Consider the following 116,387-nt stretch of genomic DNA (forward strand, 5'->3'; position numbering starts at 1 on the left):
TACTGAATCACCAGCTGCCTTCCTGGTAAATTGTGGCAAAACTCTTCTACAAAGGATTACAGTCTTTTATACTTGCACACCATACTATAACTTGGTACTTGATACCCAGACGCTCCCTACCACCTCCAGTCCAGGAACCACAGTTCTGAACAAGGAGATCGGGGTTTTCAGACCAGAAAAGCGCAGAGACAGACAGTCAAAACAACACTGCTGGAATGTGATTCACAAGAAGTCATTATACAGTGGTCAAAAAGAAGCATGCCTCAGTCAAAATTAAATTTCTGGCAAACTTCAGTAAGCTGTATGTTAACAGATAACATTAACAAACATCTTACAATAGCTTCCTGGAGTTTATAGAAAATCATGCCAAAAGTTATATTCTGAAATAATAAATGTTAATTAAATAATTGTTTTATTTCTGTTAAAATATGCAAAAGGCAAGCCTCTTCATTTACAAAGCTCTCAAACAGTTTTAGATCACATTCTTAATAAAGCCGGTGCTTAATTTTAACCAGTTTATTACTACAGTGACATTATCTACACATACAGGAGAAAAAAAGCCAGTATTTTACCTCAATATGGATGAAGAAAAGACTATAGTAGGTCATGTAAGATGCATTCTATGGTTCAGCAGTGTTATACCAAAAAAATAACCTGTTTCCAAACTGCCTGGAAACACCATATATTAGAATTGTTTTCAGTGTAATAGCACACAAATATCAACATCAACATATAAAAAATCCTAAGACTACCTTAAAAATTTTGCTACAATGTTGGAATATATGATTTATATTTGGGCTCATATATTTAAAATTAAATTTAAAATATATTGACAATAAAGACAAACTTTTAAAAATCTAAAAAAGTGTTATTCGTGGCAGCAAATATAAACATATGTTTAGCATATAAGCAATTTTTACCGAGCTATAAATTGCTAAAGAAATGAATATGGCTAATTACAGTCAGAACGATGATGCAAGGTGGAAGGTAAGAGTTTAAAATGTCATGTCTACTCTTGGGTGCAAATGTGCAGCAGACATTCACGAATGAGCACTAATGGCACCTCAGGACAGATTTTTTTTTTTTTTTTGCTTCTAGGAAGAACTGTAAATTCACTTAGCAGGAAACAATTAGAAAAAGTTATAAATCCAACTGAACAGAAATTTGGATTCACAGTAACCAGAGCATAAGATATCATCTAATTAATCCCATTTATTTTGTTGCATTTTCCCCTGCATTTTTTCCAGTAAAAATATCTTAATTCTAGATACATAAAAACATACAATGAGCTTACCTGCAAAGAGCAGAACTCTTTAGTAACTTCCTGTGGAAAATAATCAGTATTAAAAATGAAGAGCACAACAAAAACAAAGGCAAGGAAACACTTCTTGGACTTTCTTACAATAACTGATCACCAAAGGTAATGACACAGTACCACATATATGGTATAATACCACGTTATGGATAAACATTACCTTTCTAATACACAAAAAACCCTTAATGTTTTTTAATAGCTCATTCTTACAAAACATGGATTTCAGAGAACAAAAATGAATAGCCTTCCTCATTCACAATATCCAGCAAGAAACACTGTCAACAGGAGGAAAATGAGCAATGACTTCAAATTTGGAAAATGACGATTGCTTAAATACAACAGAACATGCATGGCTGATAAGGAAACATATTAAAATATGAAAGTTACTGACAATGAAAAACAGAAGAAATGCAACGTTTCATTTATCAGTTTTAAAACAATTTAACAAAATCCATTACAGTCTTTTGAATTACAGCCATAAAAATAAGTTAAGAACACAAAACAATTACGTACTACTAAAAATCTGAGAGAGGACTGTATGAGTAACTGAAACGCAAGTATATGCTACCAAAATAAGATTGTTTCTTTTGAGGAAAAATAAAAAAAAATTTCTAAAAAGTTACAGTAAAAACCCCAAGGTGTTATTTTGTAGAAGCTGGATCTAGAACGTTAATCTACCCATTATTAAAGCAAACAAAAATGGAAATTTTCTTATAGTTTGTCTAAAACAAAAAAGTTGAACAGAACTAAAAAATTATCTGAATTATTTGAGAAAAAAGATTATTGGGCACTTGTGGATAGCACAGAAATACAATGTTTAAAGAAAAGCTTATCTTACTTTATTAGACTCAAGATTTTTCACCACTGAACTGCTGATTTATTTCGCTTTGAGGATAGTTCTACATTTATTGTTATTTGATCATTTATTATGTATCCCAGAGATTCTCAAATAAAACTACCAAATATCCAAGTATTCAATAAATACCAGTACTTCCCTTATGCAAGTCTTAAAAAAAAAAAAAAATCACATAATTCAAGTTATTGCAAATAAATACCTAGCTATAACTTTATAAATATTTAAATAAAATTCTGCTAAGTATAGGTTAGCCTCCTAAATATACACTGAACTAACAAATCCATTGTCTGAAAGTCAGAAAAACAGTTCAGAAAGGTTTATTTTTGGAAAGTTAGACTCCTACAGATTGCTTTCAGGGCAAACTCAAAGCACACTATCCCCTGCTTCCCAATGCTCTGTGCTAGCTATGCTTCTTTGGTTAGCTAATGAGTTATACACTTAAAACTGTTTTTGTTGATGTTGTTTTTTTATTTTTAAAATCCAGATACAAAAGTATCTCAATGAGAAAATGTGCATGTGCTCTCAGATTGCAAAGGTTACAGAAATCAGTAAACCCTCCTCAAACCCCTTCTGTTCTCAAGAAACTGTCTTCCCTCTGTCTAGAATAACGCTTTCAACCTGGAGGGCCTCGGACAAGACTCTTCCCTTAGCCTGTAAAGGGCTACGGAAAACCAGCTCAAAATGCAAACTCCTATTGCTTTTACAGCAACAAGAGTGTGAAGAGATCTATCCCTCTACTGGAAAATTTAATGGAACTGTCAATTGAAAGCATGGAAGAGTCACTGATCTACAGACAAGAGTTACTGTTCCTTAGTACAGTAGATATAATGTTCTCCAAAGCTGTATGACATCCTACTCAAAAGCAAAGAGCGCATATTCCTGTTTTTTCCTTCAGTCTGAAGCTTATTGACAAATACCAACAAGAGCACCTGAGGTGTCACAGCTGGGTTATATGTAACAGAACTCCAGCAACGTGGCGATTATTTGGCCTATTTGGTCCCTTCCTGTGCAACCGCCTCTAAAGTGTTCTCAACCTGCTGCTTATGTTTTTTGAAGAAATTTCTCAAGGAAGTAACCAATTATATTAATGAAATTAAAAGTATTATCATGTAGGCCAAACTCCAATTCAGATATTACTATCAACACTTCTCTAATCATTTGAGAGTCACGCGCTTCCCGTTCTACACTAAGCGACGCTGCAGCTCACTGTTCTACGCACACATCTTACCTCATGCTGTATTTCAGTGGCAAAATGACTAAACGTAATTTTTCAAAGACCTTGCCACATTAAGTGTTATAGGTAAAAGGTTTAATATTAACACAGAATGACAGTTTAGAGTAATACAAGATAGTTTTGACTACCAAGTAAGAGAGCTCCTGCAATTATGAAATGCTGGGATAGACTGACAGTTCACAAAGCTTTGCAAGCTCTTGGCATAACTCTGAAATTTCTTTAACGTCTTGCTCTGATACGATAAACAAAGAAAGAGTTGATAATCCATGACATTGCCAACAGAAGGAAAACACTATTTTTACTTGGCTGACATAAGTGGAATTTTTCCTTTCCCATTTACAATACTTCATTAAAAAAATCTCAGAGCACTCTTAGAGAATCTCCTTGTCAAGCCACCACTAGAATGTGGAAAAGAGGATGAGGTACTTTGGTAAACATTTTAAAACACCTCTCTCTTCACATGTTCAGTAGCACAAAACAGAAGTGAGAAAGAGCGTGAGGTGGGGTGAAAAAGGAAATCATACATTTTTACCACTTGTCATTCTACAGGTAAGGGACTACTGATATGTTTTTGTATAAAAATGTAACATCTGGATAAGAAGTCACTCTGTATTAATATCCATGGTGAATAGGCCTGAAAACAAGTGATGTTTAAGACAGCTTTTTTCCTTTATTAGCTCTAGCTTTTTTTTTTTTTGTGTTTTGCGCTATATGCAAATACTTCAACAAATGAAGTGTTCGTAACAGTCTAATTGATCTAATTGCATCTAGGTTTCTTTGTGAAGTTTTTTTTGGTTTAAAACAGAAGAACACCATGCTTTTATATTTACCTATTGCACAATTAATTACTTTTTCTTTACGTTTCCTATTAAAGTAATTGGCTCAAGGACTCTCAAAACAAAATAATAATAATAATTATAAAAAAAAAATCTCTAATTAAGCCATTACATAGAAATGTACTGAAAAAGTCTTGGAGAGTTCATGAGTAAACAACACTTGTTTAAAAAACACCTCTGTAATAATGTACAGTACAGTATATAGATGATATACCATAATAGCTCCAGATGGAGCTGTTACAGACAACAACGATGCATTTAAAATGTTTATTATGGGCTTTTTTTTTTTTTTTTAAAAAAAAATTGTGGTCAAAAAAACCCCCAGAGGATATTTAAAGCATAAAAACTACTTTAAAGGTTCTACCAAAAAGCTGATTTATAATCCATAAAAATAAAAAGAATGAACACGACATCTGAGCAAGCGCTCCATCATAACCCTACTCTTAGTGCCAGGTTAGTGCAGTAACCTCTGGCCTGTGTTCACAGAGTTATTGCATCTGTTGGAATACTACAGGCTATCCTGATGAAGGCTGGAGTATCAACAAAGATTTCCAGCTTTCACTCTGAATTTCTCCCTTTGTGTACTTAGGCGAGAATGTTAACATTCTTACAATAGTTTTATATAAGCAACAGAGTTATAATATTATAATTTAATAACAGAATTCTGTTATTAAATCAGCCTTCTAAAAATATAAAAATATTTGATAGTGTCAAAGTGTCTTTCAATCATACTTCAATCTTCACAGCTTTAATAAGGAATACCTATTTAGAACCATCATTTTAGAACTATGATGTGTATTCAGTTGATTTCATGTAAATAGACAGTCAAAAACATATTTACTAAGATTAAATATGGTCAAATTGTAAAAACATACAATCTGACACTGTTGTCATGTGCTCTTTCAAAGAGTGCATAGGACATATTTCTGCAGCAGTCAATACAGTAAATTCTTTTGCTGCAATCCCAGTCAAAGCTGTAAACATTCCTCATTGCAGTTTCTTGGAAACTTTTTGTTCCTTTCAAGTTTTTATTAGCAAGTTGCACTAGGCATTCCCCTGCCATGTTTTTTTTTCCCCCCCATCAGTTACAGACAGTATCATCATCCACCTTTTACCCCTCTGGCTGTTCAAAACTACTCATAAGCATTTCTTCAATAGATCCAAGGTAGTAATCCTTTCCTTGCAGTGCACAATGACACTTTCCACATGCCATTGTTAGCAAGGCCCCCAATACATGATCTTGAGAAGCAGGTTGATGAGGAAGTCTGCTATGCCTTAATGGGATTTCCTGCAGGTTTGGGATCGTAACCATATAGGAAAGTAGCTGCTATTACAAGGACGGCTCCGAAGAAAAAGACACTGAATAGAATAGGGATGGAAAAAAAAAGTTAGCTTGTTTTAGTTGATGCAATTTTATTTATGTAATACAATCAAAAGAAAGGACATTTTTCCTGTGGGAACGCAGAAAGATAAATTGTATCTGTCCAATTTATAAAGAACAAAATAATTTGCATATATTTCTTATAGAAGGATGCAGGAAGAACGTTGAAATAAGAAACTTACATCCACAAAGTAATGTATCATTATATTGACATATTCTGAAAATTAAAATTATAGTTTCATGGAACAATTGTCAAAAGTAATCAGACCAATTCTTTTTTTTTTTCTTTTGCCTAAAGCTCTGTGCAAAACGCAAGCAGAAGCTAAAGAAGTGCAACTGCCATGGTTACCCAGCCACTTTTAACATCTTATGTATGTCACGTTGCTGGAGTTGTGTTTGCTTTGAAGACCAAAGCTTATGTCAAAACAAATTACTGCTGCCCAAGAACCAGTTTGCAAGTCAGTATAATCTAATTTTTGGCAGATACATAAAGATTTATGTAAGGAAAAGATAATAAAGGCATCTTTTGTATTGTGACATACGGCCCTTTCAAGTTGTTTTTATAGTTACAAGTCTGAAACAAAATATCCAAAGCCAGCAGACAATCAGTACACATTTTAGAAAAGAACCTTGTCATAAAGACATGAGAATGTTGACAATCTGATCTTCTGAACCAAATGCTAAAAAAACTGTGTCGCATGACATGATAATCCTCCAGAGAATACAGCTAGCCTATTTCTGGACATGATCCATTGCAACAAATTCAAGCACTTAAGTACTTTACATCTATTATCCCAATCAAAAATGTTTGTTGAAGTGACAGAAACAATTACACAGTTTCAGTTCAAATAAATTCAGTTTGCATAAGCAAGGTACTAAAGATTAAGTTTGATTAACTCAAGTTAATCAAGTTTTATTAAATGACATGGCTTCAAGTTCCACATGCTGCTAGTTAGCTCCATCTCATTTAATTATTTACCACTATTTCCATTTTCATCATGTTTGCAGAAGTTGAGTAAGTTACTTATTAATTTTCCATTTGAGCAGACAGAAATTCTTAAACCACTTTCTACATTTGCTTTAATAGGAGAAGTATAGGCTACTTATAATTTAAGTTCAATGTCTTCCACTTTTTAAGCCTAAACAGTTGTTCTACTTCCTTTTTTGAATGTTTAAGTAAACTCTTGCTAATATTGCAAATACTACTTTTAGATAAAAAGATGTTTCTTCATATCAGATACAACAGTTGTAAATACTATTCAAAATATTTTTACATTATGAGTTTGTGTAACACATGCGAGGAGTGTAGGTCAATTATAAGCAAAATCCTATTAATACATCTGAAAGTTGGAATATTATTTCTACGCTCCATATATTAACACGCACGGCCAAGACAAGCACTATTGCGGAAACTACCCATATACAAAACCTGCAGTGCACAGGGCTACTAAAATCTGATTCACAAAACATCAGGGCACAATGTATTGGGCCTAGAAGCATATAGCAAACATTCTTCCCTCTTTTTGGCTTGAGTGTTTTCACTAATAAATATGGTATTGTCTTTAGAAAAAAGCTCTGCCTTTGGGCTTCTGGGTGTCCTTGGGCAACTAATTGCCGTAGTGTGATTTCCATGTGTGTATGAGTGCAATCATCTCTTTCAGAGACTGCTTTGAGAGGGGATGAAAGCCAGTGTAAAAAGATCCTCATCATTATCATTGTCCAGCCATAACTCCTCTTGCAATGAGATGACTTGTGGAAGATCTGGCCAGTCAGAGGACAGAGAGAAAACAAGAGACAGGCAACCCCCGGGTGAGGCTGCTGCTGAGCACAGCCAGCAGGGGGCAGGCTGGGCCAGCGCGCGGCAGGCAGGGGCCTGGCGCCAGCGTCAGGGCGGAACCAACCGAGGGAGACGGGCGGGGGGGGACCGAGAGCAAGGGACAGCGGACGCAACCACAGCGCCCGCGAGGGAGCGGCTGGTCAAGAGCCAGGATGTGAGACGCGGTTACTCCTGACCTGGGAGGGCTGTCTCGGACAGGAAACTTAACCTTGCCAACTACACTGAAAAAATTAAGTATTAGTTATGGTATGTTATGAAACTAAACTTTTACGTGCAAGTTGTATCCAAACATTCTAAAAGTGTGGCTTGGACTGGGTTTTTTATTTATTTATTTTTGCAGTTATATCTGGTAAGCATTAAGTTTTCAATGATATTTTTTTCAGCATACATGGAAAATAATTCTTACCTTGTAGGGACAAAATCTTGCAGCCAGAAATAGGAGATCAATGTTGACAGTATAATAGAGAGAGAAGTTGCAAATCCCTTTAAAATGTTGTCCGCATATTTTATAACAGCAGCAATCACCAGCCCTCCAAGTGCCTGAAAAAAATACGGAGGTTTGTATTTGCAACCTGATAATCCCATTAGGGGAGCATCTATTTTAACAACATGCACTTACTTTAGGAAAAGCCTTCATCTATGTTTAGGAGCCTTACATTTATTTTACATTATGGATATGCACTGTTGAATATAAATATTGGAGAAGTTGTTCTTTCCTCATTAAAGAAATTGTTGATCATACTGATCATTAAATTAGTGGAAATGCTTGTACTGTACATTTTTAGTCACCAGAGGAAAGGCATTTTTTTTTTTAAACATTGCAAAAGAAATAACGATTACATGCTTTTATGTTGCACAATACTTAGTCATATACTTGCCATATATTTTCCAGGTTTTTATTTAGAGGTTTATTCTAATAGTGATAAATCAGACTTTTGACTATACAATTCTCAGTAGCTTCAATGACCCCCATTAGTTTCCCCAGTCATTTATAGAAGAGTAAATCCCAAGTTCCTGCACAGAAACATGTGATACAAGGTATCTCACCTGTAGAACAACAACTATCCAAGTAAGTTTATTGTATCCTTGAAAAAATCCATTCTTTGACAGTTGTTCTCCATCATAAATGTATACACCCATCAGTCCAAATATGCTACCAAAAAATCCTGAAAGTACAAGATTGATTTAAAAGCTTCAGGTGAAAAACATGCAAGCAGGTTCCTTGTCCTCAAGGACTGCTCACATGTATCTGATGTTGAATTAGGACTGCTACTTGCAATACCACCACGTTCAAATGCAATCAAGTGTTCACACAGATATTCTCTTTTAAAAGCTATTGTCTACGCTTAGAACAAGTTTTGACTGTTTCCATTACGACATTCTTATATACTTATTTTCCATTGCTTTCTACTGGAATGGAGTGGGATGGCATATAGCAAAATTCACCTAAACACAATTTCAGTTTTCCTGAAACTAGTCATGACTGAAGGCTGAAGTCACACTACAGAAAACTTTCAGTGAAGGAGATGGCCACTGACATAGCAAGAGCAGGACTTATCAGTTTGCCAATTCAGACTAGGATCTTGGAAGTGGGATTCTTCTGAACCAGTCTCAAACACAACTAATGTTTACTAGTAGAGACCTAATGTCAAAAGAAGAAACTGAGATGAGATTAAAAAGTTTAAAATTTGTTGAGCATAGTGTTCTTCTGTCAGATGGGAAACTTCTCCTAACCCCTCAGGCATCAAGTATGCAAGCACCTCCTCTGTGACTGATGTAGGTTCTAGTCCTAAGCAAGAAAGAAACAGTTTTTCCATTCCATTTCTGTGAAAAGCTGACCTCTATTTTAATCACATTTTTTTGTGTCTCCAAAGGGCAGCACTGTTTTGAACAAAATAAAACCTTCTGTTTGACAAAAAATAATTCTTTTTGTAGACATCATTAAAAATTTAGGTTTCATTCAGATTAAGCCAATTACATCTGTTTTCCAATTAATCTGCTAAAATAAATAAATAAAATCAACTATTCATGCATCCCTAATATGATACTGGTATGCATTAAAAACTGATTTTTTCAAAAATTATTTGAATATATTTTCCAATTTTTTCTACAGTCTTAATAATTCTCTATGGGTATGAAAATGAAAACCAGGTTGGACATACAGTTTTTGTTGTTTGCGTCTTAAGAAAAGCTCTATTTCTAAGCCCTTGCTTATGACTGACTTGCTCCTGAATGATACAATGTCTTAAGCGGGCAACTATCTTGCACTTGCAGAAAGGATACACCAACATATTTTTGTAATTGTGATTTCATGTTTTAAATATTTTCTAAAAGCTGTATCAGCAACCTCTCTATGAAAGATGACAAAATTAATTTCATTTTTGAACTGAAAACAACTTTAATAGTAAACATTCTACTGAATTTTGTATTAAGGCAAATTAAGCTCACTGACAAAAAATTAAAAAAAATTGTGTGATTCAATTCTCACTATCATCACAGACATTTATGTCTTCATATATCACGGTCTTAAGTTATTCATTACCTTGAACAGTTCATGTTTAGACGCAGTCTGTTCTGATCTCATTGTTTTCACAAAGCAATTACTGCAACATTCAATACATGACCAGGCCAATTATCAAACCAGTGAACTCATTTGTTTTCATACATACTTTTGTGCACTGTAGAAATATCTGAAGAATGTTTTACATCATTGATTTTTCAACAATTATGAACGTTTCATTGGAAATCGTTTTAGATATCTCCACTGTTGCCCAACAAAGCGCTTCTAGCGTGGAAATTGAGAGTAATAGTAATCAGCTTTCCTTGGCAATGGATTTTTATGTTATAGCTCCATCCAGAGCACCAAGTCTTACCTTAAATCCTGGACCAAGCCCCAGCTACCCACCCTTCTCTGCTTCCAAAATCCCCTAACATAACCTTTCCTGATGTATCCTCTACATCCTGTTCAAGGTAACTCAGTTTTAATATACACAATTTCAATAAATACTAACAGATAATAAGTAGAGGTTTTGATCCCCTTCTCTATCCTCAAGTTTCAAACCATTATGGACATGTAAAAATACTAAAAGATAATCAAAATGGAGTTCTGCGTTTATAACCATTTATAATCAAAACACAGCAACAGGAAAAGAAAGGAAAATATATTGCTTGTGTTCAGACATTTTTGACCATACTAGTTTTTGACCAACTATCTAATTACAAAAAAACACACCATCTCCTTTTCTTATGGTACTTCGTTACATTCTACCAGACTCTGTATACAGCCCCGATCCACTAAATCATACTCATGACTTTAAATTCTACAGTACTATGGATTTGATCAAGAGTCCATACTAGAGGTGCTGGAAAGTTCAAGTTCTGCTGAAAGCATTTATTCAAATATGCAATAAATAATTATTGCCCGCACGTGAAGACTAGAGGGATTCCATCAGAGGAAGAAGGGCAACTCCAACAATAAGTTTTGTTCCTGTTGCAAAATGGAAATAAAAAGATATTGCTGATGTCATATTTCCAACCCTATAAACTGGACAAGACTGCTTTGAGGTGAGGGTAAACTCATTCAGGAAAACTGATCAACTCTGTCACCATTAATATCTAGGGTCTAGAAGACCCAGAACCACTTTGGAAATAGAAGGTAGTCTCTTCCTGACAGGTGCACAACAGGTAAGGGCATTAGAATAGTTAAGATGAACTCTCTTTTGCATATGCCTCTCTCCAGTGATTATACAAACAACTAAAACAAACTGATCTTTGTACTGAACTAATAATAATTCATTACCTCAACTTTATTCACTAAGCAGTTGCATTGTATTAAAAGTGCCAACCTATAAAAATTGCCTACCCAGACATAAAAGAAAAAAAAATGTTAATTTTAAAACACCTCAAAACATTGATTTAGAAAGATATTTTGTTTTAATGTTCCTCTATTCTCTAAAAAAAGTTTAAAAAAAGGAAAAAGGAATACTATCTATATTTATCAGATGTTATGAATTAGTGCAAAAGACAATAATTTTTTAAACACAGAGCATCCATAGAATCCTGCATAAGATAATATTCTTTAGAAAATTTTAAATAAAAATTCAATTGACAGATTCTGTACAAACTTACAGACACTCTATAAGCAAGTCAAATCAAGAACTAGGTTGAGATCAGAAAGCAACTGCTAGAATTCTATCTAGCAGAGTTTATAATCTTGGTCTTAAAAGTACATTTATGCAGAATACTAAAATGTTGATATTTTTTATTTATATATATATTTTGCACATTTATCTTAATTCTTCAGAATGCAGTATCTCTAAGAGATGACTAAAATTAAACTTACCAAGCTGAATGTTTCTGATCCACACAGACTGCTTAGTTTCCTTTAAAATTTTCTCAAAATAAACCCCAGCAAATCCACTAGAAAAGCATGCTATAAGAACTGCGATCAGGCCGACAAACTGAGACCCTGCTGAATGTTCCTTAGCAGCTGTTGCTTGAGAGTCTGAAGGCCACTGGATGTAAAAACAGTTATACAAAATTCACTGATAAAATCAAGTCATGAGCATCTGTAAAATGAAAATTTGTTTTCTAGCAACAGTAACAGTTACTAAATGCAGACAACCACATGCTTGTAAAGTTTTGTATTTTGCACCATACATACTTTTAAAGGACTGCAAAGCCCTAATTTTTCTTTCTACATATTTGTAAGGAGTAAAATTGTGCCTGAACTGGAAGAACACCCACCACTTTAAAGAGGTCCAGGATTTATGTTTTATAAGCCAGAACTGTTTCTGAATCCCAGCATGACTTACCATGATCATTCACATTCGCCAACTTTTGCCACCCGACACTTAGAAAACCACTTACACCAGCTGTCTTTAAGATGGGATGAACTGTCTTTTGCATGTGCCCCTCTTCAGTGATTACGCAGACAACTAAAGCAAGCTGAAATTTATGAAGCTAAATCCTGCAATATATCTAATGCTAACACAGAATAAAATGCAAAGCCATGGACAAAAATGTACTAAAGAGTCTGTTAGTTACTATCAGAATGTTTTGTTCTCATTTTTAAATTTGAAAATTATATCAAATTTAATCCTCAGAATTTTTTTTCAAACCCTTGAGTTTTAAAATAAAAATTTCTAGGATATGCTAAAATCTGCTAGAAATTCTTAAATGGCCTCTTATTGCATGATCCTGCCCTCTGAAAACTACAAACTCCTGAACCTGCGCTATTTAGAACAGAGGCCAAGTTTGCTTCTTGAAAAAGTTCAAGTAAATTTGCCATGCTGAAACCATATCACAAGGTGAGCAGCAGGACTGTGCTGGCACAGCAGATCTGTGAATCCCTCATGTCTGAAGAAGTGTGCTAATAAGTGCTGCTATCACGGTTATTTGCAGGTTGCTCCAGAGGCCCTGTCACATTCTACAGTAGAGCACTGGGACACAAAAGAGGTGTTATCTTCTGCCTTTGAACCTTTTCTGGTGTCCTCTAGCCCTGGCCAGTTGTGATTTGTAGTTCCTGACCATACACTGGCGCTCACGTGCAGCTGGTAGAATCACAAAGCTGTATGATCAGTATAGAAATCTATGTTCCTTGAATAAACACATTAAATAAACACAAACCACCTGTTAATATTTACCTGCACTAATGCCACTCCTGTCATCAATATTATTAATGAAAGCCACTGGTATACACCCAGTTTCTTGCTCAACATGGACACAGAAAACAACGCTGTGGTAAGAATTTTCAGTTGATATGTAACCTAGAAGAACCCAGAAACAGTTACTACCGCATAATTCATGGATTTTTTTGAAACTTACAGAGAAATCCAAATGTACAATACCTGGTACGTGGCTGCATCGAGGTTTGACAATGCTACATATAGCAAGTTATTCTGAAGAGTATAAATTCCTGAAGGAATAGCAAGTTTAAGAGTTTCCATTGGTTTATTAAGGATTTCATCATGTAGCACTCTGTTCAGAGTCCGTAAATTGCACTCTACCCCAAGAAACAATAAAAGAAACAGACATTCACTAAAAGGAGGGGGGGGGAGGAAAAAGAGCGCGCAATGTTCTGTTCTTAAAGATTGTTGCCCTCTTTTTAAAGCTATCACTGCTACCAAGACCTCAAAATACTATGTTTGTTTGACTTTCATGAGCCTCATATACATAAGAAAAAAAGGCTGCAAAGTGTCTTCCTGTAGCCTGGAATATCAGAACTAGAACAATTATTCAAAATACTTTAAATAAAACTTATTGAAACCATACCAATATTTGAAGATTATGCACTAAAGAGTATCATCTAAAAATGCACATTTAGGAGCCTTCAGAGACATCAACATTTATGCATATACAATGATATTTTTAAGCTGTTGAAGATCAAATATATATGTCAAGGAACTGGATAAATTCAGTATAAAATGCACAAAATAAGAAGTAGAATAAATCTGAATAGACTTTTTTTTAGATTAAAACTGTGCTTCTTCCTGTAGTAATGAAATTGCTTTCTCCCTCCTGTATCTGCTCTTTATTATAGGCTTCTAAATTATCATTCATGCTTTGGACAGACTTAAAGCTTTTCATTTTTTCCTACTTCTACATAAGAAGTTCTTAAAATGCCTGAGCAACCACAAGCTTCAAGCTGTTAGTAGAAAATTTATTCTTGCACTCCTCAGTATCCATATTCTTTAAAGAGAACTCTCTTCAGCAAATATAGAGTATCTTCTATCGTGTGTTGAGGAGTGAAGTATGATTAGTGTCTTTCCAAGACTATTTCTTACATGAGAAGGGAAATGCTTTGTTGTATGCCTGTACTCACATGGCTGCTTTGCAGTTGCCACTACAATACAGCATATTGATTAGGAAAATTACTTGGTGCAAAACTTGACACATACTGCTGTCTTTGTAGACCAATAGAACACAGGCCAAAATCTTCAGAAGTTCAGCAATAACTACTGCAGTAGAGGATAAGTAACGAGGTCCTTCTTCTTTCAGTGTCCGAGAATAACGCATGGTCAAGACTAAACTCGTGGTCTGAAAAACCAGGATGCCCAAGGAAAGGTATTTTAAATTGGTAGACATTTCTTGACTTTTTTCTTCCTGAAACAGGAAAAAAACCAAAACAAACCCGGGCTTAAAAGGTAATATTGCAGATAGATGTTTCCCTTAGGAATCAGCATTTTAAAAAAAGTTATCCAAGGAGCTCAGCCAAAGAAAACCAACAAATCTAATCTGGTATTTATAAAGGAGATTAACATGTTAAAAATGTTTTTCAAATACATGATTACAAATGGAGAAGCATGTCAGAATATTAGGAAAAGTGATAACTAATAGAGAAATGAAATTTATTATTACTACACATAAGAAATATTTAAGTAAAATAAGGACTAGTAACATAATTAGCTTTCCAATATCTGGTTTCACAAAAGAAATCTGCCAAGTTAAATCAATCATGTATTTCTTTCTGTAGGTGAAAGCTCAGAAGGTATTTTCAAAGCGAAAAAGCCCCACACTGCGGTACTGCAGTACCCCTGCTGCAATGAGCTATTCCCAGACCGAAGAGATCTTCTCATTCTTCCACCTCTCCAAAGTTTTTCAGGTTGCAGTCTCTGCCTTGCCAGATGACACCGTGCCAGCATAAGACAGGATGAGGGTTGGGCTGCTTTAAATGAAAATGGGAGGTATGCCTGACACTGAAGGAAAAGGAGAGTTGTAGGAAAGCAGGGCTGGATAGGAAGACGTGGGATGGAGGAGCTGCAGGGGAGACAGCACTAAACCTGTCCTGCTGATTATCCTGCTCATAAAAAAATCAGTTGAACATAGATGACTAGGTGACTGCACCTACTTTCTCATAATGCACTACCACAAACCTTACATTAGTGAAGCTGTGTCATCCTCATCTCTACCATGAACTTTCACCAAGCTGACATGGTTTTCTTTGCCCTTTGTCACCAATTAAAGCATCAACGTAGTGCAGGAGACAAATAGAGAAAACAATTCTCATTTTGCAAGCACAGTATATTACAAGGAACTTAAAAAAATGCATCACTGCTCTTCAGAATATTATATAATTTTCTGCTATTCTTCATATTAAGTATGAAGAGTTTCCATGTGCACAGAAATTAATGCTTTCTATAAAAAATTAACTACTACTGCCTTCACTGCCCACATATTCAAAAACGGAGTAGTGTTTTATAATGCCAAAGTAAAATCAAATCAGTAATTAGAAGTTAACAGATATGTTTTCAAGTAGAAGAAAAACAGTAACAAGTCAAGACAATGAATGCAGTTCTCACTTTCAGAAGCCTAGAGATGGCATAAGCAGTACTTATTGGATGCATATGTCAGAGCTGTCCCTATGCATGTTTTACACCTACAGGCACACAAGTTTTGCCTCATTAACGATCTAGTTTTGTACACACTGCTGAAGGATGTGCTGGTACCTCTAATATTTGTAACTGAAACTGAAGCTGCTTCTTGATGAGTGCATTTCTCTAGCTCCAGATGAATTTCATAACAATTTTCATTGCTGTTTTTTCAGAGATCCGGAGAGCTGTGCTATTCAAATATTTATGACTTGCCTTTATCTAGTCTCTAAGCATTAATAGATTTTCTCCAGTCAAGTATACAAAGTCAAATTAATACCTATATGGCATGGATACTTAAGATACATTGCAGTAACCTGCAAACAAATATGAATTGCCAACAGCCGCAGAGATATGAAGTATGTACACGTATCCTACACAATAAAATTGTTTACCTCAAGAATCATAAAGCTGTAAAAGTATTTGTAAAAGCATACTGGCAAAGGAGGATGAAAAAGATGCCAGGGTGCAGAAACTGAGGAAGAAATACACAAGGATTTCTTTAAGGAATCTTAATAGAAGATACTTTTGTGTGAACTATGATCTCATGTAACTCGCTGAAGAGACAGAGACTAAAGATGCAACTGCACTGGACAATATAAATCAGACAGAAATGTAAAGCATGAAGGAGAAGAAAGCTGCAGACAACATTCAAGATTTACTTTTTATGACCATTTACATGAGGATGTTAACTGTGGAATTATGCATGCCCAACAACAAAACAGAGAAGATCAGTTAGAGAGGAACATCTTTGAAGAATAGATTTGCTATAGCTGAGAACAAGGAGGAGAAACAGAAGAGCAGTTCCTGTGAAGGGATGAACAGGGGACATGGAAAGTCAGAGATCATACTCTCTGAAGAAATACCAGCAGCATAGAGAAGACAGAGGAAGAAAAAGGGAAAGGAAAAAAAATCCAACGAGAGAAAATACAGAACTGAACTTCATGAAAAGGTCTGCACATGCTACTGGAGAAAACTGACATTGCAAAATGCACATTCATGTGAGCCAACTTGCACAAACAATTTCTTCCACCTTTTCTATCTACCTCATTTTTTAGTATTGAGACCTGAAAATCTGGAAACACAAAGAGTAATACATGGTTAAGATGAACAACACTAAATTTCATGAAAGCACACTTACAGATAAATAAGTTTTTAAACTTTTTGGTTTTCAGTTTTCAAAATGCTTCTGAACAAAATACAGATAATGGGAACACACATCTCTCCTGAACTCAGACAAAAGTTTCTGCATTCTGTCAGCCTGTGAAATGACAAAGCATTTTACAAATGTTCAAAATTCTCAGAGATCAATTCCTTAACCTTCAAAATAGGTCACAATATCAGAAAATAATGTTCACATGCATTTTTTGCTGAAATACAACCATCTATTTACTAAGCAGCTTAAAATGTAATTTTAAAAGTAAATCACTAATACCTTGTTTATGAGCAAGTATCAAAGCATTCAGCATGAAAACATACCAACAAGCACAACAGTTTAATAAGCCCATCAGCAAAGCCATAAGGAATACATACCACAGTATTATCTTGAACTACAATCTTGTCTTCTTTAATAATCATGATAAAAAAAGGGAACTTTTTCCAGACAATGTGTCTCAAAAAGGTGCCAGTAGCAGAAAACATTTATTTACCATAATGCACTAAAGCAGTTTCAGACTTTCCAAATTTCAGACAAAAGGGACTTTAAGCGTCCAGTGTGATAACTGAAATAAGGATATTTCTTAAAAGTTGTCCTGTCAGTGGTCAGCAACACAGGCTTGTAGAGAACAAGTGTGTGAAGTTTCATGCTGTACTTACAAACAGACGGTTCACAGAGCAGGAACTAGAGAGTCCTGAAACTTACGTATGCCAATACAATAAATACCCTTTACTGAGCACACGTAATATCTTATCGGCTCTCCCAGTCCCTCTTCCTTTCTTTTAAAAGAGCTGCATATCAGTTCATAGAACACAGTGCAAACTGGGGACTGGATCCAGAAAAGGAGCTAAGTACTGAACTTCAAACAGTTGAACTGTCTTCAGCTGAAGTTTCACAGCAAGTTTAGATTTACAGATTACTGCCAGAGGTGTAATCGCTCTTTTCTAGCCATGAGTTCCTGCTACCCTCACTGCAACAGACTGTGCAGTCACACACTAAATGAACTATTGTCTTCAGTAACAGCCCACACTTTGATTGTCTTAAACCAATAATGAAATTAAAGTTCCCAATGCATTTCCTGTACAGAGTTACAACCAGGCTTAGATTTCTTACTGGGCTTTGGACAGACTACTCAGTACTCTGAAGGATGCATCTGTTCCAGAAATCAGATTTAGGTTTGCTAATTCAAAGACTGGAAGTTGAGTGGTCACGTTAATTTAGTGACTTTTGAACTGCATCTTACAGTGAGAGGTGTTAAGTACATGCAACTCATTGACTGTAATGTATCACATCTGTTAACCCACTGACTAGGCTCATTATTCTTTTCTTTTATTAGTCTAGGTAAAAAAAAGTAAACCGCTTCTGTGTAGTTTATTCAGTGTACCATGCAGACACACCCTACAGCCCGCAATACGGAAGGCAGGGGAAGAGGTGAAAGGCAGGTCTATACGGGAAGTCAACATGCAGTAAGCCAAGACAGTATTTACAGCCATGTAACATTCGAATTCAGTACACACAGGTGGATAAAATGCAGATACTACGTGAAGAGCTGCTCTCCTTAAAAGTATAAAGGACGAGGATCCTGGAAAGGTTTTACAGACTCAGAAAACAAAACAATCTATATGGAAAGTAATACCTTTAGCTCAAAGTATCATACTGTGCACAGTCTGAAAAATACCTGTTCAAAAGAAGCAGATTTTTTTAAAGTGGAAAATCATATATTTCCATTTCATAATATTAATTCAGACAAAATGAATACATTTCTGACTTGCAGATTTTCACCTCCTTTAGTAATTTCTCCACCACAGGCTAAAATTTCATATTTTATTATTATATCATCCCTACACTTTCCCTCCTAAAATACTGGTAAATTCTAATGTTTGCAGATGAAATACATTAGGCCAAAAGGAGCATAATCAACTTGACTTAATGAACAGTAAACATACCATATATATTTTATTTTCCTCTATCCATTCTTAACAAAACTTGCTAATATTAATCAGGATTTACTACATGAGCAACAAGAAGATGATTACAGGACTTTTCTTAAGCTTAAGATTTTGTCTTTTAAAGATTTGACGATATAAACTTTTGAGCTTCTCAGCTGCTATATATCTACAGTAATAGAATCTTGTGCAAAATTAAGGATTGGTTTATGATTCTATCCTATTCTTGAGTTTGCAGCAGGTCTCAAAATCTCACAGAATTACTTTAGTTTGAGGTATCTAAAACACTAAAAAAAGAGAACTCTGTAAGGAAATGTGACTAATTTATTTTAAATAATCTTTAGTTAAACTCAGAGACTGTCTTGAGACATTTTCCAAAGATGGTTGCAGTTATACTGCATATTATGGAGATCCTTCCTGCAAGCATGGCCTAACACCATCTGCAAGAACAAAAGAGCAAGGGCAACTCCACAGATGCAGGCACTCCCAAAATTTCACACCATGCTGATACAAATATATTAAGATAAAGTGAGCACAGAACTGTTAAGACTCAACTTTGACTAACAGCAAGTGTCTAGTTGATTTGCATGTTTTAGACTCATTGAAACTTTAAGGTTGGGGTGCCTTACATTTTCACATATTATTTTATAAATAAAAAAGATGATAGTTCATGCACAAATGATACAAATTTCATTTATTTGACTGTGCATTTCTTCTGCATCAATTACATTGAAACTTCTTTCAGTATCCCAAACTATCCAGTATTCTAATTCAGCCTCAATTACTAAGAAAGCTTTTCTTCCAATCACTGCAGCTGGCTCACTTTTTAATATTCATTACATTTAATTTTCCTTAAATTTCGGAAACTTCAAGAGAAATCAGAGAAAACTTGAAAAAAAGAAATCAGCATCCAAGAAAACCCAAGCACCCAACACTATCTCAAGAAGTAGCTAACACAACAAAAAAAAGGCAATTAACAATGAATTCCAATAAGTCACATAACAAAAAAGCAGGTTAAATTCACAGATTAAAATAACAACACGCTCTCTGTCAAATGACTGAGCAATCCACAGTAAAAGTGATGCATGTAATTACTTTGTATTTTAGCTACCAGGTAACAGATGCGATAGGCTACATTACAGTCAATGAGCTGCAGGTATTTAGCACCTCTCACTGCAAGATACAATTAAAAAGTCACTTAAAATCGTTTTGGGGTACCTGTGGTCATGATGTCTATAAATCAAGGTCCATTTACTGCTTACCATTGATACATCTTTAGAACAAGCCCATACAGGAATTCGTAACAGAGGGAAGGTAAAAGGTAGCGCTGGGATGCTCCCATCCTGCAATTTACACCTTCCTGGCAGAGCCTAGGATTCTACACAGGCACAAAAGCAAAGGCTTTCCCAGGTGATGGCCTAGGGATGCACCCTATTGAAAACAAACACATACAGAGTAACAGAAAATGGTGAAATGAGGCCCTTACAACAGGCTACAGAGTTAATGTTTGTATTATTTTCTACCCATTTACCAAAAGATTTGGCATGAAAATAACTTATACTGGCAACTATTTCTTTACTCCTCCCTACTCAGTCACAAGGAAAGTAAATGTATAAAAAATAAATTACTAACTACTACTACACTTCCAAACTTCACAGTGATGCCATTGTGTGAATTACATTCCTTCCAGCCTAGCTGTGAAATGTTTCCACTGCTCATGGTCTTTTAGAGTAAAAAGCCAAGTTACAGGAGTTATTGCTATTGCTAGCTCTTATTCCATTTTATGACTAACGATTTTAAGACTGCTTAACCAAAGAAAAGGCACTCGAACATCAGTTAAAAGACAAAGCCAAGCAGAAGCAGACAACCAGCCTCTTCAAAACTGCAAAAGGGAAAGTTTAAGTTTTGTGTGCCAGTACACCAAGTTCTATAGCTGGGAACTGCCAGAAAATAAACACTGATTGAGTCTGCCTTACAGAAGGAAAAACAGAGTGGAAAGTAAAGTACACTATTTCATTTCATTTCAGTGGAACAGGTATGGACACACTTCCTGGGAATTTGCTTTGAAATCAAGATAGCAGATTAAAGAAACAGGATTGTGTTCTGATATCTCTCAAATGAAACGTGAACCAATGCTGGTGCTACACCTATACAAATATACTAAGCTGGCAACAAAGAGGAAAAGCACAATTGGAAGGTGGAGCAAGAGCTAGCTCAGGGATCCTGAAGAACCTATTTTTATAAGACTTCCTTCTATGCTTTCGCACGTGCATTGCCCTCTTCCCTGTGTTGGGGAACACCCCACTAACATGCTACTTTCTATAAAACAACTAGATTCCTCAGAAGAAAATTCTGCTCCATAAATCTTCTTTCTATTGGACTCAGTATAGCTTTCTTTACACCAAAAGCAGTATCCAATACAACAAATCATTTACATATAGAAATATACGCATGGAAGGAACCTCACAAAGTTCAACAAGGCCAAGTGCAAGGTCCTGGACGTGGGCCAGGGCAACCCCCCGTATCAATACAGGCTGGAGGATGAAGGGATTGAGAACAGCCCTGCAGAGAAGGACTTGGGGATACTAGTGGATGAAAAATTGGACATGAGCCGGCAATGCACGCTCGCAGCCCAGAAAGCCAACTGTATCCTGGGCTGCCCCAAAAAAAGCATGACCAGCAGGTTGAGGGAGGTGATTCTGCCCCTCTACCCTGCTCTCATGGACCCCACCGGAGTACTGCATCCAGGTCTGAGGTCCCCAGCACAAGACAGGGACCTGTGTTGCGACTGGGTCAGGGACGCAGCAGAATAATATGGACACGTCGCTCCACTGATATGGAGTCAGGCTTAGTCCACTCAGTAACTTTACCGTTACTAGATACCCCACTTCACTGATTCAATGCCAGGCAGTTAATTCATTTAGGCAGCTTTATTATCACAATTGTCATTATCCTTAAGCAAAACAACCTTAAACAGTCTCGTGAGCTCAACACACAATAACACAAATAAAAGTGGGGTAAAATACAAAGCTCTAGCAGGGGAAGGGACCATACGACCTGTCCAGTAGTCCGATGCAGCTGTTGATATGGCAGAAGTGAGGTTGGATGTAATGGGGTCTCAGACCAGCTGAGAGGGAGCTCCGAAGAGTGGTACTCTCTGTCAGATTTTATACCCTCGAGTTATATAACTACAGATGTGATGTGGTGATTATCCCTTAGATTTTTCAAACGCCCACCAAAGTCTGGGTGTAAACCAGGGTTGGTCCTTAGTGATAAACAGTTAGTGAAAGGGGAAGGAAAAGTCCTTGTGGTTCAGCAAAAACACACACACACTGCTGTATTCATGGTAAAGTCTGAGGAGGAGAGACAAGAAACACGACCTCTCGCTTGCAACTACACTGTCGTATTTGTGTAATGTAGTTGCAAGTAGTCAGCAGCAGCTCGACCTCATCAGAGCACTTATTTTTCTGGTATCCATTTTAAATGTGACGGGCTCTTGACATGAGTTTAGGCCACAACTTCTGATTACAGATAAGTGACAGAGGAGTGGCGGAGGCATCCTTATTGTGGTCTGCACAGTAAGGGTGATTGTGCTAGGCAGGGAGAGGCTACCAGGCCTACGCCCGGTCCCACTTTCCACCTGCACAATTATGGCCTTCCCTGTCTTCAACAGGCCTTTAGCATAAGTACAGACCATGGTTTTGAGGTCTGGGCCTCACAACCTGTTAAAGCGGGTCCAGAGGAGGGCCACAAAAACGATCAGAGGGATGGAACGCCTCTCCTATGAAGAATGGCTGAGAGAGTTGGGCTTGTTCAGAGTGGAGAAGAAAAGGCTCCAGGGAGACCTTATTGCAGCCTTTTGATATATAAACGGGGCTTATAAGACAGAGAGAGACTTTTTACCAGGGCCTGTAGTGTCAGGACAAGGGGCAACAGTTTTAAACTGAAAGAGAGTAGATTTCTATCGGATATAAGGAAGAAATTTGTATGATGAGGGTAGTGAGGCACTGGAACAGGTTGCCCAGCAAAATGTGGAAGCCCCGTCATTGTTAAGTGTTCAAAGTCAGGTTGGACAGGGCTTTGAGCAACCTGACCTAATCAAAGATGCCAATGGCAGGGGGGTTGAAACTAGGTGATCTTTAAAGGTCCCTTCCAACCCAAACCATTCTATGATTCTATGATAAATATCCCAGATGGTACTGAGGGTGCATGGACCTTTCTGAATCTAGTAAGTGCTGCTGAACTGGGTTATGAACAAGATTTTACCTACATATGAATATTTTAACTGCCAAATTTGGACTGCTATCATTCAAAAATGCAATTCTTTCTCCTCCCACCCCCTCAAATATGTAATCTTTCATGTGTAATTTTTTTTATAAACCATAATGTTATAAACATTTCTTATAATCTTAAACCTTGTATTTCTAACTTCAAAATGTCACCATGAATGTTTTCGATCTTCCTCCTACTTGATACAGGTTTCTTCTCTGTTCCCTCCCGTAAGCTAGACATAATTGTCAGCTGTTCCTCCCCAAATACATGGCACTTTTCAACCAAACCACTGTAAATCACTTAATAATTTTAAAACTTACCTTGCTCTTTCTTTTGTTTTTCAGTTTGTTACTCATTCTTCTTGCTGGATACATTATAACGTGTATTAAGTACACTACGGAAAAAATAAGCTATGTTTTTCTTAAAGCTTGTATTCTTCTTCAGAAGCGTTATTAAAAGCAAATCCTCCAGCATAAAGATTTTTCCTCACTCTTCTAGCAGAAACTGAGTAACAAAGATTTTTTTCACATGAACGTTTCCTTCAGGCAGTATTTCCAGTATATCCATTTACATTAAAAAAATTCTTACTGGTGAAAAAAATTAAAAACATCACTACATTCAAATAATATTTTCATGACAAGGATATCAAGCACAACACAGTAGAACACTGTGGTGGACCTTGCTCCTGCAACGTCATCTAGCTCCCTAACTGCAACCTTATCTTGGCCTTTTTAAAATCATGCAGATACTTTTTAGCACTGGCAAATGCACTTACGCACAGAGCAGTTACACATTAAATTTTAACTGCTAAAGATCAACCAATGACTTCTTCTCAACTTTGCTCCAAAAACCTAGGCTTTTGCCAAGAATATTGGTGGCCGTATCAGTGATTCAGTGGCCTACCACTCAACCAGGAAATTCCACCATTGCCAAGTCTAACAAAGGGAATGCAATTACATATTAACTAACGTCTAATTTCAGACAATGCTATAAATGGCTTGGGACTCAGGTAAGGTTTTCCTACAGGTTGACAGAAAACCTAGCAGAAAGGGAACTTAACACTGCTGAGTTTTTTACTAGATCTCACAGAGGGTTTTTTGTTTTGTTTTGTTTTTTTTTTTTTTTGGTGGGGAAAAAAAAAATCACCATTCTAATCTACAAATCAGACAGGAAAAGTTGGGCATTGTGAATCTTAAATGTGAAATTTGTGGCTAAATACTCTTTAAGCCCACCCCACTCCCTTTATCCTTTACACCAAACCTAAGAATCTAAATATAAGATTTCTTCAACTGATGAGAATATGATTTGATGAATATTAAAGAAATCACATATTGAGTATAAATATTTAGCGTTCAGGAAATGCAGGCCCTCATTGAGCTAAATCTAACACCAGTATTTCTTGTAAGATGAAGAGTTCAACTATGTGCACAGTAGTGCAATAGTTTTATATTGACATAACAGTCACGAAGCCAAACTCTGCCTGCCAGCACAGAAATTTGATACAACCTGCCCTAACTGCCTCTCTCTTTTTCAAACAGTACATACACTGTGCTCATTGTAAAGATCACAGTACAGAAAGATCCTAGTAGTCACATCGAGATTCTGTGAGCAAGGAGGCATTCGGGTCTCAGTTTTAGTTCAAATGTCCATCCCTCCCCAAGCACACAGGAGTGCAATGCCATGAACTGAAGCACTGCCTGAATGTAACTCCTGCAGATATATCAAGACAATGAAGGAGCTTGATGTAAGGTGCTGAAAGACTGAACGTTGAATACAGCCGGGGTTCAGCTACAGCTTACACTTATGCTATTTATGAATTACTAACCAAGCCTGGGTGCTCGAGGCAATGCAGCCACCCTCAGTCAAGGTGACCTAGTTTGAGTAGAGTAACACAACCTAGATACTACAGTGAAAATAAATCTGCAGACACTTATTGCAGAAAGCTAGTAATTACAAATAAAATTAGACAGCTGAACAGTGTACTGAAGGTACGAATATAAGACAAGAAGGTTTAACAATTCAACGGGAAAATCCTGAACTCCTCCTAACCATCTTACATTATTATGCTAGATGCTAAGAGGTACGAATCTTAAGAATCTCTCCTCCCCTTTAGAGACACCTTCTATTGATGCGATCCAGCTGTGCAGCCTCCCAAGTGTCAATGAAGGCACTAAGCCTGCACAAGCAGTGTGTATATGGGTATGAACTGAAGTAATTGGTGAAGAATAAGCCCAGGTGGCAAGCAATTCAAGAATAATAAGAGGCAAAACTATATCTAGCAAGCCTGTCACAAAGATCAAGAATGTGTTGCCCTCACTTAACACTGCCAAATCTGGAACTGTTTTAAGCAGACACACGTGATTTGATTTCCCTAGGTACCTAGTTCAGATGACCCCTGCCTTTTTCTTGTTATTGCAAACAGCAGCTTAACTAGCATAAGGAATCAGGCTGTGTAGGCAGCCTGTAGGACTGTTGAAGACTTAGAGTCACTCCTAACAATACACTGCTCTAAATAAAGCAAATTTATACTTACTACTACCATAGTCTTTCCCAATACCAGTATTTTCACTACACCTTCTACTTCTACAAACCATAACATTACACATCCCAAACCAATGGATCCTTATCTCCCAGAACTGTAATTTTCAATCACAAGTTTTCACAATGCCTAACAATGTACAACGGAATCATCAGCTACAATTTCTAAAGGAAGAGGTTACCATTTCCAACATTGGACACTTTGAAGATTCAGCTGGACAGGGTGCTGGGACACCTTGTCTAGACCATGTTTTTGCCAAGAAAGGTTGGACCAGATGATCCTTGAGGTCCCTTACAACCTGGTATTCTATGATTGTGAATCAGTTTATCCACAGCTATCACCTCCCTCAAACTCACCCCGCAGCCTCTGAAGAAATTTGATGCTGCTTATTCTTTTATAAAAGAAAAGCATGCATCACAGAGCTAGAGTCTACTTTAGCAAACTGTCTATACAGCGACAGTTTTTATGGAGCAGGTCCTGTGTACTAACTTAACAGAGAAGAGCTGAATAGGTCAAGATCAACTCAGTCCACATACAAACAGTTCAGATGAGTCAAGTGCAGTGCCTATGGAGAAAGGCAACCCCATAGATTTTGGGAGAAGCAGTCTGTCACCTAATGTTCATTCCAAACCCCATTTTGTCAGTCAGTCAAAGAACATATGTTCTTTGAAAAGCAACGGTTGCCTTAGACCCCAACCCTCCTGTCTAGAGGCCACCACGGCAGATAAGTTTCCCACTACGGTGCTCAGTTAGTTTTAGAAAGGTTTGTTGCGTACGTTCTTTATGTCCCAAATAACACACTCCTACACGGCACAAAGCAGACTCAGTCTTCTCCACCCAATTATTCCTTTAAAATATTTTCTCTGGTATCCAAGTCTTCCTCACTCTGATTTAAAATATATAGGATTCAATAAAATGAAACAACTTGGAGTACCTTTTGGTGTTTATCTTTTACCTCCCAGTCTATTCCATAATACGTATTATCTTATCATGTTCATTATCTCTGCAGCTTCTGGTTTTCTGACTTAATCCTTAAGCTTTGTACTCTAGAGTGCTTCTCATTTCAAAAACCCAGTATGAAATTGTGATGCCACAAAAATACCTATAAAGTGTGCATTTCTGTTAACTTCACACACAGCACTACATCAAGCACAGTGAGCACCTTCTCAGCAGAGTGCCAGCCGCACCTACACTGAGACACCCAGCAAGTGAGCCACAACTCTAGCAACAACGACACAGCTGCTGACTAGATCCGTATCCCTTCCCAACTTCACAGACAGCTGCCTCCCCACAGTAACTTCACCTTCACGCCTCCCCTCCCTCTTTCCCAGACCATTCCACTTACAGACATTTCTCTCAGTATATCCTCAGTCCCACTCTTCCCCTCCCCACCCCATCCACCAACCCCAAACGTCTCCCTCTCCCACACCGAGGGCCTCCCTCAGGCTTCCTCCCTCATCCACAACCGCAGCCTCGCTCCCTCCGGGGCAGCCTCAGCCGGGCTCTGCTGCTCCCGGTCCCGGCCCAGGCCTCCCACCTGCAGCACCCGGCCAGCGGCCCAGCTCGCCCCTCTCCGCCGGCTCCGCTCGCACCACCCACCCGGTGCTTCCGGGTGCCGCGGTCCCGGCCCGCAAAGGCTCCGGCTGCAGCCGTGGCCCCGCCCACTCCGTTCCCAGGGCCGCGGCACGCAGCGCGCCCCGCCCGTCACGGGCCCCGGAGCTGCCGCGGCGGGCAGCGAAGCGATGACCCGCCGGTCTGGGAGCGGCCGGCCGGCTTCTTGTGCGGTGGAGGCGGGCAGGGGCTAGCATGGGCTGTGGTGCCGGGGCACTGCGTGAGGAACAGCCGCGCAGGGCAGGAGGGGCCCGGAGCGCTGTGGGGCGAATACCTGCGGCCGGAGCGGCGGCGGGAGAAGCCCCCTCAGACAGAGGCGCGCCTTCCGCCGCCTCCGCCAGCGGCTCCGGCCCCCGCGGCGGGCGGGGGGGGGCCGCGCGCGAGGGGCCGCGCGCGAGGGGCCGGCGCCTCCGCAGGCAGCCGCCTGCCAGGGAGGGCCCTACCGTCAAGGGACGGAAGGATGGGGAGTGTTTCACCGAAAAAAGTCTTTTAATAGGGGTATTTCTGCAGTGAATGACACGAGTGTAGAGTATGAAATCCATAATCAATTTATTAAAGAAGTGCAAGGCCAGTTCGAATTAAGATACGGCCCTCTCAAAGAGAACCTCACTGAGTATTCGAAAAAAACAAATTGTCTAGCAAATTTTGAAGACTAGGTTTAGGCAAAACTCCTTTATGCTTCAACTACAGCTTCAGATACTTAGGTTGGTTTACTGATGGTTGGCAAAGGATAGCGTGTCCTGGGCAGCATGGCAAGAATGGGTGAAATCCTGGCCCCGCTGAAGCTGGTAGCAGAACTTGGATGGAAATATATTTCATCAATTACAACTGTAAACCATGGGAGACAAGCATACTACTAATAAATGTAAGTTTAATACTAGGCACATGTTCAATAAGACATTAATTAGAAGTATGCGTTAGGAGAAGGCACTTTGTTAACACCAAATGCGCTTAGCCCACGGCTAACGCTGACGCAGGAGCTGTAGGAGCGGCCGTACAATGGACGCACCACTGCTGACAAGGTGCCTAAGCAATGGTCACTGCACAAACAGAAGGCAGCTCTGGTAGCTCCAAAAGAGTTTGCTGCAAGATGTGGAACTGCTTCTGAACTCAAAAATGGGCCATGGTCTCTCTGTGACCACATCTACTGTACCTGCTTGCAGATGTCAGCATCATTCCTGAAATTAAACTTGCAGATATATCCGGTATGACAGGTTAGACTAAATACTTGAGAAAAGGAGCCAAGATACTATCAGTTTTATGAACTTAATTAAATTTCCATTCCATCCCAAGGGAAAATGCATTGTTTTTCAGCAGCTTTTAGACTATCAGCCTAATCTGGGGTGCATTGCCTCATACGCTTCTCTACAGAACTCTAGGTATTTGCAATATGTTTGAACAGCGTTCAGTATTTCTTTGCTCTAAACTGTTTGGCTTCTCTAATGAATAAACTTTAATAAACCCCAAAGAATTTCAGTCCAATGAAGTATTTTTCTTTTGCTTTGCAACGTCCATATTGAACTTGCATTTGATTACAATAGACTAAAAACAATACTCTGATATTATTTTAGCATCTTTTCTTCTGTCCCATGGAGGACTGCTTATCAGAAGTTCACGTTTGCCTTATTTGATGTGATGGTGACCAGGCACAGTGCTCAGTTTGCATATACAACAATTTGTTTGACCTCCTCCGCTTTGGTTAATAACCAAGTATTTGTTTGTCACACCAATCAGATTTCAGGTAGGTGTTCATTGCATTCACCATCAGAAATAAAAATAAAAATAGGTCATATAGGAAGGGTACAATATGCTCTCTTAAAATGATGCCTAAAACACTGACAAAACTAATGATATCTACTAATGACTAAAACCAAAGGTAAACTAATGAGAGGCATGACATACTAGCTAGACATACAATATAACAGCCAAGTAGCATCTGCCAATTTGACTTAAGGGTAATTTTTTTTCATACATCAAGTAATTAATCTAATATTACTGAATATAATCCATGTCTAGGATGCCAAGCAACTCTTCAAAAGTTCATATAGACCATTTTGATGTAGCAGCAGAGAGAGCAAAGGCACTCAAAACACTGAATAACAGCAGGAATCGGGAAGTGGAGTGTTTCCCAGCAGAGCTCTATAAAAAAAAGAGAGCAATTTGATAAACCCAATTCAAAATAGTTCTATTTATTACTATTATAAAAGCATAGGAAGTTTCAGAGAAATCTTTTCCTGTTAGCCCCTTCTATTACGTAAACACTTCTGATGTTAAAAGTCATGTGCCACATCTACAGTACACATAAATCAACGGGTGTTCAGTTTTCAAGTGATAGGCAGGATCAAAAGTATAAAGCACTTACGTGGTCCCAGTTTTGCTCATTTTTGTTGATACTATTCCCATTTATTATGTTGCACATGTATTCTCAAACATTTACTCAGATATAGGAAATCTGACAGATATCTCACAGTATAAACAATACTTTCAATTTTCTACAATATTTATAGGAAGAAACCAGTAGAAACTACAAAGAAGAAAAGTGCTTACCACTTGACTGCCGCCTGAGGAAGGTGAACTCTGAAAACAAACAAATAAATCTAGAAGTGTTCCCACCCAATGGTTTTGAACACAGTTTTGCCTGCGATCAACAAAATTTTAACAGCTTAACCCACAGCATGGTTTTAAGTTTAAGAGCAAAGTATCTTTGCATAGATAAATAGTTTGTTACACACTCTATCTCATCTTACACCTGAAAATTCCAGCTAAAATTTATGAAAAGGCAAAAGTCCATTTTTCTCTCATTCCATTATCATATTCCACACAGAGTTTTCCATCCCTATAGTTGAAAGAGGATGCTAAAAATTGATGAGTATTGAAAAAACAGTGCAAAACCAGGTAACCTGCCAGTGAAAATCTCAACAATCTAGTTTATCAGAAAAAAAAAAAAATGAAGGATTAACTAAGCAGAGAGCAGAGCCTATAAAAATCTACACAGAAAACAGGACTTTAAAAATACAGGACAGCAAAATGTAACAAGGCCACTAACTGGAATGTGGAGCAAGGCAGATTCAGATTTTAAATATAACCAATACTGAAACAGCTTTCCCAGGCTGAGGCCGTATTTTCCACAGCAGTTTTTAAAAATATGCTCCAATACAAATGGAACTAATACAGAATGTTCTCTTTGGACCAAATCATCCCAAAATTGCTCTATCAACCACCCAGGTTCTTTGTTTACTAAGAAAAAAAGGTGAAAATGCTGTGATGAAAGTATTCTTACCGGTTTCCCAGAATAAGTGCTTCCTGAGGTAGAGGAGCCCTGTAAAATAATTATAACCCATTTATTTTTGTTGTACAAGACTCCTAGTGAATTGTGTCCAAAGAGCACACAGCAGTCTTGAAAATGCCCTAGATATTAGTAGATTTGATACTGACTTTGATTTTACTTTTTTCCTTGCACTTTTTCCCCCTATTTTAATTGAATAGTCTCAGGTAAACACACCTATGTCCTCTTTATTCCACGAAGAGTTTCAGAAGATTTTCAAAGCAATGTACCATTGACTGAACTACAAAGTTTGAAACTGAAACAGTTATCCTGATATTTAAATACATCATTCTTAATAGAATGATCCAAGCATGTTCCTATGATTAAGTAACAGAGTATAACAAAACTTTGCTATGGGAGGAATGAATGCTGCCTCATCCTAAGGTTCAAGTTGGAACAAATATTCCAATTTTTACTGGTCAGTTTTCTCAGAAATTTACCATTATAACATAATTTTAAATTTAATTTTAAAATTTCATCCTCATTATTGTTACCTATTTTAAATACCAATATCCACATTTCTACCTTGGTTGTGGAATACTGAAAGAAGAATATCCTTACTGGCTTTCCTTGATGACTGCCTCCTGAGAAAGATGAACCCTGAAAAAAGATACCCATTTTTGACTCTAAGCCTATTTGTACTTCAGTGTATTCATTCTTGCTGCCTGGAATAAAGGACCACAGGAGAATGAACACTATTTTGTGTCCAGTCATCCAAAAATCCCAGGGAAAAGCTTATCTGAAATACAAATATTTAACATCTTTCTGTTACAAGTATTCTTTTGTATTAGTCAGAGAATTTAATTCGAAGTTCTCAAGAAGAAAGAGCTGTTTCATAGTTATGATGTATGTAATATATAGAAAGGAAAAAATAATAAGGTCCAATTAAACATTAGTTCACCTGGAATCAATCTACAGTTAGATTTGCAGGGGTGGGGGAAAGTAAATGTTTGAATTCTTTACAGCCCTACTTGAAGAAAGCTCTAATAAGGAAGGTAACTGAAAATAAAAGTGGATACTGAAAAATTAGATGTTCTACAACAGTCTTATTCAGTTTTCTGGCAAAGGTGCTCTGCTTACTAGAATAGCATTGCCAACAGGAAATCTTACAAGCATTGACTCTTTAAGAAATGCCATCAAATATGGTACACAAAATGTCTCAGCTTTATGATTCATGTATAGGAAAATGTAACATTTGTGCCCACTTTTTAATAACAGATGGATAACACTTATTTTCTATAAGAGATAAGCTAAAACATTGTGTGTGTGTGTTTATATTTGCTGCCATTGAATGACAACAAAAGCAAGGTCTAAATTACTTCGTAAAAAAAGTGGCCTGAAATAGGAGATGAAAATATGCATAGTCACATGCCAACTATTATTTCCTTCAAAAAGAAAAAGAAAGTATTTTCTTCAAAGCAAGCCAGAAATACTTCAGGGAAATGCATATAAAATAAATGAAAAAGTGAGCCCTGATATGTGTGTATGATTGCTATGAATTTAAACAGAAATAACTGTTCAGAATACCCTTAAAAAAATAAAGATCCTGTAATATCATTCTGGATTACTAGAACTAATCCAGAGATTGACTAGAAGTTCAGTTACAGAGTAAAATGCTGGCTCAAAACTATGGAACTATGTGAAAATAAATACTGTGTTTGCATTTGTTGAGATTATCTGGGATAAGTAAATCTTTGCATATTTAAGTAATTCTCAGAAAATATTAAATCAATAACTAACTGAATATAATTTTTTTAACAGGCTTATAAGAAAAAAGAAAGGTAAACTTGAAATTTTTTTACTTACTGGTTTACCATGTTGTCTGCCTCCAGAAGAGTATGAGCCCTGTAAGAAGTCAACCAAATATCAAATGAATGAAAAAATCTTTCAATATAGCAGAGTGAAATATTGTGAACAGAGTAATACTGATGAAAAATATGTTCCACCTTCTTATTAGACAGCCATCCATTACATCTGTTGACTATTTGGGCTAGTAAGATTTCTTGATCAGTGACAAACTACTAAGTCTACAAAAGGTACACAAGGAGCTGCTTACAGTAAGAGACTCAAATTGCAGCTGAAGATGAGGAAAGTAGTATTATTGTGGGTAACACACTAGCATTTATATTTTCAAAGCATTATCTGTTGGTATAGTTTGTACCAAATTTCCAAGTATTTCTTCCAAACAAATGCAAAAAAAAAAGGGATAGTTTCAATATAGTTGAAAAATAACAGAGAAAATGGATTTTGAACTGGTGTCATAGCAATGTGAAACTGAAACATTAAAATGGTTAATTAAAATTATCACTTGAGTTGAGAGGCATTCTGAGGTAAAACAACTAAAATTATGATGCATGCAGTTTCTTTAAATTGAAGTTTATTCATGCTACTCCATTTCAGTTACTGAGAAACAGTCCCTGTTTTCAGAGATTGATTGACAGTAAAATGACTCTGAAAAACTGACTGGCAGTATATGCACTGCATCATATTTTTCATTTAATAAATAGCAAGTAGGAAGAAGATCTTGAAAACAAAGAAAAGTTGCTTGCCTGTCCACCATACTGATTGCTTCCAGAATACGATGAACCCTGTAAAAAGAATGTGAAACTTTTGTAAATATTTTTTTTTAAATACCACTTGGCATCAAAAAACCTGGACCAAATCTAAACACTACTCATGACACTGATTAACTGGAAGAACTTTACACCATTATTAATGCAGTGGCAAATGGCTACTTATCTGCACATTGTGTTAGTGGTTTATGCCATGAGATGAACCCCATGAATTATTCTTCAGTATTTTTTCTAGGTAAGTACAAAGTAAAACCTTGACTCTAGTATATAGAAAGATATAACTGAACTGCCAAGAGTGATTCAGTAAAAGCCACATGCAGCTTCTGGAATTATTGTCCCTGTCTCTGTGACTAAACTGAACTCAGTATTTAATGGCTCCTGGGCAAATATGGCAACTGAGCCATGTTTATTCCTGAGGGACTAATCTGTGGAAACATTAAAGACAAATTCTACCTGTCCACCATGGTAGCTGTTTCCTCCAAAAAAGCCCTGTATTCAACAAAAATAGGAATGTTTACTCTGTATTAAACTCAATGTCATGTAGGGGAAAAATGAGAACGTATTGACCTATTGCAACGATAAGTCCTTTGCACTGTTACTAGTATACTTTTCTATTTGGTTGATTAAACAAATAAAGGATTTAGTTTCAATTTGTCCTTATTCCTTCAGATTATTTGCTTGCAAAGAGAAGTAAGCTGGTAATTTATATGCTGTTTTCAGCACTTCTGATTCTCAGAAGTGGCATATATACCATGAGTGGTATACTTAGGGCTGGTGGATTTTGCTTGATTTCATAATCTCAGAAAAATAAGTAGTCATCTAAGGAGTTTTGACTATACTGAGACAACAGATAACTGAACCCTCCCTCAAAAGTAATTGAGCTCAATTTCAGCAAAACAGTGCTTTTTTTGTTTTTGTTTTTAAGTATTTACAAAAGTGTAGAGAATATACTAATTAGACAGAAAAATGGAAATAGCTTTAATTTTTTAAATGCATTGCTCTGCTCCCACTTGGAAGCATTTTGGGCCAATATTTTAGATCTAAGTTTCACAAGTTCAATCATACTTTTAATAACCATCATAAGAAGAGCACTATTACACACACGTGTCCAAAACCCAGCAGATATACTATGAGATATTTGGGAAAGAGATTCTTAGAAAAGTCCCAGGCCTCTCTTACAAACCAAAAGATATTAATTGCTTTGAAGAAGTTTTTCATGCCTGGGTATTTTACAGAATTAACATTAGTCTTCCTTTAACACATACTGGAGAACATTACTACTTGTTTCATCCAGGGTGGGGAAAGTGCAATTTATTTCCCATGTGTTTGTTTGAAAATAGAAAGTGCATCTGGGTAGCTAGTTTTGAATACAATAATACAGTTGCAAGTCACTTAATATTTTTGTCCTTAGCAGGTTCAAAATTCCTCATTTTAGTACAATGTGAAAAATAATTTCATCATACATATAAATTCACAGACAGCATTATTTCCAGAAATGTAGTTCCTTGGGAATTTTCAGTATGGGTACATACTATGAAAAAGACAAAGAATACTTACTGGACTTCCACCAGGGCACACACATCCACCCTGTACAAAACATAACAAAACTTATTTTCCTGAGTCTATGACTGGAAGAGGCCTCTGCATTAGTAAATCAAACTCACTTCTGCTACTGCAAGAAAACAGACTATAAAATCCTGCTCATAGACTCACCAAGCTCCATCTAAAAAGTAGTTTCTTTCTTTCTCCAGAGCCTTTTCAGGCTAGCTGTGCACTTACTGATCAGATTTTTAAATATAGTCTTCTAATTTCTCATTTAAAACTTACAGTAAAAACTTTACTCACCAAAAGGATGAATAAAAAATTCTGAGTAGTACTACAGAAAATATACATATATAAAGAGGCCAGAGCACCTGGAATACATGCAGTACTCTTTCATGCTAACGATGTTACAGAAAACACTAAAGATGACTTCCAGTGGAGCCCTGCTAGGTGATTTCTACTCTGATAAAACTAACCAAGAGGTGGCCAGGGGTTCACCATTCACTGTCCCACTTTCCACATTCAATCTGCATGAAATGTATAAGAAGAAACATGTTTAGCACCAAGGCAGGTGCAGAAGCTCAAATCCAACTGCCTTTCAGACCGTTACTACTGGCTCCTCTGGCCTGTGGGATGTCTGAGTGACACAGAAAAAGCAAATAGCGTGTTGCTGAGGCTTTGGGCAAAAAGGGACAGTGGTGAAGGAAAACAGTTCTTGTGAAGGAAAGATATGCAAAGTAATTTGTGTGTGCCTGACACTAGCGCAACTGAACGGTGTGGAGAAAGAAAATCATACCTGTCCACCAGACTGGCTGCCTCCTGAAGAAAAACCCTGGAAAAAATAGTAACTAATTATGTTACTGAGTAACAGTGTCACTTGTTCTCTGTGGTCCTTAGTCTTTCAAACTGCTTCTGTTTAAACGTAACAACAAAAATGGGCTTCTTAGAACCACGATCCGTTTAAGGAAGAATTTCCATGCAGTCACACAGGCCCCTGTATCATTTGCTCATACCATGATCTGACATACCAGACAGACCCATACTTAGCAATCCTCACTCAGTTTGGCTTAAAGCTATTCTTTCTTAGAATGTTCCTTTTTTGCAAAAAATATGGGGCAGGTTTCCTAGTGAAACTTATACCAAAACTGCAAATACTAGGAAAGTAGAAGTTTTACCTGTCCACTATACTGGCTGCTTGCTGAAGAAGCTATACCCTAAAGAAATGAGAAAGCATTTATATTTGTTCCACATTCTTTAACTTATGACCTGTCACAGAAAAACACACTTTTATTTGTCTCCCATGGATTTAAGTATGACAGGAATGCTAACACTACCTTTATAACCATACTGAAATCTATGGGCCATTACAATGGCTACTGTTTAAACAGAACAGTAAAGTTTAATCAAAGTCAGCTTCAGGCAGGTGTGAATAGTGCTGCTGCACTGGATTGTGTGCTCAGGGCAGCCTCCTATGTTTTACTTTCCTGAGTGGGCTGACACAGCAGAAGGTCATATATTCATCTGTTCTGCCTAAACACTGTTTTGCTGTAAGCCACCCCCTTATAAAATATTCTGGTTTTTACAAAATAGAAAAAGAGAGAAAGATGAACAATTGAAAAAACAACCCATAAATAGAAAAACAATTCTTACCTGTCCTCCATAATGGCTGCCACCTGAGAAAGATGGACCCTGAAGCAAAGGTGACAATTATTTCTCTATCAAAAAGCTTCTTTAAGAGTTTTTGAAAGAAAGAGTATTTTCTTTCTCTGTTGTACAATGAAAGATTACAGATAGTTAAACACTCAATCTATTCCTTTATGTGTTTTATGCAAATTAGGGATGGTCTGTAACACATGATTCTTTCATAATACTCATAATGAGCTATTAGGATTATATACCTAGTTTCGGGAGACTGTATTTGGACTGAAAATCTCTTTCTCCTCTAATTTCATCTCCAATAAATTTGACAATAAATGTTTTCAGAGGCCAAGGACGAGTTTGTTGGGGATCTCCATATTAAAGGCTATACCACTAGGCAGCGCTAGGATCCCTGTCCATCAATCTTTCATTTCACAAGGGCATGGAAGAACTTCTCTTGTTGACAACTCTGGACCTTCTCCCCTGTTCCCCTCCTGAGACATATTGTTTCTCTGATATCAACTCTGATGTGAGGTATTCCATAGGTTGAGGTAGAGGAGGAATGCAATTTGCTTCCAGCCACTTCTTACTGTTAGAGCTAAGAAACCATGACAGCAGCAGAAGGGAAATGGGTCCAGAATGAGGAGGGCAGGTCAGAGGGTAGAACTAGGCCAGAACTGCATTTACTGTGATACAACAGAAGTACTGGCCCTTCATAGTTTTTGTATTGTTCCAGATCATATATCTTCAGATACCTGATCATCTATTACCAGAATAACAGAGTTGACGCAAAATATTATTTTTTTTAAGTCAATAGAAAAGTACCAAGTTCTGATGTAGAAGCTGGGTGTTAGGATAAGGACTACACAGGAAGAGATTCTCACCTGTCCTCCATACTGGCTGCCTCCTGAAGAAGGTGAACCCTGAACAAAAAGAATTAAATGATCTTCATATCCATGTCATAGTATTCCTTTAAACCATTCTCCATATGAAGGAGAGGTACCTAATTTCTTTCAGTGTAAAACTGAGTATACTGAACCAAACTGTGCAAAAAGGAGTGAGACTCATCTGCATTTACCATGATGCATCAGAAATTACATCTCCTAAAAACTTTCTTGTGACTTTGTACCACATGCTACTATATACCTAGCAACAAATTAAATAAAACATGAAAAAAAAATCCATATCTATAAGATGTTCTTTTACACAGAAAACTACCAAGTCTCTTGGATAAAGCAGTAAACACTACAAGGGAAGAATTCTCACCTGTCCACCATGCTGGCTGCCTCCTGAGGAAGGTGAACCCTGAATATCAACAGAAAAGGAAACTGAAACTTCTTTACATCCATTTCATAGAATCATAGAATCATTTCATAAGGCTTTTAAAAATTTTGGTCAGCTTTATGAAGTACTAATTTATTGCAGAAAGACATGACCTCTAGTCCTGCAAATTTCAGGACCCAATTGAGTCAACCATTTATTTCACATTTTATTTTTTCTCAGACTTAAGTAATGGTCTTTATCTGAACTTGTTTTGTTTAATCACAGTATCACCATAATGCTACAGAGAAAGATTTACTGAGAAGACTTTAGATTAAGATAAATAAAGCTAAGGTAGACAGCTGGGTAGGCAATCAATAAACTAAAGGTTTGCATAGGTCAAAACTACAAACATGGGAACTATTAATGCTTACTTGTCCACTATAATGGCTGCCTCCATAAGAAGATGACCCCTGGAAAAATATTGAAAATCAATTATTTCTGAATATCTAATTCATGAAGACAAGCAGCAAAGACATCTGTATTTTGTTATTTGACTGTTTGTTTGTAATCTTCCCAGAATAAACTCTATATTTATGTCTTCCTTGAGTTCACAATATTACTACAGAGAACAGATCACTATAAAGTTTCGTGAAATATTAAATTGAGATAGCTAGCTGGATAATCGTTTACTTGATTAAGAGTCAAATAATGGTAAAACAAATATATAATATAAAATATTAAATGTAAGAGCTTATATGTCCATCATACTGGCTAGCCCCAGAGGAATATGAATTCTGTAAAGAATACCAAATAAGTTAATTACCTGCTGTAGGATTTCCTTAAATCAAAACATGACTCTCCCAGGACAACAGGATCAAGACAGCTCAAGTTAAGAGTGAGGCAGGCGAGCAGGACTTTCAGTATGCTTTAATAACTAGAGTTCAGGCCTTACAAGGTAACTTGGGGAAATACCTGAATTCCTAAGCAAGGGTGAAAGGCAAAAAACCCTACTGCTTTGTCTGTGTGACTTGTTGGGAAGGCTAAAGCAGCATTCTTTCAAGCTCTTTCTCTGCTCATTTCTAGAGAACAGCATTTCTTTATTTGGAAAGCTGAATCCTGGGCCAAAGCTAGCAGTAAAAGATTGGCTACCTAACAGGACTCTGAAAACCAAACCAAGCAAGCTTACTGCAACCTCATACAACAAGAGGTCTCTCTAAAGACGGGAGAATGGATTTGTTTTTCTTCTTAATGGAATTAGGTCCACTAAGAATCAAAAATGCTACGTTTTGATTCATTCTTTCCCCACACCTATTTTTTTGTGTGAGCTTCATTATGCAAGTTTCACAGAAACAAGAGCACTGTTGCTGAAAAGCCATCATGTGTTATTTTTAGGACATATCAAACTCAATGATGAATTTAATTTACTGAATTTTTGCTCTTTAAACATGGTTCCTATATCAAAACTGAATTTAACTGAGTTTGTGAATAACCATCATTTTCAGAAGTGGCAAGCTGGCTTTGCTTTTGGAATGAGTGCTTACTTGGCTACCGTACTGGCTGCCTCCAGAAGATGATGAGCCCTGGAAAAAAAAAAGAAACCAGTTATTTTTCTCTAACAGAACTCTTGCAAAGCAAAACTTCTTGAAGGACAGCAGTACATAAATTTCTATTTTAAGCTTCTTTGCTTGGGTTTAAAATCCACGCAAAATGTAAAATCTAGCCTTCCCTACTTTGTTAATACATCTAATATTTAGTGTGTACCTGTCCACCAGAACGGCTGCCTCAAGAGCCCTTTCAGAAAGGAAATACCAGTTATTTCACTTCAAAGGATCTGGCTGAAGGATAGGCAGCTTATTTCTTTCAGTTTAAAATCAGCACACTGAAGAATGACATCCCCACAAAAAACTTTTAATATTAATTCTTGCAGAGTACTACAGACCTTTTGAGTACTCTGAGCTTCCACAAGATCTGCTAAGCTCACAAAGAAATGAAACTGTTTTGTGTTTAGTTTATAATGTTAAGCATCTATCAGAAATGTGTCCTTCAAAAGGAATCTTAACTGTGCAAAATGACTCTTCAATTGCCTTCTGAAGAAGATACTAAAGACAATGTTCTGAGGTATACTGCGACATATAGTTGGGGAGAACTAAGACCTACATTCAGTATGCAAAAGCCATTCTCCCATGCAGAGGTACTGGGTGCATCTACACATTAAACTACAGATCAGGAGTGTGCCTTTGAGACAAAACTCCTGCTAGTGCCCACTCACTGTAGTTTGTTTTGCATCATGGAGTGATCTCAGAGTGATTTAATTGAATGCCTTTCATATTAAACTAAATTGTAGAATGCTCTCTAGAGGCACACTTAATGCATTCAGGCAATAAATGGACTTTTGGTCCATGGGACCAGAGCAGAGCAAACCCGTCCTGAAATGTGTATAGTGTGGCCATCAGTTATCAGCACTGATTATTTCACTCTGTAGAGTGAAACACTCCTAGCAGTTTGCAGTACTTGTCAATGTAGACATGACCAACTACGTTCCCTCAATCTTTATACACAATCCCTGATTCCAAACTTCTGTCCAAAGACGGCCAAGTCAGTAAAAACCGAAAACCTCATCCCCAATTAGAAGTTTCAAAGGAAAAAAATCCCAGCATCAGTAATATGAAGGATGTAGAACACATGTGGGTAAGAATATTTTCCTGACTGTAGATATATACACATTCCCCTTTCCTACAAGGGAGCACAAGACCAGTCCTGTTTATCACTTAATATTAATTTTTATATGGTACATTTATGTAGCTGTGTCCAAGCCAGCTTTATATCAGTTAGCAGTCCGGTAACAATGCCACAGACTTCTGTGCTAGATACAAAAAGACCCAAATGTTTTTAATCCCTTCAGGGCAGCACATACAGAGCTCCAGTGACATATGCTGCATGACTTTCTAACACATGATGGACAAAACTGGTCTTGGGAAGACTGTAAACAGGTCTCTCCTGCAAAAGAGTTATTATCCATATGAGAGGGCTAGCATCATTAAATTACTGATCTATGAATACTAACCTTTGTTGCAGTAAACGATCTAAGAGGAATACAAACACATAAGTCCATGTCCTTAAGAGATATTTTGACATAATTCCAAGGAAGCAAATGGAACTGACTCCTGAAGTAAATATTTATATTGTTATGTACCTGCGTTTGCGCCAAACAACATTTTTCATTCAAAGACTTCTCTTTGAATGTATACTGTTTCAAATGGAAAGAGAAACTGTGAATGCTGCATGAATGTCCCGTGTGTATTTTTAGTTGTAACTAAGGTAGGTTATTTTCACAAGTGTAGGGCTTCTATTAGGTACTGACTCTTTAACCTCTCTAGCCATTATATTGACAAAAAAACCACTGGCCACCCTTAAAGCTGATGAACATTGCTTACATTTGCAGAGGAATCACTTCTGACTAAGGCAGGGGATCCACCCTGTAAGGGGAAAAAAAAGAAAAAAAAAAGAAAAATTAGCCTTTGTCTTTGATCATAAATTAAAAATGAAACAAAACCTTAGAATGCCTGTTCTATAGTATTTTAAAGGAAGAATATCACAGTCTGAAATTAAATTACACTTACACTTCACTTACTTTTCTTAATTTGCCAAGATAGCAAATAGTCTTTTAGAACCCGGAAGACCGTAAATCACAAAGTATCATTTTGTACCTACACATGACTCATTGCCTAGAAAATAAGAACACTAGCTAAGATGCAGGAATGTCCTTTACCTGTCCTTTACAATGTCCACGTCATGTGCTTTGGAAAGCATGTATTACTCTATTTCACAGTCTTTAAATAATTTCGTATGGACTTAAAAGTGCAAACGAGAAGTGGCTCAGTTTTGTTTTGTTTCTTAAATTGGGTAAACATTGATTTCTGAGAAAACTTTTTATGGTTGGCAGTTTTGTAGACTTGATATTATTTTAGTTTCCCTTCATGACAGATCTTTTGTCAATTAATTCTGCTATTTAATGCAATCAAATTTTTTTTTGAGACAAGAGAGACATCTCTGTAAATACTTTATGGTAACTGAAATTCACTGCTCAGAGAACACACCTTGCTGCCAGCTTTGAGGGTTCGTGGCTTGTATCAGAAATAGTGTGGCCAGCAGGACTAGGGAAGTTATCGTTTCCCTGTACTCGGCACTGGTCAGGCTGCACCTCAAATACTGTGTTCAGTTTTGGGCCCTTCACTACAGGAAAGACACTGAGGTGCTGGAGCGAGTCCAAAGAAGAGCAATGAATCTGGTGAAGGGTCTGGAGCACAAGTATTATGAGGAGCAACTGAGGGAGCTGGGGCTGTTTAGTCTGGAGAAAAGAGGCTCAGGGGAGACCTTATCGCTCTCTACAACTACCTGAAAGGAGGTTGTAGTGAGGTGGGTGTTGGTCTCTTAGTGGTGGATATGGCAGTGTTAGGTTAACGGTTGGGCTTGATGATTTTAAAGGTCTTTTCCAACCTAAATGATTCTATGATTCCAAATTCTTCATCTTGGCATAATAAGAAATAACTACTACCATGTCAGTAATATGTAAGTCACCAAAGGAATAATGAATATAAAATTAAGAGTACATTCAAAAAAGTAAGTTAGAAACAAATAGGACCACAGATAACTTTCCATTTAAATAATTTAGTAAAGGAAAATGTATAATGAACAAATAACACTTACAGAACTTCCCCCAGAACAATCACATCCACCCTGTAAAGAATGCAGAAAATATTTAAGATATCAAGAGCACAGAACTGAAGGGGACTCCAGTTACAACTCGGATTACTTCTTCTACCATCCCAGGTATGCAAGCCATAAAGTTACATTCATAACTGCCCAAGTGCCCAACTTCTAGAAATTAGTCCATTTTTTGTTCTTTTCATGCTGTGCAACTATTCCTGCACTTACTGCTCTGATGGGGAAAATACCTTCTCATTTTGTTATCTTCAAATTTGTTACCTACAATCTTTACCTTAAAAACCTTACTCACCAAAAGGACGAATAAAAAATTCTTAGTACTACAGAAAATATATATATATTTTCCCTAAAGAGGCCAGAGCACCTGGAATACATGCAGTACTCTTTCATGCTAATGATGTTACAGAAAACACTAAAGATGACTTCCAGTGGAGCCCTGCTAGGTGATTTCTACTCTGATAAAACTAACCAAGAGGTGGCCAGGGGTTCACCATACAGTGTCCCACTTTCCACATTCATTTTGCATGAAATGTGTAAGAAGAAACATGTTTAGCACCAAGGCAGGTGCAGAAGCTCAAATCCAACTGCCTTTCAGACCGTTACTACTGGCTCCTCTGGCCTGCGGGATGTCTGAATGACACAGAAAAAGCAAATAGCGTGTTGCTGAGGCTTTGGGCAAAAAGGGACAGTGGTGAAGGAAAACAGTTCTTGTGAAGGAAAGATATGCAAAGTAATCTGTGTGTGCCTGACACTAGCGCAACTGAACGGTGTGGAGAAAGAAAATCATACCTGTCCACCAGACTGGCTGCCTCCTGAAGAGTTTGAACCCTGTAAATGTTATATTTTCATTTAAAAGATTTTCTTTAAGTTTGACGTATATATTTGATTACAATGTATTGTCTTTTACTCTCCAAACTATGTATGAAAATATCTATCATCTGGCTCAGAACCCAATTTTAACTATAGAAAGATTAAAGAGGATAAAAAAAACCCAGAGTAGTCTGGAAACGTAGGTATTGCCAATCTGGTAATATTTTCTTGAAATATGTATAATGGAAAAAAAAAATGAAAAAAACCCCAACAGAAGAAAAATTTCCCACCTGCCCACCATACTGGCTGCTTCCTGATGAGGATGAGCCCTGAAAAAAACCAAAAATTACTGAATTTATATTTAAAAAATATAAATTAATACCAAATATTTATTACTTTCATTTGTTTCCTAGTGCTAGAACATCAGTTAATATATAAATTGCACTTTGACCACTCTGCTTATCCTTGGACTTCTACGTAGAGATATATAAGGAAAAGGTGTTTGAGTACCAAATGAATTTTGCTCACAGATAAAAAATTGCTGTAATACAATATGAGGATTCAAGCTTTTTTATATCAGATACTTCAGGTCAAAAAGACAAAGAGTTAGTATTTACCTGTCCACTGGCGTAGCCACCACCTTGAGAAGATGATCCCTGCAAAAAAGTAGACCAATTTATTTTTGTTTAAAATGGCTTCTGGAAAACAAAACTATGTTGTTCAATAGTCATACACAGATCTTATTTATGTATTTATTTATTTTTTAAAACAGTTTGCCATTTGGTTTCATAAGACATGATGCCAGATGTCATGAGAAATTCTAGGAGATAAACAGTTGGGTATAATTTACTTGCCAGGAGAATTTTGAAATAGAACAGTCATTTTGGAAGGGAACTGCAAATAATGAATAAAACAGATGCTTACATGTCCACCTGACTGGCTGCCTCCTGGGGAATAAACATCCTGGAAAAGTGTATTGAAATTACATGAAAAAAACAAAAACTTCCTTTCTTTTGTAATATGGAAAGATCAGGATGGAAGCTGAACACCCCTTCTTGCTTCTCCACATTCCTTAACTTTCTCTCATGAATTGTTCAAGAACAATAACAAAAAAGATCTTTCTGTATAAAACAGCACATGCCCCTTTATACCTGCTGATAATTGATCTTTTGGTGAAATATATTCTTTTGGACACAACAATTAAAGAATTCTCATATCTCTAACAAAATAATTTCTTAGTCTGTGTCATTTAATTCTCATTAGAATAAATAAAATGGGTGCTGTGTAAAAATAACAGGAAAATGGAAGCCCTCATAAGTGAGTCATACAGCACAACAAAGCAAAGGGTTTCACTTAGAATAAATGCTGGACAAATCATGGTATTGAAGCCTTTGGAGTCAGACAATGAGTAAAAAAGCGCAGGAACTGGAACAAGTAAATTGTGGTACTGTGCCTGTAATGTGAGTTTGAGATTCAAGAGCACACCTCAGCATCAGTTGGGATTTCTAGCAGTATTCTTCAGCCATATCCTCATTCCCCCTGTGCTTGAGGACTTTCTATCCCACACTGGAAGCTGCCACACCAGCTTCCACACAGAATGTCATTTAGTTGGCTAGCAGTTGCCAAACACTGGGGCAGACACCCTAGCAACATATAAGGAAGGAGTGCTTACCCGTTCACTCTGCTGGCTGCCAGATGGTGAGGTGGAATCCTAAAAAATATTGGTATCTGGTTATTGCATGGCAAGTATTTCTATTTTTGTCTAAGCAAGAGTGGAAGGCAAAAAAAACTACTGCGTGTTTGCATGACTTGTTGGGAAGGTTAAAGATATAGGCTGTAGGATAAGCAGCATTCTTTCAAGTTCTTTCTCTGCTCATTTCTGGAGAATGGCATTTCTTTATTTGAAAAGCTGAATCCTGATATAGCGTAATAAAGGAATGAGATCAAATCTCAATCTATATTATTTCCTATTATTTCTGGTCTGGATTTCTAATAAAATCTGTGGTATCATATTTTAGCTTTGCTGAATATCCACAAGATTCTGATACTGAAACTGCGTGGAAACTAATGACACACTATACTTGTAGCTGCAGTGCAGAGCTGAATTTATAAAAATTTTCGGAGAACAATTTCCTACTAACCAGGACACTGGTAAACAGACTTATTAGAAATCCAGTTAAAGTACAACCAATTAGTCAAGACACCAGGAAAATGAGACATTAAACTTGGAATGTTTTATAAACAGCTTCACCAGAAATAATAGGAAATATACTTCAGTCAGGAGAAAAGGCATGTTCTTAAACAGAAAAGCAAGCAGTTCTCACTACACTACATGAAAACAGACCATTCCTATGCAATATACAGATGAAGGAACTTGAATCTTATATGCCTGTCATTGGAAAAACACAAATGAAGTGTAGTGTGGATTGGAGATGGAAAGAGAGGGGACGAGTCTGTGCTGTATTGATAATGGAAGTTGTATTGTAAAAAAAAGAATAAAATGAGATAACGATTAAGGCTCAAATATGATGTGTTTTCTCAAAAAAACAAGGAAAAGTTGAATTTTAAAATAAAACTGTATTTTAAAAGCAATGAAATTTGAAAGTCTTAATTTGTGGGAATTGTTACAAGAGTCCAGAATAATAAACATATATGGAATATACTCTTAAGGAGATAAATGACAAAATATAACCTTTAAGAACAAGAATGGCTGATCTGACATATTGACAGTACTGTTGTTGTAGTGTTAAATTAGTGTTGTATTAAATTAACTCAGTGAAAAAGTAGCCCAATTAAATCACTGCAAGTAAAAAGTATCTGGTTGTTTTGTATAACATGAGCATATACTAATACTGAGTTTCAATGGAAACTGTGAAATAAAGGAAAAGAACTTCCTTTGTAAATGCTACTTCTAATAACTGATTCAAAAAATGATTGTTACAAGTCAGCACTGTTGTAACTGCAATTTTAATTTGCCAAGTCCTTATCATACCATAGCATAATATGGTATAGTATAGTGACATAATTTAAATCTACATTTTCCTTTATATATATAAACAACATAATACCAAAGTTGTTATTGCAGAAAATTGCTAAACAACACAGATGATTAGAATGTTCTGTGAAGGAGCTCTTGAAGATAAGAAAAGATAATGAGATAAGGTAAAGGTCCATGTAAGCACCTACATCCTTTAAAAGATAGTATATTCTGATATTGATATACTTGACAAGAAATGCTTACACTGTCATCAGTTTCACCACCTCCTATGGAAGGTGAATCCTGCAAAATAATGGGAAAACATTTTCATATAAAGAGGACTCTTACATGATCTTACTTGTGCAGAATAGAAAACAGAAGAATAAAAATAACCAACCACTTAGAATCTCCAATTTTACCTAAATCAGGGAATGTGCAAGAACAGAAAAAATATGTAACTTTACCTGTTGCTTAAGCAAAGAGGTTAAAAAAACCCCTCCTTGTAAACATGCATTTTTATAAGGAAAAATTTTAGATAAAGTTGATTTGCAAAATTAAGCATTCTTTACATTCAAAAATCCCATTATCTATGCTTTCTTTCTAGATCCTTCACTAGAAGTAGTAACACGACACAATTTTCTGCGCAAAGCAATCTGGATTTTATGTCTTTTAATAAACAATTCTATATGACTTCGGCTGGTTAAAATGTATTGCTAAACAAAACATAAGATGGTCCTTACAGAATGATCCCACAATGAGATTCACATCAATAAATACAGAGTTCAAATACAGTATGTGCATTCCCCTAGACTTTCAACAGCTTCTGCATAAGTAAGGTGTGTAAAGTAAATGCACAAAATATTTTCCTTTTGAATGAGCTAATGCATAAAAAATAAAGTAGTTAAAGCATTGAATAGTCACAGTAAGCAGGATAGTGTATACAGTGCATCACCTTCCCTCCATTATGGAAACATTTGGAGTTGTAAAGGGGTAAATAAAAGGAAAGAGAAACAAAAGGTAAAATGGCATTTCCATGGTCATCACTTAGAAAATAATTGAAATATAGAACCCAGTGAACATAAGAACCATGTATGAGACAAATAATATTTACCTGACCATAAGATCCAGCACCATCATATGTGGAAGATCCACCCTGTTCAGAAAACTTAAATCATTCTCATATTGCAAACAGACCTTTTTTTTTTTTGATGCTTACTGTAGGAATCCCCTTTTGGGGAGATCTAAAAAATATGAGTATTAACTTAGTTATCAGAATGGCTATTGAGCAACTCATAGTTATGTCCCTGTAAAACATTAATTGACCATATTTTTAATTCAAATTCTATTTCCACTTTTGAAGAGACATTCATCTTGCAGATAATTCAAATGTAGCATTGTTGAGGAGATAAGCTTTAATGGTTGGAGGCACACCACTTTTTACTCCCCTATAAAATTTCAGGCTACTTAGTTAAAAGTATGTGCAAATTCACTTCACAAAGAAAACCAACACACCTTCATTAAAATATAGTGAGATCCAAAATACAGAATATAGCTGTATATAGGAGCCAGGGTATTGGTGCACAACACCGTTTATACAAAGAGAAAAAAAAGAGTATTTACCTGACCATAGGATTCACTGCTGCTGTCATAGACAGAAGACCCTCCCTGTACAGAAAATAAATAAAAAAAACTTTATTATATTGGTTCCCTCAAGAAAGAGTTTTCCTTATTTCAAGGGCAGTATAGGAATGAAGATAATAGAAGTCTGTTATCTTTACAAACAGGAAAAACACTTACCTGTCCGTAAGATCCACCAGGATGGAAGGAAGACCCTCCCTGTACAGAAAATAAGAAAAATTTATTATTTTGGTTCCCTCAAGAAAGACTTCCTTCTTTCAAGGACAGCATAGGAATGAAGATAACAGAAGTCTGTTATCTTTAGAAAGAGGAAAAACAGTTACCTGTCCGTAAGATCCACCAGGATGAAAGGAAGACCCTCCCTGTATGGAAAATAAGAAAAGTTTATTATTTTGGTTCTGTCAAGAAAGAGTTTTCCTTCTTTCAAGGACAGCATAGGAATGAAGATAACAGGAGTCTGTCTTATCTTTACAAACAAGGAAGAACACTTACCTGTCCATAAGATCCACCAGGATAGAAGGAAGACCCTCCCTGTATGGAAAATAAGAAAAGTTTACTATTTTGGTTCCGTCAAGAGTTTTCCTTCTTTCAAGGACAGCACAGGAATGAAGATAACAGAAGTCTGTCTTATCTTTACAAACAAGGAAGAACACTTACCTGTCCATAAGATCCACCAGGATAGAAGGAAGACCCTCCCTGTATAGAAAACATAAAAATTTACTGTTTTGTAGTTGAAATGTTCTCTCAAGGAAGACACTTAGACTGCTCCTGTGCAGGCACAGTGACCAGAATATTTACCTGGTTACCGGAGTAAGAGCTGTGGGAATAACCTGGGCCCCCCTGAAAGGAAAACACAGACCAGCTGTTTTCTTGCAGAGAAGATGAGTATTTAAACAACAATGTATCCGGTTCTCGCTTTAAATCCTTTCTCCCAATTTTGAGCTAACTTTTATGTACCTAAATAAAAATCAAGACTAATATTGTTAAAGTGGAAGAAGTCTTCTGGTGGTAATTTTCTTAGCCTGCTAAAACTTGAATTCTGCCAGAAAACTGCAGATACCATTTTGTACTGTTCTCTGTCAAACCTCACACCACTAGGTTACATCAGGATTAATTTAAGCTTTCTACTCCAGGAGACAACTGTCAGGTCTGTAATTATAGCATGTCATAGCACCCACAATATCGGGACTCTAGGAACCAGGATGATGGGAGTCTGTGTTATCCTGGTAAGGGAGGAGGAACAACTACCTGTCCACCATAGGATCCTCCAGGATAGAAGACAGGCCCTCCCTGTGCAGAAGACAGAATGGGTTATTGGCTTATATTTCACTACTCCTTCAGGGAAGGTTTTAGATGGAGCCTCTGAATAGGGCATTTTATCTGAATGTTTACCTGGTTACCGGAATATGTGTTGTGTGAAGAACCTGGGGCTCCCTGAAATGAAAACACAGGCTAGCTATTTTCTTGCAAGCAGGATGGTGTAAATAGCAATGTACCTGACTCTCACTGTAGGCCAATATTGTTAAAGAACAAGGAACTTTTTATCACTAATTTTCTTGGCTCTATGAAAGATCATTCCATGGAAGTTGTAAACACAATTTAGTCTTTTCCTCTGACAGACTTCATGTTGTAAGTTACAAACAGTTGATTCCATTCTAGGGTATTATATTTCACAACAGACACGATAAGTGGAATATAGGAATGAAGATAACAGAAGTCTGTCTTATCTTTACAAACAAGGAAGAACACTTACCTGTCCATAAGATCCACCAGGATAGAAGGAAGACCCTCCCTGTATAGAAAACATAAAAATTTACTGTTTTGTAGTTGAAATGTTCTCTCAAGGAAGACACTTAGACTGCTCCTGTGCAGGCACAGTGACCAGAATATTTACCTGGTTACCGGAGTAAGAGCTGTGGGAATAACCTGGGCCCCCCTGAAAGGAAAACACAGACCAGCTGTTTTCTTGCAGAGAAGATGAGTATTTAAACAACAATGTATCCGGTTCTCGCTTTAAATCCTTTCTCCCAATTTTGAGCTAACTTTTATGTACCTAAATAAAAATCAAGACTAATATTGTTAAAGTGGAAGAAGTCTTCTGGTGGTAATTTTCTTAGCCTGCTAAAACTTGAATTCTGCCAGAAAACTGCAGATACCATTTTGTACTGTTCTCTGTCAAACCTCACACCACTAGGTTACATCAGGATTAATTTAAGCTTTCTACTCCAGGAGACAACTGTCAGGTCTGTAATTATAGCATGTCATAGCACCCACAATATCGGGACTCTAGGAACCAGGATGATGGGAGTCTGTGTTATCCTGGTAAGGGAGGAGGAACAACTACCTGTCCACCATAGGATCCTCCAGGATAGAAGACAGGCCCTCCCTGTGCAGAAGACAGAATGGGTTATTGGCTTATATTTCACTACTCCTTCAGGGAAGGTTTTAGATGGAGCCTCTGAATAGGGCATTTTATCTGAATGTTTACCTGGTTACCGGAATATGTGTTGTGTGAAGAACCTGGGGCTCCCCGAAATGAAAACACAGGCTAGCTATTTTCTTGCAAATACATTTAAGTGATTCCACTTCTGAATTTCTATTATTTTAAAATACTGCTTTTGAAAAGGTCATTACTGCAATCATTAAAAGAGAATACCGGTTATTTTTGTTAGAGATAAGGAAACCTTTAGCAGGTACTTTTCTGTTCAGATTAAAGGACGTGAAAGAAATAGTAACTTTTCATTTTGCTCTTTCTAATCACAGAATCCTCTGTAATACCTGGCACACTCTATATTTTATAGATGATAATGACCATGATTTTTTTTTAAATTGCCAGAATACTCAACTTCCAAAGTGTAAATAGGGTTTAAGAGAGCAGATTTTTCAGCTCACCACTTAAAGAAGACTATTTACCAGTTCATAACATCCATTATTACTGTCACATGCCCTTTATATACAAAACAGACAAAGTATGATTCCATGGTTAGACTGCTTCCTCAGAGACTATTTGTAGACTGAGCTCTTGTCTTTAGGTGAAGCTTAGAGAAAAAGTGGAATAACTGCAGCGTAAGGAATTTGGGGATCCACATAAGGAAACCCATTCTTTCATTTGAAACAAGATGGTTTAAATATATACAGCTTTGACTTAATTTATAATCTTTTCCAGGTTTGAGGAGTCCTTAATGTAACTCATAGCTTTTAAGTTTAGAAGAAAGCTTTTTCCTCCTGGGCTGAAGAATCTTCAAGGAAGTAGATGACTGTCTCTTTTATGTAAGATTTATGAATGCTGGTTTATTTATACATACACATCAACCTCTACCTTTTTTTTATGCAGAAGAACGAACCTGCCTATCATGGCCAATGTGTTTACATGCTAATCTTAGGCACTGCTACTGCCGTATGTAGAGGATTGACTCTGGACAGAAAAGGAAAATCAGTCCCGTTTTTAATTCAGTCTGTTCCTTTGCAAAAATCACTGAACTTTACTGTTGGGTGAAGACAAAGATCAAGAGTATTGCTACCTAGTTTATCATAAATTAATTCTATCAGCTGATACTATCACAAACCGAAATACAAGTCTCTTGTGTACCAAAGTGAACACATCTGCACTGAGAACTGGTTTTCTAATGTGTCCAATGTAGATGTCTTATTTTCTTCATGTTGAAAATTGCTGTTTGGTAGCAACTAAATACACTCTCCTCCCCCCAGCCAAGCTGTGGTGGCTTGCTGTTAAATACTAAGCCTCTTTTTGCACCAATTTAAGCATGCAAAGAAAAAGGCCCTATTAGAATGAAAACTTGCATAGAGACGTCCATCTTTTTCTTTAGAAATGGATTTGCTTATCTAGCATTACAATCACAGGACAAATAAAAGTTTTTCCTCCATGAAGTTTCAATATTAGTTCTTTTAATAGACTAGCTTATATTTTAAAACATGTAGGTCATGATTACTGCTCAGCCTCAATTATATGAAAGAGGCGGTATTTTACCTGACAAAAATTACTGTTGCTATATGTTAATGACAATTAAGTTCAGAAAGCAGTGATTTCTTTATACAATTAGTTTGTTTAAGTAGCATGCTTTTGTATAGAAATAATAATCCACAATATGATTCTTGTTGAAATTGAAAACTAAAAAAATATTACCCCATTCAAATGGGTTTATGTAAATACAGCCTCAATAAAAGCTTCAAAAATAAGTTTTCAGGTAGAAGATAGGTGACTTTAAAATCCATGTTCACATGGCAAAGCCAGGTGAAGCCAGAAGCCTGGTAAAGCTAGCCTATAATGCCCATGTAACTGCATTCCTTGCGCATTTTCCTGGCATGGAGGCATTGCCTAAGAGAAAAGTTTACCCAGTGCCACTGATCATGAAATTGCAGTGATCAACTTTATGGGAAAGAATAGTTTAAATATTGACTTAAGAGATTATATTTTGAAATATTTGTCAGATTTTGACATTTTAGTCAAAATATTTTATTGCACCAGTGAGAAGGACAAGGAACCTAAGCTGGATGCAATTAAATTCTATGGTTACTACAGGGCATATTGACTCTGGTTTTTGAAAGTGATCAATAATTAACACATACACTCAACTAACAGAGCATCTGCATTACCAGGCACAGTCCCAGAAAGTTAGTGGCCAAATGGTAGTTATGCCGTTAAAGTGGGGCTCATTCTTCCATTTCATTGTATATAATTCTATCCATACTAAGGAAATTATCAATAATGTTTAGTGTTACCCAAGTGTCCATACTTACTAGGTGATTAATTCAAAATACTCCGTCATGCAGATGGAAGTATAAACTCAGGAAAAAGAATTACCTGTCTAGTACCACTGCTTCCATCAGGACAAATGCAACCACCCTATAAATTAAAAAAGAGGAAACAATTATTGCATTGTGGAAGTTTAAAATAAAATCTTATTTCAGATGCAAAACTGTGTTTAGGGGAAGAAAGACTGTTGGACTTCAGAGTAGCTTTGACCTTTCCTATACCTAGAAGAAATGAGGGGACTCTATAGCTCTATACATTTAACATTTGCTTTGGAAGTTAGACTGAAGCTGCATCTCTCAGTGCTATGTCTCAATGACAGATGTCTCATCAAGAGAGAATTATCTGGGTAGTCAAGAGTACAGAAAATCACCATTGTACTCTTACCAATAAACTGTGTGTGAAATTGAAACAGTGTTAAGAAGTGATTTCAGAGAGCCATTTCAGATAAATTTAATCTGAACAGGATCACTTCATTTACAATTTAATGCATAATATCATCAATCTCCCATGCAAAACTACTCTGACTCCTGAATTTAATTAGCTTAATTACCAGGAAGCTATCTGGACAAGACTAGATAAAAATAGAGAAAATCCTGACCTGACTACTTGATCCACCACCGGTTGCAATAAATGATCCAACCTGTGAAGAAACCAATTATTTTTTATAGAAGCATTTTATCAGAATCTATCATGTATAAAATTATGTAGTGAGAAGTAAGGTGACAAAATCTTTGTACTACTTCCCTGGACCAACAAACATTATCTGTTAAGAACTCTCTGTATGAATCATTGTGAAAACATAAATTTGGATGAAACTTAATCAGTGACTGGATACAATATACAAGGAATTGATACCAGGAAAACTAATTAAGAAAACTGTTACTCTCTGGAGCTCAGAGATCTGACTGCACTTTGAATTAGACTTCAAACTCTCTGAGACAGAGAACTATGCTAGTGTTACATCTACATAATGCTGGTCATAGTAGGATTCCAGATCTCTTGGAAGCTGATGGGTACCAATACGGTACAAAATATTAAGAAAATTAGAATCAAGTGCCATTCTGAATCAGTTAAATTTCACATAATTCTATAACATACACTGCTGCGGCAGTATGTAAGTCTATAGAACATGAAAATTTGACCTACTTTTCTAACAGAAGTACATAATCACCAAGATGTACCTTGTTACCAAATTCTAAATTAAACAGAATTATATATCTGACCATTACCATCACTAGAGCAGGACTGTTTCTAAAAAAAGATTCTATAACTATTTCTTTTGTGTGTTGCAAACAACTTTTACAAAACGTTATGAAAGAAACATCTGCAATGCTTACCTGCTTAGTGAAGCAAAGGAACAGAGGAGACAGTATATTCTGGGCCATTATAATTATTTACAGCTGTGCAAAATTATAACATTATAGGGAAATTGCTGCTAAATCAAAATAGCATCCTTCAGCACAGATAAATTAGTGTAACCTAATTTTCAGAAATGAAATATAATTTATCAGAAAGCCCCTTGCAATGAGATCATGCAGTAGACACTATGTTATTACCTGGAGGTTAGTGTGGCTGTTATTTGAAGTAGAAGACTCGTTCTGTGAAGAAACAAGAAATGACTCATTTTTCTGTAAGGGTAATAAATTAAAATACATAGTTCTATTGGGAAAGAACTACTTAACCCTAAACAGAATACTCTGTTATGGAAACTAGATCCTTATTCTTCTTTTTGTAGGTAATACACCAAGGAGTTGTAACATCAGCAGTAGTTCAGAAAAAGTGACAAGAATGGTTTACCTGTACAACATAGTCTCTTCTGCTCAAAACATGTGATGTATCCTGTAAAAAGCAAAGACATTTACTATTAGTAGATCAAAACTCTATGATCAGGCCTCCTTTTTTTCTATATTATTTATTTATAACAACTACAGATCTTTCAATGCATACATTGAGTAGGAATGCCTTATTATAAAATAAAAGGTTATTTCCACATAATTTTTATAGGCTACTGCTGAGTCTGACTTGAAGCTATAGAATACATATACTCGTATCTCCTCCACAACATACTGAGCACAATAAATTACCAAACTTTATTCTTTCTTACTTCATTATTCTATCTTACTTCAGGTAAAATTTTAGCTGTCCTCTGTATGACACGCATTTAATTTTAACTTTAGTTTGGTCCAACTCTGTATGTGCTTCCTGAAGAACAGGAATTTGAGCTGCCCTGTACCTCACTGCAGGATTTTCCTGTCCTTTTTTCATATATATATATATATATATATATATATATATATATACATATATATATACACTTCCTTTAAATTAAATTCACCCAAAGAGCAAATAGCCAAGCTATTTTATTTTACTTTTTCCTTAAATAGGAGAATATTAGTTAGGACAAACATAATTAGGGAAAAATTAGGCATAACTGCAACAAATTAGGTATAGTTAGGGCAAAAATCCTACAAGCAGTGAAAAAAGAAAAGAAAAAAAAAAAGTTACTTACTCGGGCAACAACCTTCTTTTTTGCACAACCAGAACTCTGTAAAGGGGCCAGAAGCTAGTTATTACTTTACAGATGCAGCCATCCACACAAAATACTTTCAGTAAAAATCTACCTAAACTTGTCAAGGTGGCATATTTTGGGACAGGAAAATGTCCAGAGAATTGACCTCACTTTCACTAAATAACACAGTGGAAAATATTGTATTAGAGTTATTTGAAAATAAAAGTAACTAACATTGATAGACTAGCTTTTCCGCAAGAGAGCAAGTGTCATTTATCTGTCAAAACCCTCACGTTGTACAAATAGGAATCCAAACCACATCAGCCTATTCCTGTGGAACCAATACAAAATTTGGACTTAACTGCACCATAAAACACATCTACTAAACAGTGAGGTAGAAAAGTCTCACTTTCTTTCAGTGTTCTTTTTTTTCCTCCCACAACTCAGCATGAAATTGTGGAAGTATAAAACAGTTTGTTTACCAAGCTATGTCTACAGTATATTCAAAGGGTGATTCCAATTTTAAGTATACTGGCGTAAGTATCAGTAAAGGATGTAGTAACAAAAGCAAAAAGTTTGTGTCAAGTTCATCACCTGAATTTTGGCCAGTTTCTCAGGAGTTCTGCAGCCTGCCATCAGCTACATGCTGCCACAGTTATCATTTTACTATCAGGAAGAGTCTTAAAAAGCATATTCTTCATCTGTTTTCACATTATCACTCCTTCATCAGAAGTTCCTGCCTACTGGAGTCTCCCTCAGCTCAACCACTGTGATTTAGAGAGTAATCTGTATAATGAAATTTTTTAGTTTGTTTTGTTTTCTTTTTTTTTTTTTAACATTCCCCACCCTTCTTAGTAAGAATGTTTAGAAGGAAACTCTTTTACAATAAAGTCCAGCAATACGCATTGGATAGGGATAACCAAGGCAATAATAGCATCTTTTGTGAACAAAGCAGGAGGTGATGAGACTCTTAAACAGGGCTTGCTGCTGAAGGATTTTTTTTGCAGAACCTTTTGCATTAAACTTAATGCAATGCATTGAAGGTAAATACAAGCAAAAAGAAAAGGTGTTGTCAGAAGGCCTTCTTACTTCCTAGCATACACGTTTGGTGCAGTACTTAAGTACCAGAGAGGAAAAATAGGGAAAATAATGAAGTAGTAAAGTGTATGACTGACAACTGAAGAAAAGGCAAGTAGCTGATGACAGGAGGTTACTCTAGATGGCAGTAAAACAAAAGGAGGCTGTAACAGACGGAAAAGCTTTTCTATGAACAGAAGTGCAGAAAAATGTCATTCATTTACACAACAGTATATTTGCTTGGTCACGAGCTATCCATGTTAATCACAGTTTCTGCTTGTAGGACAGATGAGAAGTCTTGACAGAGAGAGTATTAACAGGGGATAAATGTTTCTTTACAATACTACATTTATGTGAGTTTAAGTTAGAACAAGTGGGAAAAGCTTGAGGCAGCTACATGCTTTATGTACACAGATGGTTAAGTCCCAAATAACTGTCCAGTGAAAGTGCATATACTACAAAAAAACCTGTGTTAATGTATATTCTTAGAAGTATTGGGCAGTTTTAAATTATTTTGCAGCAGCCTTGAGAATGGCTAGAAGGGACTGATGACAGAGAAATATACTATCAAATATCTTATTATTTAATTAACTTCATGAAGGGTATTATAAAGCAATCATACACTACAATTAGAGGCCCACAGGTCTAAAGTAGAAGTGTTCAGTTACTAACACTGTCATTAATCATAAGAATGTGAATACTGCAGAAGAAAAAAAGCACTTACCTGACCATTGGCACTATAGGTAGTCTCATTCTGGAAAAGAATAAATTAATAAATTATTTCCTTCTTTAAGAATTATTTAAATACAGTAAGCTTATAGAAACCTGATTCTTTCTGATACTGCATACAGATATAACAAAATTAATTTGTTGCTCACATCCTCCACAGCCTTGCCTAAATTAGCTTGAAATCCTATGATTCTAGCCTGAAAAACATTTTAATAGCAACTTCAGATTGGTAGAAATGTAACACGAAAAGCAGTGGAATATCTGCCACTGTATCTCTTCTTTCTTTCATTGTATGTATTCAAAGCTTGTCTATGGGATTTTCCTTTTTTTTGAAAATTACTACAAAATGTATCCTTAGATTTTAGGCAAAATCTTCTGTTACTGCAAAGCCACTGAAATATTTTTATCCATATTTCATTTCATCAAGTTAAATGCATTTAAAAGCACAAAATGTATCTGTAAACACTCATATGACAATTTCAGTAAGAAAACATGCAGTTGCTGAAACAGCTAGTAGTGTGGGAACTCAACATTCCTTCTGGATCATTCTGTTCACAAGATTGTGTCTAGCAGTACAATATTTTCTCATCTACAAGAAAAATGTTGTGATGAAAATATATCAGAGAAAGCATACTCACATCATCACAAGCATTGGGATTATCATCTGAGGAATCTTGTGAATCCTAGAAGGACATCAGATACCAGTCATTTCCTCACAAAAATGGATTGTTAAAAATACACTTTGATGTTGTACTCTGCAAGACAGAATTGAGGCTTGTGCAAAGAAAAAGCTGAGTTAAATTAAAGTAAGGTCTTTATAAGGAAAATAAGGAGCCAAATACATGGCTGCAATAGCTGCTTATAGGGAATGTTCCATTCTTCAGTAAAGAAAAAAAACCAAACCAAACCAAAACAAAAAGAACACAGAAACTATTATGTTTTATTACATCTTTGATGATGCAGGGAGTACAAAGATTAGCATGAAATAATATATAACTAGGAGAAAGAATGAAGTAGTTACCTGACTATCATAATAGCCGTATGAGGAGGATGATCCACCCTTTAAAATAAACAAACCAAAATCAGAGAAAATTAGGATACAGAAAACCTGATTTTGAGCAGAGGCTAAAGCTTGTATGAAGTGATGTACAAGTAGGGAAATAGAGCATTACTTACTTGGCCATCACCATAGTTTTGTGAGTAGGATCCACCCTGTAAAACAAACAAATACAAACCCTACTTCAGAAGAAACGGTGATTTCATTAGGGGCTGTAAAGCTGGAATAAAAAATTGCCTGGCATTCCTTCGAACAATACAACTTTCTAGATATCTAGATAACTTATCAGATATGATAAAAATTCTTACCAGGAGAAAATCAAGGTCTGCCTACCTGGTTGCCACCATAACTTTGTGAGGAAGATGATCCACTCTGCTAACAAAAAAAAAAAATTAGAATTACTGTTACAATATTGCATATCGGATATTGATCAGCCATCGTGGAACCTGTGTGAAGTAAAACCTCAGTGGGAGGAAATAATGATCTAGTACTTACTTGGCTACCACCATAGCTTTGTGAGGAGTATGATTCACCCTGTGAAAACAAAACAGCAACAGTTATAATGCTGGAGAGCTGAATTTGAACAGAATCCACATAATATCCTATATAGCTAGATATTACACAGACATAATGCTAGGAAAAGGAGAAAAAAGACTCCAAGCCCCTGTGATGCTCCTGCGTATAGGAAGATAGTGAGTTCTAATCTCATAATCGATAAGATTACACGGATTTGCACTCTATAGATCTGAAGTTGGTACTAATTGAGTTAGTGGCAAAACTATTTCTGGATGCATCTTAAAATCAGAGGAGGAAGTCCATTTACCTGGTGGCAGGGATTGCTATCATATGAAGTACCCTGTTAAAAAACAAACAAACAAACATACATACCAAAAGGTAAATGCCCAGATTTTCATTTTCTTGCAAATTAATTAGCTTTCTTAAAATTTCTTATGTGAGAATTAATGTAACAAAACATTACAGAGTGTGAGTTTAATTTTATTTAACCCTTTAAGTCTGTTGCTTTACGTTCTGTCACTCCCATACCCACATAGTCACGAGTACTAAAACACATGCACACAGATGATCAAAGCAGGACTACTTGTGTGCCACATGGAAAGCGAGGTAGGCTGCCAATTATCTCTCTGTATCATCCTAGTTCCTCTTGGTTGGTAAAGATGAACTGGCTTTTTTTTTGGACAGTCCTTTTAAGAATCAACAGTTACTGTTGTGTTACCATCTACCTCAGAATCTTGCTAGATTCACCCATCATAGATCTCAGGCAAGGCTGCTGCCCAATGCCTTTCATTTCCCTGTTTTGGGTATATTTTTGCTACAGCCAGTCTTCCTGTTGGGATAACAGGATGAGAAACAGCACACACAATGAGTTATACCATGGTTGTCACCCTCCCATTATTAAAGCACAGGTCTTCTGTTGATAAGTCAACCTGTGACACAGCTTTGGTGGAAGTAACACATTCTTCAGCGTCTATCAGTGTCACTGCTGTTAACTGTCTCTTTGTTGTACTGCTTCTTATGATGTTTTCACATGCATTTCCATTCATACTTAACTCATACCAATCCTAATATTTCTGCTAAATATTTCTTCTAAAAATTTCTGTATTTATATATCTCTTTCATTCTTTTTGCTTTCCCCAATATATTTATTTGAACATAGGTTTACTATTATGGCCTCATCCATGATCCTTTCACCTGCAATCTCATCATTGAAGACACCATCTTTACACCATTGTAGGCATACACAAGTTGAAATGGAACCATCATGGAAACTACTAATCTAATTCTTATTCCGCAGGAGCCACTCTTTTGATCCTATTACTTTCTATAGGAACTAAATGAAGCAACATCTGAAAATCATTCCCAAGCAAAGATTTTATCTGTTTACTGAGTAGACAGATGAATCACTACTCGTCTGTCTTCTGTGTGCAACACTACATGGGAGAAGCCACTTCATTTTGGTTACAATGACCAATAATATCAGCCTTTCTTGATCTCTGTGCTAGATAGTTTCACGTAACAATGAAAACAAAATATTCCAACTAACAAATATTATATAATTACTGAAAAATATGTTACTACTACAAAGGAAGCTGAGTCTAGTTTTCAAATAGTTTGGAGAAGGAGGACTTACCTGTCCACAACCACTGCTGCCACCTGAAGAAGCAGATCCACCCTGCTGGGAAAAAAAAAAAGCAGCTCAGTAATCCAAATATTCCTTTTCTCCATTTCAAACACAGAAATAAATTTTAAAGGGCTTTAGCTGCATGAGCTGCTTAAAAGGCAGAAGACCAGCTAAATCCTACTGTAAATTCTCTTGTAAAGTATTCTGTATGTTGAATATTATAGTGCATCAAAAAGATGACACCTGCATGCATTCCTTTCTATGTGGGAAAGAGCTGCTTCAATGAGGCTATTGTTCCCAGACCCATATGAAAAAAAGTTCACAACTCTTACTTCTAATGAGAACTTACCACATTATTTCAAGAAACAAACCACAGAACTCTCAATACATATATGGGAACATCACGTACATGTTGTATACTGACTGGTGACTGACTGATGCTTACCTGGCCATAGGAACTGCCACCTTGAGGCTGGTAGCCCTGTAAGAAAAGCAAGAACACATTCGTAAACAAAGATGGAATCTTAGCACAGCTGTGATAGAAAAGCCCATTTCCACTAAAAGTTCCTCTGTGCCATGTTCATTTTCCTTCATGGTAATTCATGGTATGAACCAAAATCAGGGACCACTCAGCAAAGCAACACCAAGAAAGAAAAAGCCCAACCAAAACCCAAAGTCCATTTACAAGGCATGCCCCTACAGAAAAGCTCACTACATTTCAGCAAAAAAGTCTCACCTGGCCATAGGACTGGCTGCCTTGGGAACCCTTTAAAGAAAGAGAAGATAATTACCACCTTGACAAGGAGGCTTCTACAGAGAGCATAATGTTTATGTAAATACAGCTGCACAAGGGTTTCCAAAAAAGGCTCTTCCTGAGCCAAAGGAGACAGAGCAGTATGCTAGCATCTGTGCAGCAGATTGTCTTATTCTCAGGAAACGCCATGAAGCGAATCAAGATGCAGACTGCCAAAGGAAACATCACGCTCAAAAGTCTGCTAGTCATGCAGGTCACAGAGAGGTGAGTGAAGAACTTCCTACAGAATATCCAGTTTGCTTACCTGGCCATAAGAACTGCTGCTGCTCGAGTAACTTGGCACACCCTAAGACAAAGACACCACTTGGTTACTTCCCTTTTGTAAGAGATCCAGCCTGCACTAGGAAAAGCAAGCAACTACATCCTAAAGCTACGCAGGGCAGTTGTGAAGAGCCCAGACTTCCTCCTGGCCCTCACAATGATGCTGAGTGCAATGATTTCATGTGCTGGGATACCAGATAAAGAAGTAGGATGTGGATAACTTTTGAGTGTGAGAATACACACTTTCAGAGAAAATGTCCTTTAATGTTCAAATTCTGAGTGATTGCTAAGTGCTTTGGCAGTGCTGTGGCACTCCACTTTCTCAAATGCTGTATTTTGACTGATGCTTACCTGGCCATAGGAACTGCCACCTTGAGGCTGATAGCCCTGTAAGGAAGGAATATTGATTAATAATTATTGTATTTGTGAAGCAGATGCCTCTCTCATGTTTGTCTCTTTGAGGGGGAAAAAACCCAGAATAAGACAGAGAGTGTATAGACTCTGCTGCTTATCTAGAATTATTTTGGTATTTCTTATTCTGTATGAATATCTGATCACACTGTATTTATCAAATGACAATCATGAATAATTTCACGTCTGTCTCAGACAGGACTCTAGTCTTATGAAGGTTTTCCAGGACATTGAAGGGACACAAAGTTGTATTATTATGTTTCTTTTGCCTGCTGTTTCTCAGACACTGGGCTTAGATGGCTAATGGTAGGTGAATACTGACTTCCTATATTTGTATTTTTGGTGTACCTCAGTTGCGCAATTCCCTTCCTCTGAGGGAAAATAAAGGGGGAAATAATATTAAAATATTAAGAAAGAATTCTAGAAAAAAAATAGATTCATAAAATGGAAATACAACAATGCAATTAAAAGTAGCAGGTCAAATGCATTAGTCAAGGATGCAAGTACCTTTTGAAAAACTTTCAGCAACATAAAGTTACTGTGGGTAACTATAAGCTGCTGATGCAATCTGCTTTCAATATAATATCAAAAAAGAGCAGATGTTTCATGTACAGGCAGACCTGTGCCACAGCTGTCTGGGAGAGATATGAAGACAGCGACTACCAAAAAGGATTTGAACTATCTTGTCTGTTTCTGCTATCTGAGATAAAGATCCTGACAAAATTCATAGCTATCTTAGGGCTGCTTTAATTCACATAAAAACTGTAAAGGCAGGTAAGCATTCATCAGCTGCAGACTCTCAGACCAAATCTTCCTGCAGCTGAGGAGCTGACCCAATGTTCTTTGGCTCCTCAACACTGTTTCTCTGTACTGAGACCAGGGAGGACAGTGAAGAACTGACTATAAATTTGTCTTGTACCATGTACATCAACCGGAACAGGAACAGCACCAAATAGACTATTTCTACAATAAATTTTAAAGCTCCATACCCATGAAAAAGATCAGATAGCAATGTGAGCCCATGCTTCCTGCAGATATTGATTAAAACACAACTGTCATTTTCACAAAAAAAGTTTTGTGATGGATTCAGAGATTTTTTTTTTTGAAAACTCAATATAAATTGAAAAAAAAGAAATATAAAACCTGCTACCTTTTGCAGTGCCATGGCACTCCACTTTCTCAAATGCTGTGTTCTGACTGATGCTTACCTGGCCATAGGAACTGCCACCTTGAGGCTGGTAGCCCTGTAAGAAAAGCAAGAACACATTCGTAAACAAAGATGGAATCTTAGCACAGCTGTGATAGAAAAGCCCATTTCCACTAAAAGTTCCTCTGTGCCATGTTCATTTTCCTTCATGGTAATTCATGGTATGAACCAAAATCAGGGACCACTCAGCAAAGCAACACCAAGAAGGAAAAAGCCCAACCAAAACCCAAAGTCCATTTACAAGGCAGGCCCCTACAGAAAAGCTCACTACATTTCAGCAAAAAAGTCTCACCTGGCCATAGGACTGGCTGCCTTGGGAACCCTTTAAAGAAAGAGAAGATAATTACCACCTTGACAAGGAGGCTTCTACAGAGAGCATAATGTTTATGTAAATACAGCTGCACAAGGGTTTCCAAAAAAGGCTCTTCCTGAGCCAAAGGTGACAGCAGTACGCTAGCATCTGTGCAGCAGATTGTCTTACTCTCAGCAAAAGCCATGAAGCGAATCAAGATGCAGACTGCCAAAGGAAACATCACGCTCAAAAGTCTGCCAGTCATGCAGGTCACAGAGGGGTGAGTGAAGAACTTCCTACAGAATATCCAGTTTGCTTACCTGGCCATAAGAACTGCTGCTGCTCGAGTAACTTGGCACACCCTAAGACAAAGACACCACTTGGTTACTTCCCTTTTGTAAGAGATCCAGCCTGCACTAGGAAAAGCAAGCAACTACATCCTAAAGCTACGCAGGGCAGTTGTGAAGAGCCCAGACTTCCTCCTGGCCCTCACAATGATGCTGAGTGCAATGATTTCATGTGCTGGGATACCAGATAAAGAAGTAGGATGTGGATAACTTTTTGAGTGTGTGAATACACACTTTCAGAGAAAATGTCCTTTAATGTTCAAATTCTGAGTGATTGCTAAGTGCTTTGGCAGTGCTGTGGCACTCCACTTTCTCAAATGCTGTATTCCGACTGGTGACTGACTGATGCTTACCTGGCCATAGGAACTGCCACCTTGAGGCTGGTAGCCCTGTAAGAAAAGGAAGAACTCATTTGTAAACAAAGATGGAATCTTAGCACAGCTGTGATAGAAAAGCCCATTTCCACTAAAAGTTCCTCTGTGCCATGTTCATTTTCCTTCATGGTAATTCATGGTATGAACCAAAATCAGGGACCACTCAGCAAAGCAACACCAAGAAAGAAAAAGCCCAACCAAAACCCAAAGTCCATTTACAAGGCATGCCCCTACAGAAAAGCTCACTACATTTCAGCAAAAAAGTCTCACCTGGCCATAGGACTGGCTGCCTTGGGAACCCTTTAAAGAAAGAGAAGATAATTACCACCTTGACAAGGAGGCTTCTACAGAGAGCATAATGTTTATGTAAATACAGCTGCACAAGGGTTTCCAAAAAAGGCTCTTCCTGAGCCAAAGGAGACAGAGCAGTATGCTAGCATCTGTGCAGCAGATTGTCCTATTCTCAGGAAACGCTGTGAATCAAGACGCAGACTGCCAACTTTGTGCATGTTGAATATCTGTGATGTTGAGTACCAGCCTCCCTGTGGCCTTGATCTGTAGAAGCCATACCTACCCTTGTGAAACATTTCCTGGTTGCATGTAGTGGTATTAGTGGTATGGAGAATATTGACAGACATTTGCCTTTTTTATTCCCAAAGAGGAAGAATTTTGAAGTGCTTTCATACCTGAATTTATACTATGAATATTCTAATGTGTTACTCCACAACAATGTATGTTATAATTATGTTAGTATTTGTTAAATTCACACGCTTGTTTTTCACACAAGTAGCTTTATCTGCATGGCTTTACATAACGCTGAAAGACATTGCACATAGGTCCACAGTTATGATTCTCTGTTGTTCTTGATATGGATAAGCAACTATCCTTCACAACTTTTGGAAATTTGAGATATAATATACATGGGGTCTGGATCTACCAGTATGGGATTTATGGTGTGAAGCTGAGCCTAGAATCACTTGCTAACAGTGCCATGACTTTTATGCACCTTTAGAGGACACATTGAGTGGGATACAGTCATACCCTTAAACCAGTCACACATGGAAATACGTTTATGAGCATTCCAAACAAAAATAGTTGAACAGCAATACAGATGATGATTTTATGAACAAAAATCAGAGAAACAGAAATATCTGCACCCTGTGAAATACATTTTAAAATGTAGGAAATAATTTATTTCCAAGTTGTGCTGGCCCTGTTTTATTTAAATCCACAGGAATATTTCTAGTCCTTTTTAAGTTCACTTACCTGAACATAAGTACTGCTGCTGCTTTGCTGTCTTTGTCCACTCTACACAGTAACAAAAGAAGATAGTTATTTATTTTTAAGAGGAATTGCTTACGCACTAAGACATTTCAAGAAGCAATTCTATCCTTCTACCTACTAGATAGTTTGAAAGCCAGAAAGAGTTCCTTATGCCCTTTCTTACTTTATTTATGCCATCTCCATGTGCTACAATTTTCAATACTTCAGTATATAAAGATTCTTCATAAATAAAGTGCTAAAAGTATTTATACATCTTGATGTAATTTTCTTAATGAAAACTCATCATATAATACATTGTTGTGTCATATTGTGGTATGGCAAGTGAATTTAAATAATTCTGCCCTTCAAATGTATCACACAAATCACCATTAAACTCATATCCATTTATATTCATATTATGACTGATTTTTTCATGAATAAGCACACCAAAATTTTGACAAAGGCTTTGTCAAAACAAAAATTGGAAAAGCCACAGTTACAATTTAACCAAAGGAAAAGTCACTGCAGAAAATCTTTCAATTCCCATGAAGTATGTGGATTATGAGAGTGATTAAATATTCTTCAGTTTTATTTTTATATACACATTGAAAATATTTAACCTCTGTAATCAAAACACTATACATTTAAATTCAGAAACAAAATAACAAGGAAATCTTATTCCTTTCTGTGCCAATATTCATCACTAGTTATGGAAGACTCTAATGCTAGACATTTGGAAAGCAATGATTTTTAAAAGACAAATTTCATCTGGAGTAACCTGCTACTGATCTTTCAATGAAAGTGGGAATTTGTTGTCACAGTCTGAAGGACTATCATATGATGGAAGGAAAGCCTAAAACGTGAAGAGTGGTAGGTAGATTAAAATTGCAAAGGACACAGAAAAAATATGCCTGTGTGATATCCATAATACTTTACAAATATGCTCTCAATGAGATTGGATTGTAATCAGCTTTCCAAGTGCCTCATTATTAAGAAGCGATGTTATAAATACAACAGTAAACCAAAGTTCACCTAAGCACCAACTAGCAGTGTTTTAAAAAATCTAATGCTGAACTAGTTGTTTCCATCAAAAAATCAGACTGTTTAAATGAACATGGAACTGTGCAGGTTATGATTTATGCATATTTGATTTAGTATTGAATAAGATTCAAGCTTAAGTTCTAGACTCCCATCTGCCTTCCTGAGCAGATTGAGATGGTTACATTTTGAGAGCACTATGGTATTAGCATACAAAGGTTTTCATATCTTATGACTGTAGAAAACAGCTGCAACGGTCTTTAATCAGCAACCAAGTAGGATATCCACTTTGCTGTAACCACAGCAATGCCCTACATCACCACTGTAGTTTGTGGATATCTAAAATATCCGTAAGTTATCCATACTCATTTATTCCCAAATAGAAGAATCATTATTTAGTTTACTGAGACAGGGCTTCAGTTAAAACTCAAGTATAATGGAGAAAGAATGTCTACCTGTATTATGATCCTAGTAGCAGAACTTCCCAGACTCTGAAAAAAACAAACAAAAAAAATAACGGAAAACATTTAATTTGACTTGTTTAAATTCAATGTAGTTAAACAGAAAATACCAAGTTGTACTATTTTGCTTGGGAGAATAAAGGGAAAAGTTGTATATGTGATGTACTGAGTATCAAATTCTTAACAGCCAGCATTAAACTAGTTTATCCTCAGCCCTGAAATATTGGGGAGACAGCCTAACCCTGCTATGTAGCTTTCTACACTTGCATCTGGTTCTATTACAGCTTATGTGTAGAGCAGCAGAGCACAGGCTACGCCCTTTTTGCACTACCAGTCTGCTTGGGTTTTCCAAATGCAGTGTGCGAAGCTAAGACATTATCATCCCTCCAACCTGTCTCACTGTCACCTGCCTTGGACATATATCACCACACATACGAATTCAATTCCTGATCCAGTCATTTGTTTGCTGAATTTTGGGGCATGAAGGACAAATGTAAAAGGGTAGCAGACATCATCCTGAGGCAACTGGTTTGATCCCATAAGAACTATATTACTATTACAGAAATCATAAGAAAAAAGTATGCTTACCTGGGGGTAGGTATGACGCTGCAAATGAAACAAAACAATCTTTAATTATTTTGCACAAGGTACAAGGCATAAGGTATTCTGTTTGTCCAAACAGAATATTGCAGCAGAAAAAGGGTGCTGTCTTTTGGATGCAATACACAACCAAATGTGAAAGAAAGATATGGAAAGGATAGCATAGAACAAATGCACCTTAATCTTCATTCAGGTTAGAACAACCACATGTTTTATTAGAAACCAGACATCAGAAAAACGTATGTTATCATGTTAGGTCATACAAACTCAATTTAACCATCTTAAGGCTAAACTTACTTTCGACTGACTGGATGTGTTCCAAGTAAGCAGAGCGGAAATTTAATAGTTTAAAAACAAGAATGGAAGTGAATTTACAAACGAAAATTGCAATAGAAAAAGAAAATCAAAACTATTCAGGAACACAGAGGCTGTATGCATTGAGAGACCTGGAATCTGCAGCCAATCCAATACCTGCAAGTACTAATAGCAATCATAGAACCACGAGATTTGTAGCTATCTTACTACTGGCTTTCCCTGAAGGTAATTACACACCTAGAGTAAACCCTGCCTGCCAAAGAGTTGCTTTGTACACCAGGAATATTTCTGACAAATTAAGCATGTAGATATTTGAAAGCTTTTTGAGTCAAAATTCTGAGCATTGTAGAGAAAAACTGCTTACCACAGGTGGAAAAGGGTTGCTGTTGGCAATGACCACTACCTATAGAGAAATCAGAGAAAGCTGTTTACTCATCATAGAGTTTATTTTAATAGTTAAATATGTTAGGAAAATGAAGAATACTGAATTCTCTAAATTTACAAACTCTGGTAATAATGCTATAGATGATCACTTTTATAAAAATTTTTAAAGCACATTACCAAGCAAAGAAGAATATATATGTATACATGGTTTACACAAGAGTACAAGGAGATAAGAGACTTGCCCGCAGTCACAAAATGACTCAGCTGTGGAGGCAGAAGCAGGATTTCATGTATTGTACCATATCCACTGGCCTATTCTGTGTGTCCTTTTTGATCTTCAACTTTCCACCCCAAACTGGCAGATCAGTTTCTTTTCTCTTTATTTAGTATTACACTAAAAAAAGGCTTAATATTGAGTTCATTAAAAAAATTAAGCCAAATACAATAGCAGTAACTTCTGTTTAGGTTTTAATGTTTTCTAAATAGAAGGGTTTTTTTCCCCTTCTTTTTTATTTTTTTAAACTGAAAACAGTTTGTATTATCCAGTGGTGTAAAAAGGAAGAGGAGAGTTGGTGCTATCAGAAGTAAAGAATTCTAGTATAAAACAAGGAGAAGTATTACGTTGTTAAAGCTAAGTTATTAAAAAAATAATCTATCAGTATGTTTTCAATTCTTAAAACAATGGGAAATTAAAATGAAAAAAAATGTCTGTGAGGACACGAACGGGTACACTGTGCGTTTACTGAGCACACCATAGTATCAGCCCTGAGCTTCCTGGGGACTGAACTGAGAGGATGAGTACAGGTAAATATTATGAATCAAATTCAACAGTAACATGAATTCTATTGATTTCACTTGCTTTAAGCCACACTCATTCTCCAGCCCCACCTGAATAATAATTACATAATCTATATCCTCAAAAGTCTTAATGACGTCACAATCACTATCCTAACTTTTTTTAAAAACAAATCCCCATAAACATGTATGAAATTTTATTTTATATACAGTTAAGTCAACTACCAAAAAAAGCCACCACAGCACAGCTAGTTAGCGTAAGGCATCTAGGAACCAAACTGATTCTAATCATATGAATCAATTTGGGTTAAAACCTTGAAAAGTCTTAACTGGTGAAAGGAACCGTAGTACCACTAAAATAAAAGGAGTGATGCCAAGTTACAACTGTAAGAATTTTTTCGCTTTGAATTGAAAATAAAGGAGTGCTTACCTTCTTACTGGAATCTGAACTGCTTGAAGGGACAGACTGTAAAGAATACAGAATACATTTTTTTGCTCAGGTAAATGTATAACAAATTAACTACAACACTATTTTCCACAAGAATGTTATAGCTAACATCATTTCCCTAGAGTACCAAACAAGATAGATTCTAAAGAAAAATATTACTGTATTGGCAATTAATAAATGAACAACTGAAATAAACTGTTTATTTTTTTTCTACCAACCCCAATTATTTTGTTAGTTTTACACAGCACTGTATATAAGCTGCAATGTTCCATCTAACATCAAACTGGAAGTTTGTTTCTAATAAAAATAATCTAGTAGTAGGAAAAAAAATATTAAGCTATTCTACCTTTGTCAAAAAAGAAACCAACCCAAACCCCAGACCCTCTCCACCCTAAAAAAAACTACCATCGAAATATAAACTGAAATAAATAGGATGCACCATAAGAATAGAAATGTTTTAAACGAAGCATAAAATAATGTGCAGCAAAGCTTTCCATTTCATCAACCCACACGTAAAATTGCACAGGCAAATACCACAAAAAATACTTTTAATTCTTAGTAGCTATCAAAACAAACCAAGCACTGATTTTTGGAATATCATAATAGAAGTAACTGGTGTTCACTTACAGAATAAATATCATTGCGTTTCTGTGTAAAACAGAAGCAAATATCTTCTGCCAAAGTTGATAGTACAACACACACAAAACATATAACTCATCTGTTGGAGTTATTTACAGATAAAATTATTACTTAACCATTTGAAGACAGACCTCCTTCATCCTCTTCCATGAATTTTATTATTGTTTGGTAAAAGCTGGGCATAACTGCTTACTTAGGAAGCTGAAAATGAAAACATGTTGGAAAGCACATAGTTACCTGGCCATAGGTAATACCATTGCTGTACGAGGATGCACTCTGAAATAAAAACATAAATCAGGTATTTATTTATAAAATAATTTGTTAATTATATTAAGGAGTCATCGCTTTTTTCCTTAGAGAATGTACACTTCAAATCAAGCTGATTTCAACTATAAATCTAGTATATAAAGTATACTGAACTTGCTTAAAGATAATGGAAGTAAAAATTTTCCAACATTCTACCATAGTCGTAAGACTAATCTTGCTCTATCACAAATAAAGTTTACATTTACATATTAAACAAAGATAAAATATATTTAATATTTAAGAATTAATATAACTAATGATGTATTTAAAGTTAAGCATATGATTAAGCAGTTTCTTGGCTAAGGTTTCAGTTCCTAACAGGCATTAGAGACTGTGTCATCTTTTTGATAGTTTTTTTTTTTTTTTACTTGCTTTCATGATTTTAAAAAAGGAAAATATGTTAGATTTTAAAATAAATGGGTTTTCAGGTGAAAATGAAATATACGAGATTAGTAGAGAAACTTCTATTGTCAAGTAAAGAATTATTGTATTAATACACAAAGATTACAAAAAAATCTCAAATAATATTGCTTAATATACAACATCCAAAGACAATTACTCTAACAGACAAAAAGCATTACACAGTAAGAATTTCGATGTTTTAGTAGGCTAACAAATTAAGCGTTTAATAATAGGTGATGAGTAGCCCCTATAACATAAATGATTACACTTCGAGGAAGTGACAATGTAACACCTTTTAATTTTGATTTTTAATCTCAGAATAATCGCTCAGACTACCACCATTTTCCTTAATATATTTAGGAAGAATAATATAGCTCTGCACAAGAGAATCAAATGCAATTTGCAATAAGGAGATGAGTTAAGAAGCATAGTAGACAATCGGTAAATACATATATAACCATCTTACATCTTTACAGGCGTGTTGACTATATGCATCAGCAGCACCTCCCTAAGGAAAAAAAATGAAACCAGTTATTTCTCTTTAATAATTGCTTGAGAAGAAAAGGCACACTTCAGACACCTTCAATGCTGACCGATCCTTATGTAGAGTATGTAAAGAATAGATGATAAGGAGAGCATTGTACTCTCCACTATTAATGCATGAACACCCATGTATGAACATAAGAGCCAGGCACATTAGCCCTTTATATATTAGTGATTATCTAGTAGTACTTGGGAAACATTTTAAAACAGACACTGTCAAGACATTATTTTGATAGAAATAAATTATAAATATTTAATATAATGCTTGTAATTCAAACATATTATGTATGCAGTATCTATGTACACACATATATGTAAAAATTAGGAAGTGGAAACTGGACAGACACAAAAATTAACACCTTCCTGATTTACAGAAAATCAAATATAAAATATCAAGGTCCAGCATAAATAGTAATAGTTCCTTTTTTAAAGTAAATCTCACTTATTAATACAATCAATAGTGTCCCCCAAAACTCTAATTTTGTTATTCTTTGCAAAACCCCAATACACATTGTGATGAATTTTACATTTTTCAAGTACTGATGACATGAATGTTTTACATTTCTGGAACCATTGCCGTTGTCGGTGCTGAGTCATCCCCATTTTCCTAGTTTGAAGTGGCAACTGATAGTGCTTAGCCATACAACTACATGACTAGCTTATTTTTGTTTACTTGCTATACTATGAAAAACAAGCAAAAAGCCTGTCATTGAAATAGAAAGAGTAAACCTGACTATTTCATTAAAGTTCCAAGTTTATTTGTAAATGCTGAAAAGAAACCAAAATAATTATATATATTTGACATAAATCTGCAAATATTTTAGTCAATGCAACTAGTCACCATCTTGATAAAAATGCGTCAGCTAAGTTTTTCGTCTATTTAGTACCACATTAGAGCACTCTTGCATCTTTCACCTGTTTCTGGATGACTGGCTTGACCTGTCTAGGATTCATTGCTTCACAAGCATCCCTGCTGCATGAAAGAATGAAAAACTGACATAGCCTTAGTTATTGTAGATATCTGTGTGACTACTTCTGAGAGGAGAAATAACTTAGAACACGCAGACCAGTTTGCACCAGTCTTGTCTTGGGTAGAAGCGGAGAATAGACAACCTGTATAATGAGTGTAATGTAAGTGTAACAGATAATCCCTTCCAGTCCTTTTTTAGTGATTCTATAAACTATCAGTTTCTACTTAACTTTTTAACATCTCTGTTTGCCAGCTGCTTCATATCATTGAATAAATTGTAATATTCATCTTCTAGCTCTCTCTTCATTACTTTCTATTTGCAACAGAAACTCCCACATGAACACTGGTATAAGTAACGCAATTGAAGGCTAGGAGTTACTACAGATATAGTTATGTTGGGGACAAAAAAGTAAACGTAAGAAAACTGCTTACAGGGCCACATCCACTTTTGCTTATTGTGTAGACTACTCCACTCTGAAATAAAAGCAGAAGTCAATTATTTACATGTAAAAATTTAAAAAAAAAAAAGGGGGGGGCAGGAAAAATAAAAAGCGCTGCTGTTTATGGCATGAAAAGCTGTGCAACTGACAATGTGTATGTGTAAATATGGGATAAGCAAGCACAGAGATTACCAGTTCACTGGCAACTGGCTGTAACAATTCTAATTTAGTATGAGACATTAGTCTATATTTTAGAAAAAAATTAATAACTTTGGGTAGTTACATGACAAGATGAGAAACTCAGCTCTTAGAAAGAAGTATGTATTATATGTGAAAGAAATACAGTGAAGAAAATCAGTATTTAGTATATACATAAAAATAATTGGTATTTGAGTCTCAGATTCTGGTAATTCCACTTACAAGGAATGAAGATTGAACAAATGGAAAATTACCTGATAATTCACTAATAAAAATAATCAGTAGTAAGCAGTAAGAAATATATCCAGTTCAAGAAACCGGAGACATACTAGAAAACATCTGACAGTTCAAGTGCAAATAGGCATATTATGGTAGTGGAGACAACTAACTAAAAATCCAGTATACATTTCTGTGATTAAAAGAGTGAAAGTCATCAGTGAGAATGCAGACATACATACCCCAGAAGTTTTGAAAGGCTAACTAGACAGTGAAATCCCCAAATTTTCAACTGCAAATATAATCTGGTGTCAAAAGTGATACAGACATTATACTGGAGTTTTAATGGACACATTAATATCTGGTGAAGTTTGGAGAAATTTTGCAAATTTTTGTGGAGAAGACAGTGAAACACAAATATAATTAGTCCTTTTATTTTCACTATCAAAGAAATAAGAAAAATGCCTAACAAACCAATTAATAATAAGTACAGTTTTGTTTTCATAGAATCATAGAATGGTTTGAGTTGGAAGGGACCTTAAAGATCATCTAGTTCCAACCCCCCTGCCACAGGCAGGGACACCTTTCCTCTAGACCAGGTTGCTCAAAGCCTCATCCAACCTGGCCTTAAACACTGCCAGGGAGGGGGCAGCCACAGCTTCTCTGGGCAACCTGTTCCAGTGTCTCACCACCCTCACAGTAAAGAATTTCTTCCTAATATCTAATCTAAATCTACCCTCTTTCAGTTTAAAACCATTCCTCCTTGTCCTGTCACTACTTGCCCTTGTAAAAAGCCCCTCTCCCGCTTTCCTGTATTATGCCAGATGTCTCTAAAACTATAAAACAAATGGTTTGTGACTGTGTTTGCATGCACATATGCACACACATGCACAAATCCTCTAGGAAGACGGAAGGAATTTTTTTTCCTGAAAAGGTTCAAGTTAATGCTTGATAAAAATGCTTAATGTGTGAAATCAGAGGTGGTGAAGCATCGGAAGTCGGAAGGATGATCCAGGGAACTATAGGCCTGTCAGCCTGACCTCGGTGCCAGGCAAGGTGATGGAACAGATCATCCTGAGTGCCCTTACACGGCACATGCAGGACAATCGGGGCATCGGGGCCAGCCAACATGGATTCATGAAAGGCAGGTCCTGCTTGACCAACCTGGTCTCCTTCTATGACCAAGTGACCCACTTAGTAGATGAGGGCAGGGCTGTGGATGTAGTCTATCTAGACTTCAGTAAGGCATTCGACACTGTCTCCCACAGCATCCTCCTAGACAAACTAGCTGCCCGGGGCTTGGATGGGTGGACTCTTCAATGGGTTAAAAACTGGATGGATGGCCGAGCCCTGAGAGTGGTGGTGAATGGGGCAAAGTCCAACTGGCGGCCGGTCACTAGCGGTGTTCCCCAGGGCTCAGTTCTGGGGCCGGTGCTGTTCAATATCTTTATAGATGATCTAGACGTAGGGATTGAATGCACCCTCAGCAAATTTACAGATGACACCAAGCTGGGTGGGAGTGTCGATCTGCTGGAGGGTAGGAAGGCCCTACAGAGGGATCTGGACAGGTTAGATAGATGGGCTGAGACCAATGGCATGAGTTTCAACAAGAACAAGTGCCGGGTCTTACACTCCGGCCACAACAACCCCATGCAGCGCTACAGGCTGGGGGAAGAGGGGTTAGAAAGCGGCCCGGCGGAAAGAGCCCTGGGGGTGCTGATCGACAGCCGGCTAAACGTGAGCCAGCAGTGTGCCCAGGTGGCCAAGAAGGCCAATGGCATCCTGGTCTCTATTAGGAATAGTGTAGCCAGCCAGTCTAGGGAAGTGATCGTCCCTCTCTACTCAGCACTGGTGAGGCCGCATCTTGAGTACTGTGTCCAGTTCTGGGCCCCGCACTTCAAGAAAGATGTTGAGGTGTGGGAGTGAGTCCAGAGGAGGGCGACCAAGCTGGTGAAGGGTCTGGAGGGTCTGACCTACAAGGAACGGCTGAGGGAGCTGGGGTTGTTTAGCCTGGAGAAGAGGAGGCTCAGAGGTGACCTTATTGCAGTCTACAACTACCTGAAGGGAGGTTGTAGTGAAGTGGGAGTTGGCCTCTTCTCCCAGGCAACTAGCGATAGGACAAGAGGACACAGCCTCAAGCTTCGCCAGGGGAGGTTCAGGTTGGACATCAGGAAGAATTTCTTTTCAGAAAGGGTTATTAGACATTGGAATGGGCTGCCCAGGGAGGTGGTGGAGTCACCATCTCTGGATGTGTTTAAGAAAAGACTGGACATGGCACTTAGTGCCATGGTCTAGTCGACAGGGTGGTGTCAGGGCAACGGTTGGACTCGATGATCCCTGAGGTCTCTTCCAACCTGGATGATTCTGTGATTCTGTGATCTTCTAGGTTAAGAATACTGACAGCAAGCTATTGAGTTCAATAGACTGTAGGTAGTTGAATGTAGTCCAGGTACTGAACAGACAGTTTACTGGATTAATAACTCTGGCATTCTATGTTAACTATCAGAGATGATATTTCAGTACAGTATTAAATCACCTCCATACCTGTAGTTACAGAATTTTAGTTGTTCAAGGTTACTAAAGGAAAACGTATAACTGCTGGAAGTTTGGCCTCTTACCTGACTGCCTGAATAGCTGTTCTGAGAGGAACTGGAAGGTCCAATCTGTAAAGAAATGAAAATGCTATTTATTATTTTGCAGAAAATTGATTTTTATATAAATGATTTTCAGGAAAGAAAGATCTACTTAGTGGGAAAAGGAAGAACACACAAAGTGGTTTTCTGTGACATCATTCCACCAACTGATACTATTAAAATTATTTCAGAGATCTTTAAAGCCAAATAATCAAAACTATACCCGCTGGTGCAGCTGGTATAAATTAACATAGTTCTGCTGCTTGCACCCTTTTTTATCTGGCCTCATACACTTAATGTCCATCATTGAGGAGGAGAGCTACAATGTCAAGATCATTAAAAAGTATATGAAAACTTTTTACATATGACTATGTAATCACTAGACACTATGAAATGTAGGGCATATTTGCTGTGAGGAAGAAAGAAGAAAAAGAGGCTTCTTCACTGAGCTGAAAATGATAGTTTTCAGCCAAAAAAAAAAATCAGCTAGTTAAATATTACATCTAGACCATGATTTGCAAAAGGCAAGGTTCAGAGATGTCGAAATAAGTGATCTTGAAAAGAAAGAAAGCACTATTACTAAAAAGTGAAGACAGAAAAAAGAAAACTTCTATTAGAAGGTTACTCCAGATTAGCTAGAGAGAACCTGTAGGAGGAAACAGTAACAAGGCTGACAACCATTTAGAAAGTTTGGCGTTTTAATCAACCAAGTTGTAAATTGCCAAAAAGATAAATAAATTGAGTGACAGGAAGGATAAAGATGTGACTAGAAGCAGCTTTTGACTAGGTCTTGAGATCTTGGGCAATTAGCAGTATGTCAATGTCTTTGGAGAAAGAATATTTACCATGATGCATCGGCCTTGTGTTGTGTAAGTCCCTCCACGCTGCGAGAAAGTACAGGTTCCAGTTACTGTTTATTGACTGGTGTATAAATACCAAATTATTTTAAATAGGAAATAAACTGAATTCACATTCATGGTCTGAATGAAGAAGTCAAGTGTTTCATTGCTTACTATACCTTACACATTTGTAACAATCTGTTCTGAGAACTGATGTTAACTAATAAAAACAAAATCTTCAAAACTGCATACAAAAATGTAAGCATAAATGAGATCTCGTTAGGAAAGTAATTTGAATGGTACGATATAATCTTCATGCTACAACCATGAAACAACTGGACCAGTAGGACAGGAAGTCTAAAATTGAGGTAACTGAAAATTGGTAAATTGAAGAAAAATTGCTCTTACCTTGTTACATTCTAATTCTATCATAAGCTGTGAAAAAAAATGAAACATTTACAAATTATTTACTGGAAAACAAAGCAGCTTATAGCAAATAGGAAATACATTTGGTGAAGTGAGGGACAAAAGACGGGTGTTCACTCTTGGTTAGATCACAAGATGACATAGATCGGTGTTGCTACAGTCAAGAACCATTACAGTAGATTTGAACAGACTTTCTTTACTTCAGCTGACTATTGTGTTTAAGATGTTTAATATAAGCATAATTATTGGCCAAAAATCACAAACTCATTTTTAATAATGTGCTACACAGCTATAGTTCCCAGGGACTGGGGCAGCAGTTAAGAGCAGCACAGTACACCAGAAGTACAGCAGAGTTCTTATGACTGATTTTCTTTTCTTTGTCTTTATGCTATGGATTGTTTTGATAATTAGATTATTAGTTTCCTTATTTCTGTGGGGGAAAAATAATATTTATTTTATTTTTTCATCAATTTAGTAAGAGGATTAGGTGGTTAAATTAAAAGTTTTGAAAATATCTAATGATTTTGACCATCTTAGTTAATGAATACATGACAACAAATGTATGTCTTGTATCTCATCAAAGATATTTTAATTTACTGTATTAATTTCTAGTATGCAAATACACTCAAAACATACCTTCCTTTTACTTTTTCTTGTCCCATTAAATGACTCAGAACGCATAGATGTGAGAGTTTTGCTTTGAATTCCAACCCAAAATTTCTCTAGATCTTGAACAACAGTTGCACTGGAAAGAAAAAAAAATAATTATTTTTCTATCAAAATATTTCAGTATAAAATACCAATAAACTCTCCGCCCCCACCCCCAGCCAAGAAAATCCACTCTATTTTGATTTTAAGGGTATGCAGTACAAGTTTGAAAAGAACATCGTAATTTTCTAGAACACAGAATCACAGAATGTCAGGGATTGGAAGGGACCTCAAAAGATCATCTAGTCCAATCCCCCTGCCGGAGCAGGATTACCTAGACCATATCACACTTTACCAGTTACTGTATTATCATCCAACATCATTTTGAAGATAAATAAAATAGATGCTGAGAAGGAGCAGAAGAGGAATGGACACTATTTGAAGAAGCACTGACTCCAGTGGGGAGTATCAGCTCAAACATCCATAAAAATTGTCACACCTCTTTCCCACTCTGACAGTCTATATCTATGATGAACTGATTTTCATGGCATTAATGAGTGGAACTGATCATGTTTTTAATTTGTGATCTTTTGCCCCTTTTTGTATTCCTCAAGATTTAATGAAGCAAGGCCAAGATGCTCCTATCGTAAATCTACACTTCAAACAATATCAAGCTATCAAATATTTAGATATTTTCCAATTACATCAAGCATGCATTTTGTTAGACCAGGTGATATTTTTACAAGCTTCAGATCTGCAAGAAAAGTAACATTAAAGGTAGGACAAATTTGTCTTCTGCTGTTTTCAGCAGTTAGTACATGGGTCATAAACTTGTTTTTAAATTTATCTTAGAAGCATTTACATCAAACTACTATTCTTCCACTGTTCAAAATGAAAAAAGTTATAATTGAAGAGAGTCTGAACTTCACTTATTCAGGGAACTAGTTACATTCATATTGTTGTTCTTGTAATTAAAGAGGTCCAAGTATAAAAACTGGTTACTCAAAGATCCATTAATAACGCTGTGCTTAATGGAATTATTTACATATATTAACATCTGTAGGACAGCATTTACCTTTTATAATTACACCTTGAAATGGAAATCATGTTATTTAATGGACACAGTGGGAAGTTATGACAAACTATGAAAAAACCCTGATTGTGGCAAGACAAGAACATCAGAAACAGCAACACAGATCCATGTCAAAATAATCCATAGAAATAAAATTTCAAGGCAAAAAAAAAAAGAAAAAAATTATTTACATAAATTGAAGATCTCTAACATCATGTGGAGCAATCCATGTTGTTGTAACTTTCTGCTTCACATCTGAATTTGCATGACTTACTGCTGAATTCTGCAATTAAAAAGAAATACATATAATTACATAAGATGTGAAAGTTACTTTTACTTATAGTATTAGGGGAACTGTCTCTACTACAACAGGTAACACGGATGTCCTCCTAAGAAGTGCCAGGTAGCTTCTACATTAGATTCATACCACATAGAGAAGATCCATGTAATTCTTGTGTAAGTCTAAATTTTTAAACTCTACTGATGAAATAATTTTGCCATATAAAAAATTGTCACTTCTGATTAATGTATTTAAAAGGAAACCAAGCTTAACTAAGTATTCCAAAGACTAAACACATACCGTCACGTTATGACATTCCAAGCCTTTAGTGTTTGGATCTGTAATTTTAAAAGTACCAACAGGAACATCTCCTTCTATTTCTCGAGCTTGTAGATTAAATCCTTTAAAACCAACATCTTTAAGTGCTTCTAGAGTCACTGTGAAAACAGACATTTTGAGAAATTTGAGTTTCATTCACAACTAAAACCTCTAAAATGTTTAACAACTAATTTCTCTCTCTCCAAAGCACAAGACTGCATGTACAGAAATCGCTTAAAACCTTTTACCATCTTTAAAAATGTTGGGATTAATTACAGTTCTAATTAATTATCAAGACAATGACAATAAAGGAAAAGGAAGAAATTTGAAGAGGCATCTCTCTGTAAAGTAACATGAAATATATGATTTACTAACAATTGTAAAAGTAATTCTGCTCTACCAAATGACTACAACTTTCTTATTAATCTTATTTGCTCCCCATGCATACTCAGAATATTGGCCAATGGCCCTGCTGACCAAAAGGTTATTTATTTTCTGTCTAATTAGGCCTATGAAGTCAAAATAGCTACAGGAGAAAGAAAATTGCATTTCTTTCTAGCTCTGTTTCAAAAGATGAACTTTTGCCTAAGGCTGAATTGCAGAACCATTGTTCTTTTATGCATTGCAACTGGAAAAAAGAGGAACTAGACAGTTTGGTTCTCATGTTCTATATTAAATATGAAAAATTAATAATTATGAACTACTCAATTTTACTCAAACCTTTTTACTGAAGGAGCTCAGAAAAATATCGGAGAGCAGTTTTGTGTTTTCTGTATATCCACATTTAAAGTAAATTTCAAGAGGCACAATCAAATTTGTTATGATCTATTATATACCTGCTCTGCTAATGCCAATATTAGGTACTTTCGCAAATAAAATCAGAATAATGGTTTATGCCCAAAGGTATGTGTAGTCATTAAAAATAAGGACAGATAAACTGGGAATGGCACAGAAGTCAAGGCAAGGAGCAATCATACCTTGACAATTTAACATTTCCAAACACCTGCATAATTAGCCTTCCAATTTGTCATCAGCTTTCAGTCCTGATCCACTAATTTTTCACAGGTCTCACAGGAGGGATGTCATCCAACACTTGAATACAGTGTTACATCAAGCACAGATGTGACTGTGAAAGTGTTGGCACATAGCAATGTCACAGGTGAAACTGCAATATACTCAATGGAAGGGCAACCTAATGCAGCTCCCTGAGACCACGTAGTGCATGCTTACAATTTGAAGCAATAGAAAAGTAGTGCTAAAGAAAGAAAAGCATGGCTAGAAAAAAAAGGGGCAGGGGAGGGGGGAAGGCAAGGTTAGCAGCATCCGAGATTCAATATTTTTGTCATGGTAAATCCCATATAACCTCACAGAGGTATACTTAGATCCATCCATTGTTTTGCTGGCAAAACTGTTTTAAAAATAGTTATCACTAATCAAGCAGCCCTCCCATCCTTGAAGGAGCTATTCACACGTGTTTTTCCAAGAATGGCAGCTATAATAGGACTCAAATGCTTCTCCATTCTTCTCCCTACATATCACTCTCCATGGAAGCACATCCATGCTACTTGGTTCAGGTAAAACAGAATCCCAGCCAGACAGTAGCTACTTGGTGAATAATGCTCTTTTTCAGGTACCGAGATAGAACAACGGACATGTGACAGGTTACCACTCACTCCCACCTCCATGCTTCTTCTAGCAAATGGCTAGAAAAAGAAGCATTCACAAGTGACTTAAAGTGTGACAGCGCCATGAGATGGCATCATAGTGTGGAGAAACAAGGCTGTCAAGGTGTTCCATCCAGAGAGCAATTTGCGATTAGGAAGATAAAAAGCTGCTTTAAGCCACAATAGCTCCACCTCTTGCAATTTGATAAAATCTGGGATGCTGCTCTTAGAAGGGTGACTCAAAATGTCTCACTCTTGAGTTGTCTTATCCTGCATCCTGACTATTTGTTTTCCAGTAAGATGACAGCATGTGAACACCTAATGAGTAGGATCCCTTTGTACTGCAGAAGCCTGATAAAACAGCAAATACTCAAATGCAAAGTTAAAGAGCAACTAATTATTAGTCCAGTTTGGCCAGCTGTCCCATTTCAATTTTGTCACAAAAATTATAGCATGAAGTTAAGATATATTTATTAGATAGGGAAAAGAAAAAAAAAAGAGAGAATATATAGTTATACGAATATATACATACATATATATATATAAACATTTCAAAAAAGATTGATATCCCAGGTATAGATGAATGAGATTGAAATTAAAAAATAAATTTAACTAGACTGGGAGGGAAATGGGGGAATTTTGGTAAAGACTGGAAGTTCTGGGAGACGCAGAAAAAGATTTTATATCATTCAGATTATTTACCTTGGATTTCATTTCCTGGCTCAAAGTTATCAAAAGATACAGCAATAATATATGGTGGTGCAGATGTCTGTGGTTCAGCTTCATAGTTTGGTAACAGAGAATCACAATCAATTGAGGTATTTGTCTGTGGAAAACCAAGGATTCCGGGCAAAAATATCCCACAGAACAAAAAAATAAAGCAGGAGTGTCTCTTCATCTGTGGAACAAAAAGATAATATAGTTTGTAGTAACTCCTTTTTAGTACTTGCCGTGTTTGATAAATATCTGCTTTTCTCCACGGTAGGAAACAGAACAAGCCTAGAAAGCTAGGCTTTCATTGCATTCATGTATTTTGAAGAAAATAAATTAAAATAAAATACCTATATACACTGGCAGAACACTGCAATAAATGACACAAATATTTCCATTTTAAAATATTGAATTATTAAAGGAAGTTTAAATTCTCTGGTAACATGACAGCAATCCATTAACAGCCATGTCTGCTTCATTATGGCTTTGGACTAGAAAAGGCTTTAAACAAAACTTCCTCGTTGTTGAGCCAGCAGATTTAGCTCAGCTCCTTCATTATTCAAGAACTAAGATTTATATAATCCTTGGCCTCTCAAACTGCTTTTTGTAGATATAACCATGACTAGCTTGCTCTCTTTTGACTGCTTTGCCTATTCCCACTTCCAAGCGACCGCCAAGAAATCTATTGTTAAATGCCCTTAGAAGTTTTTGAAGATATTTGTTTCCTGAAGGACTCAACAAAAGACTTCTGCAAAGTCCTTTGGAACTTCTAAACAATTTAAAAATACTAAATGGTTAGTGCATGCTTCCTATGGGTTAAGAATAAATTATACCCAGTACAGAAATTCACAAAAATAACTAAGAGGTAGGACTGAAGTGCAGTCTTCAAGGATTGTCAGTGGAAACAAAATCTATTTTCGTTATAATTTACTTGTAGTACTGACACTGATAGTAGACTGTTTCCAAGAAAGAAAGGAAACATTTCCCAGCAGTATTCTCAGGTGTTTAATACTAGATTTTATGGCCCATGTTCAAAGTCTAAACATTCAACCGTGGCACCACATAATTTGTAAGGCCATTACATCTTACAAATATCTCACTGTTTCAGTTACAAAAATGCTGATACAACTATTAAATCACAAGAAGTATTTCATAATGCTATTTCTCATGCTGTCTGCTACAGGATAGCCTTGTGTGATACAATAGGCTGTAACAGAGAGAATGGAGATATTTACTTGAGACTTTTTAAAGCATTTCAAACACAATGTAAGAGATATGTTCAACTTGTATCGTCTACCTGTGTATCTTAATTTGTGCATGAATATGTAAGACCATTTGGTTTTGTATGTGCTAATGAAATAAGTAACAGAAGCATCTAGAAGTGTGGGGGCGTGGGGTGGGAGGAACTTCAGAACACAATTCCAAACACCTATGCACTTAACTCTGTACTTAAACAACTTTTTAAAAAGCCACTGTGTCAACAGATAATAAAAGAGGTGACTGCGAAGCGTTGAAAGATTTCCTATAGGAAGATGATGAAGGTTTGCACGGTGTCACAACCAGTAAGTGCAGAAATCAGGAAAGCTGTATATGCAAGTCATCATGTCTTTAAAGCGGATGAAGACTATCCCTCCCAAAAGTCTTGTGAAAATGTCACTTAAATGGGATCCTGGTAAGCATTATGTTTTGGTATCAGTACTCTGGGTGCGGTTATCCAGTCTCTTCTGATGACTTTGACATGGGCCACCTCTAATTAAATTTTAAATACAGCATGAAGGTGCTATTATATTAACAGATGTGGTAAACAGTGATTTAATACGAACCAACCTATGTGTTGTTGAAATCTTTGTCTGACTCATGGAGAGATGGAAAAAAAAACCTGTTTCTAATTACACATTCTATTTCAAAGCACAGAGTCCTTAGCACTAGTTGAACTGGGATTGGAAAACTGTTTGGAGTTGCACTCTGCCATGAAAGAAAACCATTCTGAAACCTCCTTTCCTCTTTTTCTAGCTAGAAGAGAGCCAGAAACACAAGCACAAGTTGAAACACGGTGAGATGCCTTCTCTTTGCATCAGCTCTCTGATTTAACAGCTCTATCCTAAGAGTCTCATCATATCCTTTGGAACTAGGTTTTAGATGAGGAAGAGAGAGATATTAGCATCTTACAAAATTTCAAATCCAGACTTGAGACAGAAGCAGAGAATAATTTCCATGGACCTCGAGTTCCAATACATATTCAATGCAATCTTGTTATCTTGCATCACAAATTTACCTTTTCCCCATGAAAAATGTAAAGAAATTAAGAGTAAATATTTATAAAATAGAAGCATAGGGAATTATGGCAAATAAATATTTTTTGCAAGCTTCTAATTGGATATAATTAAGAAAAACTAACTGTATCCTCAGTTCCTTCATCTGATGGAAAAATTCTAATTCTTTTTGTATGACAGATACAATCCCTTCTTCCTATGAGCCTATAAGGCCCTCATCTTTGCAGTACCTGAGCTGCCACCTTAAGAATCCTCTTCCACATTTAGTCTAATATGACTTCAGGCCAACAATTAAATCCCTGGGTGCTAGTTAGCTACTGCATTCAAAGACTAGTGGACTTGGGAAGAGACACTTTGGTAGTTTGCTTCTCCAGGCCTTGGGCAAAATTCTGAATAGAGACAAAAGTTGTTTTAAAAGCCTTTAAATATAGAGCATTTAATTAATATGACAAATACTTTCCTGTAATTTGAAAAACACAGTCCTGGCAAGTCCATCCTTCGAACCGTTTAAGACTCAATCCTGTATACCCCTTTCTAATCCCATTCTTTATGAGGATTTTTCTCCTTTCTTTTCTCCTCCTAAATGGTCTTGATGAGCCACATACTTACTCTTTAGCCTTTGAGAATAAATATCACCAGTTAGCGTGCACCCTGTCCACCACATCCCCAACAACACACCTTATTGACCAAGTGCTGATGCGTGGGCATCCTCCGGTCCCTCTATGGTCAGCGTGGAAGAGCTGCAGCCGGGCAGTGCAGATGCCCCAGCAAGATGAGAGAGAGGAGGCGAAAGGCTCAGCCAATCCGCAGCGAGGCGGGGAGCTGGCGCGGCCAATCGGGGCCAACCATGCTCCTGCCGTGGAAATTAGGACACTGCAGGTGGGACTCTCCTGCCCAGATGGGGCAATGACAACACGCACTCCTCACAGGTGAATCATGCCCCCTCTGACCTTTAACTACGCATCTGGGATAGGTAAGGCTTCTGAAGGCTTCTAAAACCTGCAGAATTGTGCTAGACAAAAGACATCAATATTTCATGAGCAGTTCTGGTAAAATATTCTACACTAGTCTGTTTAGTTTGACCTCAGAGTATTCTGCTGCTAGTTTTTCACTTTTTTGGAAAAGGCATGGAAAATTCCAGTCATTGTAATACGTCCAAGCATTTTCTCAGAGCAAAGAGTTAATGAGGCTGTTCCATCTCATGTACCTTGTGGGAAGGATCTGAAGTTATTGCATCTGACCGGCATTAAAAACTAAACATTTTTTTTCTCTTCAGAAGCATTTTCACAAGGTCTCTGCTGAAGATTGGGAGAAGTCCAAAAGCTGGATGACATACAGAATAGAATAGAATATTTTCAGTTGGAAGGGACCTGCAACAATAATGTATCTAGTCCAACTGCCTGACTAATTTAGGGCTGACCAAAAATTAAAGCATGTTATTAAGAGCATTGTGCAAATGCCTCTTAAACACTGACAGGCTTGGGGCATCGATCGCCTCTCTAGGAAGCCTGTTCCAGTGTTTGACCACCCTCTCAGTAAAGAAATGCTTCCTAATGTCCAGTTTAAACCTCCCCTGGTGCAGCGTTAAACCATTCCCACACATCCTATCGCTGGATACCAGGGAGAAGAGCTCAGCACCTCCCTCTCCGCTTCCCCTCCTCAGGAAGCTGTAGAGAGCAATGAGGTTGCACCTCAGGCTCCTTTTCTCCAAACCAGACAAACCCAGACTCCCTAGCTGCTCCTCATAGGACATTCCTTCCAGCCCTTTCACCAGCTTTGTTGCCCTCCTCTGGATGCATTCAAGGACCTTAACAATATGACAGACATTTCTATTTAACCAGGGAATACAGGAAATCCATGAACCAAGACTGTTCACAAGAAACGTCTTCAACTTCTTGATGTTTGTGCATATAAACTGTACTTAAAATATAATTAGCATTTGAATTTTAAGAACATTATTTATTTTTAAGATTTAACATACTCTAACGTATTTTCTTTCAGTTAGTCACCTTTAATTAATGAGTAGCATTTTATTTACTTAATTCCATTATGAAAGTCATTACTTCCTATCTGCTACTATCCATTGGGAAGAGATCATAATCTTCCTTCTCTTATTTGTACCACCAAACTACCATTGATGCCAATGTTATAATTGTAATGAAAATGCATGCTACACACACAAATGCAACAGCATACTGGCAAACACCGTCAAATAAATGACACAGTAAAGGAATGTCAACTGATTGCACCAGAAAACACATAAACAAAGAGATGGGATCTTATAAATGCATATATGCAAGACTTCCCTTCACTACCAGTCGGAGATACTGAGAGGGTAACCAGAGGAATCAGAACTACTCCATGAATATTTGGCTTGACAAGCAGATATATGTGTCAGGCAATGAATTGCTGTAATCTCGGTAATATTATGGTTATAAAGAAGCATAGACAGGACAAGGAATATGCTTGTGTTGGCTGTAACACTAATAAAATACTACATTGAATAAGCTGGTAAGACCTCAGACCATTAGTTTACAATGTGAGAGTTGTAAACCTGCTGTCCCAGCTCTTACACAACTTATTGCTTGCTGTTTATTTCAAAGGAACAGTATTTCCACTGAATAAAATATAGGACACTGATTCAGTATTAATTTACCTGTACTCCAGAACTGCCAGTTTAAAAAAAAAAAGTATTTTTCAGGTCTCTGCACTTGAAAGGACAATTTTGACATCATAAATTAAACACCGACTGAACTAGAGGTGAATTTCTGACTCTAGTGAACCATGATTATGAAGTTTGCTACATACTGAAACTACTGTGCAAGTGCAGATCAATCCTACGCTGTATGCACATGGAATTCCCTGGTGCTTGGAATGCCTTCAACGCATATTCCTGTGGGAATCTTAGCCCCCCCGTTTTTTTTAGATCTCTGATTGTATGGTAGCCCATATAGAGTTAGCTGGTCTTTCTTTGAAATAATCACATTAGATTTGTGCCACCAAGGGAAAGTCATTTCATTTTAGGAACAAGCCAGGGAACATGGGAGAGAGGCCAGAGTCCAGAACACTGAAAGGAAGGGGATCCCTACTGGGCAGTGGGTGAAAATTTTAAAGGGTACATGGTGAACAAAGGGGAAGCCAGTTACTCACCCAAGCAAAAGAGTATCTTCTTGAACAAAGGACTGCAAACCCTGGCAGAATTTTCTTAGAAATATTTTTGTTTCTTCTAAAACCTGTTTAAACCAACTCAGACCAAGTAGCCTGTTTCCTTTTCCTCACTGACATTAGGACCTCCAACTGCCTTCATGACCCTTAACAACCTTCAGCTTCTTCTCTGCAACTTCTGAGCCAAAGATTATTTTTGATCTGTTAACTTACATTGCAACTGGAAATGCTAGAAAGCATAACAAAGCTTCAGCTAATGTCAACATATATACATAAATAAGGTAAAAGATGTGAGGGTTATTTTCATCAGAGTCTGGTATCCTTATCAAACTGCTTTGATGTTTCCAGTATGCAGTATTGACGTATCACTGAGTCTTGGACTTTACGGGAGAATTGACAAACTATTTTCTTGGATACCTCAGGTGTGCTAGGAGACAATGAATGATAAAACAGTAACCACTCCAAAATTATTTCAGAGAAAATATGCATAAGAAGTGGTCTTACGGATATGAAGAGGTGAGATTATAACCATATACATCTTTTGCTGAGTACTCCAAACTTACTCTATGGAACAATAAAAGTGAGTGGGAAGGGAGAGAAAGAAACTTTATTTCTTCCAAACATCATTTTCCATAATTCTGACGAAGAAAACAATTATTACTGAACATCCTTGCCTCCTCTTAAGTGCCAGCTGCCTTCCCAAGCTCTCCTAGTCCTTTTCTTTGTTTCCTCCTTGCTCAAACGGGAAGGCCAAGAAAAATTCCTATAAATGTTAAAAATAAAATTTGCTTTCCTGACACCTACTTTGACAATTATGAGAAATTTCTGTAATATCCTACATTTCATCTCCAAATGGAAGTGGTTTGCCCAGTATACAGTATTAGTGCTATTCAGAGGATGTTATCGTTGCTGCATTCCGCCAGCATACTTTCTGTAACTCGAAAGGACTCAACTGAAGTTACTTTGAAACACATTCTGGTCTAAATTTAGTGGTGAGGATTGTTAATAGGCTATGTGAATTGTATCATAATGATTATAAGAAGAGATATATTTATTTACTTTTCCTTCAAAACCAGTATTTTTTCTGCCTCATACTAGTGCATCAATATTTATATCCTATGTCCTAGGCCTTTAAGTATTGCCACATTTTTTATTTATAAGGGAACATTATACTTCCTATGTTCAACAATTATATTCCCTTCTTAAAAATACACCAATGTATAATGCAGAATTACTTACTGCTCAAAATAGCTTTAGCTATAACTAAGTATGGTGTTCTTCAGAAAAAAATATTACATTAAAATAGTACATTGTAAGAGCCAACTAAAATTTACATAGTATATTTTGCACTCTTAAGTAAATGTATTAAATGTATTGTTGATGAATGCATAACTATGATAATTCAGCAAACCAGTAATTTATAAATTTTTCTAGAAAACAAAGAAGATACAAAAATTACCTATTCTCACCTATTAAAAGTTTTAAACTCCTTGTTGTCTTTAATTTCTTGTCTTTGCTCATGTTAGCACTTTTCCTGTCTGATTTAAACCCTGCCAACATTAGTATAAGTTTGGTACACTATAAATAACAATAATGGTTCACACCCCAAAAGTCCTAGTTAGATGATGTCACTGGGAGCCTTACATGAGAATTAGTGAGCAAAAAAAAAGGTTTGACTTGTCTACAAAAGAGTAGAAAGGGAGTGATCAAATGGATTACTTCTACTGAATTTTTTGCCAAAGCATCGATGAGGGCGAAAAAGACTGTGCATAGCTTATCGATGCCATAAAATTATGTGCTGCTCAGAAGAAACACCTGACACGAACAGCACATACAACAGCAATGACATATGAACATTGCATCATCTTATCTCATGCATTGCGCAAGCTAACAAATATGTGCTTTTAAGGTGAGTGTTTGGGTGTGGCTGCAAGCGTATGCAATACTTCATATAAGCCACAGTGACTACCATTTGTTAGTGATTTACCAGACTCTATATTCAGATTTAAGTAAATATAAACATCTGTTCATGCAATGGAAGACATTATAGAAGAGGGATCTCACTACTAACATATGCAGTCCAAAAGAAAACTGGGACCTTACTATTAACAATCAAAATTCACTGTTTTCACAGTCACAGAGAAGCTAAATGGTCTCTCTTGCACATATCACCTACTGGTATTACTGAAAAATTCTCTTTGTATGTAATTTGTATCTATGGATCCAGAATACTCCAAGCACAGTTGAATTATGTTTACAGGCTATTTGTAAGTCCCTGTGGCCTAGAGGATTCACCCATATAGTGGAGTTAATGCAATGCATATACATGTATGTGTGGTCCACTCATGAGTGAGCAGTTAGGGTCCGGTAATGTAAGTAAGTTTAGCTTTAAAGCTTCTACCAATCTGACAGCACTGGGTCAAAAATACCATAGTTACATGCTACGAAACACTGACTGGTATAAACTTACTTTGCTGATGCACTCTCATTCATTCAAAAATTTTGACTGCTTAGGCTAATTGAGTTTTGGCTAATTTGACAGAAACGTTGTTGCATGTCCATAACTGATACCCATGAAATCTGCACTACGTGATCAGACAATGCACAGATCTGGTATTAATAAGCATAGAGCTGCAGCTTATAAGTGTCTTTCAATCTCCTAGGCCAAGACGGAGACGCTCACACTAGTGGACATTCCTTTGGACTTCAAAATCAACTTAAACTCTTGGGATCTACTTCTTTGAAACTGTAACTAAAGGAAGTTTATTACTTATCTTTATGTCAATCTTTACAGGATGTTCCTAGGTAAGAGAATGTGATTATAGCTTTGGAGGGTCTCAGGTTGATCATTTATAGAAGCCAAAAAGCAGCTGTCACTGAAAGAGGCATTCTTTTTTGATAGGTAGAGCGCTTGTCTAATTTTGCCTAACAACATGGGCACAACCACTTGAATACAAGAGCACAAAGGAAGCAGAGGAAAGAGGGAATGATGGGCTCCTGTGGTTTCTGATAATACCAGATTCCCAAGCAATAACCAGTTAACAATACATTTTCCAGGACATGATCAACAAGCTATTTGATATTGTACAGGTTTCCAGCAATAAATAATAACACTTCCACTGCATTTTATTATATTTTTCTCTGAACACACCTTGCAAACAGTAATGAAGTAATCCCCACAGCTCCTTGTGAGGCAGGGAAGTGTTATTATTTCTACCTAATTCTGCAGATGTGGAAACAGTCACAGAGGGATTAAGTGACTCAGCCAAGGTCATATAGAAAGTCTGCTGCCACTCATGGTATGTGTCAGTCCTTGTCAGCACTCGGTGACACTCCCTGAAAAGTCCACTCAACCCCTTTCTCTGCATAGGCCAGCATCTTTAAGATTTCATAAGTATCATCTTCCACCCTAAACTTGACTGAAAGAAGAAACTTCATCAGCCCAGGTCAGAGTCAGGCTGGAGCATGATCCCCAGCTAATGGCTTTCCTGCTGTTTCATTTAGGACTCTGGATCATCTCCAGGATTCTACTTTTTTTCTCCTCTCCCAAGAACTCCTCTTAATGGACTCTAAAACTACGTAGATAGGCAGGATAATATTGCACAAATAGACCATACAATAAATACATGCAGTAATTATTTTCAAAGATACATATGTATTTCTCTTAGAACACACAAGGACACAAACCTCCCAATTTCTACTCCTGCAATTAAAAAGCCTCATCTTCCTTTCTCTGCACAATGTAAATCAACTCAAAGTTTCATACAATTCATGTCATACTATGTGTATATATATAGACATACAGACAAATCACAAATAGCATAATACCTCCTGTATAGACACCATTATACTACAGATGGAAATCTCTATGTATATAACCCTTATAGTAAAAAATAGCAAGAATAATCTTAAAAAATTAAAACCCACATGCTAAAGTATTTCACTTACACAGTAACTTTCCAACCAAAATCTCTGATGTATTTTTATGTGTAAGCATTTATGTGATGCATTTCACATATTATTTCATTGTGTGTTTGTGTATCAGAATAGTTAGTGTACTTATATTGGGTGATGTTTCTGGGTGATGAAAAACTTAAGTGCACATCATGTCCATTTCTTCTTGCTGGTAAAGCAGAAACCTGAGCTTTGGCTTAGGTCTTCAGTTGCCCAAACTTTGTCTTAACTTCTTCATATCTTCCTCACTTTAATTTTTCTGTTCCTGAATTTGAACAAACATCCCAAATTTATTGTTTCAAAGCTCTATTTTGTGCACATAACAATGGAATATTTTTTTAATGTTTAATATTTTGTTAAATTATACACTTTGAAATTTCAAAAGACCCTGATAGCACAAATACTTTCTGTAATTTAATTTACTTTTAATTTACATTATGTTAATTTGCATTTCATATGCATCTTAGGAAATGGACTTTCCACTAAATGACAGTTGTCTTGTAAGATCAACATGGCAGACAATAAATAGAGCAATCAACTCTGTGAAGTAAAAAAATAGTCAATGCGAATTTGGGGAGATTGTGGTTAATCCATAAGGAGAAGTTAGCTGTGTTGGATGGGGAGGGAAACATTACTCTCTTATCTGCATTAAAGTGTAGATTGAGAAACTGGACATAGCCCATGAGTCAGCAATTAAATGTGGGCCTCTTCATATACAGCAAAGGAATTAACATGGACACATATATGGGCCACAGAAATGATCTGTGCCTTTTTCACACACTGGGGAAAAGAAAACACCACCATCATCCCCTGTGACCCACACAGTGAACACTGCATTTTGCTCAGTTTAAAGAGAAATGCTGAGATTCAACCACAGCCAAATCAAGAAGCCCAAGAATGAATCAGTGTGTTCAAGACAAGACCAGATTAACAGCTGTTTCTTCTATGCTGGTCATACTAGATTTCTGGTGCTGCATCATACTGCTGAAATCCCTCTTCCTCTTCCTCACCTTCTTCAAAATCAGGTCTAGAATTCTTACATTCTCTATAAACTGTCTCTACATAAAAGAAATCCTATACCAATAATAGCTCAGTTCCTCCGTTATATTAGTAGAAAAGAAGCAGAGCTGCTCTTGGCTTTTTCTTTTACCGATTCAGTAATCCACCTTTTCAGTTAACACATTAGTGGTGCTACTCCAAAACCAGGAGTGCCTTTTCTTTGGGGACAGAAAGAGTTATTTTGTAAACAAAAGAAGTCATGAGAGCTGAGGGAGCTGCCATCTATTCCTTGCTCTGTCACAAATTTCCTGTGTGACCCTAGCAAGTCATTAATCTCTATATTCCTCATGCAGAAAATAGGATAATGATATTTAACTATTTCTTTGGGAGGCTTAATGGTTGTGAAATGTGCTGAGCTCCTTGGATGGAAGGAAGCTGCTGTCAGAGTAAACAGTAATAGCATGATTATGTTTGGTGGGAAGGTTTTAAAGAGTCACTTTGTAACATCGGTATCACAGTTCTGCATTACACAGACAAGCCTGGCTAATCAAGTGAGCCACTTACTGAGAAATTTGCGTTTTGCTTCACTTGTGGTACCTATGCATACTGTCTGGACCCAAAGTCAAGATGAATTGCTGACACCCTGTAAGTCTGTGGAAAGGGATACCTTCTTTAGAGAATGACACATCCTTTCTCTAGTCTTAGAAACTAACTGCAAGCATCAGCCTACAAAAAGTTTAGAAACATGCCTACAGGCTTTGAAATCTGTTACAGACTAGTACATCCCACCATGTCACAGTTCAGAGTCATAGCCAATAGCACAGGTATTAGTTCCTTGTTGATTTTTCCTCTGATATTCTAGAAAACAATGGGTCTTGAACTAATGTATCTGGCATTCACATACTCTTAAATGGGAACACAGCTATGGATTCTGAACACGCTTGTGAAAAAATATCTAATTCTTTCAGTCAGTTGGAACCACAGATGCTTAGAATCTCTAAAAAAACACATAACCTTTTTTGGAACTTCTCTGTGGATGTAGGTACCTAATGTTAGACACACATACTTGGCAGTTCTAATTTCCCAAAGGCTCACCTCTCTGCAGTGTCCTATCCTCTCCCTCCTTCTCAACAATATTTCCTGGTTTTGTTTTTTTTCTTAAGGTTTATATTCCTTTAATTAAGAAGAGGGTATGACATCAAATACTCTTCTATACTGCTTTTGTCCAGTGTAACATGAAAAATGTCGTGACTATCTCCTAAAATCTCAAACAACTCATGCTGACAAAATGACTGGTAACTTATTTTTAGGGAACAACTTGAAACTGATGCTTCTGCTTCCACCATAGCAATCCTTATTTCATTTGTGGTAAGGGATTAATACTGGTCACCTAAATCCTCTGTGATGTTTTAATGTTGGTAAAATGTCAATGAAAGTTGTTTTCCTCTTAAAATTCATATGTCACCTGAAGTAAATATATCTGTTTATATACACTGTTTGTAAATACTTAATACCCCACTACTGATACCTTAAAAAATTCTTAAGAGCCGCATGCCAGTACTTTGACTACAGAAAATAACAAGCCACATTCTTACTTGAAAAAGGAACTTAACCAAGCATTCACTTTCATCAAATGCATGTTACTAAATAACAAGGAATTAGAACAGTGTTATGTAATAGAGAAAACAGTATATAAGAGACAGAGAAAGCTATTCTTGTATCACTGTCTACAGAATACATTCCCAAAGGTAAGGCATGGCTTTCACAGAATCACAGAATCACAGAATCACACAGAATCACAGAATGTTAGGGATTGGAAGGGACCTCGAAAGATCATCTAGTCCAATCCCCCTGCCGGAGCAGGGTTACCTAGACCATATCACACAGGAACACGTCCAGGCAGGTTTTGAATGTCTCCAGAGAAGGAGACTCCACAACCTCTCTGGGCAGCCTGTTCCAGTGTTCGGTCACCCTCACCGTAAAGAAGTTTTTCCTCATATTTATGTGGAACCTCCTGTGTTCCAGCTTGCACCCATTGCCCCTTGTCCTGTCAAGGGATGTCACTGAGAAGAGCCTGGCTCCATCCTCTTGACACTTGCCCTTTACATATTTATAAACATTAATGAGGTCACCCCTCAGTCTCCTCTTCTCTAAGCTAAAGAGACCCAGCTCCCTCAGCCTCTCCTCATAAGGGAGATGCTCCACTCCCTTAATCATCTTCGTGGCTCTGCGCTGGACTCTCTCTAGCAGTTCCCTGTCCTTCTTGAACTGAGAGGCCCAGAACTGGACACAATAGTCCAGATGTGGCCTCACCAGGGCAGAGTAGAGGGGGAGGAGAACCTCTCTTGACCTGCTAACCACACCCCTTCTAATACACCCCAGGATGCCATTGGCCTTCTTGGCCACAAGGGCACACTGCTGGCTCATGGACATCCTGCTGTCCACTAGGACCCCCAGGTCCCTTTCCCCTACGCTGCTCTCCAACAGGTCTGTCCCCAACTTGTACTCATACATGGGGTTGTTCTTGCCCAGATGCAGGACTCTACACTTGCCCTTGTTATATTTCATTAAGTTTCTCCCCGCCCAACTCTCCAGCCTGTCCAGGTCTCTCTGAATGGCTGCGCAGCCTTCCGGTGTGTCAGCCACTCCTCCCAGTTTTGTGTCATCAGCGAACTTGCTGACAGTGCACTCTATTCCCTCATCCAAGTCATTAACGAATATATTGAATAGAACTGGTCCCAGTACCGACCCTTGAGGGACTCCGCTAGACACAGGCCTCCAACTGGACTCTGTCCCATTGACCACCACTCTCTGGCTTCTTTCCTTCAGCCAGTTCACAATCCACCTCACTACCCGATCATCCAGACCACACTTCCTCAGTTTAGCTGCAAGGATGCTGTGGGAGACCGTGTCAAACGCTTTACTGAAATCGAGATAGACCACATCCACAGCTTTACCATCATCTATCCACCGGGTTACATCCTCATAAAAGGCTATCAAGTTGGTTAAGCATGACTTCCCCTTGGTGAAGCCATGCTGAGTGCCCCTAACGATCCCCCTATCCTTGATGTGCCTAGAGACAGCACCAAGAACAAGTTGTTCCATCACCTTTCCGGGGATGGAGGTGAGGCTGACCGGTCTATAGTTACCTGGGTCCTCCTTCTTGCCCTTTTTGAAGACTGGAGTGACGTTCGCTTTCCTCCAGTCCTCAGGCACCTCTCCCGTTGCCCACGACTTAGCAAAGATGATGGAGAGTGGCCTAGCAATGACTTCCGCCAGCTCCCTCAGCACCCGCGGGTGCATCCCATCAGGGCCCATGGATTTATGGACGTCCAGGTTGCTTAATTGGTCCCTGACCCAGCCCTCATCAACCAAGACAGATTCCTCCTCTATCCTGACTTCTTCTGGGGCCTCAGGGGTCCGGGGCTCCTCAGGACAGCCTCCAACAGTATAGACAGAGGCAAAGAAGGCATTCAGTAACTCCGCCTTCTTTTTATCCTCTGTCTCCAGGGCCCCCACCACATTCATCAGTGGGCCTACATTGCCTCTAGTGTTGGCTTTACCTGCAATGTATTTGAAGAAGCCCTTTCTGTTGTCCTTGACCTCTCTTGCAAGGTTTAATTCCAAGGAGGCCTTAGCTTTCCTAGTTGCCTCCCTACATCCTCTGACAACAGACTTCTATTCCTCCCAAGTGGCCAGCCCCTCCTTCCATGATCTGTACACCCTCTTCTTCCACTTGAGTTTGCCCAGCAGTTCCCTGTTTAACCACGCAGGTCTCCTTGTACCCTTCCTTGACTTCCTACCTGCTGGGATGCTCTGATCTTGAGCTTGGAAGAAGCAGTCCTTGAATGCTAACCAACTATCTTGAGCCCCCTTACCTTCTAGTACCCTGTCCCATGGGATTTCCCCTAGCAATTGCTTGAAAAGGCCAAAGTTGGCCCTCCTGAAGTCCAGGGTTGTGATTCTGCTAGCTATTCTGTTCCTGCCACATGAGATCCTGAACTCTACCATCTCATGGTCACTACAACCAAGGCTGCCCTTAACCTTCACCGCTTCAACCAGACCCTCCTTGTTAGTGAGGATCAGATCCAGCAGCGCTCCTCTCCTAGTTGGCTCATCCACCATTTGCATCAGAAAGTTATCATCAATGCACTGGAGGAACCTCCTGGACTGAGGATGGCTGGCTGAGTAGGCCTCCCAGCAAATATCAGGGTAGTTGAAATCCCCCATGACAACCAGGCCCTGTAATTGCGAGACTGCTCTCAGCTGCCTGTAGAAGGCCTCATCACCCTCCTCATCCTGATCCGGTGGCCTGTAATAGACACCCACAACAGTATCACCCCTGCCAGCCTGCCCCTTCGTTCGCACCCACAAACTCTCAACTCGCTCCTGATCCGCCCCTGGACAGAACTCAATACATTCTAGCTGCTCACTCACATAAAGAGCAACTCCACCACCTCTCCTTAGCGGCCTGTCTTTCCTGAACAGGACATAGCCATCCATGACCACATTCCAGTCATGCGAGGCGTCCCACCAAGTCTCTGTAATTGCCACTAGATCATAGCCCCCCGACTGAACACGGATTTCCAACTCCTCCTGTTTATTCCCCATGCTGCGTGCATTGGTGTACAGGCATTTCAGGGAGCGAGCTGAGCACACCGATTTGAACCCAGGGGGATGGGAGGCCTCCTGGTCTACCTCAACACTAGAGCGTTGCCCCAGTGGTGCAAGCCCAGCTACTACCGCATCCCCCTTCGAATCTAGTTTAAAGCTCTCCGAATGAGCCCTGCTAATTCCTGTCCCAGAACCCTTTTGCCCTTACGACATAAACCTTTCCCATGTATTACGGTCACGCCTGGTGGGATTACCAGGAATGTTACTACAATGATAGCAGAAATAAAGTCTTCTAATGGTATTGGCACTATAAACTGTAGCATTGGTCTCATCTAATCCATTAAATTCACAATGCTTTAGAAATTTAAGTGAGTTTTCTCTAGGAAACATTATCTGTCCACAGCAGATTGACATTTCAGGAAAAATACAAGATCTTGGGATAAACATGGAGTTCACACATTGTTCTGTCAAACACAGGGCAATTAGCTAGCTAACCAATTTTTAAGATTTCATTACATTATTTTGCAAGCTCTCCTCAGCAACACAGCTGAATAAGGATCCTCTCACACCTAAGTCACATTTCATGGTTTCATATCTTAAAGATCAGGAGATTCCATGACATCACATTAGTGCCTATTGAACTGCTGTATTGTTGGAAAGTGAGCAATTCTGAGTGGAGCCAAAAGACATCATTTAAATAGATTTGTAGGTAGCTGCACTTTTGAGTTCGATCAGCAAATGACTTGATTCACGTCAACCCAAGTAAAACAAAAGGCCAGTTATGATATGTAAGTGGCCAGAACACATATAGTGGGTCAATAGGTTAAAATATTCATTCTACAAGAAGCACCTTGGGAAACACACATGAGATAATTACTTGAATTCTCCGAAAGAAGAAAAATTTACCATTTACCATAGCAATTTTCAAAAACTCAATCACAAACGAGTGTGGAAATAGGAATTTGTAACACAACACCACTGTGGTTGTTTCTGCTTGGCAGTATCTGAACAATGCCAATTCTGTTAGTAGCAGTACATTAACTAGATGACAAATTATGGATTATTATGTTAAGGTTACAAATTAGATGTAGGAATACCTGAATGGACCGCTCCTGTGCTCTTACTGTTTTCTGCCCATTTCCATGCTCTGGTAAGCTTTTGCAACAATAATCATTTTAATATATGTCTTCTAAAGTGCTGAATACAGGCTCTTGCAAGACAAACCATAGCAGATACATGATAGGAGACAGCACTAAACCTCTGAAAACTCATGGATTAACTTTACTCCAAACTTTAAAACAAGAAGGATTCACCTGTTTTGTAGACTGCTGAAAAATAAATGTACTGTGACAAGGCATATCCAACACCTAAAACTGATCATCCACTAAAGCTGGGGCTTTTCTAGTATGTGTTTATACGCTAGAATCTGTAGTTTTAAAATTAAATCTGGGCATGTAAGTTCCAAATATTCACTTTCAGCAAAAGGAGTGCAGTAACACACTGTATAAGCTGGCTTCACTGACAGGTCTGTACAAATCTACACTTGCTTATAACAACACAGAGATTTACAACTAAAAATGAGTCCTACTTTTAACTCAGAAGGTAGTGTCTTCCAGCAGGATCTAACAGTCAGTGGAGAAAAATGTGAGCTTGGCATGACTAAGGTAGGCATTAGAAGATGTACAGCTGGGAGTGGAAAAACTGGTATGGGCAAGGTCGAGAGTATTAAAATTTGGCCTATTTCTTCTACCGAAATGCTCACTGAAGGATTGTACAGGGACAAGGTACCATACAGCTGATACGTAAAAAATAGTAAAAATAAATCACTTCAAAAAAAGTGTTAGGAGGAAGAATGTGTATCACAAGTTCACGCAAATTAGGAATTAAGAAAATTTAGGAAAATGTGAAGAGGCATTTAAAACACTAAAGGAAGAAGTTACAGATTACTTATTTTCCCCTGAATCTTGCTCTTGATATGTATTTGGCTATATGGGTGGAAAAAAAAGATATAATATTGTATATCATGTCCAGCTCATTCTCAAACTCCCCAGTCGATTCTCTTTCCATCTAATTTGAACTGTGTGAAATTATAAAGGACATACCATACCATCCAGCTACAGAAACTACTGTGCCAAGACTGCAGAGCTCTTAAATTGCACAAACTCTTGTGCCTTGCTAAGAAGGTAGGAGCATATAATGCTTGAGATGGGAAAAGTAAAAGGAGAGAAAGGGAGCCAGAGAAGCAAGTCCTCCACTGGACTGTCTCCGAAGTAAGAATTGTAAACAGTATGGAATTTACAGTTTAATGTTTTCAACGCTTCAGGTCTGAGTGACCCTAAAGTAGCTCTAAAGGACTGAGAAGAATACTAACCACTACCTTCAAATGCAGCTCTTTCCCATTCACCTTTTGGTAAGAGCAATGAGAGGTCTTTGAAAGTCATAAGCTTTCTATTTTCTCCCCAAATAAACCCTCCATACAGACAGTTACACGAGCAAGTCATAGATCAACAAAACGATCATTGGCCTGGCTACCCTCTGAATGAAACTTGCTTCTTTTTCATTTATCAATATTAAATGTTTAATGGGTAACTATAGGAAGTTTGTAATTTCAGAGCATAAAATTAACTTTCATTATAATTCATATTTGTAATGTATGGTGTTAATAAGTTTAGAGTAGAAAAAAACCTTCTTTTATAATTCATATATGTAATAAACCTCAAATTGTAATGTTTATGTGGTTAATTGCAAGGTACCTAAAGTTTTATACACTTATAATTTATACTTTGAAAGTGTTTAAGTGTCTTTTAATTGTAGAGGGCCACTTTGTCGGAAGGGTGCAACCCAAAGTTTAAGGGCTTGACACTGACCTGTGTGGTGGTGACTTGGAGTGCTAGGGAACTGGGATGTCCCTTAATTTATTATGATGCTGTCTGAGACACATCACAAAATTTTCTGGCCTCTTGGTTAATGGTAACCTCAATTCTCATTCCCTCACTACAGAAACATGAACTAGTTAGGATATACATGTTCCTTGGTATGCTGTGGCGGCTTAATGCAAATGAAGTGGAAAGCAGAAAAAAAATTAACAGAAAATCTGGGCAAATTCATTTGGAGGAAGCCAACTGATAGGCTTTTGCCAAAAAAATTTTTTTTAATTGAGCAACACAGTATTGTCAATTCTCGTGATTCAATAATGAATTTCTTTAGGACCAGAAGAAAAATGATTACATAAGAATATCAGCTTCCTTTTTTCAGTCGAGTTATCCCCCCAAAAAAAAAAAATTGAAATCATCATCTGTATTTTCAATACTGAGAACAGTGATTATTATTTTTCAAACCTTGTAGCTTTGTATGGTTGAATTTGCAATCCTGGATCTAATCTCAGTGCTTTTGTTTTTCTAGCTAAAGGGGAGACTCTCCTGCTGTAGAACTCCCTCACACCAAAAATGAGATTGGACCAAAATGTAATCATTCCCTTGGCTTTGGCTTAGGATGTTAGCCGTGATACAGCTATTGATCTGCAATGCTGCTTGTGGAAATGACAAACTGGACTTCTTGTAAGTGGTTGAAAGAAACCTTTCACAACATTAAATAACAATTTCGTAGAACTGCTAATATGTTTAAGAAATGCTAATAATAGTAAATTAGAGCAGTACTTTCCACTTACCACTATAACAGGAAGTGTATGTCCGAATATCTTCAAGAAACAAACTTCTAGGTAGGTTCTTACTTCAATCAGAGCCTTTTTGACCCTCTTTTTTTGTATCAGAAATCTTGTGAATAAAGTTTTTTGAACTTTTGGGTAATGCAAGACCTAGATACTCTATGCAGGCTGCAGCATTGCTAAGCTAAACATTTTTCACTATAGTGAAAAGTTTGGAACAGGGTGCAACCGTGAGTTTAATATTGCAACATGGGAGAAGGTTTAATCCTCACAGTCCTAAAGAAATACTGGTCCAGTATGATCCTGAATTTCTATCTAAGCAAACATGAATGGTGGATAATAACTGAGATAGTCTCTGAAATCAGAAAAAGAGCAAAAAGATGGGAGACGGATGAAAATCACATGTAAGTAAGTCTCAGTCTCCAGTATTTAACAACCACAGTAACCCAGAAATTAAAATGGAAAGTGTAGCTTTTAGTGGCACTCTGCTTCCAACCTAGCCACAGCTATTTATTTTGAGAGAGAATATTTATTTTGAGAGGAGGGAGGGATTTGTGAAGGAGCAGAGGGAGTGCTCTGTGTTTCACCATATCCTGTTTTGAACAGTTTCATTAGGCTTACCCTACAATTAATTTTAGGAACAGATCTTGCAGCACCCTAAGGATATCTACTCTTTCCTGGCTCTGTGCTCCACAAGCTCACACTGAACTGATGATCCTTTTAGACCATAAACTTTTTCCAAGCTCATCAACGGTCAATAAAGCAAATTATTTGCTGCATTCCAAAGTTCTAGATGATACTAGATTGAGGAGTTGGTAACACACCTCAGTAACCTGAGTTACCTGCTGCTTAATGACCTATGACCTATTGATACTATTTTGGAGCTTAGAATGACAAAAAATGAAACCTTTCAAGAAATTGTTTGCTTGACACGTTTGACACGCAGAAAGCCAGTGGATCTTACAAAACTGAAGTGCTAATGAAGAATGAAAACTAAAAGCACAGCATATACTATATGAGGGCCTAATGTAATTTTCATTAACAAGACTAAAACTCAAACTATCTGTAGATCATGTTCAGTATATTGGAAAGACTACAAGCAAATTTTTAAGTACAGAATCTACAGCTATTTCTTAGAATATTTTTTCCTAACAAAACTATTTCTAAAACATAATAAAAGGTTGAATTGAATGTGAGAGAACATGTATCATTAACTGAGCATGTTAAAACTTCAGTTTTAAGTAGCTTTTTTTTTCTGGTACTGAATAAAACCAGGTTCCTAAAAACAAAGCTTGGGAACCAGTAATGTCACTTATAGTACCAGCAATGGTAATTATCCTCTCCACTTGCAAGCATATCAAAATGATACCTAGTTTTATGAAAATAGGAGGGTGTCTGCTTCAATCTACCTGCTAACCTAGATGAAGGACCCTTCTTTGCGCAGAAATAATGGGACAAGAGAGGTGTGGATACACTTATATATGCAAAGACGACTTTATTTATATGGGCTGGGAAACAAGAAGTTAGGTGTGACAGGCTTGAGCAATGCCTATTATGATTTCTACACTGAAATCAGTCCTGTGATAATCATTTCCAAGGGCTTGATTGGGTGGCATTGCATCATAACTCCATTTTCAACTTTATACCCAAACCATTTTTGCAGTTCCAAAAGTAGATTCATCCCAAAGCCCTTAACAGTTGTACGATGACAGGAAATGTACTTTAAGAAAATGATGAGGAAGAACACAAATGTCACAGGAAGAGGCAGGTGGCACTGGTCCGTGGCACTGCACATGGTATGCTTATTCTGTATTGATAGACTATGAGAAGTCTGATGCATACCAGTATCTGAACATGGTTAGATTGGTAACTGAAAATAACAATAATTGTTTCATCTCCATTTATTCATCTTTTTTTGAAGCAACAGAAGAAAAAACTTGCTGGGTGGCTCAGCTAATTAATTTATATAGGTGAAGATTTCTCAATGACTTGGAACTAGAGCTATTTCTTGGATGTGAGCTACTTTCACGTTTTCGGCACAAGTACATCTTAGCATAGCTAAGATTTACTATTGCTGACAGTCAATAATTTTCTTATATGATCAGCTTGTGAGCTACTTCTAGACTACCCAAAGGAACATTATTATGCAAGAAATTATATATGAACACTAATTTGACATATTTTTAAAACCAATGTATAAAATGGTCAGTGAAGAAATACAATTTCTATCTCTATCTTCACCAAGCTTTCATAAGCCAAACATAACGCAATCATATAGACTTTTATTTACAGTAATTACAATTGGATTACTTCTAGAATTTTTGATGCTCAGAACTATGTATAAAAGATTACAGGATCTGACAACATTTTTAAAAGATGACCATCTAAATGGTCATCTGTATGACAGTGCAGATCTTGTCATACAAATGCAGCAATTGGAACCACAGATGAATGAATAACTGAAAAAACTGTTTTTGTTATGGCCTTTTTTCTCAGAGAAGCATTCCACTCTCACCACAATAACAATGACTTTTTAGAAAAAATATAGAAACAAAATAACAATTACAACAGAGTAGTACAAGAAAGACAGCATCCAGAAAAGGTCTGCTCATACCTTAGAGATTTTGGGAACAATGCTACCATTGTTACCTGGTTACTTCTGATAAATTAGTTATGCTAGCTTCTTTGTTTTAAAATAAACAATCACCAGTAGAATCTTTAGCCTTATAAATCAAGGAGATTTGTAAAGGTGTACCTACTCCTAAAAGCATCAGTAGCTTAACTTGAGCTTAATTAAGTATGAATTTAGTAAAAAGCTAATGATAATTGCAGTAGAAAGAATGTGAATGTGATCACCTAAAAAGACACTCCTTTTCTCTCCTGCCCTGAGAAGTCCTGAAGAAGTTGAAGAATTTACCTGAAAACTGAAAAAAATCTCCCTTACGACCTAGCCTGCCTTCCTCAGACTGAATGAAAGAAAGATGTTTTGTAAATTCGACTGTAGATTAAAAAGTCCAAATACCAAAGACTGAGCAAAAACATTTTGAAAAATTTCTCTGACAAACCCAATAAAGGTGCCACTGCCAAGTAATACTTCCGACAAAAATGTAATGAGGAGATTTTAATGATCCAAGATGGAATCTGGGAATGTGAACTGTAATCCAGAAGAGACAACTGATTAGGACAGCTGGATCTCAGACTCAGGCAGTCCTCCTGATTCTAAGCAAAGCCTGGCTGCACCTATATTAATGGTATAGTTCAGACCAGAAGTACACTTCCACATCACTCCTGAAGCACTTGTATTCTTTATTTTAGCAAAATCTACCTTATTCCTCTTTTTTTCAAGGTCCTTCACAGCCCTCATTCTAGTGCATCTAGCCTTGGCAATAACTATACTGTGCCCCAGTACACCTTCTTGGGGCTTCTAGATATTGCTTTAATACAAATATATTAATATCCCGACAGGGACTTGGAAGGCACAAGAGAAGCCCACAAAGAAACTGTGTAACTATGGCCTTTCTCTGTAGAATCAGCTGACCTTTATTGTTTAATAATCAAAGGTCTCCTCCATATGTGCCAGGACTGGGATGTGTGCCTTGGCATTCAGGACTTGTCAGTCAGTCAAAGTCTAGAGAGTTTCAAAGGTATTCCCTGACTGTTTCCCAAGCCCTTCCTTTCACTCTGCATAGCAGTGAGAAGTCACCACAGGATGTGTTCTCACAATGCTATGCCACCAGGGTTGCACTGAGTTTTCACTTTCAAAGGCAGAAGCAGGTCAAGTCCCACTCCTGCAGCAGCTAACACTATAAAGAATACTCAGGCAACAATTTCTGTTCAGTATTCTTAACATTTTTTCACAGTGAATTTGAAATCTCTCTACTATAAGGAAAAAAACCCACAACTTACTTGCTATAAATAGTCAATTACCCAGGGCTGGAACAACATCTTCCGTTTTGTTTCAAAATACTAAGCATTCCTGGAATTGTATCCGAAATAAACAGAAGTGCAGTATATTTATTATAGCTGTGTTTTCAGGGACATCTATACTCACCAGTCTGCAACTGTGTGATTGGGATAGACTTTGTTAATGCCTACCAACATCATCCCCAGAATGTCCATGCATTCATCCTCAAAACAAAAGCATCTGGCTTCTGTTTGGCATTTGCATTGCCTGGCAATAGATAGAAGTGCACTAATGGATAGAATTTGTAACAGATGAAGCCTCAGAATAGCTAATATATCGTGCATGCTTTGGTAGTGCAAGTAGCTGTAGAGCCTGATTTGCAGAGACTGCTCGTTACAGATAGCATAATATCAGACAAAGGACCTAGAGGCTGAAGACAAAACATTTCTACTGAGGCCTCTCAACTTTTCCTTTTTGACCTTTTTTTTTCTTCACTCTTAATCACTTTCCTACACCACCACTGACTCCTCCATCAGACAGAATATGGTCTTCCTGTGTGAGCTGTGGCTTATACCAACTTCCTGGCTTGCAAAGTCCGTTTATAAACCTTCACGTCCTTCTGGCAAAACTTTCAGTCCTGAGGCTTGACTAAAAAAACAGGCCTTGGAATATCCAAAATTCTCCATCCTATAGAGCAAGACAGAGATGACACAATTTTTAGTAGACTATGGAATCTTTTTTTTTCCTCAAGTACTTGACTGGCAGGTACTTTGGTCTCCCATGTAGTACCAAGGTTCTGCAAAATGAGTGACAAGTCAACGATAACATGTGATTACCTAGATGAAGTAATAACATGAGAATACATACAACTCCTAGTATTTTGAGGAGGAGAATCTGTTTTGGAGGACAGTGGGAATGGAATATACAAAGAAGTCTAATTCTTATCATTGTTTCATTATCGTGTAAAACTGGGTATAACAGGCACACAGGGACTCGAGCATAGAAGAAAATGCAGAAATGAACTGAAGACAGCACAGCAACAAATTGCTCCAAACAGGTGAGGGACAGGCCTGAAAGCAGAGCCTGTCTACAGGGAAGCAAGACTCATAGGGTACCTTTCTGTGAAATGGAAGAAAGGAGTCCCTGGTGTGTATGCAAGCCCTTCAGTTTACAAGACTGGTGAAGTGCACGTCTCTATATATTGGATAACTACAGCTGCCCTCAAGATAACACATTTTTCTGAAATAAATAAATAAACCACTTCACACTAGTAGTATTCCCTTCCATATACTAGTCATGAAAATGCTTTGAACTCAGAGTTTGCTTAATTACAAATACCTAGCTAGTTGCCTTAGTTAACTAAGGCAAAGATAATTTGTTTTTGAAGTGGTCACTCTTGTCCTTCTGTCTAATTGTCCTCTTGTCTCTTGGTATTATTCATGATGTTAGGCCTAAATGTAAGATTATCACCTTTTGGAGGCAGAGACCAAGTATTATGTCTTTGAAGCACAATGAATCCTAATTAGGTATAATCAATAATAATTATAGATATGCAATGGAAAATAGGAAGGTGAGGGAAAGGAAATGGCTGAGATCATAATAATTACTTTGTATTAGGACTGATAGGGAAACTAGAGTGAGAAGCTGGCCACCCGAGGAAACAGACACCTGTTTATTTGGGTTTTCCTTAGAGTTGAAATAGCTAAGTTAAAGTGTAATAAGTGTCACACTAAACATGATTTACAACTTTAACAAGCTGTGGAAGTGAAGTTATACTTTCTTTCTACTTGAGGTACGTGTATCTCTGAGGGTTTTGCTGTGGTAACCTCTTTGGAATGCAGCAATTACCACCTACGTGGCAAATTGGATGTGTTACATTCCTCTGCTAGTAATCCACTGCTTCATTTCGCCAGAGGACAGGGAGGAGAAGGAGGTGACTCTAATGGAGAGAACAGTCAGAGCCACAGAGTATCCTACTGAAAGGGCAATGAAGCACTAGATGTTAACCTCACAATATAAGATTTACAAGCCCTCCACATGGAGTGTTATACAAATACCTAGCTAGTTTCCTTAGTTAACTAAGGCAAAGATCATTTGTATACAGAAGCTACTGCCCAGCCTTCTTTGGGCCATCAGATCACTATGATCAGGTGGAGTCCCTGCTCATGAGAACTGGCAAATTAACTTTCTTGAGCTCCTCTAATCTGGTGTTCCATCTCTTAAATTGGATCCCTTACAGAATGCATATCTTTTTACAATAAATTTGAATGCAATTATAATATATAACCATCCTTATGGAGAAATATTCTTTTACTATAATCCATTAACTCAAAGACTTTCAAGCTTAGTATGATGTTATCCACAGTATGAAAGACAGACTTTGTTAACATCTTATCGTCACCCTTTCACAAAAGAATAGCATCCTTGTAGCAACTGTAATTATAGAGAAACAGTAATATAAATATCCTTAATACATCTTTTAATTAAGTTTAGCAAGTGAAAATATTTTGAAGACTCAATTCAAGGTCAGGTCTCTAAGGACCACCTGGCAATGATTCACCACCCTGCTGTGATTCACAAAGCACTGAGTGAGAATTTCTGCAATAACTCAAGAAAATACATTATACTATCTGCTACAGCTGCATACTCATACTATTTTTTGTACTTCTGATACATAAATATGCCTTTGCGTGTCTGCTTTAAAAGGGTTAAACCACATCTACACCCACAGTGTAAGAAATTAATTAGATACTTGAATCTAGGTCACTGTGTATAGTTTTCACCATTAATTCAAACGAAGTAATACAAGTGGGAATAAAGAAAGAACAGAAGTGAAAAACAGCATAGGAAAAGGGAAAAAAGGAAAACACAAACACATGTCACGTCAGAAAAAGTAGCTGAGGAGGAACATACATCTCGTAACTAGGTAGTCCACAGGATTTAGCTGTGGAGCCAGATAGTTTCAGCTTCACGTCAAAGCTCACAGAAAGACAAGTTTCATCTTTAATTAAGGAATCTCTTATTTTTACATTTCCAACGCTTTCTCCATCAATGTGAATTTGTAAAACAAAGCCAGGAGTGTGTGGCTTCCAGTAACAGTAATAGAAATGTTTTTTTTTTTATCATAGTCGATAAATCTGTGGTCTACACATCCAAAGATCTAATTTATGGAATAATCTTTTAAAAAAAATCATTAAGCCTGCATTAAAGTAATCTATAGATATGACTTCTATATATCAGTTCCTCACATGCCATGTAATTTTCTACACAATGTAGCATGGTGAATAACATCTCCAAAGGCATTCAATGGATATTTGAGCTGTTTCATTATATAAAACCATATGATGAGCCAAAGAAAGTCCTGTCCCGGAGTTTTTGAAACATTTGTGACACATTTCAGAACCCAATTTGGAGATCATGCCTGAAACAGAGCCCAGAAAGCTGTGTAGAGTTAGGTCAGAGATGAGCATAGGCTGTGAGGTTTCCTGATGGTTAAACGTGGTATGATGTGACAGATGTGAGAGCAAAGGAGCTGTAAATTGTAGGTGTTCTGTAAAACTAAGTATTTAACTACAGGTAGTGCAATCTAAAGGCACATACACAAGCAGACCTTCAGGCCTACTACAAAGCTTCGTGAGATTGGGCATGGTGTAAACTGCTGTATAATCCTTTGCCACATGTACAGTAGGATGTACATATCAAGCACATATGAAGGCCTTGCCACTTCTCATGACAGTCCTGATGATAAGTAGCTCCTGATGAGTGCAGTGGTCAGACAAGTGTTAGTGTTACTGGCACACTGTGGGAGTGACCCTGAGCAGGCAGAATTAACTAACCGTATGGACGGGAAACTAATTCTTGACTGCTGTTTTAAATGTCTGTGTTCTGCTGAACTTGACACTGTGTAAGAATATTACCCACTACCAGGCACCTCTCATCAATATGTCAACAAGATAGAGTTTTTTCTGTTAATAGTACTACTAGCAATAGAAACAGCAATATTTAGGGATCACATCCAACAGCAGCAGCAAAATTGAGGGTTCTTTGCTTAGAACATACCTGTTCAGCTAGGTAGGAGTTCGGCTAGCACCATTCTTGTTATCAGCAGAAAAAAATTACTGATTAACTGGGGAGGGCAGTGAAAACGATGGAGCAGGAAACCAAAATCAAAACTTTCCAAAAAGAAGTATGTTAACCAGCTCGCACTTGCTGTCATCCACTTCCGCATGTCCTGAAGTTACCAAAAGTTCTCAGGGTACAGTAGTCACAATTTTCCAAAAAAGGAAGTTTAGGCCACAGAGACACCTACATACTATGCAAATGTCTCTTCAGTTAATGAAGAGCAATCCTTAAATTCTTAGCATTGGAAACAGACCAGTGCGAGTGGTGTGTACTAATTACTGTCACAACTGTTTAGTATTTCAAAGCATCTTCATGTCTGAGTTCCATGACAAAACTGTAACGTAATACAGAACTTAATAAAGCATTAATTCTAAAAAATGCTAAAGATGTTGTAGTATCTCTGACTACTTCTGCTTTCACACGTTTGAAGACATATATACATGTTGAAAGGGTATATTTATTAGCAGTACATTGAGCCTATAATTATAGCAAATTAAATAGAGAACGCTGAGAATTAATTTTATGAGACAAAAGTTACTATTATAGTAACAACTATTATGAGTTACTTTTGTATATGACATCAACAGACTTTAAAATGTGACATTCAAGCACATAAAACCTTAGAGTCTGATGAAGTACTTATGTTTCCAGTGATTTTGATGATTTCTGGGTGACATTCACAGTAGTATTTTAGCTATACTGAAGAAGGGTGAAGTGACACAAAACTGGGAGGGGTGGCCGATACACCAGAAGGCTGTGCTGCCATTCAGTGGGACCTGGACAGGCTGGAGATCTGGGCGGAGAGGAACCTCATGAAGTTCAACAAAGGCAAGTGTAGAGTCCTGCACCTTGGGAGGAATAACCCCATGCACCAGTACAGGTTGGGGGCTTATCTACTGGAGAGCAGCTCTGCAGAGAAGGACCTGGGTGTTCTGGTGGACAAGAAGTTCACCATGAGCCAGCAATGTGCCCTTGTGGCCAGAAAGGCCAATGGTATCCTGGGGTGCATCAGGAAGAGTGTGGCCAACAGGTCAAGGGAGGTTATCCTGCCCCTCTACACGGCCCTGGTGAGACCACATCTGGAGTACTGTGTCCAGTTCTGGGCCCCTCAGTTCAAGAAAGATAAGAAATTACTAGAGAGAGTCCAGCAAAGGGCTATAAAGATGATTAGAGGACTGGAGCACCTCTCTTTTGAGAAGAGGCTGAGAAAGCTGGGTCTGTTCAGCTTGGAGAAGAGAAGACTGAGAGGGGATCTTATCAACACTTACAAATACCTTAGGGGTGGATATCAAGAGGAGGGGGGCCAGACTCTTCTCAGTGGTGCCCAGTGACAGGACAAGGGGCAATGGGCATAAGCTGAAACATGGGAAGTTCCATCTGAATATGAGGAGGAGCTTCTTTACTTTGAGGGTGACAGAGCACTGGAACAGGCTGCCCAGGAAGGTTGTGGAGTCTCCTTCCCTGGAGATATTCAAAACCCGCTTGGACGCGACCCTGTGCAACATGCTCTAGGTGAACCTGCTTTGGCAGGGGGTTGGACTAGATGATCTCCAGAGGTCCCTTCCAACCCTTAACCATTCTGTGATTCTGTGTATGAAGAATGGAGAAATTGAGAGTCCTCTTTAAGACCCCATAGTGGCTGAAGAGCTAGAAATAGGACTGACAAAATAATGCTGAATTTTTACTGCAGTCAAGTGGAAGATTTTTTTTCAGCCTCTACAGGAGATTTTTCCCCCCTGAGATTTCAATATTAAAAAGTATCTATTTTTCAAAAGTGAAAACCAGATGACAATTGAAGTAAGTTTGGAAATGCATCCATGGTTACAATTAGTTCCTGAAGCTGCTCTTCCCATCTGTGGTCCAGAATACCTAATCAGACTACTACTCCATTTTTGTGTAATATCACTAGAGCCCTATGACCATGATGCCTGCTAGGACATACTATGCACTTGGAGAGACAGAAAAAATAGGACATAATGTACTTAGGAATAGAAATCGCACCAGGCAGTTGGCCATATTTCCAAATCAAACTACATTTCGACCACCACCTTCTCCTCCTCCTCCATCTTCCAGGATCTGGAAATAAAGTCCATGGACAGCTGTGTCCAACAAAGGGACTCTTCAATTCTTACATTTATTAACATCACGATAACAGACTGCAGGTTACCTTTATCTTACAGCCTCAGCCCATACATTAATGGACACTCCATGAAAACTTGAGAATATTCTTCTTGTTCTTCATGTTACCGACTTTTTCTTGAGTGGCACACATGAATTATTTTATTCCAGGATGAATGGTTTGCTTCCTGTTGAACAAAACAGTATTTTTTAATTTCCTTACAGTATAAGTAAAACTAGAAAAAGACCCTCTAAATTAACTTCTACCCATATTAAAAAAATAAATTTTTAAATTGTTGAAAAAAGTTTCTTTGCAAAGATTTCTCATAAACCGTAACCCAAGTCCCCACTTTTTGTGTTCAGCTGCCTCATCTCAGAATTAATCTATTAAAAAAATAAGATAAAAGTGATTACTTCAATGCAACATTAATACAGGTATTTTAAGCAACCTCAGTTTAATAATTTTGGTGAGATTATAGAAGATTACAGAATTTGAAATGGAAGTTGAAGAGTTAAATATTGAGAGCTAATTTACTTGTCAAAATACGACGAAATGCTTTGTAGCATGAAAGCAATCAACAGACCTCTTGCTAGTCTAACAGAAACTGTGTTAAATTGTTTTTCTTTTATACAACATGAATGTGATGAGCCAAGATGTTACTGTACAGTTGAAAACCAAAAAACCCTTAAAACGAAATGCCTGATTTTTTTCAAAACTTCTACAACGTAATAAACCTTTGTTATCATACTGGTGAACATCAGGCTATTAAATTACATTTGATTATTTTTTCAGAAGAGGACCATGAAAAATCAAGGCAAATGGTACAACCTAGAAAATATTCTCATTTATTCAAAAAATGGCAAAACAAAATTTGAAGAAAAAAAGAATGTTGGCAGTGTTCCCAAATCCTTGCTCTGCTGTGCATCAGACACTGCCTTTTAAAGAATCTCTCAAACTCTGAACAGCTTCCTCCTTTTGCCTTCCTAAAAGACAGGGTCGTACAGACCATCCAGTAGGCCCAGACTAACATTAAACTGCAGCTTCCCTTTCCCCATCATTTTTGTTGTGCTACAGCATACAGCCCCACAGGATACCAGAACTCCTCTTTCCCGCTTCCTCCCTTTGAAACTCCACAGCTGAGGAAACATCCTCCTTGTCCCTCTTCGGTGTCCTCATAGAAGTCCTTCTCCCATTCTCTCATATCCTGCCCTTAACTATCACCATATCTCTGACTTTCCTGCAGGATTCACTAGCCACCAAGCAGTTGGTTGCTCTCCAGACGATCAATCTGAAGTTAAAATTGAAGCATTGAAGCAGGGACTGAAACACAGAGAGGTTATGCCTTCCAACAGATTCTCTTCCAAATAGCAATGCTGCGGCTCTCAATCTCAACAAATATTTAAGTGCTTTATCATTTAAGTCTGGCACCAGACACAGACACCCCCACCCCCTGAAATTAAATGGGGCCTTTTATGTTAAATGAGATCAGGGAGAAGGATAGGAAGCAAGATGAAACTTAACAGCAACATTCAGTTTAGAACAATTACTTCACCACTGATAAAAAGTACGTGCTAAAATTTGGAAGAAAGGTTTAATTACCTGAGTGAAAGCTTCTTACCTCAACTACTAAAATAACAAACATTTACTTTTTGACTATTATAACTTTCAAACTTCTCTAGTCAATCTTCCAGCACAGACAGAACAAAACTTTCTAAGAACACAAGCACAAAATCTCCAAATCTTTCATGTTTTTAAGGAATTTTTTTGCAAAGGTCAGCTTTGAAACCATGACAGAAATAATTAGATGAACACCTGTCTACTCCTACTAACACATATACCTTATTATCAACTAGCATTTATTTGGTTTTAATATTCTTGCAGGGAATGTTTTCTCCAATTTGGTAAATCCAAAGTACAAAATTCTATCAGCTTTTTGGGAATACAGCAGAATTTAAAGTCTGTTCTGTTAGATTCCCACAAAGATACCAACTTTATATTTCAAGGAAGGCAAAAAACCTATGTACGACTATTTTAAAGAATCTGTCGTGACAACGTATCCAACCACAGTGTAGGGTCCCCCCGACAAACAATAGTTTATAGTATTAATACTTCCGATTTCTACTTTTAACTCCTGTTTGTAAAGGTGTATAAACTGTTTAAAGCCAAAATTATGCAAAAGTAAACCTGCAATTACTCAAGGCATGGAAATTAAATTACCCTATATTTACTCTGATCCAGCTGATAACAGAATCTGGTGCTTAAATTTAGCTGAATGGTGCCTGGAGGCTTTGGGAAAAGCTCTGGAGTAACCTAACCGTACCAAACGCATCACTGTGGCCCCCAGAGGCCTGGAGCAGTACTAGCCAGCCAGCCATTACACGAAAACAAAACCACCTCTTTAACAGCTGTCACAGTAGGTCTGATTATAGGCTTTACAAATTACAAAATTATCTGGAAAATGTGGTGCTCCCACCCAGCTTCAGCAGCTGAAATAACCGCTAGAAAACGTAGCCTGTTAAAACCACGTAAAGCTGATGACTAGAACTTAAAGCTGTAGGACAGATGCACCTGGATTTTTTCAGCTAAAGACACTGTATTTTTTCTTTTATTATTGTATTTTATATAAAGCTGTTCTGTACACTTAATCTACCATTTCATAGCCCTCTTTTTATTCTTTTTTTCGTACCATGTCTCAGTGTCTGAGTCCATCTAGAATCCTTCCTACTGCTGGGATTATTATCTAGACTTGCCCATTACCAGCTGTCATTCCTAGAGTACAGCCTTACATTCATCACAACATAAATTTCAGGCCCACAAATCTTTCATACTCTATGAGAACAAAAGCATTCAAAGCAAACTCTGGCAACTAAATCTAAGCACTACACAGTTTTCCCAAGTCCCAAATTATTAATTTTCAATTACAGTTTCATCATTTTTAGCCTCCCTGTTTGTAATTCATTGTCCTAGAAAAATGCTGTGTGCAAGCTGGATGCCATTAAAAAAAATCACATAACAAAATACTTAAGTTAAAATAACCACAGTTATAGTGAAAGATTGCCCAGGCAGAATTATTTTCAGTTTTCACATTAAGTTTATTTGTACATAAACAACACATATAAGGAGACAGATACGAATGTGAGCAATTACAGAATCATTACGTGAACAATGACAGAAATAATAAATAAATGCCTAACATACACCTGGTTCCATATCCTAGCATTTCCCATTCTTTAGGAGATAAACAGATTCTTGAACTTTGCAATAAACCAGATAAACAGATTCCTGAACTTTTAAATACTGAAATCTACTTATTAGCTTCAATTATCACTTTAAAACATCAAACTGTCAAAGATGTATTCCTTTCCTCTTCCCCTACGTGGTAATATATTACCAAAACATTTTATAAACATCTAAAAAAATTATTACAATTTTGACCTCCGGGAACGGAGACTTCAGCCACTAGAACAGACAGGCGAGTGTGGCCATACAGAAATACACAGACTTTCTCAGAAGGAAGAACCGGAGAACTGAATCTCCCAGCTGAGTCTTAGCGTGAGCCTGAACAACAGAAGGTGGCGAACTGGCGCCACTCTCTGCTTTGAAGCTGGAAATGTTAATTTTTCACCTATAATAAGTTGCGCTATTCTTACCCGATCTTCCAACCCCAACTTTCTACTGAGATGTTTACCTCCAGCCAGCCCACAGTGCTAGTCTCTACGTTACCGCACATTCAAGTAAGATCCTTTCTAACGTGTCGCCCACGATGTTTAAATCAATCATTCATATCCACAAAATTTACTTTACCAACTTACTTCAAAATTCTACTCTAAACTCTCCTGAGGCATAATACTACAAAACATCTCGACAATAGTTCACCTACTAATGCCCTCCAATGACTGCTCTTGCTAAGACAAGATTACCTCCTTATTTTGCTACTCTTCAGGGTGTTACGCAAGCAGCTGTGGGCCTTACTTTTGCATTTGCAACCAATTTTTCATTGGCTATTATTAGATCAGATGGTACACTCTCCAGGTCTAGGCCGGATGTAGGACCCTTATAGACAACGATCATAAGAACAATTACAAAGAAATTTAAAAACCAGTTCCTGAATGTACCCCATAAGAGATTGTTCATTTTGTAGAAACCTTTCCCTTGAGATGTCACTCGCAAGAAATAAATCTTTCAGCTTTCCTGAATTTTATGTGATTGTGACTCTAAAAAACAAGTAAAAAAAAAAGACTTCCACTATTATAATTTAACCCCACTTTAGAGAATCATGCTTTAAAATAACTGTACTTACAAGCCTGTGAGTCCTAAGTGACTGCAAATACCTTTCTTCCATTAGAACTGATTAGAAGACGTAATCTCATCACTTCAGAAAATTAGGCTCCAGTTTATTTGCTGAAGTCAGACTTAGAACTCCATGATTATTAGAAAATTTAAGATGAGGAACTTACCTCTTTTAGCACTTGGAGCCTGGGTCATCCAACTTAAGACCCTTGCCAGGCTGCAGCATTTCATGGCCAGCTTTCATTCTCATTGCAAAAAGGCAATAGGGAGAATAGCATGTTCTTCTGAAGTTGTACTGAGATATTGCTGTGGCACACACATGGAGACAGACAAGGGAAGTGCTCCCGGGTCTCAAACTACATAAGCTTACGTGACTTGAGGTAAACAATTTTGTTATTTGTCAAATATAGTCAGTGATACTGAACTTAATTTCTAAAGTACTCTGAGTTTATTATACAGGGTGAACAGCCACCTATGGATGAAAGGTTGTAGATAGCACAGATATATAACAGAGAGATAAAGGTTTCTGAAAGAAAGATTCAAGAAGGCATTACACAATGAGACAAATCCGTAACAGGCAACGGGACTGCAGAAACTCAAGAGACTGCAACAGCACAGATGGCTAATAGTGCCACCTGGCTAACCACCAGGAACACAGTTTTCTTTCTATATTTCTTTCAGGTTCATTTTCCTACCACCACAACTGATGGCAAGTTTGCATGCTAGTTCTGCTTTGGAATTTGACCCACTGAGAAACAGTGATTACTAAAACAAGTAACAGAGAAGTTGCACCTTGTTCAGGATTGTACATGCTGCTCATGCTCTGAAATCAACATTCCCTTTCCTCATTTTAAATGAACATTGCTCCACTTTGACAGCTGCACTTTTATGCAAAACTCAGAACTAGGAAGCCTCTGCTTTAATTTAGTAAGCACCTTCTGTGAAACACCAAATGCACAGGTAAGTCTCACAGACTGTGAATAACTCTCAGGGTTGAGCTGTCCCTCATGCTGCTATGTTAAAATGACAGGTGTATAAACTCTGAGGTTTGCACAACAAACCATACAGTTGTAGGCAAATACATTTTCCTTCTTACTGTTTACAGGCACATTTAAAAAAAAAAAAGTTTTCTGTCCATCAGGGCAAGTTTCACCTGTTCTGACAGGTGTGGAGCTCACCTACAATGAAACGCTCGTTACCCCAGACAGTGCTGCACCCGCCGTTGGTGTTGAACAACTCCTCACGCAGTTTTAGGAGAGGCTTCTCCTCTTAACTTGGCTCATTACACTCTAGCAGGGTTGTGTTTTGCTCCTGAATTACAAGGCGCTGCAGCTCGAGGGGAGGATACGTGGGCCATGCCTACGAAGGGATGTTCACTCAGGAAGGTAACGCAAATAAGCTTTTAAAAGTGAACTAATGCACAGCTACTCAGTAGCCACAGTAGATGCCAGACGCAGTTACAGGATAGTTTGAGCACACGGTTGTGATTAATCGTATCTCTACCAACCTGACCGTCACCCGCTCGCGCTGCTCCGCACGCCGGCCCTGTGGCGAAGCTTCCCGGCCTCCGCCCCGCCGAGGGAGAAGGCAGCCAGCAGCTGGCCCGGCTCCCACAGCTGCCGGGCCCAGCGGGCGAGGAGCGCGGGCACACACCGCGTGCGCTCATCGCACCACAGGGCGCCAAGCCCCGCGCGTCCCGCCTCAGCAGACGCGGCCCTGCCCGCGGGCAGCCTGCGCCCCTCCGCTCCCGTCAGCTGGGCGGTTCCCTCACCGGCCCCTCACCCTTCCCGCCGCCGGGCGGGCGCTCAGCCGGGCGCTGAGGCGATGGGGCTCGGGGCG

The 116,387-nt window shown here is 37.5% G+C and overlaps 3 protein-coding genes and 1 long non-coding RNA gene across 6 annotated transcripts; all 4 read right to left on the bottom strand.

Annotated features, from left to right (window-relative positions):
- Positions 1-4,499: 4,499 nt before the first annotated feature.
- Positions 4,500-27,367, bottom strand: SLC35A3 (solute carrier family 35 member A3). Of its 3 annotated transcripts, none has more exons than XM_068406027.1 (9): positions 27,279-27,367; positions 16,970-17,089; positions 14,359-14,563; positions 13,309-13,463; positions 13,105-13,227; positions 11,802-11,973; positions 8,507-8,625; positions 7,866-7,999; positions 4,500-5,600 (listed from the first exon to the last, which is right to left on the bottom strand). In XM_068406027.1, the coding sequence occupies exons 3-9, from the start codon at positions 14,543-14,545 to the stop codon at positions 5,510-5,512; spliced, it is 981 nt and encodes a 326-aa protein (XP_068262128.1). In that variant the 5' UTR covers positions 14,546-14,563; positions 16,970-17,089; positions 27,279-27,367; the 3' UTR covers positions 4,500-5,509. The 3 variants fall into 3 exon arrangements, with proteins under 3 accessions (XP_068262128.1, XP_068262129.1, XP_068262127.1); XM_068406028.1 differs by lacking the exons at positions 16,970-17,089; positions 27,279-27,367 and adding exons at positions 18,621-18,662; positions 20,193-20,212; XM_068406026.1 differs by lacking the exon at positions 16,970-17,089 and having other exon boundaries at positions 27,279-27,361.
- Positions 27,368-27,884: 517 nt separating this feature from the next.
- Positions 27,885-35,641, bottom strand: LOC137666713 (uncharacterized). The gene is made up of 7 exons (XR_011048684.1): positions 35,589-35,641; positions 34,808-34,837; positions 33,227-33,265; positions 32,484-32,522; positions 30,633-30,671; positions 29,900-29,929; positions 27,885-29,491 (listed from the first exon to the last, which is right to left on the bottom strand). It is a non-coding gene; the product is annotated as an uncharacterized lncRNA (long non-coding RNA).
- Positions 35,642-35,946: 305 nt separating this feature from the next.
- LOC137666551 (loricrin-like) lies at positions 35,947-58,147 on the bottom strand. Its single transcript, XM_068406639.1, has 32 exons — positions 58,109-58,147; positions 57,954-57,992; positions 57,571-57,615; positions 56,928-56,957; positions 55,127-55,162; positions 54,415-54,456; positions 54,174-54,215; positions 53,216-53,257; positions 52,666-52,707; positions 49,738-49,779; positions 49,597-49,635; positions 48,642-48,683; positions 48,501-48,539; positions 48,336-48,399; positions 48,167-48,205; positions 48,003-48,041; positions 47,826-47,870; positions 47,317-47,358; positions 46,470-46,508; positions 44,901-44,939; positions 44,153-44,191; positions 43,846-43,884; positions 43,519-43,557; positions 43,208-43,246; positions 42,401-42,430; positions 41,128-41,169; positions 39,235-39,273; positions 38,125-38,163; positions 37,697-37,735; positions 37,315-37,353; positions 36,443-36,481; positions 35,947-36,006 (listed from the first exon to the last, which is right to left on the bottom strand). The coding sequence occupies exons 6-32, from the start codon at positions 54,423-54,425 to the stop codon at positions 35,947-35,949; spliced, it is 1,089 nt and encodes a 362-aa protein (XP_068262740.1). The 5' UTR covers positions 54,426-54,456; positions 55,127-55,162; positions 56,928-56,957; positions 57,571-57,615; positions 57,954-57,992; positions 58,109-58,147.
- LOC137666552 (uncharacterized) lies at positions 55,452-84,425 on the bottom strand. Its single transcript, XM_068406640.1, has 34 exons — positions 84,396-84,425; positions 81,436-81,559; positions 79,052-79,188; positions 78,663-78,754; positions 77,388-77,496; positions 76,734-76,760; positions 75,710-75,805; positions 75,472-75,516; positions 72,432-72,473; positions 70,953-70,994; positions 70,016-70,054; positions 69,122-69,157; positions 67,877-67,915; positions 67,186-67,203; positions 66,592-66,627; positions 65,102-65,143; positions 64,106-64,135; positions 63,815-63,850; positions 63,435-63,476; positions 63,115-63,144; positions 62,824-62,859; positions 61,556-61,591; positions 61,188-61,229; positions 60,866-60,895; positions 60,575-60,610; positions 60,139-60,180; positions 58,813-58,845; positions 58,485-58,523; positions 58,323-58,361; positions 58,109-58,144; positions 57,954-57,992; positions 57,571-57,615; positions 56,928-56,957; positions 55,452-55,457 (listed from the first exon to the last, which is right to left on the bottom strand). The coding sequence occupies exons 1-34, from the start codon at positions 84,423-84,425 to the stop codon at positions 55,452-55,454; spliced, it is 1,581 nt and encodes a 526-aa protein (XP_068262741.1).
- Between the last annotated feature and the right edge of the window lie 31,962 nt (positions 84,426-116,387).

This window comes from Nyctibius grandis, chromosome 8, assembly GCF_013368605.1.
Source record: "Nyctibius grandis isolate bNycGra1 chromosome 8, bNycGra1.pri, whole genome shotgun sequence".
Lineage (NCBI taxonomy): Eukaryota > Metazoa > Chordata > Aves > Nyctibiiformes > Nyctibiidae > Nyctibius > Nyctibius grandis.

What these genes read in the sequence shown, in the direction of transcription:
- SLC35A3 (XM_068406027.1), bottom strand. Translation starts at nt 14,545, where the DNA reads ATGTCTACCAATTTAAAATACCTTTCCTTGGGCATCCTGGTTTTTCAG. An exon ending in TCGATGCAGCCACGTACCAG is followed by an intron (nt 13,228 to 13,308) that starts GTATTGTACATT and finishes GGGTTCTTCTAG; the next exon opens with GTTACATATCAACTGAAAAT. An exon ending in CAAGATTTTGTCCCTACAAG is followed by an intron (nt 5,601 to 7,865) that starts GTAAGAATTATT and finishes TATTCTATTCAG; the next exon opens with TGTCTTTTTCTTCGGAGCCG.
- LOC137666551 (XM_068406639.1), bottom strand. An exon ending in GCTCTTACTCCGGTAACCAG is followed by an intron (nt 49,636 to 49,737) that starts GTAAATATTCTG and finishes TTTTCTATACAG; the next exon opens with GGAGGGTCTTCCTTCTATCC. An exon ending in CTGGTGGATCTTACGGACAG is followed by an intron (nt 47,871 to 48,002) that starts GTAAGTGTTTTT and finishes TTTTCTGTACAG; the next exon opens with GGAGGGTCTTCTGTCTATGA.
- LOC137666552 (XM_068406640.1), bottom strand. Translation starts at nt 84,425, where the DNA reads ATGCCCACGCATCAGCACTTGGTCAATAAG. An exon ending in GCAGCAGTTCTTATGGCCAG is followed by an intron (nt 63,145 to 63,434) that starts GTAAGCAAACTG and finishes CTTTCTTTAAAG; the next exon opens with GGTTCCCAAGGCAGCCAGTC. An exon ending in AAAACTATGGTGATGGCCAA is followed by an intron (nt 57,993 to 58,108) that starts GTAAGTAATGCT and finishes TTTATTTTAAAG; the next exon opens with GGTGGATCATCCTCCTCATA.